Source organism: Peromyscus maniculatus, chromosome 1 (assembly GCF_049852395.1).
Source record: "Peromyscus maniculatus bairdii isolate BWxNUB_F1_BW_parent chromosome 1, HU_Pman_BW_mat_3.1, whole genome shotgun sequence".
NCBI lineage: Eukaryota > Metazoa > Chordata > Mammalia > Rodentia > Cricetidae > Peromyscus > Peromyscus maniculatus.
Genome location: NC_134852.1, coordinates 46800976 through 46945154, shown reverse-complemented (window position 1 = coordinate 46945154; position 144179 = coordinate 46800976). Strand labels below are relative to the sequence as shown.

The 144179-nt window shown below is 41.7% G+C and overlaps 3 protein-coding genes and 1 long non-coding RNA gene across 6 annotated transcripts; 2 read left to right on the top strand and 2 right to left on the bottom strand.

Moving 5' to 3' along the window:
- Nucleotides 1-31256: 31256 nt before the first annotated feature.
- Nucleotides 31257-32406, top strand: LOC102903438 (uncharacterized). The gene has a single exon (XM_076577456.1). It carries the CDS (start codon nt 31384-31386, stop codon nt 32269-32271), a length of 888 nt encoding a protein of 295 aa, XP_076433571.1. The 5' UTR covers nt 31257-31383; the 3' UTR covers nt 32272-32406.
- A 16329-nt stretch (nt 32407-48735) lies between these two features.
- On the bottom strand, nt 48736-57582 carry Pop4 (POP4 ribonuclease P/MRP subunit). Its single transcript, XM_076577457.1, is given in 9 exon segments — nt 48736-49020; nt 50057-50158; nt 51653-51714; nt 51861-51924; nt 51927-51937; nt 53129-53153; nt 53156-53351; nt 54922-54974; nt 57439-57582. Coding segments are annotated over 9 exon segments (657 nt in total). The 5' UTR covers nt 57446-57582; the 3' UTR covers nt 48736-48883.
- Nucleotides 57583-57692: 110 nt separating this feature from the next.
- On the top strand, nt 57693-136255 carry LOC121828643 (uncharacterized). Of its 3 annotated transcripts, XR_013053041.1 has the most exons (7): nt 57693-57864; nt 61243-61406; nt 64022-64230; nt 108470-108619; nt 111400-111459; nt 131823-131974; nt 134224-136255. It is a non-coding gene; the product is annotated as an uncharacterized LOC121828643 (long non-coding RNA). The 3 variants fall into 3 exon arrangements; XR_013053042.1 differs by lacking the exon at nt 111400-111459 and having other exon boundaries at nt 57729-57864; nt 135938-136255; XR_013053043.1 differs by lacking the exon at nt 111400-111459 and having other exon boundaries at nt 57732-57864; nt 134251-136255.
- LOC102910234 (uncharacterized protein C2orf78 homolog) lies at nt 103497-110244 on the bottom strand. Its single transcript, XM_006997785.4, has 3 exons — nt 108994-110244; nt 106843-107610; nt 103497-105591 (listed from the first exon to the last, which is right to left on the bottom strand). The coding sequence occupies exons 1-3, from the start codon at nt 108998-109000 to the stop codon at nt 103715-103717; spliced, it is 2652 nt and encodes an 883-aa protein (XP_006997847.1). The 5' UTR covers nt 109001-110244; the 3' UTR covers nt 103497-103714.
- Nucleotides 136256-144179: the final 7924 nt, after the last annotated feature.

Sequence of the window (144179 nt, the reverse complement as noted above, 5' to 3'; positions counted from 1 at the left end):
GTGAGGTCAAAAGACCTTTTCACAGGGGTCACCTAAGTTACAATTTATAACAATAAAAACTACAGTTATGAAGTACCAACAAAAACAATCTTACAGTTTGGGGTCACCACGACATGAAGAACTGTATCAAAATGGTAGTTGAATGTAATTGGCACTATTAGGAAGTGTGGCTTTTGGAGCAGGTATGGCCTTGTTGGAGGAAGTGTGTCACTGTGGGGGTGGGCTTTGAGGGGGCTATGCTCAAGATATCACCCAGTGTCTGAGACCACTTCCTGTTGCCTGCAAGATGTAGGACTCTCAGTTACTTCCCCATCACCATGTCTGCCTGCATGTGGCCATGTCCTACCATGATGATAATGGATTAAACCTCTGAACTATAAGCAAGCCACCCCAATTAAATGTTTTCCTTTATAAGAGTTGCCGCGAAGGCCTGGGGAGATGGCTCAGAGGTTAAGAGTCCTGGCTACTCATTCAGAGGACCTGAATTCAGTTCTCAGCACCCACATGGCAGCTCACAATTGTCTGTAACTCCAATTCCAGGGGATCTGACACCTTCACACCAATGCACATAAGATAAACTTAAATAAATTATATTAAAAAAAAAAAAGAGTTGCCCTGGTCATGGTGTCTCTTCACAGCGATAGAAACCCTAATGAAGACAGGGTTGCAGCATTAGGAAGGCTGAGCAGCACTGGTAGAGAAGGAAGAGAGCTGAGGGAAGAATGTGGCAGGAGGGCTGGAGCGGTGGCTCAGTGGTTAAGAGCACTTGCTGTTTTTCCAGAGGACCAGTGTTCAGTTCCCAGCACATATACTAGGCAGCTTACAATCACATGGAATTCTAGAAACTCCAGCTCCAGGAGGTCCTGTACCTTCTTGGACACCTGCACACACACACACACACACACACACACACACACACACACACACACACACACACACACACATACATCTTTTAAAAAGAAGTGGCTGGAGTAGCCTACAAAAACAACCAGACAATATATATAAATGATATTACATTTTAAATTACTTGTTCAGCTTCCAGAGATCCTAGCACATTACCAATTCTTTGCTGGGAGGGAGCATAAGTTGTTATAAGCAACCTTTGTGAAGGGCAACATGGATCACGGTGGGGGTGAGGGGGTGGGGTCCACGTCTAGGAATTTATCTTTGATATGCTTATGCCTGTGCAAAGGACTATGAGAACCTGTTAATTCAGGGCAACATTGCTTACAATAGACAACTGGAAGCAATCCAATTAGGCACCCATGGGGAGGGTAAACTGACTTACGGCATGTGTGCACATGGGAATGGCCCACTGCAGCAAAAGAAGGGTCAGTTACTGTGTTCTGACATGGGAAGACTTACTTCCAAGACATGGAGTGAAAAGATATACTTATGGGTGAATGCAATTGTGTGTGTGTGTCTATAAAATTCTACTGGGAGCTGGCAAGATGGCTCAGTGGGTAAAGGTGCTTGCTGCATCAAGCCTGAGGACCTCAGTTTGATCTTTGGAACTCACATGGTAGAAGAAGAGAATCAACTCTCGAAAGTTGTCCTCTGACCTCTCTATGCATGCTGTGGCATGTGCACCACCCTGAAAAAGAAAATCAATAAATAAATGTTTAAAAAAATTACTACTGTTCTGAGTGGTTGTCTCTGAAAGGACAAATAGGTGTGGCTTGAACCTGGCAGAAGAATAACCATATTTTAATGTGTGCCTTGTGGCAATCATTATAGTACCTTATCACACTGAATGATAGTAGCTCATGTAACCTGAGGAATTAATGTGGAAGTGACAGGGTGTGGCTTTTCAAAATTACTTTATATTTTATATGTATGGGTGTTTTTGCCTGCATGTCTGTCTGTCTATGTATCATGTGTATCCCTGGTTCCTTAGAGCCCAGGAGAGGGTATTTGGTCCCCTGAAACTGGAGTTACAGTTTTCAGCAGTCCTGTAGTTTCAGGTTCTCTTAACTGCTGACACAGCTCAATTGTCAATACAAAACACAAAAGGGTGTGGCTTTTAAGGTGAGGTTACAAAAGTCCCCTTGGCTCTTGCCTTGCTCTCTTAGCTCTGGGGTAAGATGGCTTCTTTGTCATGACAATTCCAAGGAGTTTTATAGAGAGGCCCATTTGGGAGAAAGAGGGGCCTCATGCTAATAGCCAGCATCCCCTGCCAGCTATGTGAACTGGCTACAGTTCTGTTAATTTTTGTTATCAATTTGATACAACCTAGTTACCTGGGAAAGAGGAACTTCAGTTGAAAAATTGCCTCTATCAGATTGGCCTGTAACCATGTCTGTGAGAAACGGTCATGACTGATGATTGATACGGGAGATTCCAGCCCACTATGGGCAGTGATGTAAAAAAGCTAGCTGAGTATGAGGCATTGGGTAAGCCAAAAAGCAGCATTCCCCAGTGGGCTTATGTCCCTGCCCTGACTTCCTTCAGTGATGGACTATGTATGACCTGAGACTGTGAGCAGTGGAGTTGTTTTTGGTCATGGTGCTCATCTCAGCAACAGAAATCAAACTAGAACAGGCACCTTGAAGGAACACAGTCCAGTCCCAGTAAGTTTTGTCTAACTGCAGTCCAGATCAGCATCTTAATGGGGATCTTGTGAGAGAGCCATTGTGATAGAACTAAGCCACTAAGTGCAGCTAAGCCACTCCCCCTTTCCTGACACACAGAAACCATGCTCATCAGTCCTTGCCTCTCAGTTTTAAGGTAATTTGTTCTGTAGCAACAGTTGGCTCATATCCAGTCTATTCTTCGAATATTATATCTTTTGTGTTTGTTCATGCTCAAGTGCATTTGCTAGTAAACACAGTATTAACTCAATATATGCTGTAACTGTGTGGCTATTATAACAGGATATCTGAAGTACAGATGAAATTCATCATAGGAGCTATGAGTTCTGGTCTAAGGAGAAATTCCACTCAAGGACTTGGAGCTGTGAAAGAAGATGCTGACTTCCGTGTGTGTGTGTGTGTGTGTGTGTGTGTGTGTGTGTGTGTGTGTGTGTATGTGTTTGTGTCTTTGTGAGGTGAACCTGTGCAGCAGATAGATACAAGCCTAAGGTTTATACCTAGCTGGCAGTAGACCTCACATACTTTTTCTTTTTGCTAGTGCTTTGGATTTTAAAAATCTGAACTTAGCACTTATCAGAATCACTGCAATTTTAATATTGATGATTCCAAGTATCAAAGGCATATAGAGGAGTTGTGCTCCTAGATGTTTCTTGAGGAAGTGTACAGGGATACAAATACATTGGAAAAGCCTTGTGGTAGTATCTACTTGAACTTAACTCACTTTCAGAAACTGCTGCTTAGAAAAAAAATTCAATTGGGTAATTGTATTATTCAAATGTAATTAATATCATGAGTGTAATTAATGAATATCATGAGTATGATTAATATCTTGAATGTAATTCATGCTACTGAATTGTGAACTTAAAAATGGTCACAATTGCAAATATTATGTTCATTAAAAAATAAGGTGGAATGTAATCACCATATGTTATATATGTATATGAAATTGAAGACAGCAATGTTCTAAAATAGAAAGTGGTGATGGTGTCATGGGAGGATGCTGGACTAAAGTCCATCAGATTGTGCAAACAGGCAAATTGTATATTATGTGAATTATTTGTCAATAAAGATTTTATAAAGTGTATTTATAAAAATAATAAAGAAAAAATTCAAAAGAGGCGAGAATGGAGCTGGAGAGATGGCTGTCAGTGGTGAAGAGTACGGGCTGATTTTCTAGAGGACCACGGTTCGGTTTCCAGCACATAAAAGGTGACACACGACTATTTTTAATCCAGCTCCCGGGCACCCTATGACCTCTTCTGGTCTCCATAAGCACCAGGTAAACAAGACATAGATGAATACAAAACACCTAAACACATAAAATAAAAATAAATAATATTCTATATGTCAGTAACAAAAACTTGGGAATTAAAATTTTAAAATAGTGTCATTTACAATACTATTATATGAAATATTTAATAAGTCTGATAACAAAATATATTCTAGATTTACATCTTAAAAACCAAAAAATACTGATAAAAGAAATCAGAGAAGAAACAAGTAAATTGGAGAGCTGTCATACAGTATAGACTAGAAGGCACCGCATTGTTAAAATTTCTGTTCTTCTCAACTTGAATGGTAGATCCATTAAATATCAACTTTACCCAAATCCTCAGCAGGGTTGTTTTTTATGGGAACACCAGTTGACTCTAAAATATGTGGAAAGTAGAATCACCAAAAACAATTCAAAAAAGAAGAAAGAAGGGCCAGAGAGACAATTCAGCTATCATGAACACTTTCTGCCCTTGCAGGGGACCTGGGTTTATTTCCTAACTCTCACATGGAAGCTGTCTGTTACTTTAGTTCCAGGGGATCCAACATATATGTTGCTGGGGGTTTTTACTCTTTTGGGGGCTCCACCACCCAGCTCCCAAATAAATCACACATGGAGGCTTATTCCTAATTATGAATGCCCAGCCTTATCTTGGCTTGTTTCTAGCCAGCTTTCTTAACTTAACTTATCCTATCTACCTTTTGCCTTTGGGCTTTTACCATTCTCTTACCCTGTAAATCTTACTCTTACTCCATGGCTTGCAGTGTAGCTGGGTGGCTAGCCCCTGGAATCTTCCTCCTTCTCTGGCTCCTTCTTTTCTCCTCCCTCCTCCATGATTTTTTCTATTTATCCTCTCTGCCTGCCAGCTCTGCCTATCTTTTCTCCTACTTTGCTATTGGCTATTCAGGTTTTTATTAGACCATCAGGTGTTTTAGACAGGTACAGTAAGTAACACAGCTTCACAGAGTTAAACAAATGGAACATAAACAAAAGTAACATACCTTAAAATAATATTGTACAACACATATACAACTTATACATATAATTTTTTTAAAGAAACCTTTTTAAAGAAAGAAAGAAGGTTGCATGGGAGATGCACACTGACTTTTCTCTAAGATAGTGTGATTATTATTCCCCCCTTCTCTCTTTCTTTTCTTCCTCTTCCTCATTTTTTTGAGGTAGTTTTTTTTTTTTACTGGCTATCTTGGAATTGTGTATGTAGTCCAGGTTGGCTTCAAACTCACAGAGATCCATCTTCCTCTGCCTCCTGAGTGCTGGTATTGAAGCCATGTACTACTACACTCAGCCCTGTGATGTTTTGAAAAGGTTCATTGTCCACAGAACAGACTCAGGCCCAAAGACAGATAGATCTTCATGAACATGATCAATTATTTTCAACAAAATTATGATGTATGTGTCATACTTTATATGAAAATTGTCTCTAAATGGATCATTGAGGCATCACATGTAATTTTTTAAAAATGTATTTTATTGCTAGCTGAACTGAGTGTGTGGCTGGATTTCTTAAAGGACAGTGGTTGTAGATCTATGAACTGGACAAAGTTGGAAATTATGGCAGGTCCAGAAACTGGTATTAAAAGTATTTCAGCCCTCACGGTCAGAATGATTTGTGCATTAGCGACTATGGAGGCATTCCTAAAATTGGTCTTATGCTTCGAGTTAAGGACAAAAATTCTCCAACTCTGAAAGCAACATAAATGTATTCTGAAATGTCTAACCACATGTGTCAATTCCAAGGCCTAGAGAAGCTGATGTTAATTCATCATGTAATACTCAATTTGTACAATAAATTATGAACCTGGGAGAATATGATTTATGTTATACAATATTTTGTTTCTGCTCTGACAAATAAAGCTTGCCTGGAGATCAGAGAGTGGAGCTAGCCACTAGTTAACTATACCAGCTAGTCAGTGGTGGCACACACTTTTAGTCTCAGCACTTGGGAGACGGAAGCAGGAAAATCAGGAGTTCAAGGACACCCTGGGCTACATGAGACTGAACCAGTCTAAAAGAGAATTAGAGCCATTTGGTGGTGGCTCACACCTTTAATTCCAGCACTTGGGAGGATCATGCCTTTGATCCCAGCACATGGGAGGCTCATGCCTTTAATCCCAGCACTAGGGAGGTGGAGACAGGAATATAAGGAGGGTTGTGACAGGATCTCAGCCCCCATTCAGTCTGAGGATTTGTAGAGACAGGATCCTCCTCATTTGTTCTGAGATTTCATAGAGGTAAGATGTGGGCGCCATGGGCCCTGGCCCCCCGACTGGGAGTGGCTGCGGCCTTGCTTGCTGACCTCGATCAGATGTCCTCCCTATTCAGATTCCCTGCCGGTATCCACCCTTCTGAATGCTTAAGAGAAGTTCCTTGTTTGTGTATCCTGCATTTTGGGCGTTAACAACTTAGATGCAAGAATGTAGAACATTGGGTCTGGAATGTAGACCATTGGTAGCGAACTTCTGCCCTCCGGGGGTTCCTCCATTTGTGCTGTAAGCCTGTATGTATTTAAGGTTTCTTCCCTCTTTCAATAAACGGCATTCGACATCCAATCGTACAAATGACTCGCTGTCTCTTGTCTCTATTTTTTAATCCGCAGCCCTTTGCTCAGACATGGTAAATGGGTATTGGTAATGCTGGCGTTACCGCTACAAATGGAGGTTCCTACCGAGATCTGAGAAAGAAAGGACCAGCTGACACTCTTGGAAGGCCGGCCGGCATTTTAAAGGTAAGAGTGAATTGAAATGGGTGCAATTAGCTCACAGTCAGTTAATTGGACTGTTGAAGCAGGAAGGCACCAAAGTTAAGTAAGGGCAAGACAGCTAAAGATTTTAAATAAAAAGAAGGAAATCTTCCCAAAAGAGAAGAGGGAAGGAAAGGAAATTTCCCGTTAAAAATGGGAGAAAAATTTTAATCAAGAAAAAAGGATTTTCCCGGTAAAAAGGGGAAAAATTTTTGAAACTAGGCTTAATGATTGGGGCCCTGTAGAGAAAGGCTGAAGGAAAGAGAGAAGCCTCTTCCCAGTGGTAATGGAAACTGTAAAGACTTTTTCCAGTTGTAGAGTTTTCAGGATAGCTGAAACTCTGAGCTCTTTCTCTCTGCCAGTTCCGAGCGGCAGCATCTGAATTACAAAGAATCGGCAGGTAGGCCTCATTGCTGCTGGCTGAATAGCAAGGGAGCCCAGAGCTTAAAGTTTTGCTGTCTGTTTGCTTAATTTTGGCTCAAATGTTTTTTATTTTTCCCTCAGAGTGGGAATAATTCAAAATTTAGGATCCCTTGGGAAATGTTTTTCTGTTTCTCCCTTATGGTGGGAATAACTCGTTATTAGGTAGTCCCTTCATGGGAGTAGGAAGTTTAAATGTGTTTGTGTGTGCGGGGCGTGCCCAGCAGCTGTGGCGGACAAAGGCGTGCACGAGATAGCCTGAAGCAGCAGCGGGCAGACAGGTACACGCCAGTGGGAGGCAGAGCCGTGATGGAGTGCGGCCCAGGTAGGCGCTGGCAATAGAGCCTGAGCACTGGGCAGAGCTAGCGAGCTGGGGCTGGAAAGGGACTAGCACTAAAAGTTTAAACTGGGCCTAACTTCTGGTGAAAAATGGTTTCGGTCAGGACATTGAATGCTAAGTCAATGCTGTTTGAATAAAGGATGTTCTGTTCTTTTGATTGTCTTGATAAATGTTTGGATGAATGTTTGATTCTCATGGTAGATAAACTAAAGGAACAGGATTCATAATTTTGAACTATATATATTTGGTATGCTCTTGTCTGTTGATCATTACTGAAAATTTGGCTCTGCAATTTAAGTTGCTTTCTAGAAATTCTTGGTTTAGTTCTATAAAAATATAACACCTAAAATGGTTTGGGTTGTTAGCTTATTAAATAATGTTGCTAAGATAAACCCATAAATGATAATCTCTTACTGATAAAGAAGTTACAAAATTAATTTTCCAGTAAATAAAATACAGGTAAATTGTTTGGTCCACGTTGTTAATAATTGGCTATTTGTGTTAATGTGTTACTTGAAATCTATAAAAAAGAATCCTCTTTTTAAGATTTTATAAAATAGTCAAGAGTATTACCTAAAGTTTACCTTTTCAAATCTTATAGAGATTGTATTTAATGCTTTTATAATTGGCATATGTAAAAAGGACCATAGAAATAGAAGCTGGTGATAGAATTGCTCAATTATTATTGCTTTCATATTTTAAATTCAAAATGGCGCCAATATATAAAACTGGAGGCTTTGGTAGTACAAGATTAAAAAAAAAGGTGTTTTGACAAACAGTTATCAATGATAAACAGCCTAAATTAAAAATAAAATTATATGGGATTGAGATTGGAAGATTATTGGATTCTGGTACTGGATATATCTGTAATTTCACAAGAATCCTGAGGTCCCAATTGGCCCCTTAAAGATTCTACCTCTAACCTACAAGGTATCAGCACAGCTCAGATGCCATTGCAGAGCAGGCTACTTTTAAATTGGAAGGATGAGGAAGGTCATGCAGGAACTTTTCAACCATTTGTGCTACCTAACATTCCAGTGAACTTGTGGGGACGGGATATGTTAGATGGTATTGGAGCTGTACTTACTACACAGCCTGTACAACAGATGCTAAAGAGTCAGGGCTACTGCCCGGGCAAAGGCTTAGGGAAAATGTTGCAAGGAGACCCGCTCCCTGCGGCAGACAAAAACTATGTCACTAGGGGTCCTGGCGATACTAGAGGATTAGGGTCTTTTCCATAGGGGTCACTGCACAGCAGCCTTCAATAATACAACCGATAAAAATCACTTGAAAGAGTGATGACCCTGTATGGGTGGAGCAGTGGCCCCTTGCTAAGGAAAAATTGGAGGCTGCGTATGCATTGGTTAAGGAGCAGTTAGATGCTGGACATATCATTCCTTCCACTTCACCTTGGAACTCACCTATATTTGTTATTAAAAAGAAATAAAAAAAATGGAGGCTGTTACAGGATCTTAGAGCTGTAAATAAAACCATGCTTCTCATGGGAGCAACACAGCCTGGCTTGCCTGCCCCTGTGGCAATTCCTAAGCATTGGCACTTAATTGTGGTTGACTTGAGGGATTGTTTCTTCACCATTCCTTTGCATCCGGAGGACAGTCCTCGCTTTGCTTTCAGTGTTCCTTCAGAAAATCTTAAGGAACCTTATGAGAGATATCAGTGGGTGGTATTACCTCAAGGAATGGCCAATAGCCCTACTATATGTCAAATTTTTGTGTCTTTGGCCCTAGCTCCAGTTTAAAAAGCTTTTCCAGGTGTTTATATAATTCACTATATGGATGATATATTAATGGCTGCTAAAGATAAAAAACTTGTTTTTGATGCCTTTTCTTATTTACAAGAGGTTCTTAGCTTGGCTAATTTACAGATAGCCCCAGAAAAGGTACAGGTATCTTTTCCCTATCATTATTTAGGTCATGAATTGTTACGCACGGGCATACGCCCACAAAAGATTACTCTGCGTATGGATCAGCTACGCACACTTAATGATTTCCAAACCTTTCTGGGAGATATTCAATGGCTTCGGCCCACTTTAAAAATTCCAACAGGTCAGCTTCGCCCCTTGTATGATGTCTTAAAGGGTGACCCTGACCCTTTATCTCCCCGTAAATTAACAGCTGAAGGACGTGTAGCCCTACAACGTGTGCAAGAGGCCCTGAAACAGGCTCACGTACAGTATATAGATCTTAATTCTCCCTTATTGTATTTGTGTAAAGAATCATTGTCTTCATGCTTTTGCTTACATGGGAGTGCCAAAATGCATAAAAACTGATAATGGTCCCCCCTACAGTAGTACGGGATTTTCAAAATTCTGCCAAGATTTTTCTATTGTTAATAAGACTGGTATTCCTTATAATCCTCAAGGGCAGGCTATAGTAGAACGCTGCCATCGTACCTTAAAAACTTATATTACTAAAGTAAAAAGGGGGGAGCTAGGGGCTCATCTTTCCTCTCCACATTCTATTCTTTCCCTTGTTTTATATATTTTAAATTTTTTATCGGTGGATTCTGCTGGAGTATCTGCTGTAGATAGGCACTGGAGGGCTCCTGTTGCAAATCATCCTCTGGTGCGATGGAAAGATCTTTCTAGTGGCACTTGGAGGGGACCCGATCCGGTGTTGGTGTGGGCCCGGGGATCTGTTTGTGTCTTTCTGCAGGACAATGAAGTTCCTCTTTGGGTTCCGGAATGCTGTGTGTGCCCTGTGGCTGCTGCTGAATCCCAACATGGCAGAGACCTATTTGGCCTTTGTAAAAAACTCTCCCCTTCTGATGCCAATGGGGATTGAGAGCCCAATACGGCCAGCCTTGGCAAACATTATTGTAAGCCTAGGAACTGTAGCCATGTGGTTGGATTCCTCAGAAGGTAATGTATAGTAACTTTTTTCAAAAAACATTGAGAATGTATCACACCTTGGAGATTAAGGATAACTCTAAAGGTCAATAAACTTCATTTGCTAACAGTAGCATGCCAGCTAAGCCTTTTTCGCATTTTGCAACCCCCCTCAAGCTGGTGTAGTACCTACTTTTCAGGAATGGCTCTGTGCAACATTTATTGGCCTCCTGAAATTCATCTAGCCTTTTTGAAGATATCTAAAAATTTGTGAGCCTGAATGTAGCCATTATTGAGGCCATTAGTTCTGCTCCTTGTTTGCTGTTTTTGTTTTCTGTTTTCTTTATGTTTCTCAGTTGTTCTCTTGCAGACCTGCCAGCCTAAGTAGTGCTGGGATCAAGAAAAATGGGCCTTGGTGGTTCGTGTTCCTGGAGCCGTGTCCATGCCAGTGGACCATGGCAGCTAGACACAGATGATGCTCACACGCTCCAGAAGAGACTCTGACATCACTGTTGCCGTTGTTGCTGTTATAGCAGTGGTGGCCACTGCTGCTATTGTTTCTGGGATTGCTATTTCATAATTGGTTACTACAGCTAGCACAATGGAGACCCTGGCAGCAAAAGTAGCTACCACAGTTAGTTAATCTTTCTTCTTATTGGGCATGATAAATTTAATTCCACTTCTATACATTATAATTGGCTTTGTAAGTTATAAAAAATTATTAAAACTCAAGTTCCATTTGCTTATGGGATACCACCTTACAAAGACTCCAATTTACAGTAAGGCTCATTTAAGAAGGGAATGGTTCAATTGCCTTTAGCCTCCTGACTATGGGTGGGTTCGGACTTCTGTTGGTCTTTTCTGTGTCGCACAGATTGCAAGCCCAGTGCCGCTTTGAGATCTTTGGCATCAGTCACTCTACAGCTCACGTGGTTGAGTCTGTATGATAATGAGTATTCAGAGACGGGTAATGCTTGGGGGGCTGCCATCAACCTAAGACAGAGCACTTGTGTGGCCTGGGCAGGTGTCTCTATGACGGGTAAGGTGGTCTGCTGGTCCCATGCAACCTAAGTCAGAAGCTCATTTAATAAAAAGGGGGGACCTGTGGGCGCCATGGGCCCTGGCCCCCGACTGGGAGTGGCTGCGGCCTTGCTTGCTGACCTCGATCAGATGTCCTCCCTATTCAGATTCCCTGCCGGTATCCACCCTTCTGAATGCTTAAGAGAAGTTCCTTGTTTGTGTATCCTGCATTTTGGGCATTAACAACTTAGATGCAAGAATGTAGAACATTGGGTCTGGAATGTAGACCATTGGTAGCGAACTTCTGCCCTCCGGGGGTTCCTCCATTTGTGCTGTAAGCCTGTATGTATTTAAGGTTTCTTCCCTCTTTCAATAAACGGCATTCGACATCCAATCGTACAAATGACTCGCTGTCTCTTGTCTCTATTTTTTAATCCGCAGCCCTTTGCTCAGACATGGTAAATGGGTATTGGTAATGCTGGCGTTACCGCTACAGTAAGAAGTCTCTAGCAGCTGACTGCTCTGTTTCTCTGATCTTTCAGCTTTCACTTTTGATATCTAACTTTGGGTTTTTTATTGTTAAGACTAATTAGGATCATGCATCATATTTATTTATTTATTTTATGTATCTGTGTGTATGTCTATGTGAATGCATGCATGCATTTTACTGGCTAGGCTGGAAGCTGGCAAGCCCAGCTATTCTATCTCTTTCCCCAATTCCTCTGCTGAGGTTATAGACAAGAGAGGGATTCTAGGTTTGGGTTTGAATAGAATGGCCCCCATAGGCTCATATGTTTGAATAGTTGGTCACAGTTGGTGAAATTGTTTGGGAAGGATTAGGAGGTGTGGCCTTGTTGGAGAAGGTGTAACACTGGGGCTGGACTTTGAGGTTTCAAAAGCCCATACCACTCCCAGTTACTTCTCTCTACCTAGTGCTTGTAGATCAAGATGTAAGCTCTCAGTCACCGCTCCAGTGCCATGCCTGTTTGCCTGCTGTAGTGTTCCCTGCTATGATAGTCATTGACTTTAACCTCTGAAACTGTAATGAAACACTTTCTTTGATACATTTCCTGGGTCACTGTTTTTCACCAAAGCAATAGAAAGGTAATTAAGACACTTGCTTGTTACATAGAAGCAGGGATCCAAACTTTGGATTTCATAAATGTATGGCAAGGGTTCTTAACTCCTGAGCCATCTCTCCAGCCTTTTCTTGTCATCTGTAATGTTTCAAATGTCATAGACGTAAAGCATAGCTCTTGCTTCAAAAGGAAAGATTGGCAGTTTGTTCTGAGCCAAATACTAGTTACCTTAGCCCCAAAACATAGATTCAGTCTGGAATGACATGTTCCCTTATGAAAGTCAATGTAACACATTTCATTCTGATTCAAGGGTGAAGACTCAGAGATAAATCAACATATTCAACCTGAAGTTTCCCTGAATTCTAGGAACAACAACAACAACAAAAAAAACCCTTGATAAACCTGGACAATTGTTCACAGAATGGAGGCTGTACCCTGGAGCAGAAGTGATTGTCTCCCAGGAGCCAGAAAAATCTCTCTGGAGGTTTGACAAGATAGTAGTGTCAGGAGATAAGGATTTCTTTGACTCTGGTAGAACCAGAATTGAGGCAAGGATCAACCAGACCATACCAACACTGGGTCGATTAATCATGCAGATCTCTCATCCTCTGCCCCAGTTCACATCCATATCCTGAAGATGGATGCTGTATTACTGGGCCCCTTTATCTGTTCTTCCCAGTGTAGCCATGTTAATAAATCTCTTCTCTCTGCTTTTCAAAATTTCTTTGTCTTTAACATTTTCACATTTATATATTTATTGTATGTGTGTTGGCGTGTGTGTGTGTGTGTGTGTGTGTGTGTGTGTGTGTGTGTGTGTGTGAGAGCATGTGGAGATCAGTCAACAACTTGCAGGAGTCAGTTTTCTCCCTGCATCACATGGGTTCCAAGGATTATACCCAGGTCCTCAGAGTTGGTGGAAGTGCTTTGACTTGCTGTAGTAGTTTAAAGGACACATTCCTCATAGGCTCATGCATTTGGACACTTGGTTCCCAGTTGGTGGCAGTTTTGGGGGGAGCTTATGAAACTTTTAGGGCCAAGGCTTTGCAGAGAAAGTACATTATGGGGGTGGGCTTTGAGAGTTGACAACCTTGCCCCATTCCGGTTTGGCATCTCTGCTTCCTGTGTGAGGTTGGAGTGTGATCTTTCAGCCTCATGCTCCAGCCACTGGCTGCCACTCCTCCTCTGCCATTATGGTACTCTTCTTCTGGAACTGTAAGACAAAATAAGTTTTCTGCCTCTCCTTGCTTTTGGTCATGGTCAGCACAAGATAATTTGGTTTTCAGTCTGCATGATTCCATTGCTTTGTAGTCACAGAGTTTTCGTCAGTCATCCATCCAGTCTGCATGACTTAACATGTCATAGCTTTCACAAGCTAAGCTCAGCTATCTCTCCTCAGTGAGCCATTTAAAGAGACAAGTAATAGTGAAAAGCAGAGAAAAGAGATGTGTTCAGTGTAACACACTGGGCAGAGAAACAGAGGTCCAGTCTCCCAAGACCATCATCCACAAGTCCCAAAGTCAGGTTGATATTTAAATAGAGGGCAAGAGGCATGCATAACTAAGCAGTCCTGGTCAAGAATCCCATCCATCATTGATTCATCATTAGCTCATTTTGGATCTTCCTGCAAGGTGGTCTCATATGTTGTAGGAACTGTTCAAAATCTCTTTTTAGGAGGCAAATTCCTCTTCTGGTGGGTCCAGGCTTTGGCCTTCCTTCCTCCAAGATGAGAGTCTGAGGGAAATTCCAGTTGCTTGGAGTATTTTGTTTCAATACCTGATAGCAAAGGGAGAGACATACATGGCTCTCTTGACTGTCTTAGCTCCTGCCAGGATGGGTACAAATACAGATGTGGCTTCTTCAGAGTTCCTTATGCTCCCACGGCAGGCAGCACTGACCCTGTGACCACTCTACTGCTAAGCATCATGATTTTCTTTATGGTTCAGCTTCTATGGAGATTGTGAGGCCAGAACACAGAGACTCAGATGTGGTTCCCATTATGCATGCCTATAATATTATAAATAGCTGCTAAAAACTGTTTTTTTTTTTAAAGATTTATTTATTTATTATTATGTATACAGTGTTCTGCCTGCATGTGTCCTTGCAGGCCAGAAGAGGGCACCAGATCTCATTACAGATGGTTATGAGCCACCATGTAGTTGCTGGGAATTGAACTCAGGACCTCTGGAAAAGCAGTCAGTGCTTTTTTTAAATTTTATTTTATAATTTAATTTTACATATCAGCCACGGATTCCATTGTTCTCCCCCCTCCTGCCACCCCCCATTACCCCCAACCCAACCACCATTCCCATCTCCTCCAGGGCAAAGACTCCCCTGGGGATTGAGTTCAGTCTGGTAGATTCAGTCCAGGCAGGTCCAGTCTCCTCCTCCCAGGCTGAGCCAAGTGTCCCTGTATGAGCTCCAGGTTCCAAACAGCCAGCACATGTACTGAGGACAGGTCTCACTGCCTGGATGCCTCCCAAACAGATCAAGCTAATCAACTGTCTGACTTATCCAGAGGGCTTGATCCAGTTGGGGGCTCCTTAGGTATTGGTTCATAGTTCATGTGTTTCCATTCGTTTGGCTATTTGTCCCTGTGTTTTTTCAATCTTGGTCTCAATAATACTCGCTCATACAAACCCTCCTCTTTCTCGCCAATTGGACTCCTGGAGTTCTACTTGGGGCCTTGCCATGGATCTCTGCATCCGGTTTCCACAGTTATTGGATGAGGTTTCTAGCACGACAGTTAGGGTGTTTGGCCATCCTATCACCAGAGTAGGTCAGTTCGGGCTTTCTCTTGACCATTGCCAGTAGTCTATTATGGAGGTATCTTTGTGGATTTCTGGGGACCTCTCTAGCACTTTGCTTCTTCCTATTCTCATGTGGTCTTCATTTATCACGGTCTCTTATTCCTTGTTCTTCCTCTCTGTTCTTGATTCAGCTGGGATCTCCCGGTCCCCTAATCTCTCTTTCCCTCGACCCTTGCCCTTCATTCCCCCCACTCAAGTCCAGGTTGTTCAAGTAGATCTCATCCATTTCTCTGTCATTGGGCAATCCCTGTGTCTTTCTTGGGGTCCTGTTTTCTAGGTAGCCTCCCTGGAGTTGTGAGTAGCAGTCTATCATCTTTGTTTTATATCTAGTATCCTCCTATGAGTGAGTACATACCATGTTTGTCTTTCTGAGTCTGGGTTACCTCACTCAGGATAATTTTTTTCTAGATCCATCCATTTGCCTGCAAACCTCATGAAGTCATTATTTTTCTCTGCTGAGTAGTATTCCATTGTGTATATGTACCACATTTTATTTATCCATTCTTCAGTTGAAGGGCATCTAGGTAGTTTCCAGGTTCTGGCTATTACAAACAATGCTGATATGAACAGAGCTGAGCAAGTGCCCTTGTGGTGTGATTGAGCATTCCTTGGGTATATGCCCAAGAGTGGTATAGCTGGGTCTTGGGGGAGATTAATTCCCAATTTTCTAAGAAAGTGCCATATTGATTTCCAAAGTGGCTGTACAAGCTTGCATTCCCACCAGCAGTGGAGGAGAGTTCCCTTAGCTCCACATCCTCTCCAGCATAAGCTGTCTTCAGTGTTTTTTATCTTAGCCATTCTGACAGGTGTAAGGTGGTATCTGAGAGTCATTTTGATTTGCATTTCCCTGATGATTAGGGATGTTGAGCAATTCCTTAAATGTCTTTTAGCCATTTGAGCTTCCTCTGTTAAGAATTCTCTGTTTAGTTCTAAAGCCCATTTCTTAATTGGCCTGTTGGGTGTTTTGATGTCTAATTTCTTGAGTTCCTTATATATTCTAGATATCAGCCCTCTGTCACATGTGGAGTTGGTGAAGACCTTTTCCCATTCTGTATGCTGTCGCTTTGCCTTGTTGACCGTGTCCTTTGCTCTACAAGCGCTTCTCAGTTTCAAGAGGTCCCATTGAATGATTGTTTCTCTCAGTGTCTGTGCTACTGGTGTTATATTTAGGAATTGGTCTCCTGTGCCAATGTGTTCAAGACTACTTCCTACTTTCTCTTCTATCAGGTTCAGAGTAGCTGGATTTATGTTGAGGTCTTTGATCCACTTGGACTTAAGTTTTGTGCACGGTGACAGATATGGATCTATTTGCAGCCTTCTACATGTTTATATCCATTTATGCCAGCACCATTTGTTGAAGATGCTTTCTTTTTTCCATTATACAATTTTGGGTTCTTTGTCAAAAATCATATGTTCATAGGTGTGTGGATTAATGTCAGGGTCTTCAGTTCGATTCCATTGGTCCACATGTCATTTTTTATGCCAGTACCAAGTTGTTTTTATAACTATAGCTCTATAGTAGAACTTGAGGTCAGGGATCGTGATGCTTCCAGAGATTGCTTTATTATACAGGATTCTTTTAGCTACCTTAGGTTTTCTGTTTTTCCATATAAAGTTAAGTACTATTCTTTCCAGGTCTGTGAAGAACTGTGTTGGTATTTTGATAGGGATTGCATTGAATCTATAGATTGCTTTTGGTAAGATTGCCATTTTTACTATGTTAATCCTGCCTATCCATGAGCATGGGAAATCTTTCCATTTTCTGACATCTTCTTCAATTTCTTTTTTCAGGGACTTAAAGGTCCTTCACTTGCTTGGCTAGTGTTACCCCAAGGTATTTTATATCATCTGTGACTATTGTAAAGGGTGATGTATCTCTGATTTCCTTCTCAGTCTGTTTGTCAATTGTATATAGGAGGGCTACTGATTTTTTTGAGTTGATATTGTATCCTGCTATGTTGCTGAAGGTACAGTCAGTGCTCTTAACCTCTGAGCCATCTCTCCAGCCCTGACCAGGGAATTTTTTCTTTTTTTTTTGTGGTTTTTCGAGACAGGGTTTCTCTGTATAGCTTTGGAGCCTGTCCTGGAACTCGCTTTTTAGATCAGGCTGGCCCCAAATGAATGCTGGGATAAAAGGCATGCGCCACCACTGCCTGTAAAAACTGTTTTGTGCAATTTGAATTGAGTTTCCCTTTGGGAAAACAGGAAAGCTATTAAGTGCATGATATTCTGATACTAAAAAGGATAATTCTGTCTGAAGTTTTATCTACATTTGTTCCATTCACAAGTTGCTTTTGGTCTGAGGTGTCTCCCTTGACTGTTAGTTGATGACACACATGCATTAAGAAAGGCTCAAATGTGCCTACTGGTTATGGAGTCTCTTTCCCTTTGAAGTTTTCTAGTGGAGAATAAAACTTAACCCTAGATTTCTCTTGTGTCTACTCATGAAACACATAGGACATCCTGGTAAGCATAGGACAACCACTACCAGAGGAAAAAATATTTATTTTTGCTTTTTCAAGACAGGGTTTCTCTGTGTAGTCCTGTCTGTCCTAGAACTCACTCTGTAGGCCAGGCTGGCCTGAAACTCAGACATCTGCCTGCCTCTGCCTCTGGAGTGCTGGGATTATAGGTGTGAGTCAATACTGCCTGCCAGGAGGAAAAACTCTTAAAGTGATTTATCAGGATGGGAACACAATTGGGGAAGAGAATGCCTAGGAATGGTGGTTCAGGCCTGTAATCCCAGCACCGGGGAGGCTGAGGCAGGACCATAGCCTGGGCTACATACATAATTTCAGGCCAGCCTGGATTCTATAGGGAGACCCTGATGTGTGGGAGGTGAAAGGGTTGGGGGTGAAGGTGTGGGAAGAGTGTGTGCTTTAATCTTCAAAAACTAAATAAAGTTATAAAAGAGTTTATTTTAACAATATATTTGCAATTATTCAAAACCCTTAGGAACTACAAAAATGTTTTCAGAGAAAAGTATGTGACAGCTTGATAATTCATCCTCCTGGCATTTGATTTTTGCTACATGAATGTAACAATCAGGTTTGCAAAAGCAAACATTGGATCAATTTTCCTAAGTCAGTGAGGTTCAAATCCTTCTCTTTGGAAGCTCTAATCTGGCTGATTTTGTAACCCTTAGCCTATGACATTTCTTACCACACTGTTCCTTTGGTTAAAATGAAATACTTTCCCATGCTTTGCTTGAACTTGAGTTTTTCTCTGTGGCTGAGACTCTTTGGAACTTAGAGTTGTCTGGCCTTGGACTCCAGAGTAGTTAGGATCATAAGCATGAAGCACCACCAGGTCCAGACTTCTCTGCCCCCCACCCTCTGTGTGTGTGTGTGTGTGTGTGTGTGTGTGTGTGTGTGTGTGTGTGTGTGTTATGCATTTTGGGTATTTTCATTCACATATATTAAGGTGCACGTGTATCATGTATGGGCATAAGTGCACATGTGTATATAAGCATGTAGAGGCTGGAGCTGACTTCAGGGACCTTCTAGGATGGCTATCCAATTTATTTGTAGAGGTATTGTCCCTTGATGAACCTGGAACCTGTTAATTCTAACTAGTGTAGCTAGCCAGCTGACCCAGAGCACCCTCTGTCCCATCTCTTGCTTCCTGAGTGCTAGGATTACAAGTGGCTGCCATGGTCTGATGATACAAGGTGAGGTCCTTATGCTTGTATGGGAAGCACTTTATGTAGTGAACATCTCCCCAGTACCTTGAACTCTATTTTACAATATTTAGACCATTCATTTTCCATCCCTATAGTTGTTGCTGTCTGAGTACCCTTAAAACACATACAGATTACCCTTGCAGTTTTTCTTTATCATTTTGTTTTTCCAATTCTGAATGTTTTTTCTTACTTTACAGATTCTTTGGATTTCTGATTTCAAAGCCTCCATATTTAACCACAAAACAGATCCAGGAAAGAAAGCTTCTGCATCCACCCATCTTCAGAAAGACCAGAAGAGATATGTACCTTTGTGGGCACATACACTTGACTTGCATATCAGTGTTTGGGGCCCTTGAGAAAAGTTGTTTGGGTGGGCATGGTGGTGCAGGCTGTTTTCCTACCATTTGGGAGGATGAGGCAGATGAGGCAGGGAGATTGTAAACTCCGTAGCTAGGCTCCATCTCAAAAGAAAAGCGAGTATGATGGTCTCAGAGCACTTGCTACTCTGAATTAGCTGTAGTGGAACAGTGGCTGAATACGCATTTATTGTTCAATAAACTGTGCATGTTCAGTGTTTTATAAATACTCATGAGAGCCTTGAAATATTCTTATTAATTCAGCTTGGTGATTCAACATTTTGCCTGAGACAAGAGAGATGCGGGCTGAGCACCTCTCCCTCACCCAGCTGTAGTGGCTGCATGGGGATACCCACACAGGTCTGTGGTTTACTGCTCTTGCCTTACAGTCTGGTGCCTCTGGGGGACTTGCCTCTCCTGGACCCATCTCTGCTTCCGGTGCCACTCAGTTCTGCTTGCAGTGAAGCCAACCCAGATTCTCTCTGTCCTTCCTCTGCCCCTGCTGCCTTCCTAACCTGTCATCCTTGTCAGTTAACCCAAATACAACTTGGGTCCTAAGAAGCAGAGGTGCCAAAGAAAATGAGTCCTGGATCACAAAGGCTTTTAAACTTACGTAGTTTGAACTACTTATAAATCTGTGCTTAGTCATTCAAAATGTCACCTGATTAATACACACTTAAGGCGCAGCGAAGGCTTAACTGCCCTTTTCTCCATGGCTCCTGCTCCCTTCTCCTAAGACAGCAACAACAATCTCTCTTGCCCAACACATTCCTTTTTGTGTGTGTTGTTTTGTTTTGAGACAGGGTCTCACTATATAGTCCTGGTTGGCCTGGGACTCCTTATGTAGAGCAGGCTGGCATGGTACTCAAAGAGATCTGCCTGCCTCTGCCTTCTGTGTGCTTGGAATAAAAATGTGAGCCTTTTGCCCAGGCTCCTCTCCATTCTAGTGGTCTAGTCCCCCTGGTGCTCAACCAGGGCTAATGTAATTTACTCCCCATCTTTCCCCATAAAAGCTATTTTTCCTTTGATCCTTTGTTCCTTTATTTATTTATTTGGAGACAGTGTCTTGATGTGCAGCCCAGGCTGGCCTTGAACTCATGATCTTCCTTGCTTCGGCCTCCTAAGTGCTGAGACTGACAGGCCTGGCACCACACCCAGCTCCATCTCAGCTGTTTTGTGGGGGTAGCTACTATGTGCACGCGCACACACATACACACACATTTATCTTCATCTGTTTTATAGATTCAGCATGGTCAAGGATAGGATAGCACCAGACCTAGACAACAAAGCTCTTTCCCCTGGAAAGCTAGAGGGTTCTTCTGAGAGACAATGGTGTAGACTTGCCATCCCAGCTATCTAGGAGGTCAAGGCAGGAGGATCAAAGTTCAAGGCCAAAGCAACAGAGTGGTTTAAGAGCTCCTGGAGAAGTTGACAAGATCTTGTCTCAAAATGAAGCGTCCATGAAGCTTTTGAGTTTCATTTCCAATACTGCAACCAATCGTCAGAGAGGGAAGCCTCCACTCTATGCAGCATTAAGGAGATGGAGCTTCCCAGTGAACAGGGATGATTTCTAGGCAGGACAGGAGAAAGTATGCTTAAGGGAGATTCCTATACCTATTTCCTTGGCTCTCTATTGTAACATCTCATTTTTGTGTACATGCTCCTCTTCATTTAATGAAGTTAACCTCTGTTCAGCTAGATAGCAGCCCATATGCTCCCACAGAGTAGATGAAAACAGGTGCCTAGTTGCAGATCAGGCCTAGCATCCCCTGTTGGCATTTGCCTCTTCTCTAAGCAGTGAGCAGCAGCCTCTAGTGCCCGAGGACTTTCACTCCTATAGTAGGACAATGCTGGGAAAGCTCATCTTACATTAACTCTGGGAAGTAATCATGTAATCACATTCTGGACTGATTTGAGGCACTTGTGTGGACTGAATTCATCCCACCACCCCAGGAACGGCTTTATGAGGTGGCAGCCAGGTCCCATCAAGTTTTATTGCTTAATTAAAAACAAATTCCCAAGTAATTTTTTTGTGTTTTATTTATTTATATATTTTTACTTTGCCATAAAACCCGCTACTCTCATAAGCAGAGTCTAGATTTAAAAGATAACAACATTAAGAAATAAATGTAGAAGAGGGACTATTTATAAAGAGGAAGGAGACCAGTGGGATGGATGTGAGGGGTATGTAAGGATAATGGGGTGAAAATAATCAAAAGGCATAATATAAATTTATTAAAATACAGTAATGGGACCCACTCTTTGTTGGGAGAGTCCCTTGATGAAATCTCCCAACCTACCTTTGTCCCACAGTAGGTCAGAAAGCCCTCTCATTCCACAGCATCCCGTCTCACCCCTGAGGGTAGAGATGCTGCAGAGAGGCCAAGCAGGATGCTGAAGTCCACAAAACTTTCTGTTGCTTTTTTCCTGAGGAGTTTTGTGCAAGGCTTCTGTCTGCTTCAAATTGTTTCTGTTTTTCATTTTAGCCATTTCTGTGGGTCATAAGTAGTATCATGTTAATTAGAGTCTCATCAGTGATTAATGCCACTGATTATTATCTATTGGGATCTTTTGTCCATTTTTTCTATTGTCTTATCTGTTTTTTCCTTATTATTATTATTTTTATTTTTCCAGACAGGGTTTCTCTGTGTAGTTTTGGTGCCTGTCCTGGATCTCACTCTGTAGACTAAGCTGGCCTTGAACTCACAGAGATCTGCCTACCTCTACTTCCTGAGTGCTGGGATTAAAGGTGTGCACCACTGCCACCTGGCTGTTTTTTCCTTATTGATTGTGAAAATTTAAAACCTACACCTGGATAAGAGTCATTGGTGTATATATTACTAATCTATGTAATATCTGTCTTATTCTGTGATATCTTTTCTCTAATTTAGGGCAGTAAGAGTCTTGCCTGGTTTTTGTTTTGATTAATATATATTAAAAGATTTAACTTATGTGTGTGAGAGTTTTGCTGCATGTGTGCATGTATGTATGGTGCATGCAGAGGCCAGAAAAGGGTGCTAGGACCCCTGGAGTCACAGATGGCTATGAGCTGCTATGTGGGTGCTGGGAACTGACCCCACATCAATTGCAAGACCAGCAAGTGCTGTTAACTGTTGAGCTATCTCTCTAGCCTTATGCTTTATTTTAATGAGAGGCAAGGGACTCATTAAGTAACCCAGGCTTCCAAGTAGATGGGCTACAGACCTGTACTACTGAGCCTAGCAAAGAAGTTTTATTGTTATTTACTTATTTTCTATTTGTTATTTGGCTTACCATTTAACTCAGGTTGGCCTTGAGCTCACAGTCCTCCTGCTTCAAGCTCCTGAGTGCTGGGGTTACAGATGTGTGTTACCATACTTGCCTAACAAGGTAGTATTGAATGAACACAAGTTCTTAGTTTTAATTTTGGGTTCTGCATTTTTTTTAAAGTCAAACTAAAAATACACACAAAGACTATTGGCTGTAATGTGTGTTTTTTATTTCCATACTGTATCATTCCCTGAAGACTCCTTAAAATGACACATAAGCGGCTGGAGAGATGGCTCAGTGGTTAAGAGCACTGTCTGCTTTTGCATAGGACCCAGATTAAATTCACAGCATTCACATCAGGTGGCTTATAACCATCATTAACTCTGGTTCTAGGGAATCTGGTGCTCTCTTCTGGACTCTGCAAGCACCAGACATACATACAGGCAAGGACATACATACAGACTGAATGAGAAGTGAAATAAAAGGAGGACATGACTACTAAAGTATAGAGAAGCTTTTTCTTGTAGATATAAGGGAGAAAGTAAGCAGAGGAGAGTTCATGTTGAACATGGCTGTGTAGATGTAACCAACCGTCTTATTAAATAAGAAACACAGAAGCAGTGCAAAGAAGAAAGCCAAGAGATCAGAGCTAAGAGCCTTACCCACCTGCTGCAGCTAGCCTCTTCAGCCAAGAGACCTCTCCGAAAGAGACCTACTTCCTGTGTGTTTGTCTTTATATAGACTTTCTGTTGTGCCTTCTCATTGGTTGTAAAACCAACCACATGACTGCCTCATCACTGTCTGTTGTACAGCCCTCCAGGTCTTCTATGGTATTGAGATTAAAGGCGTGTGTCTCCAATGCTGGCTGTATCCTTGAACACACAGAGATCTACCTAGCTCTGCCTACCAAGTGCTGGGATTAAAGGCGTGCACCACCAATGCCCAGCTTTTGCTATGGCTCTAATAGCTCTGACCCCCAGGCAACTTTATTTATTAACATACAATTAAAATCATATTTCAGTACAAATAAAATACCACCATATGGCTGGCTGACTAAATAGGACCACAAGAGGAAAGATGGAGATAGAGAATGTCATGAGCTGATGACCAAAGCCACCCAGGCCAAGAGACCAAGAGACTGGCATAGCCAAAACTGCTGAGTTACACAAGGATCAGGCTGGAGGAAGGGAAGCAGAAGCCCAGTCCCTGGGAGGGAGCAGTTTAGGATGGGGTGGGGTGAGAAGTGCTGGGAGGAACCACAGGTACTGAGTAAAGTTTGTTCTGGCTTTGTGACCTAACATTTCAGTCTGTTGTTGATGATAAGGGGTGATGTAATCTCTTCTAAAGCTACTTCCTGCTGAAATTGGGGCATGGTTGTCATGTTCCAGGAAGGCTGGAATAATGGGAAGAGGGAGGAGTACAGGCTGTTTGCCTTGCAGCCTGGGGTCTGTGGGACCACCTGGGGCTAAGGAAGGACATGCTGCTTTGGAACAGTCTGTGTTGCAGAGGCTCAGGCTGGTCAGAAATTCAGTCAGAAGCACCTGGAGCTGCCACATTTGCAGCAGTTTGTAGTCTTCAGTTGATTGGAAATATGTTGGGACAGATATAGACTAGGGACAGAAGGTAAAATAAGTAATTCATGGGGAAATTTTTATCTTGGGTATATATTTGTAATTTCCAGGCCCATGGTCAGACAGTGGGGAGGAGAGTCCCAAGACCAGGGGAGAATAAAAATAAATCTTAAAATAAATCACACACAATATAATTTCTACTCAAGTCACATTTTCCCAGTTTAAGAACTGGAGTTGAGGCTTCTGGAAATTATTTCATTCCAATGATGAACTAAAGTCATGAAGGAAAAGTGGCATATCTTTACATGACAAGACCCTGTCACACAGGAAGGAGGGTGGCTTATGTGGGAATGACTAGGGATAACTTGTTCATTGCACTGAAAAGAAAAGAGTTCTCTTCTCTCTTGTTCCAATTCTGACTGTCTTAAATCTTGCTTCCTGCGACTGCATGTTCTGTTGCAGTGCTAAGCTCAAATGCTTCCCTTCTTAGCTGCGTTCTCTTCCCATTCTTATGAGCACAGCAGAATTAAGAGCCAAGTGGCCCAAGTCAGTTCTTTAAGGAGTGCAAACAAAAATGAGATCTGAAGCTACTTAAGAAAGCGGCTGAGCCTGGCTCAGGAAGTTGGAGGGTCATTCATTAGCATCTTAAGAAGAACACCCTGGGGAAGTGACTGCAGACCACTGTGGTCATTCAAGGGAAGACATTGACTGCTGGCTGCTTTGGACACCCATGGGGTGACAGGACCAAGGTCTCAGAGTGTGGCCATCAGCCTTCTTTGCAGCTGAACTTCTTGCAGACACTTGGTTTTTTAAAATTTATTTTTACTATTTATTTATTTGTTGGCCTAAAACTCCCCTGCTAATGTGTGACCTGTTGGTTTGTGGGGAAAGCAATGGCTTCGGCACTAGAAACCTGGGTTCAAATCTCTGTGTTTCCATCTTGCCTGCTGAAGGCAAGTCCCCCAGGCTCCTATGCACACTTGGATGTTGGTAATTGTTGAAGTTCAAAGGGGTCCTTGGAAAGCACTCAGTGCCAGCCCACTTCCAAAAAATTGAAGTTCAACAACCATCTCTGCATCTGCTTACCTGAGGGCATCCTCTTGGACTCCAGGACATCTGTGTCTACTTGTGTGGTCATCCAGGGAGCCATCATCATCTTCTGATTCAACCACCAACTGCCCTTGGTGGATATACTGCCTTCTTCCATCTGGTGAGATGTTGTGAAATACTTTACACTGTGTGAAGGTGTATTACAGTGATTGGTGTAATAAAAAGCTGAATGGCCAATAGTTAGGCAGGAGGTATAGATAAGTAAGACTTTGGAGACAGAGAGGACCTGGGAAGATGAAAGGCAGAGTGGTCAGCCAGACATGGAGAAGAGACAGGAGGTGCAAGATGGAAGAGAGGTTATGCCACATGGTAAATTTAATATAAATGGATTAATTTAAGTTATAAGAACTATTTGAAATAAGCCTAAGCTATAGGCCAAGCTTTCAAAATTATTAAGTCTGTTAATGTTGTGAAATGACACATGAGAGGCCTTGGCGAGTTTGGACCAAGGTGCCCCACAGTAGGTGAGACATGCCATGTAGGCATGGTGGACAGTGTCGAGTTGTGGTAGAAAGTTACTCACACAGCAGACATAAAATACACATGGCAAGTTTTATTATTAAAGGGAGAGAGGAAAGAGGAGAGAGACAGAGACAGAGACAGAGAAAGACAGAGAGAGAGAAGAAGGAGGAGTTTTTCTTAAAGGAACTTAGGATGTCATGAGGATGTTGGGTAGGTCCCCAAGGGGTGGGTCAGAATACTAACATCCCTCCATTTGGGTTATAATAAAAGGTGAGTTATGGATAGCAAGTTGGGGGAATGAGGGCACCAAATTCTCCCGCTGCTTCCTGCTTACAAGGGGTGAAGTGGGGAGGGGGAAATTGGGAGTCCTGCACAGTGGGAGGTTTGAGTGAAGAAGCATTCTTTTAGCTGTCATCATGGAGGGCTCAAGTGTGGAGATCTCAGGCATCTGTTCCTTGAGGGAGATGAGAAGAAAGGTTGCTGCAGTGATGTTCCAGGTGCTTGAGAGAATGGCATGCCAAATCAGTACAGGAGCCATCACATCTGCTGTGTCTCTGGAGGGGGAAATGCCTCTCTTCATCCTGTAAAAAGTGTCAACGAATTAGGAGATAACAGATTTTATGAGTGGGCATGTGGGTGAAGTTAACCTGTCAGTATTTGACTGGTTGGCATCCTCTGTTGGTGGTTGGCATTCTCAGAGCTGGTGCAGGGTTACCATATCTGAAGGACCCCCTGGGGATTGGCCTTGGTAAGAGTCTGGCAGGAGGAGTGAAACTGCCAAACATGCTCGAAAATGGGTGGGGTCAAAACGGGCTCTGGAGACATCAGTTTTCATCAGACCAGATTTCTGGATACAGTAGCAGAAATTTTTTTTCCAGGAACCTGCAGGTATCTGTAAGATAGCTGGAACAAATTTACATCTTGGTGTCACAGCAAAAGGCTTTGGGCTAAAAGGTATGACTATTTCATGGCTTCAGCCCAATAAAACATATCTTTAAGTCTATAACCAGAGGAAATTTACTGAATGGAAGTGGTTGAATGAGTGAAGAAGGAGGGAGGCTTCCCTAACCATCATCAGATCTGAGAAGGATATGTAAGTGAACACAAGTGAGACAGCTTTTTTATCTTCATATAAATGAACCTTAGCTGTTTCTTTTATCTAATTCTCCAGGAGATACTGAGAGAAGTCATTGTAAAAAGTTACATTGAAATGTGTTCTGTAAGTTTATCTGATCTGGTAACAAGAAAAATTGTGTCTAGACTTAGTAGTAGCCATAGAAGAGGGAGACCTGTGAATTCTATATAGAGAACTGAGAAGGCAGCTAAAGCAAAGCCTGGTCATCAAATGGAATCAGAGATCTGAGAAGAACAAATTATAAATGAGTACAGGCCAAGCAACTTTCAACTCTATTAAAAATTATAGGGACCAGTCCACACCATCTAGCCACATCCACATCTCCACATCTTTGGAGGCAGAAGTATCAGAACAGCATCAATCTTTGGCCACCAGGCTGATAAGGTGGGAGTTTTTCTCGTGGAAGAGGGAGGAAAGCCTGATCTTATTTTGTCTAGGCAAAAGGGGTGCAATCAATTCTCCAATGTCCTGCTGTTTGTCCACAGTCTGGGCCAGGTCCTGGTGGCATTGGGCCATCTTGCCCAGAGGTCAGCATTGCCATAATACAGGTAGAGATACTGCCGTGCCTCATAATGTTCTTCAGAGACCTTGGGTCACTGTTAGGATCTGGGAGTCTCTGTCTGATATAATAAGCTCTTTGATCAACATTTTTCTTTTCTTTTCTTTTCTTTTCTTTTCTTTTCTTTTCTTTTCTTTTCTTTTCTTTTCTTTTCTTTTCCTTTCTTTTCTTTTCTTTTTGAACTGAGGATCGAAGCCAGGGCCTTGCGTTTGCTAGGCAAGTGGTCTACCACTGAGCTAAATCCCCAACCCCTTTGATCAACATTTTAAGTGCCATATTATACAGATCTCTGAGCATTTGAGGACTGCCTGTCTATTAGGTATAAATTGCTGACTATCAGCTTATAGTCACCAAGACTTCTTAAGCCATGGCTTGACATTTGGGAAAGTCCTTGACTTTTCCAAGTAGTAGCTTTTATGATAGTAGCTGAGTTCCATTACATTTTCCTGGTGAAGGAGAAAGCAGACTTGTTACAGGCAGGAGGGAGCAGATCTTCCATGAGTGGAGGCAAGTAAGTGGGTACATTTGGCTGGCCCTGCCAAGGTATGTCACCAAGCAAACCCCCCACGCACAGCAGAAGTAGTGGAAGAGGTTTGGGGAAGGAGGAAAGGAAAAGAGTGAAAGACTGAGTCAGAATGAGGGCTTGGGAGGGGCAGGCCCTGATCGCTCACCCACCTTAGCCATAAATGTAAAAATACAGCACAGGCATGGTTCCCATGGATTATTGGTGAAATTATTAAGGCTACTCCCCGTAGTTAAAAGATTTATTTAATGGCATAACTTACAAATGAAGGAATAGGTAGGTTGAGGGTTCTGGGAAAGATGCAGCAGTAGTCGGCGATGTTCTCTGGAGAACTCTCCTCCGTCCACCTCTAGCGTCTGGGCCCCCAGCATCAAGACAGCACCGCACGTCCCGATCTCAGGACTTCAGGCCTTCCCTTGGCCCCGCCTTGTGGGCATGATAGTTACCAAAACCTCAATGGGGGTTGGAACTTCTAGACCAAAGCTGGAATGGCTACCCACTACAATGGATGAGAGGGAAAAAAGGCTCACTACAGCCTGTAACCATGGGCATCCCTAGGGCTAAAGGAAGGGCAGTCATCACACTCAGCAGGGATTGGGCTAAGTCAGAGGTGTCTTGGCACCTAGTACTAGGATTTTCGAGGAGGCCAGCAAGAATGAAAACCAAGCTCTGAGAAATGGGTGGGTCCCCAATGGGAGAGTCAGAATACTAACAATGTCTCCATGTCATTATTTGAGAGCTGGCTGGTGTGACAGAGAACAACTTGTTACAATGAGATAACTGCATAGGGGTCATTGGAGTGATCAGTACTTTGGGTACATCACATACCTTTCCAGAATACTTCTTGAGGTCCAGTTTCTGTGGCCTGCAGTAACCAGCTTGACAGCACCCCCTTCTTCTCTCACCTCCCCTCTATACTTGATATGACAAAACAGTCTGTCCAAAAGCAACTTAAAGAGGAAAGGATTTATTTGGCTTACATATCTAGGTCACAGTCCAATACTGAGGGTGTCAGGGCAGGAACTCCAGCAGGAGGTTGAAGCAGAAACCATGGAGGAATGCTCATAGGCTCTCCCTTAGCTAGCTTTCTTATACAACACAGGGCCACTCACTTAGGGATGGTATTGCCCACAGTAGGCTGGGTCCTCCTGCATTAAGTGATAGTAAGAACAATCTCCTAAAGATATGCCCACAGGCCAAAGTGATCTAGGCAGTTTCTCAATTGAAGCATTCCTCTCAGAATTCCTCAAGTCTGTGTCAAATTGACAATTAAATTAGAGTTAACTAGGACCATGTCCCAGGCTCTTGTCTGGCACTATTGAAAAAGAGATATCTTTTACCCTGGGAAGCTGAGCTGGTCAAAATGGAGACAAATGCTTCCTAGGATCAATTGGCAAGAAATCCCAACTGAGATCAAAATGTAGTTGAGCTACCTAGGCATGGTGGCTCACATCTATGATCCCAGCCCTAGGGAGTCTGAGGGAGGAGGATCATGAATTCTAGGCCAAGCTGGGATATAGAGAAAGAGCTTGTCTTAAAAAGCAAAGCAAAACAAAAATAAATAAAATAAAGTAAAAGGAAAATGTAATTAAGATAGAGAAAGGTAGATTAATAACTTTTCCGTTAACATTTCCTTAGAATTATGGCTGCTTCTATTGTTTCCACCTATAGGAACAAACTCCTGTACTGCTGTTTTTAAAGCGTAGGTCAATTTTGAGTTAGTTTTTTGTACTTCAGTCTGGCTGATCCATCTTTCAGTCTCGATAGTGTTCTGATCAGGAGGAGGGATGTGCTCTCCTAGCTGAGGCTTTGCACTTGAGTGTAGTTTCTTGCTAGTAAAGTTGGGAAACCAATACTTCCAATGGTTGCTTGTGGAGGAAACATGTTCACACCCATTCATCGGTTTGGATGTTTTTAGTCACAAGTAGCAGAAATTCTAAGTTAAACTGGCATAAGTAAGAGGCAACTTTGAAGCCAGGTGTGGTGCGACAGGTTTATAATCCCACAGGGGAGACAGAGGTGTGGGGGGGGATCATGAGTTTGAGGTCAGTTTTACATACATAGTGGATAAAAAAGAAAAATAATTTGTTTCATACAGCAGGGAGTTCAGAAGTCAGAGCAGTTCAGAGCTGACTGATTCAATGGTTTGGCTACACCCTGAAAATTTTCACTTCTTTTCTTTTTAGATGTATTTATTTTGTTTAATGTGTATGAGCATTTGTCTGCATGTATGCATGTGCACCATGAGTGTGTCTTGTGCCCACAGAGGACAGAAGAGGGTATCATATCCCTTGGGACTTGAGTTAAGGATGGTTGGGAGCTTTCATGTGGGTTCTGGGAGCTGAACAGAGGACTTATGCAAGAACAAGTGCCCTTAACTGTTGAGACATCTTTCCAGTCCCAGGATTTCACTTCCCTCAGTCTTGCTGCCATTTTTTGTCTGTGGTTTCCTTTGGGTAGTGGCTTTTCTTCATACTAGCTTCTAATATTGAGGTAGGGGCTGAATCCCAGGGTTTTACCTACTTTTCTATTGTTGTGAAGAGACATCATGACCAAGGCAAGGTATAAGAGAAAGCATTTAATTGGAGGCTTGTTTCCAGTTTCAGGAGGTAAGTCACTGACTACCACAGCAAGGAGCATGGCAGCAGCTAGGCAAGCACAGTGCTGGAGCAGTGTTTGAACACTTACATCTCACCAAAAGCAAGAGGTGTAGACAGAGAGAACTGGGAATGCTGTTGGCTTTTAAAGCCTCAAAGCCCATACCCAGTGACACAGCCACTCCATCAAGACCATGCCTCCTAATCCTTCCCAAATAGTTCTGCCATCTGGGGACTAAGTACTGAAAGATATGAGCTCATAGGCATCATTTTCATTAAAAATATCTCCTCCAGGGTTCTCATCCTGATATGACACTTCTTAGAGGAAGACAAGGGACTTACTTATATGCTCTTATTTTATATTTTACTCTTAAAAACAAAGGAACTAGGATTTTGGCTGGTTAAGCATTCAGGCCTTTGGGCAGTAATTCAGCTGAGACCCATTCCGGATGAGGACTCAGAGGCCTCCAGTCTGAGGAGACAAGACCAGCTGAGGATCCGGCGAGAACGCAGTGACCTATAATGATGTGCATGTTGGCTTCACTTGGGAAGAGTAGACTTTGCTGAATCCTTTCCAGAAGAATCTCTACAAAGATGTGATGCTGGACACCTACTGGAACCTCGCTACTATAGGGTACAGTTGGAGAGACAATACTACTGATGAACATTTTCAAAGTTCCAGAAGATGTGAAAGGTATATCATTTTCGCTCTGGATACAAGACATATGAGCACAGGAATACGGAAAAACATTATACCTCTTTCTCAGACCAATTAGAAGATATGTAGCAGTCCCCACATTGAATATATTGGTTGAATTTGATGCAAGTATACAAGTATGAAAGAAACCAAACTGGAGAGAAACCTTTTGTATATTTTCAATGTGGTAAAGCCTTTGCATATGAGAGTCATCTTCACAGGCATGAAAGAACACATACTGCAGAGAAAATCTTTGAATGTAATCAGTGTGGTAAAGCCTATACTCATCAGAGTAGTCTTCAGATGCATAAAAACACTCATAGTGGAGAAAAACCCTCTGAATGTATTCAATGCAGTAAAGCCTTTGTTTATCACAGTAGCCTTCAGATGCATAAAAAAACACGTACTGGAGAAAACCCCTATGAATGTAACCAATGTGGTAAAGCCTTTGCACAGCATGGTAATCTTCAAAGGCATGAAAGAACACATACTGGAGAAAAATTATACAATTGTAATCAGTGTGATAAAGCCTTTTTAAAATACATTAGTCTTCAAATACATAAAAGAAAACATAGTGGAGAGAAATGTTATGAATGTAATCAATGTGGTAAAGCCTTTGTTCATCACAGTATTCTTCGAAGGCATGAAAGAATACATACTGGAGAGAAACCCTATGAATGCAATCAATGTGGTAAAGCCTTTGTTCATAACAGCGGTCTTCAAGTACACAAAAGAAGACATACTGGAGAGAAACCCTATGAATGTAAGCAATGTGGCAAAGCCTTTGCACAATATGGTCATCTTCAAAGGCATGAAAGATCTCATACTGGAGAGAAACCCTATGAATGTATTCAATGTGGCAAAGCCTTTGTGCATCAGAGTCATCTTGAAATGCATAAAAGAACACATACTGGAGAGAAACCGTATGAATGTATTCAATGCGGTAAAGCCTTTGCACAACAAAGTAATTTTCAAATGCATGAAAGAACACATACTGGAGAGAAGCCCTATGAATGTATTCAATGTGGTAAAGACTTTGCAAAGCGTGGCAGTCTTCAAATGCATGAAAGAACACACAGTGGAGAGAAACCCTATGAATGTAAACAATGTGGTACAGCCTTTGCACAGCGTAATAATCTTCAAATGCATGAAAGAACACACAGTGGAGAGAAACCCTATGAATGTAAATAATGTGGTAAAGCCTTTGCACAACAGAGACATCTTCAAATGCATGAAAGAACACATACTGGAGAAAGAATCTAATTAACGGGGTAAAGCATTTGTATCACAGTCATCTTCAAATTCATGAAACAACACATACTAGAGAGAAACCCTATGAATGTATTCATTATCATAAAATCTTTGCCTATCACAATCATCTTCAAATGTATATAAAAAACATACTGGAGAGAAACCTTATGAATGTAATTAGTGTTATAAATTCTTTGTATGTATCAGTAATCTTTGAAATCACGAGAAAAAAAGACATATTGCAGAGAAACATTAAAAATATAGTCTGTGTGATAATGTTTTGCATATTACACAGGAGAAAACAAAACAAAACAAAACAAAAAAACAAAGGAACTACTCTATTGCCCTACTTGTTTGTAATAGTCTGGATAAACTAGGTTATATATCAGTAACAAAACATCCTAAAGCCTCAGTGACCAAATAAGTCTGTTTTTCTCTGTTGTGTGTAATGGTATGTCAATAAAGGGGCTGTCTTAGTCCCTTTTCCTGCTGCTATAATAAAATGCTCTGAAAGAAGTTAAGGCAAAAGAGGTTTATTTTGGCTCACAATTCAAGGGGACAGTCCATCAGGGTGTGAAGTCATGGCAGCAGGAGCTTGAGACAGTTAGTCACACTGCATCTCCAAGCAAGAAATAGAGTGACGAATGCTTGTGCTCAGCTAGCGTTCTCATTTTTTTTTTAGTTTTTATTTTATTTTATTTCATTTCATTTTATTTTATTTTATTTTAGTTTACAATACCATTCAGTTCTACATATCAGCCATGGGTTCCCCTATTCTCCGCCCTCCCACCCACTCCTCTTACTCCCAGCCTACCCCTCCATTCCCACCTCCTCCAGGGCAGCGTTCTCTTCTTTATACAGTCCTGTACCCAAGGCCAGAAGAGCTGCCCACTTTAAGTGTGAGTCTTCCCACTTCAATGAAGCTAATCAATATAATTCTTCACAATCCTTCCCAGAGGTTCATGACTGCAGGCTCATCTCCTAGGTGATCCCAGACCCTGTCAAGTTGACAATGAACACTATTAATCACAGGAACTCATTCTCCCTCGGGTCACTCAGGGTTTCTATGAAGGAACAGTGCCATTTAGAACACTGTCAGTGAGTGAGCAGAGGGAACATAGTCCTGGAGAGTCTCCCACTGGCCTCCAAATGCTGCAGTTTTGAAATGACACACATGGCTTCTTGCTGTGGGATGTTCTGTATGGCAAATGTGTTGCTCTGATTGGTTAGTAAATAAAACACTGATTGGCCAGTAGTCAGGCAGGAGGAAGTATAGGCAGGACAAGGAGGAGAAGAATTCTGGGAAGTGGAAGGCTGAGTCAGAGACACTGCCAGCCGCCACCATGACAAGTCACATGTGAAGATGCCAGTAAGCCACGAGCCACGTGGCAAGGTATAGATTTATGGAAATGGATTAATTTAAGCTATAAGAACAGTTAGCAAGAAGCCTGCCACGGCCATACAGTTTGTAAGCAATATAAGTCTCTGTGTTTACTTGGTTGGGCCTGAGTGGCTGTGGGACTGGTGGGTGAGAGATATTTGTCCTGATTGTGGACCAGGCAGGAAAACTCTAGCTACAGCTTCTGCTCATGCATCAGATAGGGTGTTATGACCCCACTCAAACACAAAGGGACCAGAAAATTTGGGCTAACAGTGCTAAAAAGTGCTATAGCTGTTCTCATTGTCATGTGTCCATTTTAAACCTAATCCCTGGCAGGCAGTCTAGGATAGCCAGGACTGGTTTACAGCAACCTTTGGAAGGTGTGAGTGGTGACTGAGGTAGCACAGAAACCTCCACAGCCTGTGAATGGAGCTGAGCTAGTGGGACACTGTGGGAATTCTCTGACAGTCTTATGCCACTAGGAGACTCTGAGTCAGGTTTTCTTTGCCTCTCTTTCCATTCTTCCTTCTTCCTTCCTTCCCTTATTTTTTTAGAGTGTAATTCTTATTAATTGATAATGTACATATAGACAATTATGTGGATAATAAGGGGACAGCTTGTGAAGTTCTATAATATGAGCATGACCCGGTAAGTACCCTTTCTTTTTCTTATTTTTTTTTAAAACAGACTCAATTCACTTTATTTTTCTTAAATAAAAGCCCTTATATGATGACCACAGCTGGAGCCTGGGTCCTCTGAACAGAGACTCTGGTATGGGTTTGCAAAAGATGGTCAGTGAATTTCTGATAAGGAGCCTTGGTGAACACAGTCTTTCCAGAGATTGGAGGTCAGGTAGCTGTAGTTCTTAGAGATGGCATCAATGGTGGCCTTGGAAAAATTTCCCAGGGTGGCAGTGCAGACCCTGGTTAATGTGTAGTCATCAATACTGGGCATCATCAGTTGCTTCATGGGCAAGGGGCAGAGATGATGCCAGTGCATTGTGGGCAGGAATGAGATACACCAAAACAGAGCCACAATGGCCTGCTACTTTACATGGAACAGTGTGGGGCTTGCCAATCTTGTTCCCCTAGTAGCCTCTCCACACAGGGACAATAGAGGCTTGGCCAAGATGATGGCCCCTTGATGGTAATGGCTACTTCCTTGGAGCTATCAACACCAAAACCAACATGGCCATTTGTTGTCGCCAATAGTGACAAAAGCCTTGAAGCTGGTCTGCTGCCCAGCCCAAGTCTGTTCTGCACTGGCACAAACTTTAGAACCTCATCCTTTAGGGATGCACAGAGGAAAAAAATCAATAATCTCAGATCCCTTAATGAGAACAGGTAGAATTCCTCCAGGGACTTGATCTTCATGTCCTTAACTAGGCAGGCCAGCTTGGTGGATCCACTCCTTGTCTTTGACTTTACCTCCATAAGCCCCGAGGCCTCAACCATGGCCACAGTCTCGACCACTGTGGGGGTGCCCCAAACAGCTTGACCATACAAATGCCATGACAGGCTTATGCCCAGACACGGCTTCTGTAACAGGTTTACTTGCATGTAATACCAGGATCCATAAAAAGCCATGAGCTGACCCCACCAGGGAGGGCCTGCATCTAAGGAAAATACCTGACATTTCAAATATCCCCTATACCCTCAAACAAATGTCAGCCAATCAGGGTCCTGAACCCTGGAAATGCCCTCACCCCAACCTCTGCTATGATAAAAAACCCATCCTGCCTGGGCTTGGGGCTCTCTTCTCTCACCACTGCATTGGACAGAGAGTCCAAGCTGTAAGCTTGAAATAAAGACTCTTTGCTCTTACATATGGGATTCAGTCTCCATTGGTGGTCTTTTGGGGTCCCTGTAATCTTGGCATAACAACCACAACTGCATAATCCTGGGCCTCTGGGTCCTGAACTCTCCTGCTGCACTGGTGTCATCCACCATTTGGTGTTTCTTCAAAGAAGATTTTTTTTGTTTTGTTTTTTGAGACAGGGTTTCTTTGTGTAACAGCCTTGGCTGTCCTGGAACTTGCTCTGTAGAACAGGCTGGCCTCCATCCCACAGAGATTGGCCTACCTCTGCCTGTTGAGTGCTCAGATTAAAGACCTACACGACCACTACCTGGCCCTACTCTGATATTTTATCACATAGTCTATGTCATTTCTTTAAAAATGTGTTATTGTCCCTGCTATCTTTTTTTTAAAAAAAGGTTTGTTTATTATTTGTATGTTTGCATGTATGGTTGCATGAATTTGTGCGTCATGTACATAGAGGTCAGAAAAGGGTGTCAGATCCCCTGGAACTGGAATTATATACAGTTGTAACCCACTCATCATGGGTGTTGAAAACTGAACTTGGGTCCAGTTGGAATCAGAGTAAGTTCTCTTAACCATGGTGCCATCTCTCCAGCTTCCTCCTCTGTTATCTTAATGACAAGGCATGGTGAAATCATGATACCTACTTTGAAGGCATTAGCCCATGGCACTCTCACTTCAAGGCATGCTGAGACAGACATATCCTAGTTGGGTGGTCAGTGAAACTTCTGTGAAGGACAGGGTGGCAAATTGATGGCACCTGAAGTGACCCACTAGTGCCTGATCACACCAGCTTTGTGGACTTTCTCGAAACACCTACACAGAGCTAGCCTCTGTGCTAAGCCCTAAGACTCTTGTAGATTCTCAGAGTTCAAGTCTATAACATATCATGGAAGGTCATTACACATCTAAACCCCTGCTATCTGGGCTTTGGTTGGAGGGGCCTCTGGTCCTGTCTATGCCCCCAGTGTGTTGCTGTGGTTATCTTGGGACTTAGAGGACATTCTTAGGATGGCAAGGCACAACTGTTCTCAGAAAAAAGAATGAAAACAGAAAATTTAATGAATATCTACTTGGGCTTGACCCTGTTCCTTTCCTTCCTCTTTGTCATAGTTGTCGTCATCCCTTCTCCTTCTTCTCCTTCTCCTCCTCCTCCTTCTTCTTTTTCTTCTTCTGTGATGGGGGTGGAACCCATAACCTTGCCATATTCCCAGCTTTTGGTTTTTAGAAACAGCATCTCACTATGTAGCCCAGGCTGGCCTTGAATGCATGCTCTCAGTCTGTCAAGCTTTGGGATTACAAGCATGCCCCACACCACAGCCTCTCAGAGGTGAATGGTTTATGAAGATTGTGTTAATTGAAAGAATGTAGATGTTAGGGTTCATGTCCCAGTAGTTCTGAATTATTTTTGGAGATGCAGTGATGCCTGAAATTTGGCATTGTTCTGGGCACTCCCCAGTGATTCTAACTACAGGTTTGAGCTGGGCATGGGTTCTTCCTGAGACAAGCCAGCCCCACACTTTCTTTTATTTTCTTTTCTTTTTTTTTTTTTTTTTTTTTTGAGACAGAGTTTCCTCTGTGTTAACAGTTCTGGCTGTCCTGGATCTTGCTTGGTAGACCAGGCTGGCCTCGAACTCACAAAGACCCACTTGCCTCTGTGTGGTGATACATTATTTTCCCCCCAAAATATTGTACACTCTAATAAACTTATTGGGGTCAGAGGACAGAACAGCCACAATATTAAACATAGAGATTAGGCAGTGGTAGCACACGCCTTTAATCCTATTACTTGGGAGGCAGAGATCCATCTGGATCTCTGTGAGTTTAAAGCCACACTGGAAACAGCCAGACATGGTGACTCACACCTTTAATCCCGTGAAGTGAGTCTTTAATCCTAGGAAGTGATGGCAGAAAGCAGAAAGGTATATAAGGCATGAAAACCAGGAACTGGCTGGTTAAGCATTTAGGCTTCCGAGAAGCAGTTCAGATGAGATGCATTTTGATAATGACTCAGAAGCTTCCAATCTGAGGAAATAGGATCAGCTGAGGAACTGGAGAGGTGAGGAAGCTTTGGCTTGTTCTGCTTCTCTGATCTTCCAGCATTCACCCCAATACCCAGCTCCAAGTTTGATTTTATTAATAAGACCTTCTAAGATTCATGCTACACCTCTGCCTCCCAAATGCTGGGATTAAAGTTGTGTGTTGCTGCTGCTGCTGCCACTGCCACCACCACCCGGCTAGCCCCATACTTTCCTGTGAGCACCATATGTGAATAGAGGGGGTGGAGTGGGACAGTTGCTGCAAGGCCCAGCCTTCACCCATGACTGAGAGTAGATTGGCCATCGAATGTCAGTTTCCAAGAGAAGGGGACAGGCTGAGTTAGACGGGATGGCAAGGTCTCCCTAAAATGTGACACCCAGCATCCATTCCTCTGAGGCACTGACAGAAGCTAGACAGACTGCTGAACACTGAATACTTGTGTTCCCTCAAAACTCACATGTCAAAGCCAGTCCCCAAATCGTCTTGGTTTGTTCTTGTCAATGGTGTTTAAACTCAGGGTGAGTTTAAGTTCTAGAGACACAGATGATTTGGGGGAGAGAGGTCCAGCCATGTGACTCACCCGCTGTTACATTGGTTCAGGTAGATGTATTTGTGTCCTCAACTAGCAAATGGACCACCAGTGTGGACTTCTTAGGGCCAGCTCTAGTTTGCTGTGACAGGGACAGCTTTGGAAAGTGCCTGGTCCCTGGTTTGGAAGACAGTGCTGAAGATCCATGACTCTGGGGTGAAGCCACACACAAGAACTTTATCCCTTACACACGTCACTCATAGTTTTTATTTTAAAAAATGATGCTGAGATACCAGGAGGACCATGGTGGCTTGCCTAAAGTCACAAAAACAAGACAGGCAAGGACCCACTTTTCTGGTACTGCTCAGCTGGGCCCACCTTGATTCCGATCTTTGGGATGTAACAGGCTTCTCCTGCCTCCCTTTCTACACCCATTTTCTCTGAGCCTTTTGGTTGCAGACCTGTCCGCACCCCTTCAGTCCTCATGGCAGTAGGCCCCAGCTTCTCTATCCACCAGCCTTTATTCATGTCTGCCCTAGTAAGCCCATCCTCCTTTGGGCTACCTGGTTGTGGATACAGGAGGTTTAAAGAGGCAGAGATTGCTTGTAAGTGTTAATTTCATGCCTCATAACTGTTTCTAAGATGGCTGTGATGGAATATGCCCATAATCCTAGCATTTGGGAAGCTGAGACAGGGAGAGCTAGTGTTCCCCAGAAAGCCTGATCTATATAGTAAGTTTCAGGCCAGCCTGGGCTATCAAGGGAGAGATCCTATTTACAGAAAATGAAATAAAAACCAATCAACAATCAAACAGGCAAAAATCAAAAAAGACTGGGAGTATAGGTCATGGGTACAGTGTTCACCTCTAGGGTTAAGGCTGTGGGTTTTGTCTCCAGCATTGCAAACAAACAAAGAAATCCATGATTCTGTGTGCTTCTGTACTGGCTAGTTTGTGTGTCAACTTGACACAAGTTAGAGTCATTGAAGAGGAAGAGGCTTTGGCTGAGGAAACACCTCCAGGAAATCGGATGTAAGGAATTTTCTCAATTAATGATCAATGTGGAATGACCCAAGCCATTGTGGGTGGTGCCATCCCTGGGCTGGCCTTCCAGGGTTCCACAAGAAAACAGGCTGAGTAAGCCAGAGTAAGCAAGCCAGTAAGCAGCACCCCTCCATGACTTCTGCATCAGCTCCCTGCCTCCAGGTCTCCTGCCCTGTTTGAGTACCTGTTCTGAATTCCTTCAGTGTTGAACAGCAAAGTGTAGGTGTAAGCCAAATTAACCCTTTCTTCCCCAACTTGCCTTTTGGTCATGGTGTTCTGTTGCAGAAAAGAAACCCTAACTAAGACAGCCTCCAATGCTAACCCAGGTCTAGGCTACAGATATCCATCCCTCAGAGGTGTAGCCATCTCCTCACTGGTCTTTTATGGTCCTTGTCCTGGTCTCTCTGGTCCACCCCTCCACTCTTGTTCACTTTTCCCTGGCTTCTTCCCAGGCCACTCACAGCCTGAAGCTTCCAATTTCACCTTATCTGGGTACCTCCTAGGTCCTACCCCATGCCAGTTTTCCTGCCTGCCTTACTCTAGTGTAGATTTCTGGCCTCATCTTAAGGTCGGTTCCCACAGGACATAGGCATGTGTCAAGTACTCTATCTGTAGACTATAAAGCTATTATTATTATTATTATTATTATTACTACTACTACTACTACTATTATTGCACAGGACTAGCCTCTGAGCCAAAGTTCACCCATCTTCAGGAGTTTAACTGGGTTTGCTCTCCAAAGATCATCACAGCTGGCCTATTGGCTGTTGATGTTCCCTCTAGGAAGAAGGGGCTAAGAGAGTCAAGGGATCCTCATCTGACTATCCACATCTTCTTTAGTAGTTGTCTGCAACTCTTCCCATGTGGACACTAGGTCTTTGAAAAGGGCTAGAAGATATATGTCCTCTTAGATATATATCCTATAGGTAGGGAAGGAGTCAGGAGAAAGGCTGTCCTGGTTGTTGTTTTTTCAACTAAATACAAGCTATAATTATCTGGGAAGAGGAACCTCAGTTGAAAAAACATGCTTCTATTGGATTGTCAGTAGGGCATTTTCTTTCTTAAAGATTGATGTGGGAGGGTCTAGTTTACTGAGGGTGGTACCACCCCTGGCGACCTGTTCCTGGATGGTTTAAGAAAGCAGAGTAAGCAACCTATGAAGAATAAATCAGTAAGTAACATTCTTTTCTGTTTCCCTGCTTCTGTTCCTGCCTTAAGTTCCTGCCCTGACTTCTCTTCATGATTATCCATGACCTAATGTGGGTTGTTTTAGTTAGTGTTTTTATTTCAGCAACAAAACACCATGACCAAAAGCAAGTTGGGGAGAAAAGGGTTTAATTGGCTTGTACTTCTATATTGACATTTGTCATTGCAGGAATTCAGGACAAGAACTCACACATGGCAGGCATCTGAAGGCAGGAGTTGATGCAGAGGTGATGGAAAAGGAATACTTACTGGCTTCCATTCCATGGTTTGCTGAGCCTGCATACTTACAGAAGTCAAGACCACAAGCCCAGGGATGGCACCACCCACAGTGGGCTGGGGCCTCCCATATCAATCACTAATTAAGAAATTGTCTTACACCTGGATCTTATGGAGGCATTTTCAATTCATGTTTCCTCCTTTCAGATGATTCTGGTTTGTGTCAAGTTGACATAAGACTAGCCAGCATAGGAGTGAAATTAAACCTCCTCTTTCCCAAGGTGCTTTTAGTCATGGTGTTTTATCAGAGCAATAGAAACCTAAGTAAGACAAGGGGACTCCATGCCCATAGCTACGGAGGAGTTCTCATCCATATTGGCTGCAGACCTTCCATCCTTTTAAAGTCAGCCATTGCTCTGTAAGTAAGTCTGCCAACTCACTGGTTCCCCAGAGTAAACTCTGCTCGAATCACGACTTGCTTTGTTATTGGCACCTTAGGAGGAGGAGATAGACATTATCTACATCTGGTTGGAAGGAACTATAGCAAAAACCCGCAACTTTCTTTCTTCTTTTCCTTTTAACAGAACAGTGGTGAAGTCTTCCAGGCTGGCTTTGAGCTCTTGTGGTATCATAGGTTGGCCTTTCACTTGTGATCCTCCTCCCTAATTCTCCTCCAGGCATGAACTACCTGGTCTGGTTAACATTTTTTATTCAAGTATGTATACATTTTCTTGTGGTTACAAAATGCTTGACAGAAGCAACTTAAGGTAGAAAGGATGCTTTGTCTCACAGTTTCAGAGGGCTCTGTCTATCATGGCAGGAAAGGCTTGCTGTTTGTTCCAATGGAGACAGGCAGGAGCCAGAGAAAGCACAAACATTAAGTTTATAATTGTCTCCATTACTGGTCAGCACATATACCCATATTTTCAGCTCCTGGACTGTAGTACTGTGCCTTCCGTGGGGCTAGATCTGAAGGCAACCTTTCAGGCCCCAAGCAGGAAGGGCATGGCAGAGGCTGACCCAGGGTCTTTGGGGCTGCTGCTCTTGGCTTGCCCTTGTCACTCCCTCTGCTGAGGGCAGGGATGCACCCCTATTTCCAAGCAGTGGCATCTTGAAGGAGCCCCATTTGTTCTTGTGATTTGCAATGTGGAAAGGTCCTGCCATGTCAATTCCATGCTGCCACCACAAACATGGTGTCAGGAAGAGATGCATGCATCTTTAGAATGAGTTTATGTGGCCTGTGTTGTCATGGAATACAGTATAATCATATACTGGTGGAGAAGACTGAGGCAGCCAATGGCTCTGCACCTCATGGTCCCTGCAAGGGAAGCTTTCTGTGGACAGAGGTGTGGGGGCCCAAATTACCCAAGGTCAGAGAGTCTGAGCTTGCTTTACCTAGCAGGGATGCATAATGGGATGGTTTAGCTATGGGCATGGTTACCAGGTGTTTTGAAGGGTCTACACTTGGCTGTACATTATGCTTTGGTCTTGATAGGGGAGGTCTTTTGCCTTGCCCCTTGCCACTGTACAAAAAGCCCTTTGGAATAAACCTCAAGGTGACTGGGTATTGGCCCAGGACCCTCCCAAAGCTATCCTGTGTCTGTCTTTCTTATTGTCTCTTTCTATCTTTATAATTTCCTCATTCCTCTCTACTTCCCCCAAGAACTCTTTGAAAGATGGGAGTAGGTCAGAGCTGGACTCTGAAAGACTCCCAAACAGAGGGCCACTGGAAGCATTATATGTGACAATTTCTTTCTCCCTTACTTTTGGCTGAAAGTCCAGTTTTTGTACCTGTATTAAATGCTTCAGTATTAGACACTGCTCCTTATTCCATCTTCTGTTGCTGAAACTGAGGGCTGAGAGTGAGTTGGGCCTTGATCTCCGATTTCCTGACTCTCAAAGACAACAGCACAGAGGCTCACACTCTGTGCTTCAATGGGTGAAACTAAAAAGGCACAGTAGTGCTGGGTTAGCTATATGTTCCTGCTGTTTGTGGACTGTGGACTTGTGCTTCTGTGTGTGTTGGGGGCAGGTTCTGATGACACAGAGCAGTTCTGGCACCTGGGCTCTTGCTGGATGCAGTGCCCACTTGTGTGGTAGGGTAGGGCAGCATATGAATCTTCTGTGGACAAGTCACAAGGGCACTGATGGAGTCACTGCTGTCACCATGGCAGCTGTGTGAACCAACGCCCACCCATCACAGTCACACCCTTGGCTTGCTCTCTCTCTTTTTAATGGGGCAATACAATATACATTGTGTGTGTGTCTGTTTGTGCTGGCTGCTGGCCTGGAACTCACTATTGACTTTGAAGTCATGGCTATCCTGCCTCAGTCTCCCAAATGATTGGTTTACTAGTATGAGCCATTATGACTGGATAAGCAACAAATATTTATGAACACGTGTTTTCCTGTGGAGAGGATGGGTCCTAGGGCTTTGAGCATGTTAGGCAAGGCTCTCTACCAGGAGCACTACACTTTGATGTCTTCCTTGTGGTGTTTTTTGAGACAGATTTTTCTATGCAGCTCAGGCTGGCCTGGAAATCATGATCCTTCTGCCTCAGAGGCTTCCTGAGTGCTGAGATTACAGGTGTGTGCCACCATGAATCCTAAACCCTTTCTATGCAAAGCAGTATTCTGCACCATATGGGGATATTTAGGTTCTGTTCTAATGGCAAATAGGTAGGCAAAGTCCCAGTTGAGAAGGGCTGTGGGACATAAAAGAAATGATAGAGGTTGGTGGAGGAGGGGCTGCTGAGCTAGGAAGGTGGAGATGAGCTGGGAAGGCCATGAGGGAACCTTCCATTTGAACAGAGACAAATGCAGAAGATGAGGCTGACATGAGGTTAAACGATGAGGGAAATAATGTCCCACAAAATAATAACTCAACTGCAAACACTGAGAGTGGAGCAGAGGCACATTTGAGGAGTCTTAGTGGACAAGACTGGGTAGGGGAAGCCTAGGGCCATCATGGAATTCTTGTCTGGAGCATGACTTAATATCAAGTTAGGGGAAAGTTACTTGTAGGTTTTAAAGTGGAAGGATGGCACAGTCATGTTCCAATGGTCACCTTGTCTGTATGTGCCCAAGTATGGAGTCAGGGAAACCATGGGATAACTGGGGCTGTGACTGGGCAGTTGGTATATGGGAGGATGAGGTCGAGAGATAGGACTGTGAGAAGAGCTGGGAGGAGAGGAGCCTTGAGTTCCTATGTAAGTTGACACTCAGTAGGACTTCAAGAAATGTTGGATGGGGTTGTGGATAAAAGAGAGGAAGCAACACAGAAGCGGACCTTGTCCCTGTGTTACAGAGACAATAAGACAATTCCATGAGATGGGTGTAGATGTACTTATGTGGAGAGGTCAAAGGATTGTGTTTTCATACCACTATTCAATGAACCTTTACCTTGGGTCAGGATTGCTCTAGATAATTGGGGATCTAGAATGATCAAAACAGTCTTTGTTCTTGATGAGCTTTTACTCTAACTGGAAGAGGAAGACAATGAAATCATACATCCTCTCTTGTTGACAATATGATTTTGAGAACTTTAGGTCTACCTGGGGCTGTGGCCATGTGATCAGACATGGAGAGAAGTTAGAGAGAAGTCCAAAGATGGGGCTGAGGGCAACCCAACATTTCCATGTCTGGGATATGAAGATCCATTGATGGACTCTAAGGAGTGGCCAGGAAGTTGGTGAAGGTTAGGACGGTGGGGATAAGAGGGTTCCTGGGTGAGAAGTAGTTACTTACCCATGTTAAGTGCTGACTGGAGGGAGGTCAGAAGAGATAAATATGAAGATAGCCTTCAGCTTTGCAAAGATGCATCACTTGAGTGAGCTGGTGAGTGGTTGGTGGAGGCAGAAGCAATGTAGTATTCTACATCTCATCCCATTCAACACACCATCCCAACCAATGTGCTTTATCCTATTGAGTCCCACTGTGCCTGGTCTATGGCCCAATGTCATGACCCTCCCCTCTCTTTTATACTTCTCTCTTCCTCCATCCCTTTCATTTTCCCCATCTCCTTCCCTTCCACACTTCTCCTTTCCTGGGAGCTCAGCCAGGTGGAACACAAAGAGAGAAAATATTTTCTGTAATGCATATATATGCTGAGGCCTTTGCTCATGAGTACCATCTTGGTTGCTGGGAAACATCTTTCTTTGTCAAAACCTCTTGAGACACAAAATGGTGAACGCTCAGGGCCTTGTCTATTCTGGATTTCCTACTGCTCCAACATTTTTTCTTTTGCAGTCATCTCTGTGTTTGCCTACTTAGCAATGCTTGTCCTTCACAGCTCATGAGAAATTACCAAGAATGTTATTGACTCTAATTTTAATTTGTCTAGTACTCTTGTTAATCATGTCTATTTAAGACCTCCATTAAAGGCCTATGAGGTTGATTAAATAGACAATTCAATACAGTTCTATTGGAACCCCCTCTATTAAATTAATATTATAGACATTTAACAGATGTCTTAATGAGACATTGTAGTTAAGGAATGCAAACTAAATTAATGTAAAAGCCATTGTCCAGAAAGTGAGCCTTTTACCCTAGTTGATGGATTTGGGGAAGAATCATGTTTATTCTTCAGAACCTGAGAGACTGGTCATTGGGTGATCCTTTTCAGCATTCAGAAAAGCCTGGCTCAAGCCTGGTCAAATCAGACATCAGGACTGGAAGAGACTTCGATGCCATCTGGAGTGTACCATGTTCAAATACTGGTGAATGGAGGAAGCAGATGGGGTGTTACACAAACATACAGATGTCTGGGTTCCACTCCTGGAGTCTGACTCAATATGGCTGAAGTATGTAGTGGGTAGCCATTCCAGCTTTGATCTGGAAGTTCCAACCCCCATTGAAGCTTCAGTAACTGTCACGGCTACAAGGTGGGGCCGAGAGAGAGGACCCTGAAAACCCGAGATCTGGATGAGCCGTCTCTCTTGGTTCCTGGACCCTGGACACTGGAGGTAGACTGAGCAGAGTTCTCCAGAGAACCCCCCCGGACTACACTACATCTTTCCCAGACCCTGTTACCTATCCCTTCACTTGTAAATTACCCCACAAAATAAACCTCCCTTTTAACTACGTGGAGTGGCCTTAATAATTTCACCAATAGAAGTGTAGCATAGGATCAGCTGCTGCAGACATATGCCGGCTTATTCCGGTGTAGGAATCCCAGGAGCCTGATTTTGGAGGCCTTCATGCAGTCAAGTTATCCCATTTGACCCTTGGAGACCCTGAAAGATTTCAGGTGTTCATAAACTGATCAGAATTTTGTATCCTGCTCCATGATTTTGAAAGTTAGTAGAAGTTCCTGCCATCTCTCCCCACCACTAATGAGTTGGGTGCAATCTAAGGTATGTCTTATGGGATTGAGACTGGTGGCCGCATGTCCCCTTTCCACTTCCCTTGGTTGGTGGGGAGAACAGTAGCAGACCTTTTCATGCTGTTTTGATTTCCTGGGTTCTTTATGATGGTTCTGAACCTGGGTGTGATTAGATTCTTGATATCCCATGGCTCCCCTCAGGGGCCAACTCTGCCCATCCTATATGTTAGACTTTTTGTCCCTGTGATAAAATAACTGACATAAATGACATGAGGAGGCATTATTTTGCTCTGAGCTTCAGTTATCACGGCAGAGAGGACACAGTGGAAAAGGACATATAACAGACAAGAAGCAGAGACAGCAAGGATGCCTGTTCTGTAGCAAGCTTTCTTTTCTTGTATCCAGCTCCTGACCCTAGGGAATGAAACTTCCCATGTATAGGATGGATCTTCTCCTTCAATTAATCTCTGCAAAGTTCTCAGAGCCACAGCAAGAAGTGTACTACTTCTTAAAGCTTTTTTCAATCCAGTCATGTTGACATTAACCACCCCATCACTCCACACATCTACAATCAGACTGTGCTGTTTCCGGTGGAACAAGGAGGGAGGAGTTTAGCTGCTGATAACTCCAGGAGTCTGGATACTGTACATGCTGCCAAAATAAAGGAGCTTGGAGTCTAGCAGTTAGGTTGAGCTGGCTGGTGGCCCACACATACCATACACCAAAGAAACACCAGAGACCCAGGCCATTCTGCATATGGGGTCCAGAGTGGATATTGCTACCTTTCTGGAAGGTATAGCCAAGCTTTTCTAATTAGGAACATTTCACAGTTGTTACTGAGGTGTACACTACCCCTCCTCAAATTCCTATGTTGAAGCTCTAACCTCCAACATGACTATGTTTGGAGCTAGGATCTTTAAGGAAGTAACTAAGGATAAATGGGTCATAGGATGAGATGCTAATTCAATGGCCCAGTATCATTATAAGAGATACACTAGAGCTCCCCACTCTTGAGGATAGACTATAGGACAGCGAGAGGTGGCTGTTGACCAGTCAGTAGGAACCCTTAGCACAAAGTAATCTCGATAGCATTCTGAGTCCTTTCTTGAGGTGCCAATGGCTTTTACCATTGGCTTCTGGGACCAATGTTTCTGTAGTGCATGGTTTACATTCAACAGAGCTGGTTGTCACATGTGGCTCTCTACACCCTAAATCTCATTTCTACCATAGTTCTGTTCCTTGGAGACAGAGTCACGAGTGCCAAGTACCATGAAGGTGTGGGGACTTGGCTAGCCATACTCTATGTAGTACCAAGTGCAGTTTCCTTAGGACCAGTGCCTGGGAGGATGCTGTGGACCTTGGTCCCCTGGGAAGATCAGGGAGACAATAGCAGCACATCCCAGACAAGGCAAAGAGCAGAGACTCTGTGGCAGGTGCACATCACATTGTCTCCCCTGAGAGAGTGTGTCCTTAGTCAATGTAAACTTGAGTTGGGGCCAGCAGAAAAAACGTTTCAGTTGGCAAGTGGCACCAGCGGTTTTTCTGGGAAGCAACTATGTTTATGCAACATAGTGTGCCCTTTACATCACAGGGATGAACAGGTCTGCTCCAAATTTGTAACACCCATGCACTTTTCGCTGGCTAGAACAGCAGTCTCTACACAGAAGACAGAGTTCCTTGGTAGAGAGCTAGGTAAATAAGGAACATATACATACGTTTAGCAGTCTCCTTTACATCTCTGTAGCTGTCCTGCTGGGAAGAACACAACTCTGGACCCAGGCTTTCTGGTTCAGATTTCCCAGTCCATGAGACCTTGGACAATTATCACTTTCAGGCTGAGGGCTCATGTGTGCCCTGAACCTGGGTGGCAAGGACTATGTGATAACATGAGGGTCAGTGCCATGAAGAATGTCTAGATGATGTAGATAAAACCAGGGCCTGGAGAGTCTCTAGGACTTAGGGGTGCACTTTGATTTCTGGGAGAGAGTAGGCTTTCTGTTTTCCTGTCATATAAAGAACATCAGGCTCACTCATTCCTCTTCCATCCAGTGTAGTCTGAGTGGGAGGCACCAAGGAATTGACTACCAGCACACTGCTTACTTGGGGTGAGTGGTTGGATCAGTTTTGTCACTTATTATTGACAGGGCGAGTTTTTGAGCTGGCCAGCAGACACTTCTTACAAGCAAGGGACAACTGATGCCTCTGAACCAGGTTTCAAGGACAAGGTCTCCCTAATACTGGCACTGAGTGGCTGGACCCCGCCCCCCCATTTCTCATGCTGGCCCTGACCTGCAGTTCCAATTGCCTTGTGCAGAAAGACCTCATCTGGCCTTACACTGTAGAAAAGTTATAATTTCAGCAGCAAAAATGGAACTAAGATGCCAAAGGTATCATTGCTGGATACATTGGCCAATCTATCCAAATAGTAGCCAACAGGTACTGGCAGACCTGCCTCTCTGCTCCATTCTGACTGCTGCAGTGAAGCCCTGAGCCATCTAGCAAGCTCACTATGCCTCTGTGTGAGAGCAGCAAACTGTAGGCAGTGCAGAGTTTGGAGCAGGACTGACTTCCAGTCAGATCCATGATGTTCCACACTGTGAAAGCAATGGGAGGTGGTAGATGGCCATGGGATGAGGAGTCACAAAAGCCCCTTCCCTTTCAACCCAGAAAGTCAAGAATGATTCTTTTGTTTGAGCCCATTTATGCCTGTTATTAACTGAATAACTGATTCAGCACAGAATGTATGAAACACAGGAAAGTATGAAGGATAGAACCTAACGGTGCCCTTCCTCAAATCACCCAGGGTTAGTCCTGGTGCATTTTCTGCTAGTCTTTCCTCCCTGGAGAGGCAAATCTCTACCCCTGACTTCTTCTTGTGTTGCTCAAAGTTCTTCAGCCAGTCTGCTTTCCCTGGACAGAAAGCTTTCATGGAAAAGTGGGTATTTAAAGTATTTCCAGTTTTCAGCTGCCAGGGACTTCTGTCTCCAGTGGCAGAGTTCACAGGTCAATCGTTCCCTTTACTTTGAACTTCTTGGCAGACCTCTCTCTTGAACAAAGTTGGAATTTGCTTCCATAAATGTAGGAAATGAAGCCATCCATTTCTATGGTGAACACACAATTTAGCTTGGGGATAACTAAAAAGAAAAAGGATGAGGAACAACACAGCCGGTGCATTCATTTTCAGGTAGAGCATTATTCATACACGTTTGTACAAGGTAAGTGAGATGGCCACTTTGTATTGTCAGCACTTAGGAGACAAAGGCAGGCAGCAGGCAGATCTCTGAGTTCAAGGCCAGTATGGTAGACATAGCAAGTTCCAAGCTAGTTGGGACTACATAATGAGACTGTCTTTAAAAAAAAAAAAAGTGTATAGGAATGAGGAGACCCAAGCCAGAAGTACCCAAGAAGACCTAGGCTATCTGATTCACAGTCTATAACCCATTGCCTAATTTCCAGGATCTGTGGTTATTAACTCAACTACTAGAAGTTAGGCTCCCAGACCTGTTTCTAGACTGTTTCCCATACAGTTTTGCACTAGTTCTTAGATTTGTGCTCAGTGGGGAAACTTCTACACTACTTTCTTAGAGTTGTAATGTGAGCAGAAGAACATACAGGGAAATGGAAAAACAATGAAGCAGGGCTGTGGGGGTAGCTCAGGCCCAGAGCACAGGATTAACAGAGAGGTCCTAGGCTTGATCTCCAGCATCAACAGATGAATGAGTACAAAACCCTCCAACTGTTGTTTCAATCTTGGATTTGTGGGCAAGGTCAGTTACTGGGATCTTGGAAGATTCAAAAGTACCCGCTGGAGCAGCGCTAACCATGTTAAGACTCAGAGTGTCTCCAGCAAGGGTACAGTTCTCAGCACTCCAGGGGCAGGCTGTTTTGGGTCCTGCTGCCTGTCTTTTAGTTACTCATTTGACCTTGGCAGGTAGGGATCTCAAACAGATCTGGGCCCAAGACCCAGCCAAGCAGTTCTTCTGTTCTGTTTATGGACAGGCTGCTGACTGTGTTCATAGATGTCTCCTGGGAACCAGAGGGGCAGGAGCCTCTCTCTGGAGTTCATAACATAGCAAGCACCTGCAGCCTGTTTGACTCCACAGCCAAGTGGAACCTGGGAGCCTCAGGAAGGGGGATATATATCCGACACCCTAGGGGCACAACACACACCTTTCAGGTGGTCTTCTTTGGTGATGATCTTGAAGACATGCTTGGTCTCCTGCAGAAGGATTCCTGTGACCCCCACATAGGAGGGGCACTTGGATTTCGTGACTACAAAGGAGAGAAGCAGTTGAGGGTAAGGCCTGGGTAGTGCTGGCAGTCACAGCCTGGCCTTAGGGACTGGGAACCTGGTCCTTCTAAGCTGAGGAAGAGAGTACCTAGAGGATAGTGGCTCTGTAGCTGGGCAATGACCAAGCCAGCAAGAGCCCAGGATTCCCAACACCTTGTCCTGGGCTTTGCAATCTCTGGGCTGTTCTTAAATGTTTTTTTGGTTTTGGCCAGGGTTTTGGAGCCAAGAGGTCATATACAGAACCAACAAAGACCAGACTTGTTGCTTTGATGGAGCAAGTGTCATGGGCAGGACATCCATTATTCACTTCTGGGCTCCCTGAACTGTTCCTGGAATGTAGTCCTTTTAGAGGGCTGTCCAGCAATGAGGGGTGAAACTCCTCACAAGCAGTCTCCTCTCTGCCTCAAGGAAGTCAGCATTTGGAGCGAACTATGTGCCTATGTGGGTGCTGGAGCAGGACACTAAATGAGATGGCCTGTATCCTGCTCCTGTGGAGCTGAAGCTCTCGTGGAAGACAGTGTATAGCAAAACATGGGCAATTCTGTTTCTTGATACTGATAATGGCTATGAGGAAAATAAGAACAGAATAATGAGAGTGAAGGGGAAACTTTAGTGGTGGTAGGCACCCAGGAAGTGACATGAGGAAAGGTACCTGAGTTGCAGCAAGAGTCATTGAATGAACCTGCAAGGGTTCTTTCAAGGACCAAAAGCAAGGGTACCTGGTATTCAAGTCACACAGAGGCCACCCAAGGACACCAAAGATTTTTACTCTGAGTGGATCTGAAGCTGCTAGAGGCTTAGAACAGGCAAGCGGCAGTTGGTAGTCTGATGACAGCTTTCATTCTGGGTATTTAATCTGGGGTGCATGTTGGAATAAAACAGTATGTTAGCTGGGGCAGGGTGAGAAAAATCTTCCACAGCAACTTGAGTGAGTTGGAGGTAGGTTAGATTCAGGAACTAGGTGTGGTAATTGACTTGAGGTGGAGGATTAGGAGGTAATGTGAATGTATTTCCTTGGTTTCTAGCCTGAACAAACTGGATATGGAGATGCAACAGTATTGGAGATGAGGAATCCAGGTCAGAGAGAGCTGACCTCAGGGGAGACCAAGAGCTCTGTGTTAGATAGGTAGCTTGAGGTACCTCCTGGATGTCCAGATAGCTGTTGGGTGCCACAGGGTGACTGAGTCTGGCAGTCACAGGAAAGGTCTTTGCTGGTGATGGAATCCTGGAAACCATGGTGAGTGGGAATCTGTCCCCAACAGTCTCAGCTCGAGGCTAGGTGCCAACAGTGTGAGCTGATGACATGCAGAGAGCACTTAGTGTGTATTTAATAAGGGTCCAGGATAGGTCAGGTCACATCCATGTTAGATTCTCATTGTTTGTAACATAGAGATACCTCAGGAATGCCAAGTGACAGAAGAGAGGCTGAATACTGCCCCTGAGTAACAGTTCCCATATGCTCTCATAGAAATTACCTGAAATAACAGCACCGTGAAGATCTGCCTTTAGGAGCTTGGCCTGAATCATCTACAGCCGCCTAGTAGGTGAACGCCACAAAGATGCGTTGGTAACAAAGCAAACAGGATTTCAAATACCCACAGCCAACTGGTTTCTCAGGCTGCATCTCTAGTGCCCTCAAGACTTGAGGTCTAATCCCATGGCAGGCTTCAGAAATAAACTCACGTGTCTGGCTTAAGCCCACTGCACAGGTCACGAATGTACTGCTTCCAGAGTTCATGCAGAGGAGGAAGAGACTGTATCTGTCATAAAGTCAGGAACAGGTACAAAGTCAGAAACATGAGCTTGGGATTTCTAGTGTTCAGCACAGCTGGGCTCAGGGCTGAGAATGAGCATGAGGGAGCACTTGAGACTGCGTGTAAGCCTCAATGACAATGTGGCCAAGGTCAAGTACATTCCCCTCCTCGAATATCAATTTCTTCCCTGGTAGAACCTTCTCAAGGCTAAATTTCTGCTCTTGAGAAGGGAAGAGGTGGCCCTTTCCTTGATGCCCTTCCTGCTGGCCAGTTGCAGGTGTGATGGTGGAGCCCCTGGTTCAGAGCAGGAAGAGTGTCTGAAGGTGGCAATGTAGCATCAGCCATAACAACCCAGGTGCTGTTCACTCAAACTCCTTTTCCCAAGAGAAATGAACATCAGTCTTGTTTAACCTACTGTTACAGGAGGTGCAGGTGGCCAGGTAGGTGTTTGTGTAAGGTAGCAGGATTGTCTGGAAGGTGAGGGAGAGGACCAAAGTTTTTCTCTGAGGTTGTTACCATTTGTCTTGGTGCCCTTTCACACAAAGCCAGGGTCAGAGAGTCAAGAACACCAGGCTCAAACTTAAAGCAAGCATTTCCTGCAAGGACCCCAGGGAGACAGACCCAGGGTAAAGTGACACTCTCATGCTTTCTGGGACATGGAAGGCTATGTGGCTATAGAGTGTTATACAAAGCCTATAAATAGCAGCTGTAAACACAAACTCAGAATTATCTTGAGGGAGACATCCGCCCACAAGAAAGTGATACATTCCTTTCAGAAACTTTGGAAATGTGTAGGCAGGACCTCTCCTTGGCAGTAACCTTTGAGTGGGTGATTCTATCTAGTGTTTATAAAAGCTACAGGAAAGTATATATTAAGGAATATCAGTTCCTCTTTTCTAGAAAACTAAAAGACAAACAGCCTGTTGCCAGGGGCAACAGACTCACTTATTAGTGAGGCTAGGAGAGATGCTAAATGATGAAAGTCCTCAGGCTCACCAATGCCTGCCTTTTAGAGGCCAAGCTGGGGGACACAAGAGAATTGGTAGGGGAGCCTGCCCCCTTGTGGCAGAAGGAGGAGCAGACCCTGAGACTAAGGGGGCATGGCTGCCCAGTGAGCCCCTGGAATCCCTGTCCACACTCTGAACAGAAAGACTAGGCAATGATGAGTGGCAAGGCCTTTAGGAAAGAAGGGGGTACCTCTGTTGCTCTGGGTTAATGTCAAGAGCCTCATGTCTCTCCTCTGTTTGGCAGTGAGGCCTTTGGATTTCTTTTGCTGCTGCTTTGGCTTCTGATGAGTGAAGTATTCCAAGACCACAGCCTTGCGTTGCAGATGGCTCTCACAGTCTTGCTGGCTCCAGTGAGGTATGCTTTGCTTCAGGAAAGCCCTCACAAAGGCCTCAGCCCGCTGGCTCCCCAGCTCCTGCTCAGAGATAGGTGGTGTGGTTTACTATTCTGCTCTCAGACTCCAGGGCCCTCAGACCCGGTTCCTGAGAGTCACCAGCTTTGCTGATCTAGGCTACAAATCCCTTGTCTTCCAAGTGTTTGCTACACACAACTGCCAAGATGTAAAAGTAACACTCACATGCTAACTGTGACACTGTCCTACACTGCAGCCAGGTCAAACACTGACTTCCTGTCCTGTTTCTCTGAGGTAACTCTATTTAGCATTCAAAATCCTTTGTAATGCAAGGCTTCTCTAATCCTTGTGGGGAAGGAAGCTTGAGAAAAGCATGATACAGGTTATTTAATAAGTCATGACCACAAGACTAGCTTGAAGTGGAAGGGAACTGGGGTTGTTAGGGAAATGAGCCATTCTGGAACTAGGGGAAATTGCCTGGGGGTTCCAGGCAGGTCAAGGAGGAGGAAATCTGACACTGAGCACCACAGTCCCCTTTCCTTGCTTTTCCGCCTTGTGGCCTCCATGTGGCTGCTGTTGGAGAGGTCTGTTCCAGTCCTCCTTGAGGCAGAAAGCATGAAGGGCATCTCGGGGTCTACTCACTCTTATCCACAGGACTGTAATACCCCTGGCAAGGGAGGGTAAAACCACTTCACTGTTGCACCCAGTCCTGAGACACTCTAGTTTCAGCACCCCTCAAGTTGGGGCAGCAACAGTCTATTCTTCACTGGGCAGCAGGCACCTCACTCGGCTTTCATCTGCTGCAACCCGGGCAGTGCTCGTTCCTGAGGACCTACCTCTTGACTGGGCCATTTGCTGGGCTCTTTTGGCACTAACTAGACAGTAAAAACAAGTCTGAGGCTAACTGCCAGATTTAGGTTAACATCAACCTAAATCAACGGTTGCTGATACCCTCTCTCTGATAAAGCAGGGGTAAAAAGACAGAATACATAATCTTTGAGGTAGTCAAGGCAGGGATGGCTAAACAATCTATCATTGATATAGGACAATTTGGTTCTTTTAAACACATATGTGGTCTCTCTTTCATGGGGAAATAAAATCAAGGCCTTAAAAATCTTGATTTCAAGTATATTCCCTGCCCCTGTTTTTTACGAGACAGGTTTTCTCTGTGTATCCCTGGCTGTCCTTGACCTCAGAGAACTATCTGCCTCTGCCTCCCAAGAACTGATTAAAGGCATGCACCACACAGCCTGGTAGGACATGTGCTCTTTATGAGCCACAGGTGACACTTCTACCCAACTGACAAAGCATGCTCAAGCATCCAGATAGAATTTGTAACACTCACTTATGAAATGGCCTGAGTACTGAACACAGAAGCAAGAGCAAGACATGTTTGGAGTGGGAGATGACATGAAATCTAGGAGTCCAAGTCCCTCAGAGTTGACTCTGGTACCCTAAGAAAGGAGCCTGGTACAAGAAGACATCAGCACAAAAGACCTCCATGGGGCCTAATATGCTGACTGTAAAGGTGAAGAGTAATCCATGGGAGAGGACAGCTAGACCAGTCTTAGAAGCCATTGAATCTTCTTTGCTCTCAAGTCTACTGCTCCCAGCCCACCTTTGAAAGTTGTACCTGTACATCATGCTCCTCGGCTTCTTTATGAGAAAAGGCATGGTAAATCACAGCTGGGGGATAAAAGACAAAAACAGAAGACTACTTCCTGTTAGGAATGAGTGTAATATCCAAGGCTCTTCTAAGGATGACCTACATTTATTTAGAGATGGAATACTTGGTTAATATGAAAAGACAAAGCTTTCTTGGATGATCCTTTTATTTTACTCTGCAGTGCTAGGGGATTAAACTCAGTGGGTTTTAATGCATGCCAGGCAAGTGCTTCACCATGGATCCATGTCCCTGGTCCTACTGAATGTTGCTTATTTACACATTTATTTAAAGACACAGTCTCACTTTGCTGACTTAGAATTTGCTACATAGACCACAATGGCCTTAAACCCTAATACTCCTGTCTCAGCATTCCAAGTGCTAGTTCCTGGGATTACAGACATGTACCACCACAACTATCTTAGATACTTCTTAACTCTTCCCTCTGGCCAGATTTGTCCTAGTAATTCCCAGGTTGAGGTTTAAAAAAAGTACCTCTCAGCCAGGCAGTGGTGGCCCACGCCTTTAATCCCAGCACTCGGGAGGCAGAGACAGGTGGATCTGTCTGAGTATGAGGCCAGCCTGATCTACAGAGCAAGATTCAGGACAGGCACCAAAGCTACACAGAGAAACTCTGTCTCAAAAAACAAACAAACAAAAAAAAAAAAAAAAAGTACCTCTCAAAGCTTAATGTGTTTTAAGAATCTCTGGAATCTTATTAAAATATGGGGTTTTAGTTCCTACTCTCCAAACTCTGAAGGTTAAAAAAATTCCTCATTGGAATCACACTTAGAGCAGTTCTGATTTAAAATACAAGTTATAATTATGCTGGGGCAGTTGCTCACTAAGGAATAAAGACACTAAAACTGAGGTGACATTAATGGTTAGGGGGTGCTTGGTTGAAACACTACATTTTGCTGACTACAAGAAGTTTAAAACAGATTTTTTTTTTACTGTTTAGAATCTATAAAATTGGAACACATCCTGACAGATAAAATACAACAGTCTTTCTTCAAATTCTAAATATGACCACCATGATGCCAAAATCTCTCTAAACCTCCATGCTTCTGTTTCTTATTTGTTTGGAGGAAACCATCACGGTGGCACTGAGGGACAGAGTACAGTTGTAAATGTGGTAAGAAAGGGCAAACGACCAGAAAACGTAGCTCAGACTACACTCTATACATTTAGTCCCTGAGTTGAGTGTGGTAGCGCACACAGTTGATCCCATCACTTCAGAGGGAGAGGCCAGCCTCGTTTACAGTCTGTTTCCAGCTCAGTCAGAACTATATAGCGTACCTTATCCCAACAGCAACAGTAATAACAAGCAAAGAAACAAAAACCCACCTCTGTTCTCCTGTGCTTCCCTGAGTACATGTTTGACCAAGCAAACAAACCAAGTAAGTTACCAGTTTTACATACAGAATCTAGTTCTCAGTTGAATTGCAGCTTGAGATTCTAGTTTGTTTATTGAGATTAATGTGCAGGGCCTGGGACCCTAGGAATAACTTTGTTTTACCTACCCCAGATGCCTAGAATCAGAGTTGGAAATGTTTTTGCAGCAGTACACTTGTAATAGCTCTGATACACTCACTGCTTGTCAAGTAGTTGATTTAAAACGACACAAATATACACTCATAGGTGTGTGTACACATTTATTTTAATCTCATTAACCTTTCTAAACAATTTTAAATATAGTTATTCCTAGTTGAGCATGTAATAATAGTGAAACTGAGATATTCCAAGGTACTTGATCTCTGATAAAAGGACATGGCAGGAGTGTAAATCAACAGATCAGAGGTTTAATCTTTTTTTTTTTTTTTTAAGATTTATTTATTTATTATGTATATAGTATGTAAGACTGCAGGCCAGAAGAGGGCACCAGATCTCATTATAGATGGTTGTGAGCCACCATGTGGTTGCTGGGAATTGAACTCAGGACCTCTGGAAGAGCAGTCAGTGCTCTTAACCTCTGAGCCATCTCTCCAGCCCAGAGGCTTAATCTTTACAGTATCCCCTCTCTCTCTAATACTGCTCCGGTGCTTGCTTCCATTCCTGGCACATCTCTTTTCTGATCTAATACCAACAACTTAGGTTTGTGAGACTGCGCCTAACAAGGTTTCTACATGATGAGTGGTGAAAAGCCAGGTGGTAGAGGGGAGCAGGTCCTGTCAGCAGTTATCTGGGCAGGTAGTGGCTAAGTCCCGCCAAGGCCTTGGATCCACCTCTTCTAGTTCCCCTGAGCGGCCCTAGCTCCCCTAGGGAGAACACACTGGACCTTGACTTCTATTCCTAGCTTAGAGACTGTGTCCGGCCAGTTCACACTCTGCGCCTCGATTTCTTTTGTGTACTATGAGTCAATAGTACACGGTTTCCCTGGAAACTGTCTTGGGACTCTGTTGCGACAGGTATCCTTGACTCAGCTTCCTGTTCCAGACCCTCTACACTGTCATCCCGGCCCAATTTCGTGTCTCTCATCCCGCTTACCCTTCATTGTGGGACGCTTCCGGAGCGCTTTAGTGACGTCTCCGTCAGGTCTCACTCACTCTTTCCCTTTCTTCACTTCGTTCAGCAGCTTTCAGCCACCAGGACTCTTTCTTGTTTACATTTCCGCTGGAAAAATCCGTTGTGCCCAAGAAACAACATAGGCACAGTACACAAACAGACTTGCTCCAGGCGGCATCAATGGATGCGACCAGATTTCGGATACGGCGCCTTGCGTGACGCCATTAAAGCGCGACGGGCTCTGGCGGTGCATGCGCCTTGGGTTTAGCTCTGCTGCCGAGGGAGGGGCTCGCTAAGCGCCGGTTTTGTGGCCGGAGGAGTCTGTTATTTGTGGCCTCTTCAGTTTATGGCTCTCGTGGCCGAACATTTGAATCCAGTTGCGCGTCAGGATTAATGAAGTGTAGCGAGGCAAGCTGTTATGGAGAGGATGCGAGGGAGATTGGGACTAGGGAGGGCAGAAATGGGCTTGAAGTAGTGAACATAATGGATGTAGTGAGGTATTAGGATTTCTTTTGAGGTTTTTCTTTTTTGAGACAGGGTTTTCTTTGTAACAGCCCTGGCTATCCTGGAACTCACTCTGTAGACCAGGTGGCCTCAAACTCAGAGATCGGCCTGCCTTTGCCCACTGTGTGCTGGACATGAGCCACCAACATCCTGATTCTTCTTCCCCCTCTCCCCCCAGGGGACTGGTGTCCCTGGCTGGCCTAGAATTCACTCACAGGATTACTAGTTACCTTTTGTAACGGTGGTCGGGATTTGCTTCTATTTATGCTACTATGTAATTTTTATGACCTCGTTTAAGGGTCTCTTTCCTATGAGTAAAATAGAGTAGCTTTAGCTGGCTTTGGGGTTTTTTTAATTTTATTTTTTCCTTCCGAAGACAAAGTCTCCCTGTGTAACCCAGACACTTGCTACATAGTCTAGGCTGAGCTCCTAAGTATAATCAATATTCCTGCTTCAGCTTCTGAGGCATTTAGATTTCTCTTACTGAATCCAACCCAGAAAGCATTCTTGAGACTTGGAGCATTAGTCTCTGTCAATATGATAAAAGACAAAAAGTGATTCTCGTGGCTGCAGATCTGGGACACAAAGGCCCAGCCCAGCCTTCTCAGCCTGCCTGGGTTCTGTCCAGACACCGCCCTTAATTTCTGATGAGTGCTGGATCTAACTTGGATGGTGGGTGAGAGAAAGCAGAATTATGGTACCTGTGCTCTCTTTAGTCAGTGATTTTTTAATATTGAATACTGTGTGACCTCCTTTTAAAGAGGGAAAAGAATTTTCAGAGAAACTTGGGCAAAGAGCATCACATTCTTGTTTAAGAAACATAGGCTTTATTTGTCTTTGGGTGATAACTGTGTGCCATTTTGATCTTTAGCAGTACAGGGCCATGGTAACACACATATGCTTTAGACTTTGAGGCCAGCCTGACAACAGGATGGACACCATATGTGTTGCATTTGCAAAGGCCTGACACTAGTTTAGCATGTACAAGACTGTGTGAGAAAGTGCCCTTGGGGACTTATAAATGTGAACTCAATAATGAACACTTGATTTTTTTTGAGATAGGCCTCCCTTTATAGGCCTGGCTGTTGTGGAACTGGCTATGTAGATCAAATTGGCCACAAACTCACAGAGATCCACCTGCCTCTGTCTTAAAAGTGCTGGGATTAAAACATTGTAAAAGATTACTTGACAAAAATTGTATATATTTATGCATTTAAAATAACACTTTGAAATGTGTATGTTGTGAAATGGCCAAATCAGTCTAATTAACTCAATAACTTCATATAATTGTTTTTTTGTGAGACCTTTAATATTTTAGTAATGTTTTCCAAGTATATGCTGCTACTATAGTAACTATGACATACATTAGATTATTATATATAAACTTTTGGTCTTCTTTAAAAAGTTATTTAATTAATGAATTTATTTATTTATTTTTAGTGCTTAGGATCAACCCAGGACCTAACTTTTGCTCTGTGTCACTGAGCTATTCCTCCTTCACAATTATGAACTTAGATAAGCATAAGACAATAGTGGTAGAACACTTGCTTTGTACATTGAGGCCCTGAGTTTGATTCACAGAGTAGCAGGTGGTGGGGGTGGGGTTAGACAATTGAAAATACAGGAGTCATTTGTGGGTTGTAGATTCAAAAGTAGCATGGCTTCTGTGGCTATAGTGACAGAGGCAAAGGCCAGCCTCTTTCAGGTAATTAGGAGTCTCTCATTTTGAAAAGAATGATTTTTATTTTATGAGTGGTTTTTCTTTTTGGTTTTCTGAGACAGAGTTTCTCTGTGTAACAATCCTAGCTGTCCTGGAACTCACTTTGTAGACCAGGCTGGTCTGAAACACATAGAGATCATTCTGCCTACCTCTTGAGTACTGGTATTAAAGGCATGTGCTACTATGCCCAGCTCTGTTATAGTGTTTTGACTGTATGTAAGTATGTGCATTGTGTATGTGGCTGGTGCCTGCAGAGGCCAGAAGAGGGTGACAGATTCTCTGGAACTGGACTTACAGAAATGGTTGTAAGCCTTCATGTGTTCAATGTGTATTGAACCCTGATCCATGGCAAGAATAGTAGGTGCTCTTAGCTACTGAGCCTTCTTTCTAGCCCAGTTATTAGGAATCTCTTAATGAATCCTTTTCAAATAGCAAGCATAGCTTTGGATATCTGACAGTGTTCCCTGTGATTCTCAGATTACAGTAGGGCGTTATGTTCCCTAGAGCAAGAGTGACCACAGTTGCCTGCTTACTAAAATATTTATTTTTTAAGGAGATCTGCACCCCTTTATCATCTTTAGAAAACAGTGTATGGAGATACCTATTAGAGTTTTTGTGATTATTATTTATGATAGCAAAGTACTCAGAACAATATTTGACAGGGATAAACTGAGGAAATGAAGTATGTGCTGATTTATTTAGTAAATAAAGTTTATTACATGGGTGATAGAGTGCACACCTATAACTACAGCCCTCAGAAACCTGGGCCAGGAGGATAGAGAGTCCTCTAGGATACACAGTGAGACCCTGTCTGAGAAAGCAAACAAATTAAAGGTTTCAAAATTTCTGATTCCTGGGCATCTCTTAGAGTTACCTAGCAAATGAATACCTAGAATCTATGTTTTTAAAAAAAGATTTTAAAAGTGTGTATGTATCTGTGTGTGGGCCTGTGCTCCTGCATGCACACACATCAAAGTGTGAGTATACATGTGCATGTCTGTGTGTGCACTATGCATGTGCCTGTAGCCACAGAGGCCAGAAGAAAACTCCACTGGATCTTGAGGTACATGTGGTTTGGAGCCACCCAATGTGGGTTCTGGGACCTCTGGAAAAGGAGTAATTGCTCTTAACCCCTGAGCCATCTCCCCAGCTTCCAGAATCTGTATCTTTAAAGAATGTTCTCAAGTGAGGGTTTTTGTTTTTTTTGAGACAGCGTTTCTCTGTGTAGTTTTTCTTACCTGCCCTGAATTTCACTCTGTAGACCAGGCTGGCCTTGAACTCACAGAGATCTGCCTGGCTCTGCCTCCCAAGTGCTGGGATTAAAGGTGTGAGCCACTTCCGCCTGGCAAGTAAGGTTTTCTTATATTCAGGTATTTAGTAGGGTCTCATTATAGGTTAGATAGTTACAATTTTTAGGATGGTTATAGAAATATTAGTAAATAAAACCAAATCTGTACAGAAAAATATACAAATACATTGGAAGATTTTATAAAGGAAACTTTTTTGCTTATTTAAAAAATTCATTTTATGAATGTGACATCTTAATTTTTTTCTCTTTGTAGCAATGAATGGTAAACTTTGCATCATGGATATTCATGCATTTTCCCATGAGTGAATCTATGAAAATTCTGAGAATTTGAGGTTCAATGGCATGATGGTGACTCCACCCACCTCCAACAACTTACTATGGAAAACTTGAAGTAGGATTGGTGAGATGGCTCAGCAGGTAAAAGTATTTGCCATCTAAATCTGACCACCTGAATTTCATCACCAAATTCCACCAGGACAGACATGGACTGACTCCAGAGAGTTGACCTTTGACCTCCCCACACATGCTGTGGCTCGTGTGTACCACACTCACACACATCTACTCCAGTCAGTACCAGCATACTTCTATAGCTGACATCTTGCTACATTTGTGCAGATTATGTTGGCTTGCTGTCTTAAGACCTTCAGGCTGTCATATCAAAGACAGAAGAAGCACATTTTCGTACAGAAACTCAAGAATAACTTCAGTTATTAAACACATGAATATTTGAAAATCAGGCCATAATTTGGATTACTTTCTTTTTCTCCTTATTTTATTATTGTTTTTTTTCATCTCTGTGAATTGGTGTTTTCCCTGCTTGTATATCTATATGAGTGTGTCGGGTACCTGGAACTGGAGTTATAGACAATCGTGAGTGGCCATGTGGGTACAGGGAATTGAACCTCTGGAAGAACAGCCAGTGCTCTTAACCACTGTGCCATTTCTCCAGCCTCCCCTTTTCTATTACAGTTACTATGTGTGTCTGCGTGTGTTGGCATGTGTGTGCCACAGCATGTGTGATGGCCTAAGGAGAGCTGAAGGAATCAGTTCTCATGCTGCACTCTATGTGTCCCTGAAATTGAAGTCCTGTCATCAGGCTTGGCAGCCAGCACATTTACGAAACCCTAAGACCAAAAGCAACTCGGGGAGGAAAGGGTCTATTTCTCTTATATATCCCCAGTCACAGTCCATTGAGGGAAGTCAAGGCAGGAACCCAAACTGTGAAGGAATCTGGAGGCAGGAGCTGATGCACAGGCCATGGAGTGATGCTTACTGACTTACCCCTCATTGTTTGTTCAACCTATTTTCTTACAGAACCTGGGACCACCAGCCCAGGTGGCACCAGCCACAATGGGCTGGGCCCTCCCACATCAATCCCTAATTAAGAAAGTTCCTTGTAGTTTTGCCTACAGCCTGACTTTCTGGAGGTATTTTCTCAGTGAAAACCTCCATTTCGTCTGCTCTCAGGTGACTTTAACTTGTGTCAAGTTGACACAAAACTAGACACCACACCCACAGAACCATCGTGCCAGCCCCTTAGTTTACTTCTTGCTGCAATTGACACTATGCATACAGAAACAAGGGTGGAAAGGTATGTTTGGCGCAGGGTCAATGATCTGCAGTCTATCACAGCAGGGTGGGCATGGTGTAGTGGCTCAGTCCATGGCAGCAGAAGTGTGTGGCAGTGTTACTCATGTCATGGCTGACCAGGACAAGCAGAATGACCAGAACTATGTCTGGGCTGTAACCTTAAAGGCCACTCCTAATAATCTACTTCTTCCAGGAAGCAGGGCTTCCTGAAGGTTCCATTGCCTTCCCAGATAGTGTCACCAGCTGGGGAACAAGTGGTCAAAACATGAGCCTCTGGGAGACACTGCAGATTCAAACCATGTGTTCCATTAGTGAATGAGATCCATTTATCTAATAACTTCTGGTGACAGTGGGAATTACTTTCTGTAGCCCACTTCACTTTTGGATTAAGGAAAAACATTTCTGCTGGAGTTTCCCGTCACCACTTAAAAAATTAGTGATTAGAAAGAAATTACCTCCAAGCATGCAATTAGAACCAGAGGCCCTTGTTAATCATGAGAGCTGGAAACTGTTTCATTACTCTTTTATTTCATTTGTTGTATGAAACATGTATACACACATGCATACTTGTGCCTCCGCCTGCCCAGTGACAGGACTATAGGAGATCACTATCAGGTCCAGTTCTGGTTCTTTCCAAAGGTTATTTGTATGTGAGAGAGTCAGGCCTTTTTGGGCTTTCACACAAGAAAGCCCTGTGTGAAATACTATGAGAACAGCAGAGGGTGTGGTGATATATTGTGCCCCCCAATATATTGTGCATCCTAATAAACTTATCTGGGGTCAGAGGACAGAACAGCCACTAGACAGACATAGAGACCAGAAAATGGTGGCACAAATGCCTTTAATGCTATCACTTGGGAGGCAGAGATTCATCCGGATTTCTGTGCATTTAAAGCCACACTAGAAACAGCCAGGCATGGCAACTCATGCCTTTAATCCTAGGAAGTGATGACAGAAAGCAGAAGGGTATTTAAGGCATGAGGACCAGGAACTAGAGCTTTTTAAGCTTTTAGGCTTTTGAGCAGCAGTTCAGCTGAGATTCATTCAGGATGAGGACTCAGAGGCTTCCAGTTTAAGGAAACAGGATCAGCTGAGGAATTGGCAAGGTGAGGTGGCTATGGCTTGTTCTGCTTCTCTGATCTTTCAGCATTCACCCCAATACCCAGCTCCAGGATTTTTTTTTATTAATAAGACTCTTTGAGATTGATGCTACATCAGGGTGAGTATTTCTCATCTTATCCAAAATATTTGGGACCAGCAGTGTCTCATACTTTGGAGTCTTCTGGACTGTGGCAATGTTGGCATGGATTTGCTGATTGAACAATGCTAATCTGAAACTTAAAGCTGTAAATTAATCTGAAATCTGAAGGTTTTTCTGGACACTTTGGGTTCTGGGTCATTGCATTTCTTGAATTGTGGGTTCTCCTGTGCTTGCTTCATAGGCTGGCTTGGACTACTCTGCAGGACAGCACTGCTTGACATTAGATACCAGCTTTATCCATGCCCTCAAAAATGCAAGGCACAGATTATGAACTTCCTGACCCTGTTTTGCACTTGATCCAAACTCTGGTGTCAGTACAGAGGACTGGCAAGCAGAACTACAGGTGTTGATTTAGGAGAACATGGACCCAATGGCACCAGCATTCTTCAGGTTGGTTGGTTATTTAGTGTGTGTGTGTGTGTGTGTGTGTGTGTGTATGTGTGTGTGTGTGTGTGTGTGTGTGTGTGTGTGTGTATGTGTGTGTGTGTGTGTATGTGTGTATGTGTGTGTGTGTGTTTGTGTGTTCACCATGCCATTTATGTGTAGCTCAGAAGATAACTTAAAATAGTTGCTTCTTTCCTTCTATCATGTAAGTTTAGGATACTGAACTCAGGTTGTCAGGCTTGGAAACCAGCTTCCTTAGTCACTGCCTCATTTTGCTGGCTCCGTTGTTCTAGTTTAATAATGTCATCAGAGGCCACTGGAGAATAAAGAGACTGCCATTAGACTTTACTTCTCTGACTTTATTTTGTGATGGAACCCAGGTTTCCCACTTGCTAGGCAACAGATCTACTGTTGAGCTCTACCTCATCTCAGCATTGGGCATTTCTGCAGGGCAAATCATTTTCTACATTGAATAAGTTAACATATTGGCAATAGAAATCACAGGCATGATCACATGCATTCCCCTGGTCAACAGATGGCACCATATTTTAATTTTTGGAATTATCAACAGTAGAGACTATGACACATACCATGTGTAGGCAGCCCAACATCAGTTTTTCAAATGCAATTCCCTAGTCTCTTAACCTGTGAAAGTTACTTTTTAGGCTATCTTGACTTCATGTTGTATACTATACGGCTTCATCTATTTTCTTGTCTGAGGCAGTGTCTCACTATGTAGCCCTGGCTGTCCTGGAACTCACTCTGTAGACCAGGCTGGCCTTGAACTCAAGAGATTCACCTGCCTCTACCTCCTGAGTGCTGGCATTAAAGGTGTGAAACACTATACCAGGTTTTCAGTAGATCAAGTTGCTGTGAGCCTATTCCATCGAGTACAACTTGGTTTGGTTTCTATGAGGGGCTCACATGAATTTGAGGCTCTTTGGATTTAGGAGTTATTCCTGAGACCCTGGTGGAGTTTCTAAGGGTCCTCACTGTAGGCTGCAAGGCCATGCACTTAATTCGTACTTGTACTCTCCTTTCTGACATGTTCAGTCTCAGAGAAGTAGATGTTGGCTGCAGGCCTCATTTTCCCCTGTGCATGCCTCCATGGTGGTTCCTAATACTGGGAAGTGAGAGAGAGAAAGGAGTGCAAGCAAATACTGAAGTTTGGCTGTGTTGCTTGTGTCCTATCACCTAGCTGGAAGGAAGAGACCTACCTTGCCTTCAGGCCACAGCAGACTTGTAGCAAGGAAGAAGAGAGCCCCTCAGCACAGCTGCTTGCAACAGTTTAAAAGGCACATGCTTTGTGAAAGGCAGAAATACCTTTAGCTTCTAATGTCTCTTCTGTTCTTTAATATGCAACATGCAGCTTAAACTATAAAAAGCAGCATAGAAGAATATATGCAAAAGCAATGTATAAGAAAAAAATGCGCTGGGTGGTGGCGGTGGTGGCGCACGCCTTTAATCCCAGCACTTGGGAGGCAGAGGCAGGCACATCTCTGTGAGTTCAAGGCCAGCCTGGTCTACAGAGTGAGTTCCAGGAAAGGCGCAAAGCTACACAGAGAAACCCTGTCTCGAAAAACAAAAACAAAAACAAAAACAAAAACAAAAACAAAAACAAAAACAAAACAAAACTTAATGGCCAGGCAGTGGTGGCGCATGCCTTTAATCCTAGCACTTGGGAGGCAGAGCCAGGAGGATCTTTGTGGGTTTGAGGCCAGCCTGGTCTACAGAGCGAGATCCAGGAAAGGTGCAAAGCTACACAGAGAAACCTGTCTCGAAAAACCAAAAAAAAAAAAAAAAGCAAGCAAGCAAGAAAGAAAAATATGCAGATGCAGTAAACTACAGGTTAGATCGAGTGGATATTGCTATCAGAAGCAGGAAACGGTAGGCTAGACCAGGAGAGGACAGAGCTATGGACATCCTAGCTACCTGAACTGGAAGAAAAGACCCATAAGATACTATAACAGATACATCAAACAGTTTAGAGGAAAGGATGGAGTCAGTAGGTGAACAAATGATCCACAATAAGAGCTATAAAGACCATGCTCATGGTTCTCACTGGCAGCTTCATGTATAAAGTAAGCACATGGATAATTACTGAACATCAATCCACCCCAAGGTCACAGACACACTTCCTGCTTAGTTGTCTGATAAACAGTTACATGTAAGATGACCTTAGCAGCTGAGGAAAGTGTTCTGCCACTGAGCCCAATCACTACCCTCCTTTTTGCATTTTATTTTGAGCCCAGGGTAGGGTGCCCAGGCTAGCCTTGAAGTTGTGATCTCCCTGCCTCAGCCACTCAAGTAGGTGTGATAGCAAGTTTGCATCACCAGGCCTAGCAACACTCATCTTCTGCCAGCTCTGAAATCTTTCCCTGGAGATCTTGGACATGGAAGTGGCCAGCTGCAGTGGGTCTTCAGAATGATATCTTAGTTTCCCACTAGATGTCAGTGTAAATCCTACACTGACATCTAGTGTAGGCACCTTCTTCCTGAGTCAAGGAGTGATTTCCCTCCATGCCTGTTAAAAGTCAGGATTACCCACTACTTCTGGGGATCACAGCTGGTTTTTGTAAGAAGGAGCTGGGGACATTCCGGATCAGAGTTATTTCTCTGTAAACACTGTAGCTGGATTTTGATTTAATATCTCAACAGAGCCAGGGGGCTTCCATGAGACAGAGGTTAAAGGGAGAGAGAAAGAAGAGGTGTGGTTGCAGATGACATTCCTGGATTGGTGGTTGCTCAAGAGGGTGGAAGGGCAGGAGGCTGGCCATCCCAGTTTACAGGATGCACAGGTAGATTTTAGTGAGTCTAATACAGGGCTGCTCTGATGAATGCAAGGGGGTTGACTTGTCATTTGGACTTTATTTTATGTCTATTATTTATTTATTTTTGAAGGTATTCTTTCCTCTTTTTCCATGAAAGGATTTTCTGCCCAGTGACCTTGTTATGGCTTTGGAGGGACATTCATATCTGCAGAGTGTCTGTGCATTATATATGATCATGAGCTCACAAATTTAAGGTGCCAGTGTCATTTTCCTGTAACAGGTAGAAATCAGACAGAGGGAGCTGAAGTCACTTAGGAAAATTGTTTCTAATCGTGATTATTGATCTATTTTGGCACTTAGTGTGTGTTTGATGACATTTATCGGTTCATCTCCTCAGGATTTAGATTTTACCTCTTCTTCAAAGTGGGAGAAAAGTTCTTGTAAGAGGGGCTTAAGGCAGGTGGGATGGCAGGACTCCACAGTGCTGAGGTGTGTATGTGGGGTGCAGACAGCATTTGTCAAGGAATGCAGCAATGACTGAGCAGCTGGTCCATGCTTCCTAAGTGGTGTGATTCCAGGGAACACCATAACATGCCACATCCCCTGTCACTGTCAGTGGAGTTACAAGCAAGCTCTTGTTCCAGGGGACTGCAGGGCCCAAGATCCAAATGACAGAGAGGAGAGTCCTTCCATCAGCAGAGGTTACCAGCTTTCTTCAGGGTCATATTCTGGAATGCAAATGCCCCTGGAGAGGCTACTAACTAAACCCTGCCATCTCTCAAGGTACATCTGTAGCCTGTGTCTCTGAAAGAGTCATGATTTGAAGGAGAGCAAGGGAGTAGGTAAAGATCAAAATTTGGGGATAGTTTGGGTTGTGGATTAGACTAACTGCATACACTGGTTCCACTTTCCCTTCTAATGATAGTAAGATTTCATCTGATGGGCTGGAGAGATAGCTCAGCGGTTAAGCTGCTCTTCCTGAGGTCCTGAGTTTAATTCCCAGCAACCACATGGTGCCTCACAACCATCCATAATGAGATAGGTTGCCCTCTTCTGGCCCGCAGGGATACATGCAGGCAGTACACTATATACATAATAATTTTTTTTTTTTCATCTGACTAGGACAGAGTCTCTGGGATTTTGACTTTATCTCTGGTGGATGTAACTAGGGACAAGTAGCTTGTTTCCTTTCATTATCCCTTGGGCCCCACCCACCAAGGTTCCCCATAGAGGGTTTCAGGAAGGCAGTATGTGAGGGGACACAGTGTGAGGAGCTCACCTCTGTTTGTCACTTCCCTGAACTGACCTCTTAGTTTTGCCTGGCTGAGGCAGGCCTGCTGAATTCTGTCTTTTCTAAACTGAGTTCTGTCTGTCCCAAGCACTGTGATTTTTCAAAGCATTCTCCTTTCTCTGGAGATGCATTCTCTTCTGGAGCCACAGAGCACACAAGCATTTCTCACTGTTCTTGCAAAGTGGTCCCTGTTAATGCTAAATCTCCAGCAGAGAGCCATCCCCAATGGATTGAGAGCTGCACATAAATTCACTCTGATGGCCAGAGAGGTCCTTCCTTCTCTTTAATTAGGAAATTGATCAGTAACATTGATCAAAAAATTATGCCTGTTGACCATATTCCTGGATGATAATCAATGATGTTAATTTTCAGTACATGAGTTCTGGACTAGACATTAATTAGAAGGGATAAAGCTGTGTGATGGATCACAGTATGAGATCTAGGACAGACATACACTCAAAGGGTGCCCAGGAGATTTTCTTTTACCCACTGGTTAACAGATAATGAAGTGGGAAATCATCCCTGGTAGCTGAGCCCTGAAGATAAATGTTTAAAAGCTGCTCCCCAATGTCACATGTTACCATCTATGCTCTCTAGGTTCCAGTGACAAGAAAATGACAGTGCAGAGCTTGCAGGACACGCTGCCCCTTCTGATGCAGATGGGAGCCACCCCCTCTTTCCACCCAGTGTAACCTTTCTTTCCCAATCCATATATTTTGTCATCATTGAGAGGAAACTTTAAGTTGAAAGGTGTCAAGTCTAGAAAGTCAGAAATAGCAGAAATAGTTCAACAGCAAAGGCAGCATCAGGGGTTTAGTCTGAGTGCTGACCAACCTTGTGTGTGTGTGTGTGTGTGTGGTCTGAGAGAGGGTTCCATAACTGTCACCTTCATGATGAACACTTATGGCCTGAAGGCAGATGTGGGATGTTTTGACCGCTGGTCAGGAAGTAGATGGGGAAGGCCTATTACTCAGGTGCAATGGTCTGGATCTTGAATGTCTCTCTAAGGCCCATGTCTTAAAGGCTTGGTCCTTGTGGGGAGGGCTCTAAGGGGAAGCAATGGAACCATTAGGATGTGGGGATGTGGGAAAAGTTAGGTTGTAAAGAGGAGTGTAAGACCCTGGCCCTTCCTGACTTTCCTTGCTTTTTGACTTATGAAATGAGCAGTGCTTTCTGTCTCTGCCACTCGGCACACCTGCCATAAACCCAAAGCAGTGGGGCCATGTGACCTGGAATGAGAGCCTTTAGAACCCTGAGCTTCAGTGTCCTCTGCTTTGGACTCTGTGTTCCAGGGCTGGCAGGGCCCTGGCTATGTGTAGCCTTTAGGCTCCCTCCTCCTGATTGGCAAGTGCTTTTTCTTTTTTCCTCTTCTGGGATTCATTAGCTTCCCAACTCTTGTGGCTCTTGTTTGTGTACTGTAGCCTTCCTATGGCTGTCATTCTGACTATAGCAAAAAGTTGTCACTGATACCAATCATTGCTTGAAGAATAATGGTGTACTATTCACACACAGGACCTTGTAGCATTCAGGGTCCAGCTTCTGGTCTGCCACTCCACGTTTGGAATGGCTGCAGCATCTGCATGCACATCTTCATGTGATATGCTTATTTTCCACCAGGAAGTAAAGTGGCAACATTGAAGTGCTCACTCACCAATTTGTTTTCATCACCTTGGCTTTCCAGAGGCTTGGTGTAGATGGAGTCCAGCAGCATTGGGCATGTGCTAAGGTTACCACTTGGTTGACAATGGTCCTGGCTGCCTGCCATTGAATCTGAAGGATCTCCTGCTGGCAGGCTAAAATCAGCTTTTCCCTCTAGATGCTATGTGGCAGATGCAGCTTCCCTTGTACAGCTTCCTGTAGCAAGCTTTCTTGTGGGACTGTCTTTGGATTGCCAGCCCCTAATAATGACAGGGAGATTTCTTATTAATAAAGAAAGCTTGACCTTTAGCTTAGGCTTGTCCAACTAGGTCTTTTTTTATATGAATTTAAAAATCTGATTTTTTATTAAGGAATTTTTTATTCATTTTACATATCAACGACAGATTCCCCTCTTTTCTCTCCTCCAGCCCCTCCAGCCTTCCACCCCCAACCCACTCCCCATTCTCTCCTCCAACAAGGCATGGCCTCCCATGGGGAGTCAGCAGAGCCCAGTACATTCAGTAGAGGCAGGTCCAAGCCCCACCACCTGCATCAAGGCTGTACCATATAGGTAGTGGGCTCCAAAAAGCCAGCTCATGTACCAGGGATGGAACCTGATCCTACTGCCAGGGAGCCCCTTAAGTAGATCAAGCTATACAACTATATGGCTTATGCAGAGACCTAGTCCAGTCCCACAGAGGCTCCATAGCTATTGGTCCACAGTTCATAGTTCCCACTAGTTTGATTTGGTTGTCTCTATATGTTTCCCCATCATGATCTTGATGCCCCTTGCTCATAGACTCCCTCTTCTCTCTCTTTGACTGGAATCCTGGAGCTCGGCCTGGTGCTTGGCTATGGATCTTTGCATCTGTATCTATTAGTTACTGGATGAAGGCTCTATGATGATAGGGTATTCACCAATCTGATAATTTGGGTAAGCCAGTTCAGGTACCCTCTCTACTATTGCTAGCAGTCTAAGCTGGGGTCATCTTAGTGGATTCCTGGGAACTTCCCTTGTACCTGGTTTCTCTATTATGGTATCTCTTTCATTGCTCTTCCACTCCATCCCTGTTCCAGCCCAACCATCCCATTCCTTTATGTTCTAATCCCCCATCCACTATCCTCTATTGCCCCCCTAATCCCCAGTTTACTCATGAGATCTCATCTATGTCTCCTTCCCAGGGCAATCAATGCATCCCTCTTTGAGTCCTCCTTGTTATGTAGCTTCTCTGGAGCTGTAGGTTGTAGTCTGGTTATTATTTGCTTTACATCTAGTATCCACTTATGAGTGAGCATACCATGCTTATCCTTCTGAGTCTGGGTTACCTCACTCAGGATGATATTTTCTAGTTCCATCCATTTGCCTGTAAATTTCATGATATCATTTTTTTTTTTTACTGCTGAGTAGTACTCCATTGTGTATATGTACCACATTTTCTTTATCTATTCTTCAGTTGAGGGGCATCTAGGTTGTTTCCAATTCTGGTAATTATGAATAATGCTGCTATGAACATAGTTGAGCATGTGTTTTTGTGGTATGATTGAGCATTCCTTGGGTATATGCCCAAGAGTGGTATAGCTGGGTCTTGAGGAAGACTTATTCCCAATTTTCTGAGAAACCACCATACTGATTTCCAAAGTGGCTGTACAGGTTTGCACTCTCTCCAGCAGTGTAGGAGTGTTTCCCTTGCTCCACATCCTCTCCAACTTAAGCTTTCCTCACTGTTTTGATCTGAGCCATTCTGACAGGCATAAGATGGTATCTCAGAGTCATTTTGATTTGCATTTCCCTGATGACTAAGGACAGTGAGCAATTCCTTAAAGGTTGTTTGGCCATTTGAGATTCTTCTGTTGAGAATTCTGTTTAGATCTGTATCACATTTTTTTTTATTTGATTGGTATTTTGATGTCTAGTTTCTTGAATTCTTTATATATTCTGGAGATCAGCCCTCTGTCAGATATGGGGTTGGTGAAGATCTTTACCCATTCTGCAGGATGTCTTTTGCCTTATTTACTATGCCCTTTGCCTTACAGAAGCTTCTCAGTCTTAGGAGGTCCCATTTATTAATTGTTGCTTTCAGTGCCCATGCTACTGGTGTTATATTTAAAAAGTGGTCTCCTGTACCAATGCATTCAAGGTTACTTTCTACTTTCTCTTCTGTCAGGTTCAGTGTACCTGGATTTATGTTGAGGCCTTTGATCCACTTGAATTTGAGTTTTGTGCATGGCAATAGATATGGATCTATTTGAAATCTTCTACATGTTGATACCCAATTATGCCAGCCCCATTTGTTGAAGATGCTTTCTTTTTCCCATTGTACAGTTTTGGTTTCTTTGTCAAAAATCAGTTGCTCATAGGTGTGTGGATTAATGTCACGGTCTTCAATTCTATTCCACTGGTCCACATGACAATTTTTATGCTGATACCAAGCTGTTTTTTTTATTACTATAGCTTTATGGTAAAGCTTGAAAGCAGGGATGGTGATGCCTCCAGAAGTTGCTTTATCATACAGGATTGTTTTAGCTATCCTGTTTTTTTTCCATATGAAGTTGAGTATTATTTTGAGGTCTGTGAAGAATTGTGTTGGGATTTTGATGGGGATTGCATTGAATCTATAGGTTGCTTTTGGTAAGATTGCCATTTTTATTATGTTTGTTCTACCTATTTATGAGCATGGGAGATTTTTCCATTTTCTGAAATCTTCAATTTCTTTCTTTAAGGACTTAAAGTTCTTGTCATACAAGTCTTTCACTTGTTTGATTAGAGTTACCCCAAGGCATTTTATATTATTTGTGGCCATTGCAAAGGGTGATGTTTCTCTGATTTCTTTCTCATCCCATTTATCATTTGTATATAGTAGGGCTACTGATTTTTTTGAGTTAATCTTGTATCCTGCCACATTGTTGAAGGTGCTTATCAGTTGTAGGAGTTTCCTGGTAGAATTTTTGGGGTCATTTATGTATACTGTCATTTCATCTGCAAATAGCAAAAGTTTGACTTCTTCCTTTCCAATTTGTATTCCCTTAATCTCCTTTTTTTTGTCTTATTGCTCTAGTTAGAGCTAGAACTTCGAGTGCTGTATTGAATAGATGGGGGAGAGGGGACAGCCTTATCTTGACTTGATTTTAGTGGAATTGCTTTGTGTTTCTCTCCATTTAATTTGATGTTGTCTGTTGGCTTGCTGTAAATTGCCTTTATGATGTTTTGATATATTCCTTGTATTCCTGATCTCTCCAAGACCTTTATCATGAAGGGGTGTTGAATTTTGTTAAAGGCTTTTTCATCTAATGAGATGATCATGTGTTTTTTCCCCTTCAGTTTGTGTATATGATGGATTACATTGATAGATTTTTATATGTTGAACCATCCCTACATCTCTGGAATGAAGCCTAATTAATCATGGTGGATGATTTTTTTTGATGTGTTCTTGGATTTGTTTTGCCTGTATTTTATTGAGTATTTTTGCATCAATGCTCATGAGGGAGATTGGTCTGTAATTCACTTTCTTTGTTGCATCTTTGTGTGGTTTGGGTATTAGGGTGACTGTAGCCTCATAAAAAGAGTTTGGCAATGTTTCTTCTGTTTCTATTGTGTGAAACAATTTGAGGAGTATTGGTATTAGCTCTTCTTTGAAATTCTTTTAGAATTCTTTGCTGAAATCATTTGGCTCTTGGCTTTTTTTGTTGTTGTTGGGATACTTTTAATAGCTGCTTCTATTTCCTTAGGGATTATAGGTCTATTTAAATTATTTATCTGGTCTTGACTTAATTTGAGTATATAGAATTGTCCATTTCTTTTAGATTTTCCAATTTTGTGGACTAAAGGTTTTTGAATTATGACCTGGTGATTCTCTGGATTTCCTTGTCTGTTCTTATGTCTCCTTTTTCATTTCTGATTTTGTTAATTTGAATATTTTCTCTCTGCCTTTTGGTTAGTTTGGACAAGGGTTTGTCTATCTTTTTGATTTTCTCAAAGAACCAACTCTTTGTTTCATTGATTCTTTGTATTATTCTGTTTCTATTTTATTGATTTCAGCCCTAAATTTGATTATTTCCTGGCATCTATTCCTTCTGGGTGAGATTGCTTCTTTTGTTCTAGAGCTTTCAGGGGTGCGGTTAAGTCACTAGTGTGAGATTTCTCCAGCTTCTTTATGTAGGCACTTAGTGTTATGAACTATCCTCTTAGAACCGCTTTCATAGTGTCCCATAAGTTTGGGTATGCTGTAATTCATTTTCATTGAATTCTAGGAAGTCTTTAATTTTTTTCTTTATTTCCTTCTTGACCCAGTGGTGATTCAGTTGAGAATTATTTAGTTTCCATGTGTTTGTAGGCTTTTTGTAATTTATGTTGTTGTTGAATTCCAACTTTAAGGCAAAATGGTTATCCGATAAGATACAGGAGGTAATTCCAATTTTTTTTTGTGTGTTGAGATTTGCTTTGTTACTGAGTATGTGGTCAATTTTAGAGAAATTTCCATGGGGTGCTGAGAAGAAGGTATATTCTCTTGTGTTTGAGTGAAATATTTTGTAAATGTCTATTAAGACCATTTGAGTCATAACATCTGTGATTTCCCTTATTTCTCTGTTAAGTTTCATTTGGAAGACCTGTCCATTGGGGTTGAAGTCTCCCACAATTAGTGTGTGGGGTTTGATGTAAGATTTAAGCTTTAGTAATGTTTCTTTTACATATGTGGGTGCCCTTGTATTTAGGGCATAAATGTTCAGATTGAGACTTCATCTTGGTAGATTTTTCCTGTGATGAATATGTAATGTCCTTCTTGACCTCATTTGATTAATTTTAGTTGAAGTCTATTTTGTTAGATATTAGGATAGCTACTTCAGCTTGCTTTTTAAGTCCATTTGATAGGAAAGACTTCTCCCAGCCCTTTACTCTGAGGTATTTTCTGTCTTTGAAGTTGAGGTGTGTTGTTGTATGAAGCAAAAGGATGGGTCCTGTTTTCATATCCATTCTGTTAACCCTTGTCTTTTTATAGGTCAATTGATTCCATTGATATTAAGGGATATTAATGACCAGTGATTGTTAAATCCTGTTATTTTTTGGTGATAGTGTAGTGCATTTCCCTTCTTTGGAATTTGTTGGGATTATGTATTGCCTGTGCTTTCATGGGTGCATCTAACTTCCTCAGGTTGGATTTTTTCTTCTTGTGCTTTCTGCAGGGCTGGATTTATGGATAGATATTGTTTGAATCTGGTTTTATCATGGAATACTTTGTTTACTCAATCTGTGGTGATTGAGAGTTTTGCTGGGTATAATAGTCTGGGCTGGCATCCGTGATCTCTTAGTGTTTGCATAATGTCTTTCCAGGACCTTCTGGCTTTAAGAGTCTCCATTGAGAAGTCAGGTATTATTCTGATGGGTCTCTTTGTATGTTACTTTGCCTTTTTCATTTGTAGCTCAACATTTTTCTTTATTCTATATGTTTAATGGTTTGATTATTATGTGGCAAGGAAACTTTTTTTGGGTCCAGTCTATTTGGTGTTCTGTAACCTTCTTGTATCTTCATAGACATTTCCTTCTTTATGTAGGGAAAGTTTTCTTCTATGATTTTGTTGAATATATTTTCTGTGCCTTTGAGCCTTCATCTATCCCTATTATTCTTAGGTTTGGACTTTCACGGTATCCCAGATTTTCTGGATGTTTTGTGTTATGACTTTGTTGGCTTTAGTGTTTTCTTTGACTGATGAATCTATTCCTCTATTGTATTTTCAATGCCAGAGATTCTGTCTTCCATCTCTTTCATTCTGTTGGTTATGCTTGCATCTGTAGTTCCTGTTTGTTTACTGAGATTTTCCATTTCCAGTATTCCTTTGGTTCATGTCTTCTTTATTGCCTCTATTTCAGTCAAGTCTTGAACTGTTTTCTTCACCTGTTTGATTGCCTTTTCTTGACTTTCTTTAAAGGATTTCTTTCTTTATTTCATTTTTTGTCTTTTCCTCAGTTTAAGGGAATTTTTCATTTCCTCTTTAAAGGCCTCTATCATCTTCTTAAAGTCATTTTTTTTAAATTTATTTTTTAAATTACACTCATGATATTCATTACTTACACTCATGATATTAATCACATTTGTGGTATTCATAGATTACATTTGCAGTATTCATTCAATTATATATATTTTAATTTTAAATGTCGAATGTCATTTCTTGAAGGGAGTAGGAGGTCTTAAATACAGGCTTACAGCACAATGGGAAGACCCCAGAGGGCAGAAGTTCGCTACTGATGTTTTACAATCTTGCATCTAAGCTGTTAACGCCCATTGTTCAGGATACACAGCAAGGAACTTCCCTTAAGCATTCAGGAGGGTGGAACCTGGCAGGGAATTAGCATAGGGAGGATATCAAGGTCAAGGTCCGCAAGCAAGGCAACAATTACCCAAAACAGGGGCCCTTCAGGTCCCCCTTTTATTAAAAAATGAGCTTCTGCAGAGAGCTAGGGAGGCCCACGGAGATCCACAAAGATACCCCCGCAAAAGACTGCTGGCAATGGTCGCGAGACGGCAGGAACTGACCTACTCTGGTGATGGGATGGCCAGACACCCAGATAGTGGTGCCATAAACCCCATCCAAGGACTGAGGAATCTGAAGGCAGACATCCACGGCTGGGCCCCTGGTGGAGCACTGGGAGTCTAATTAGTGAGAAAGAAGAGGTTTTATATGAGCGAGAATTGTTGAAGCCAAGGTTGGATAAAGCACTGGGACAAATAACCAAATGAATGGAAGCACAGGATCTATGAACCAAAGGCTGAGGGGCCCCCAACTGGATCAGGCCCCGTGAACGGGTGAGACAGTCATTTGGCTTGATCTGTCTGGGAGGCAGCTGTGCATTGGTGCCAGGTCCTGGGCTTGTTGCATGAGTTGGCTGTTTGAATCCTGGGACTTATGCAGGGACACTTGGCTCGGTCTGGGCGGGGGGAATGGACCTGCCTGGACTGAGTCTACCAGGTCAACCCCGGTCCTCGGGGGAGACCTTGATCTGGAGGAGGTGGGGATGGGGGGTGGGCTGGGGGGAGGGGTGGGCGAGAGGGGGAGAACAGGGGAATCTGTGGCTATTATGTTGAACTGAATGGTGTTGTAAAATAATAATAATAATAAAAAAAAGAAAAAAAAAAGAAAAAAAATGAGCTTCTGACTTGGGTTGTGTGGGACATCAGCAGGTCACCTTACCTGTCATGGAGATGCCTGCCCAGGCCACACAGGAGCTCTGTCTTAGGTTGGTGAGTGCCCCCCCAGGCATTACCCATCTCTGAATACTGATTATCATAACGGCTCAATTGTGTGTGAGCTGCATAGTTAATTGCTGCCAAAGATCTCAAAGTGGCACTGGGCTTGCAATCTGTGTGTTCAATACAGAAAAGACCAACAGAGGTCCTATCTCACCCATAGCCAGTAGGCTAAAGGCAACTGACCCATTCCCTTCCTTAACAAGCCATACTGTATGTTGGAATCCTTGTAAGATAGTATCCCAAAAGCAACTGGAACTTGAGTTTATAAATTTATAATTTTCAAAGCCAATCGAGATGTATATAACTACTGAATTAAATTTATAATGCCCAATAGAATGAAAGATTTACTAACTGTGGTAGCTACTTTTGTTGCCAGGGTCTCCACTGTGCTAGCTGTAGTAAGCAATTATGAAATGGTAATCCTAGAAACAGTAGCAGCAGTGTGCGCCATTGTTATAACAGCAACACCGGCAGCAGCAATGTCAAATTCTCTTCTGGATTGTGTGGACATCCACTGGCATGGATACAACTCCAGGAACATGAACCACCAAGGCCCGTTTTTCTTGCACCCAGCATGACTTTAGCTGGCAGCTCTTCTGGAGAATCCAATCTACAGTTCCTAGGCTTACATTAATGCTTGCCAAAGCTGTCCATATTGGGCTCTCAATCTCCATTGGTATCAGAAGGGTAGATTTTTTTTCATGAAGACCCACTAGGTCTCTGTCATGTTAGGCTTCAGCAGCAGCCACAGGGCATGTTCAGTGCTCAGGAATCCAAAGAGGAACCTCATTGTCCTGAGGAAAGACATAAACCAAACTCCGGGGCCACACCAACACTAGTGCTAGTAGAAAGATCTCTCCATCGCTCCAGAGGGTGATTTGCAACAGGAGCCCTCCAGTGCTTATCTGCATTGGATCGTCCAGCAGGATCCACCAATAAACTCCAGCAGAACCCACCGATAAAAAAATTTAAAATATATAAAACAAGGGAAAGGATAGAATGTGGAGAGGAATGATGAGTCCCTAGTTCTCCCTTTTTTTAACTTTAGTAAAATGTTGTTTAATATTTCAAATTTTTCTTTTATTTTTATTTATTTTTTATTGTTTAAAATTAATTTATTTATTTTCTATTATCAGCTTGATAGAGTATGTATTCTTATCTTAATAGTGAGATGTTTCATTGAGGCTTTCTCAGTAATTGAGTAAAACCGAAATTTATTATAAGCCACAGTTGTCCTAGGGACCTCCATGCTATATACATATATATATATATATATATATATATATATATATATATATATATATATATATAGCCTCCATGGTTCTGTGGGTTGTCGTCTGATTATTCATCATTTTATATCTAGAATCCACTTATGAGTGAGTACATACCATGGCTGTCTTTCTGGGTTTGGGTTACCTCACTCAGGATGATTTTTTTCTAGTTCCATCCATTTGCCTGCAAATTTCATGCTTTCATTGATTTTCTCTGCTGAGTAGTACTCCATTGTGTACCACATTTGTACTCCATATGTACCACATTTTTTTTTTTTATCCATTCTTCCGTTGACGGGCATCTAGGTTGTTTCCAGGTTCTGGCTATTACAAATAGTGCTGCTATGAACATAGCTGAGCATGTATCTCTATGGTATAAATCAGCATTCCTTGGGTATATGCCCAAGAGTGGGATGGCTGGGTCTTGAGGTAGTTCGATTCCTAATTTTCTGAGAAACCGCCATACTGATTTCCACAGTGGTTGTACAAGATTGCATTCCCACCAACAGTGGAGGAGTGTTCACTTTGCTCCACATCCTCTCCAACATTGACTGTCATTGGTGTTTTTGATCATAGCCATTCTGACAGGTGTAAGGGGGTATCTCAGAGTTGTTTTGATTTGCATTTCTCTGATGATTAAGGATGTTGAGCACTTCTTTAAATGTCTTTCAGCCATTTGTGATTCTTGTTTTGTGAATTCTCTGTTTATCTCTTTAGCCCATTTTTTAATTAGACTGTTTAGTATTTTGATGTCTAGTTTCTTGAGTTCTTTATATACTGTGGAGATCAATCCTCTGTCAGATGTGGGGTTGGTGAAGATCTTTTCCCATTCTGTTGGCTGTCTTTATGTCTTATTGACTGTGTTTTTCACCCTGCAAAAGCTTCTCTATTTCGAGAGGTCCCATTTATTAATTGTGCTCAGGGTCTGTGCTATTGGTGTTATATTTAGGAAATGGTTTCCAGTGCCAATGCGTTCAAGAGTACTTCCTACTTTTTTTTCTATTAAGTTTAGTGTAACTGGATTTATGTTCAGGTCTTTGATCCACTTGGACTTGAGTTTTGTGCATGGTGACAGATATGGATCTATTTGTAATCTTTTACATATTGACATCCAGTTATGCCAGCACCACTTGTTGAAGATACTTTCTTTTTTCCATTGTATAGTTTTGGCTTCTTTGTCAAAAATCAGGTGTTCATATGTGCATGGATTAATGTCAGGGTCTTCAATTTGATTCCATTGGTCTGTATGTCAGTTTTTATACCAGCACCAAGTTGTTTTTATTACTATAGCTCTATAGTAGAGTTTGAGGTCAGGGATGGTGATGCCTCCAAAGGTTGCTTTATTGTATAGGATTCTTTTGGCTATCCTGGGTCTTTTGTTTTTCCATATGAAGTTGAGTATTTTTCTTTCTAAGTCTGTGAAGAATTGTGTTGGGATTTTCATGGGGATTGCATTGAATCTGTAGATTGCTTTTTGATAAGATTGCCATTTTTACTATGTTAATCCTACCTATCCATGAGCATGGGAGATCCTTCCATTTTCTGATATCTTCTTCAATTTCTTTCTTTAGAGATTTAAAGTTCTTTTCAAAAAGGTCCTTCACTTGTTTAGTTAGTGTTATCCCAAGGTATTTTATATTATTTGTGGCTATTGTAAAGGGTGATGTTTCTCTGACTTCTTTCTCAGCCCTTTTATCATTTGTGTATAGGAGGGCTACTGATTTTCTTTTGAGTTGATCTTGTATCCTGCCACTTTACTGAAAGAGTTTATCAGATGTAAGAGTTCCCTGGTAGAGTTTTTGGGGTCACTTATGTACACTATCATATCATCTGCAAATAGTGAAAGTTTGACTTCTTCCTTTCCAGTTTGTATCCCTTTGATCTCCTTTTGTTGTCTTATTGCTCTAGGTAGAACTTCTAGTACTATATTGAATAAATATGGGAGAGTGGACAGCCTTGTCTTGTTCCTGACTTTAGTGGTATCGCTTTGAGTTTCTCTCCATTTAATTTGTTTAATGTTTTCTGTTGGCTTGCTATAAATTGCCTTTATTATGTTTAGAAATGTTCCTTGTATTCTTGATCTTTATCATGAAGGGGTGTTGGATTTTGTCAAAGGCTTTTTCAGCATCTAAGGAGATGATCATGTGGTTTTTTTCTTTCAGTTTGTTTATATGGTGTATTACATTGATTGATTTTCGTATGTTGAACCATCCTTGCATCCCTGGGATGAATCCTATTTGGTCGTGATAATTGTTTTGATGTATTCTTGGATTCGGTTTGCCAATATTTTGTTGAGTATTTTTGCATCAATGTTCATGAGGGAGATTGGTCTGTAGTTCTCTTTCTTTGTTGCATCTTTGTGTGGTTTGGGTATCAGGGTAATTGCAGCCTCATAAAAAGAGTTTGGTAGTGTTCCTTCTGTTTCTATTGTGTGGAACACTTTGAAGAGTATTGGTATTAGTTCTTCTTTGAAATTCTGGTAGAATTCTGCACTGAAACCATCTGGTGCTGGGCTTTTTTTGGTTGGGAGACTTTTGATGACTGTTTCTATTTCTTTAGGGGTTATTGGTCTATTTAAATGGTTTATCTGGTCTTGATTTAATTTTGGTATGTGGTATTTATCTAGAAAATTGTCCATTTCTTCCTGGTTTTCCATTTTTGTGGCGTACATGTTTTTGAAGTATGATCTGATGATTCTCTGGTTTTCCTCGTTGTCTGTTGTTATGTCTCCCTTTTCATTTCTGATTCTGTTAATCTGGGTGCTCCCTCTTTGCCTTTTGGTTAATTTGGCTAGGGGTTTGTCTATCTTGTTTATTTTTTCAAAGAACCAACTCTTTGTTTCATTGATTTTTTGTATTGTTCTCTTGTTTTCTATTTTGTTGATTTCAGCCCTCAATTTCATTATTTCCTGGCGTCTATTTCTCCTGGGTGAGTTTGTTTCTTTTTGTTCTAGAGCTTTCAGCTGTGCTGTTAATTCATTGGTATGGGATTGCTCCATCTTCTTTATGTGTGCATTTAGAGCTATGAATTTTCCTCTTAGCACTGCTTTCACATAAAGCACTGTTTGTCCCATAAGTTTGGGTATGTTGTACTTTCATTTTCATTGAATTCTAAGAAATATTTAATTTCTTTCTTTATTTCTTCCTTGTCCCATTGATGTTTCAGGTGGGCATTATTCAGTTTCCATGAGTTTGTGGGTTTTCTATAATTTTTGTTGTTGTTGAGGTCTAACTTTAAGGTATGGTGGTCTGATAAAATACAGGAGGTTATTCCATTTTTTTTGTATCTGTTGGGATTTGTTTTGTGTCCAAGCATGTGGTCAATTTTTGAGAAGGTTCCATGCAGCGCTGAGAAGAAGGTATATTCTTTTGTGTTAGGATGGAATGTTCTGTAGATATCTATTAAGTCCATTTGAGACATAACATCTGTTAGGTCCTTTATTTCTTTGTTAAGTTTCAGTCTGGTAGATCTGTCTTTTGGTGAGAGTGGTGTGTTAAAATCTCCCACTACTAATGTGTGGGGTTTGATGTGCATTTTAAACTTTAGTAGTGTTTCCTTTATGAATGTGGGTGCTTTTGTATTTGGGGCATAAATGTTTAGAATCGACACTTCATCTTGGTGGATTTTTCCCGTGATAAATATGTAATGACCATCCTGATCTCTTTTGATTGATTTTAGTTTGAAGTCTATTTTATTAGATATTAGGATAGCTACACCAGCTTGTTTCTTAGGTCCATTTGCTTGGAAAGCCTTTTCCCAGCCCTTTACCCAAAGGTAGTGTCTGTCTTTGAAGTTAAGATGTGTTTCTTGTATGCAGCAGATGGATGGGTCCTGTTTTCTTATCCATTCTGTTAGCCTGTGTCTTTTTATAGGTGAGTTGAGACCATTGGTATTGATGGATATTAATGACCAGTGATTGTTACTTCCTGTTATTTTTTGTGGTTGTGTTGTGTTGTCTTTCTTTGGTGTATGTTGGTGTGGGATTATCTATTGCCTGAGTTTTCATGGATGTGTTTAGCTTCTTTGGGTTGGATTTTCCCTTCTAGTGCTTTCTGTATGGCTGGGTTTGTGGACAGGTATTGATTAAATCTGGTTTTATCCTGAAATAATTTGTTTACTCTGTCTATGGTGATTGAGAGTTTTGCTGGGTATAATAGTCTGGGTTGGCATCCGTGGTCTCTTAGTGTCTGCATAAGATTTGTCCATGATCATCTAGCTTTCATAGTCTCTATTGAGTAGTCTGGTGTTATTCTGATGGGTTTGCCTTTATATGTTACTTGGTCTTTTTTCCTTGTGGCTCTTAATATTTTTTCTTTGTTCTGTGTGCTTAGTGTTTTGATTATTATGTGGCAAGGGGACTTTTTTTTTTTTTGGATCCAGCCTATTTGGTGTTCTGTAAGCTTCTTGTATCTTCATAGGTATTTCTTTCTTTAGGTTGGGAAAGTTTTCGTCTATGATTTTGTTGAATATATTTTCCGTGCCTTTGAGTTGGTATTCTTCTCCTTCTTCTGTCCTTATAATTCTTAGGTTTGGTCTTTTCATGGTGTCCCATATTTCTTGGATGTTTTGTGTTATGACTTTTTTGTCTTTAGTGTTTTCTTTGACTGACGAATCTATTTTCTCTATTGTGTCTTCAGTGTCAGAGATTCTCTGTTCCATCTCTTGCAATCGGTTGGTTATGCTTGTTTCTGTAGTTCCTGTTTGTTTAGTCAGGATTTCTATTTCCCGCATTCCCTCAGCATGTGTTTTCTTTATTGTCTCAAATTCATTTTTCAGATCTTGGAATGTTTCTTTCATCTGTTTAATTGCTTTTTCTTGGCTTTCTTTGATTTCTTCCCATTTTTTTCTTCCCATTTTGTTTTTTCTTCCATTTCTTTAAGGGAATTTTTTTTTTTTTTGGTTTTTTCGAGACAGGGTTTCTCTGTGTAGCTTTGCGCCTTTCCTGGAGCTCACTTGGTAGCCCAGGCTGGCCTCGAACTCACAAAGATCCGCCTGGCTCTGCCTCCCGAGTGCTGGGATTAAAGGCGTGCGCCACCACGCCCGGCTCTTTAAGGGAATTTTTTATTTCCTCTTTAATGGAGTTTTTTTATTTCATCTTTAAAGGAATTTTTTATTTCTTCTTTAGGGGCCTCTATCATCTTCTTAAAATCATTTTTAGGATTGATTTCTTCTGTTTCTTCTGTCTTGGTGTGTTCAGGTCTTGCAGGTGTAGAATCACTACATTCTGATGTTGCCATATAGGTCTTTATGTTGTTGCCTGTATTTTTGCACTGGCGTCTACTCATCTCTTCCTCTGCTCAGTTCAGGTGGTGTCTGTGTCTGACAGTGCCTCTCTTGTTCTAATTTTTAGTCTTGGTTTAGTAGGAGTTCTTGGTTAAATTGGTGCTATTGGGCTGTTTTTTCAGGGGCAGCTGATCTCAGTCGGTGAAGTACATACTTATGATTCTGGTGATCTGGTTTGGTGGCTGGGCAGTGCCTTCTTCTGTGTTCCCAGGTCACGTTTTGTTCATTCGTCAACTCCTCAGCTGATCTTGTTTCTTCAGACTTCAAACTGTAGGCATCTGAATCCTCTCCCAGATGGGTTTCAGCTGAGTGGGGTAGTCTCACCAACACCTCCAAGTTATTGGGTTTTGCAGGGTCAGCAGCTGGGCCCTGGGTTGTCCTCAGATTAGTTCTGGTTCCATCCCACAGAGATAGCTTCTTCCCCGGGTGTTGGGGTTAGAGGCGTCCCTGTTCCAAGCTGCGTCTGCTTGTCTCCGTTGCTGGGCCTGTCTACCTTTGTGGGCCGCTGCTGGGCCTGTATGTCCCTGTCAGCTGCCGCTGGGCCTGTCTGCCTCTGCAGGCCACCACCAGGCCTGTATGTCTCTGCCAGCTGCTGCCAGGCCTGTATGTCTCTGCCGGCTGCCATCGTGCCTTTATGTCCCTGTGGACCGCCGCTGCCGGGCCCGTCTACCTTTGTGGGTCGCTGCCGCAGGCCTACCTCTGTCAGGCCTGTATGTCTCTGCCAGCTGCTACTGGGCCTGTATGTCCCTGTTGGCCACCGCCACTGGGCCCTTCTACCTCTGTGGGCTGCCGCTGGGCCTGTATGTCTCTGCCAGCTGCCGATGCCGGGCCCGTCTACCTCTGTGGGCTGCTGCCGGGCCTGTATGTCTCTGCCGGCTGCCACCGCGAGCCTACCTACCTCTGCTTGTCACTGCTGCTGGGCCTGTTTACCTCTGCGGGCCGCTGCCAGGCCTGTATATCCCACAAATCTCTTTAATTCCTTCTTTACACAAATTCTTGCTGGCCAGCCATTTCAGCTTCAGTCACATGTCTTACTTTGATTAGCCGCAGCCATATAACATCATAGATAGCTTTTCAGCAATACTGCCCCATACATGCTCCTCTTAGTGACTGCAAATCGTGCTCTAGTCAATGAACCTCATCAAGAAGGTAAAAAAATTCATACTACATAAAGGTGGTGGCTCAGCCTTAGTTGTATGTTGTTCTACCCTGAGCAAAGGCTATGCAACTGCAAACATAGCAAGGCACACTGCCACATGCCATGTGGGGAATGGTGGCCACATTAGGATTTCCCTGCAGATGCTCTACCTTCAGACAGTTCAGCTTCAGTTGAGGGCTTTGTCATTCAAAGCAAGGTCGATGAAATCACAACTCCCAAATGCATCCTTTCATTTTTATTACATTTATTTATGTGCATATGTGCACATGCATGCGCACATAACTGAATATGACACAGTGCACACGGGGAAGTCAGAGGACAACTTGTGAGAGTCTGTACTCTCCTTATCACTCCATATGGGTCCCTGGAATTTGTCCAAGGTCATCAGGTTAGATGGCAAGAACCTTTACCCATTGAGCCAACTTACCAACTCCCCCAAAGTCATCTCTGGTGCTGTCCTCTTCCACAATGGACCCCAATTTGTTGCATTAACTTATCTGGAGGAGATATGAACAAATATGTGTTTTCCCTATGTAGGGCACCTACTTACCAAAATAAGGTTTCCTTTCACCAACATCCAACTTGGTGAACCAATGAATTTATTTATAAATAAGAGCATGAGTGTTCCCCAAATGGCTTTCTCACTGCAAAATCCCACTCCATCATGGATGCTGGCCTCATGGAAGCGACATCACCCAGTCCTACTTTCAGTTAACCTTCTGCTTCTATGTAAAGTATCTTCTGTATATATCCAAAGATCACTGGTAGCTGAGTAGGAGATCAGGATAAAGTAATGGCTGCAATCCCTGTTGAGAGTCCTATGATCCTCCCTTCCATCTACTAAAGAGTGTTAATAACTCCATTACCATTACCATTACCATTACCATTACCATTACTATTTCCATATACTAGCTACCACTATAATTTTTCTGTTTAGTTAGTTGCCATGGCTACCAGAACAGAGTAATCTAACTGGAAAATGGCAATGAGATAATCCTGTTAAACCATACTATAACAGAGAGATGCGAAGGACAGAGCTAGCACACTGAATTGACATTGGATATTAAATAAAGGAGGAATCAATTTGGAGGAGAAGGAGCTAAATGGGAGTATAGAATCTCAGTTGCTGATTGTTTCTTGCAGCCTAGATGTCTTCTCAGGCTCCCAGATACCTGTTACAGCCCTGGGTAGCCCTTTGTGAGGCCAAGTCACACATGCAGGTCCAGTCACTTGATGGTCCTTCATGGGCTGGATTGCAAATGCCTTTCTTGATTATGAGTAGTTTCTGTGGGATTAAGATCAGGTCATAGATACTGGTCCCATTGGTGAACAGTCCTTCATGAGATAGGTCACAGATACAATGTCATCACCAGGTGGTCCTTCAGGAACTGTTTGTGAATGTCAGTCCTGCTTCTAGGTAGTCCTTCCCACATCATTGAGGACCTGAGTCTGTTTCCGTGAAGACTGTTTCTGCCCAGGTTTCTACCTTACTGCATTGCAGGGTTGTGATGCAAAGATTCTTCCCTGCAGTCTAGATATTCTGTTTGCCTGATCTCAACACATACTCACATGACTCACATATTCACATAAATTATTGCTCTGAATTTCCCAAGAGTATAGTTCATTGAGCGTCTAGAGCTGGCAAGCCTCTGACTCAGTAAGGGGATTTTTTATATTTATTTTTATTTTTATTTTGGTTTTGGTTTTTCAAGACAGGGTTTCTCTGTGTAGTTTTGGTGCCTGTCCTGGATCTCTCACTGTAGACCAGGCTGGCCTTGAACTCACAGAGATCCACCTGGCTCTGCCTCCTGAGTCCTAAGATTAAAGGCATGTGCCACTGCCGCCCAGCTGAGAGGCTTTTTTTTAATGATGTGTCTTGAGGGGCTGGAGAGATGACTCTGTAATTAAGAATGCTTGCTGTACAATCATGGGGACCAAATTTATCTGACAAAACCAGTTGCATCTTGATTAAAAAACAAGTAATAACACTAAGTAAATTCATTCAGCCGGGCTGTGGTGGTACACACCTTTATTCTCAGCACTTAGAAGAAAGAGGCATATGGATCCCTATGAGTTTGAGGCCAACCTGGTCTACAGAGTGAGTTCCATGACAATCAAGGCTACATAGAAAAACCCTGTCTTGAAAAAAATAAACAAAAAAATATTGGCCAGTCTTTCTAATGAACATGGAAATAAAAATTCTCAATAAACTGGCAAACCAAATTTAATGACATATCAAAAACACCATCCACCATTATCAACTTGGCATCATTCCAGAGATACAAGGTTGGTTCAACATATGTAAAACAATAAATATAAAATATCACATAAATCAACTCAAGGATAGAAACCACATGACCATATCAAAAAATTCAGAAAGGTCCTTTGACAAAGTCCAACATCATTTATGATTTAAAAAAAAAAAGCACCAGGTGGTGGCATGCACCTTTAATCCCAGCACTCAAGAGGCAGAGCCAGGTGGATCTCTGTGAGTTCAAGACCAGCCTGGTCTATAGAGCAAGATCCAGGACAGGCTCCAAAACTACAGAGAAATCCTGTCTCAAAAAAACAAAACAAAACAAAAAAAACTACTAAAGATCCTAGAAATAAAAAGAACATACCTCAACATAATAAAGGCTACAAAAGTATAGCCACTATTATACTAAGTAAGAAAAAAAGTATTTCCACTAAAATCAGCACTTTGGTTACATTTTGACCTTTTTTAATATAGCACTTGAAGTCTTAGAACAGTAAGAGAGAAAGAAATAAAAGGCCTGACCACCACCATACACCACAAGACCCTGTAACCTACAAGCCCCACTTCACCACCCAAACCCACCCATCCAACAAATATTGCAAATGCTTCCTGAGACACAGACTCCAAGAGCCCCAATTGGACCAAGAGTTCACTTGATGGTCCTTCATGGGCTGGATTGCAAATGCCTTTCTTGATTATGAGTAGTTTCTGTGGGATTAAGATCAGGTCATAGATACTGGTCCCATTGGTGAACAGTCCTTTATGAGATAGGTCACAGATACAATGTCATCACCAGGTGGTCCTTCAGGAACTGTTTGTGAATGTCGGTCCTGCTTCTAGGTAGTCCTTCCCACATCATTGAGAACTATAAGAGTGGCTCCCTGGGACAGAGACACCATTGGCACTGATTGGAGGAAGAGATGAGTAGATACCAGTGCAAGAATACATTCAACAACATAAAGAGCAACATGGCACCACCAGATCCTAGTGGTTCTACATCAGCACGACCTGAACATCCAAACATAGAAGAAGCAGAAGAAAATGACCTTAAAAATGACTTTAAAGAGGCAAACAGGCCCAGCGGCAGCCCGCAGAGGTAGACAGGTGCGGCGGCGGCAGGCAGAGACAGGTAGGCCCAGCGGCAGCCGGCAGAGACAGACAGTCCCGGCGGCCCGCAGAGGCAGGTAGGCGCGGCGGCGGCCCACAGAGGTAGACAGGCCCAGCAGAGGCAGACAGGCCCGGAGGCAGGCAGGCCCAGCAGGCGGCCACTGAAACACAGTTGCAATAAAGACCAGAAACTGAGCTATTACCCACTGAAGAGCTACTAAAAACAAGCTCCTTTTTTTCATTTTTTAAATTTATTTATTAAATTTAATTTTACATATCACCCACGGATTCCCTTGTTCTCCCCACTCCCACCCCACCCCAACCCCCGCCTTCCTCCCAGCCCACCCCCCATTCCCATCTCATCCAGGGCAAAGACTCCCCCGAGGATTGAGTTCAACCTGGTAGATTCAATCCAGGCAGGTCCAGTCCCCTCCTCCGAGACTGAGGCAAGTGTCCCTGTATAAGCCCCAGAATCCACACTGCCAATTCATGCACTGAGGACAGGACCCGGTCCCACTGTCTGGATGCCTCCCAAGTAGATCAAGCTAATCAACTGTCTTATTTATCCAGAGGGCCTGATCCAGTTGGGGGCTCCTCAGCTATTGGTTCATAGTTCATGTGTTTCCTTTTGTTTGTATATTTGTCCCTGTGCTTTTTCCAACCTTGGTCTCAACAATTCTCGCTCATACAAACCCTCCTCTTTCTCACCAATTGGACTCCTGGAGCTCCACCTGGGGCCTGATCATGGATCTCTACATCCGGTACCCTCAGTCATTGAATGGGCTTTCTAGCATGACAATTAGGATGCTTGGCCAGGTGGCCTTCGAATACTTCAGAGATCTATTCAGAGGGCCTGATCCAGTTGGGGCCCCTCAGCCTTTGGAAAAACAGGCTCTTAATCAAGAGCTTGGAACAGGGATGCCTTTAATCCCAACATCCAGGGAAGAACCTATTTCCATGGGAAAGAACCAGAATGAGTCTGAACACTCCGTCTGAGGACAACCCAGGGCCCAGCTGCTGACCCTGCAAAACCCAACAACATGGAGGTGTTGGTGAGATTACACTTCTCAGCTGAAATCCATCCAGGAGAGGATTCAGATCCCTACAGTCTGAAGTTCGAGGAAACAAGATCAACTGAGGAGTTGACGAATGAACAAAAACGTGACCTGGGAACACAGAAGAAGGCGCTGCCCAGCCACCAAACCAGATCACCAGAATCATAAGTATGTACTTCACCGACTGAGATCAGCTGCCCCTGAAAAAACAGCCCAATAGCACCAATTTAACCAAGAACTCCTACTAAACCAAGACTAAAAATTAGAACAAGAGAGGCACTGTCAGACACAGACACCACCTGAACTGAGCAGAGGAAGAGATGAGTAGACGCCAGTGCAAAAATACAGGCAACAACATAAAGACCTATATGGCAACATCAGAATGTAGTGATTCTACACCTGCAAGACCTGAACACACCAAGACAGAAGAAACAGAAGAAATCAAGCCTAAAAATGATTTTAAGAAGATGATAGAGGCCCCTAAAGAAGAAATAAAAAATTCCTTTAAAGATGAAATAAAAAAACTCCATTAAAGAGGAAATAAAAAATTCCCTTAAAGAAATGGAAGAAAAAACAAAATGGGAAGAAAAAAATGGGAAGAAATCAAAGAAAGCCAAGAAAAAGCAATTAAACAGATGAAAGAAACATTCCAAGATCTGAAAAATGAATTTGAGACAATAAAGAAAACACATGCTGAGGGAATGCGGAAAATAGAAATCCTGACTAAACAAACAGGAACTACAGAAACAAGCATAACCAACCGATTGCAAGAGATGGAACAGAGAATCTCTGACACTGAAGACACAATAGAGAAAATAGATTCGTCAGTCAAAGAAAACACTAAAGACAAAAAAGTCATAACACAAAACATCCAAGAAATATGGGACACCATGAAAAGACCAAACCTAAGAATTATAAGGACAGAAGAAGGAGAAGAATACCAACTCAAAGGCACGGAAAATATATTCAACAAAATCATAGACGAAAACTTTCCCAACCTAAAGAAAGAAATACCTATGAAGATACAAGAAGCTTACAGAACACCAAATAGGCTGGATCCAAAAAAAAAAAAGTCCCCTTGCCACATAATAATCAAAACACTAAGCACACAGAACAAAGAAAAAATATTAAGAGCCACAAGGAAAAAAGACCAAGTAACATATAAAGGCAAACCCATCAGAATAACACCAGACTACTCAATAGAGACTATGAAAGCTAGATGATCATGGACAAATCTTATGCAGACACTAAGAGACCACGGATGCCAACCCAGACTATTATACCCAGCAAAACTCTCAATCACCATAGACAGAGTAAACAAATTATTTCAGGATAAAACCAGATTTAATCAATACCTGTCCACAAACCCAGCCATACAGAAAGCACTAGAAGGGAAAATCCAACCCAAAGAAGCTAAACACATCCATGAAAACTCAGGCAATAGATAATCCCACACCAACATACACCAAAGAAAGACAACACAACACAACCACAAAAAATAACAGGAAGTAACAATCACTGGTCATTAATATCCATCAATACCAATGGTCTCAACTCACCTATAAAAAGACACAGGCTAACAGAATGGATAAGAAAACAGGACCCATCCATCTGCTGCATACAAGAAACACATCTTAACTTCAAAGACAGACACTACCTTTGGGTAAAGGGCTGGGAAAAGGCTTTCCAAGCAAATGGACCTAAGAAACAAGCTGGTGTAGCTATCCTAATATCTAATAAAATAGACTTCAAACTAAAATCAATCAAAAGAGATCAGGATGGTCATTACATATTTATCACGGGAAAAATCCACCAAGATGAAGTGTCGATTCTAAACATTTATGCCCCAAATACAAAAGCACCCACATTCATAAAGGAAACACTACTAAAGTTTAAAATGCACATCAAACCCCACACATTAGTAGTGGGAGATTTTAACACACCACTCTCACCAAAAGACAGATCTACCAGACTGAAACTTAACAAAGAAATAAAGGACCTAACAGATGTTATGTCTCAAATGGACTTAATAGATATCTACAGAACATTCCATCCTAACACAAAAGAATATACCTTCTTCTCAGCGCTGCATGGAACCTTCTCAAAAATTGACCACATGCTTGGACACAAAACAAATCCCAACAGATACAAAAAAAATGGAATAACCTCCTGTATTTTATCAGACCACCATACCTTAAAGTTAGACCTCAACAACAACAAAAATTATAGAAAACCCACAAACTCATGGAAACTGAATAATGCCCACCTGAAACATCAATGGGACAAGGAAGAAATAAAGAAAGAAATTAAATATTTCTTAGAATTCAATGAAAATGAAAGTACAACATACCCAAACTTATGGGACAAACAGTGCTTTATGTGAAAGCAGTGCTAAGAGGAAAATTCATAGCTCTAAATGCACACATAAAGAAGATGGAGCAATCCCATACCAATGAATTAACAGCACAGCTGAAAGCTCTAGAACAAAAAGAAACAAACTCACCCAGGAGAAATAGACGCCAGGAAATAATGAAATTGAGGGCTGAAATCAACAAAATAGAAAACAAGAGAACAATACAAAAAATCAATGAAACAAAGAGTTGGTTCTTTGAAAAAATAAACAAGATAGACAAACCCCTAGCCAAATTAACCAAAAGGCAAAGAGGGAGCACCCAGATTAACAGAATCAGAAATGAAAAGGGAGACATAACAACAGACAACGAGGAAAACCAGAGAATCATCAGATCATACTTCAAAAACATGTACGCCACAAAAATGGAAAACCAGGAAGAAATGGACAATTTTCTAGATAAATACCACATACCAAAATTAAATCAAGACCAGATAAACCATTTAAATAGACCAATAACCCCTAAAGAAATAGAAACAGTCATCAAAAGTCTCCCAACCAAAAAAAGCCCAGCACCAGATGGTTTCAGTGCAGAATTCTACCAGAATTTCAAAGAAGAACTAATACCAATACTCTTCAAAGTGTTCCACACAATAGAAACAGAAGGAACACTACCAAACTCTTTTTATGAGGCTGCAATTACCCTGATACCCAAACCACACAAAGATGCAACAAAGAAAGAGAACTACAGACCAATCTCCCTCATGAACATTGATGCAAAAATACTCAACAAAATATTGGCAAACCGAATCCAAGAATACATCAAAACAATTATCACGACCAAATAGGATTCATCCCAGGGATGCAAGGATGGTTCAACATACGAAAATCAATCAATGTAATACACCATATAAACAAACTGAAAGAAAAAAACCACATGATCATCTCCTTAGATGCTGAAAAAGCCTTTGACAAAATCCAACACCCCTTCATGATAAAGATCAAGAATACAAGGAACATTTCTAAACATAATAAAGGCAATTTATAGCAAGCCAACAGAAAACATTAAACAAATTAAATGGAGAGAAACTCAAAGCGATACCACTAAAGTCAGGAACAAGACAAGGCTGTCCACTCTCCCATATTTATTCAATATAGTACTAGAAGTTCTACCTAGAGCAATAAGACAACAAAAGGAGATCAAAGGGATACAAACTGGAAAGGAAGAAGTCAAACTTTCACTATTTGCAGATGATATGATAGTGTACATAAGTGACCCCAAAAACTCTACCAGGGAACTCTTACATCTGATAAACTCTTTCAGTAAAGTGGCAGGATACAAGATCAACTCAAAAGAAAATCAGTAGCCCTCCTATACACAAATGATAAAAGGGCTGAGAAAGAAGTCAGAGAAACATCACCCTTTACAATAGCCACAAATAATATAAAATACCTTGGGATAACACTAACTAAACAAGTGAAGGACCTTTTTGAAAAGAACTTTAAATCTCTAAAGAAAGAAATTGAAGAAGATATCAGAAAATGGAAGGATCTCCCATGCTCATGGATAGGTAGGATTAACATAGTAAAAATGGCAATCTTATCAAAAAGCAATCTACAGATTCAATGCAATCCCCATGAAAATCCCAACACAATTCTTCACAGACTTAGAAAGAAAAATACTCAACTTCATATGGAAAAACAAAAGACCCAGGATAGCCAAAAGAATCCTATACAATAAAGCAACCTTTGGAGGCATCACCATCCCTGACCTCAAACTCTACTATAGAGCTATAGTAATAAAAACAACTTGGTGCTGGTATAAAAACTGACATACAGACCAATGGAATCAAATTGAAGACCCTGACATTAATCCATGCACATATGAACACCTGATTTTTGACAAAGAAGCCAAAACTATACAATGGAAAAAAGAAAGTATCTTCAACAAGTGGTGCTGGCATAACTGGATGTCAATATGTAAAAGATTACAAATAGATCCATATCTGTCACCATGCACAAAACTCAAGTCCAAGTGGATCAAAGACCTGAACATAAATCCAGTTACACTAAACTTAATAGAAAAAAAGGTAGGAAGTACTCTTGAACGCATTGGCACTGGAAACCATTTCCTAAATATAACACCAATAGCACAGACCTTGAGCACAATTAATAAATGGGACCTCTCGAAATAGAGAAGCTTTTGCAGGGTGAAAAACACAGTCAATAAGACATAAAGACAGCCAACAGAATGGGAAAAGATCTTCACCAACCCCACATCTGACAGAGGATTGATCTCCACAGTATATAAAGAACTCAAGAAACTAGACATCAAAATACTAAACAGTCTAATTAAAAAATGGGCTAAAGAGATAAACAGAGAATTCACAAAACAAGAATCACAAATGGCTGAAAGACATTTAAAGAAGTGCTCAACATCCTTAATCATCAGAGAAATGCAAATCAAAACAACTCTGAGATACCCCCTTACACCTGTCAGAATGGCTATGATCAAAAACACCAATGACAGTCAATGTTGGAGAGGATGTGGAGCAAAGTGAACACTCCTCCACTGTTGGTGGGAATGCAATCTTGTACAACCACTGTGGAAATCAGTATGGCGGTTTCTCAGAAAATTAGGAATCGAACTACCTCAAGACCCAGCCATCCCACTCTTGGGCATATACCCAAGGAATGCTGATTTATACCATAGAGATACATGCTCAGCTATGTTCATAGCAGCACTATTTGTAATAGCCAGAACCTGGAAACAACCTAGATGCCCGTCAACGGAAGAATGGATAAAAAAAAAATGTGGTACATATGGAGTACAAATGTGGTACACAATGGAGTACTACTCAGCAGAGAAAATCAATGAAAGCATGAAATTTGCAGGCAAATGGATGGAACTAGAAAAAAATCATCCTGAGTGAGGTAACCCAAACCCAGAAAGACAGCCATGGTATGTACTCACTCATAAGTGGATTCTAGATATAAAATGAAGAATAATCAGACCATAACCCATAGAACCATGGAGGCTATATATATAGCATGGAGGTTCCTAGGACGACTGTGGCTCATAACAAATTTTGGTTTTACTCAATTATTGAAAAAAAATAGCCAAATGAATGGAAACACATGAACTATGAACCAAAGGCTGAGGCCCCCCCCCCAGCTGGATCAGGCCCTCTGAATAGGTGAGACAGTTAATTGGCTTGATCTGTTTCTGAGGCAACTAGTCAGTGGGACCGAGTCCTGTGCTCATTGCATGAGTTGGCTATTTGAAACCTGGAGCTTATGCAGGGACTCTTGGCTCAGTCTGGGAGGAAGGGACTGGACCTGCCTGGACTGAGTCTACCAGGTTGATCACAGTTCTCGGGGGATGATTTTTCCTAGAGGAGGTGGGAATGGGGTGTGGGCTGGGGGTAAGGGAAGGAGGTAGGAGTGGGGAGAATAGGGGAACCCATGGCTGATATGTAGAACTGAATGGTATTGTAAAATAAAATAAAATTAAATTAAAAAAAAGAGATTTGTGGGCTGGAGAGATAGCTCAGAGGTTAAGAGCACCGACTGCTCTTCCAGAAGTCCTTAGTTCAATTCCCAGCACCCACATGGTGGCTCATCACCATCTGTAATGAGATCTGGCACCCTCTTCTGTACATAATAAATAAATCTTAAAAAAGAAAGACTTGTGGCTAGTATCTTCCATGTTATCTTCTCAAGAGACGAGTAATTGGGTAAGAAAGAGAACAAGAGAGAGGTGTTCACTTGATGTTTCTTACTGCTGAAAGCAGGAAGGGAAAGAGAATCCAAACTAGATTGGTATTAAAGAGCCCATCCTGGGATCCCAGTACTTGGAATGTATGAGAAAAGAACAAGGTAAAGGTGACAGAGGATACTCCTCCTGTCTGATGCTGAACACAGGGAAGGGAAAAATCCATGATTCATCATTCCGACGGAGGCCTTTATTAATGGCCAGGTGAAAGCTGGAGAGATAGCCTAGTGGCTAGGAGCTCCTACTGCTTTTGCAGAGGACTCAAGTTTGGCTTTCAGCTCCTATACAGTAGCTCAGTTATCTGTAACTCCAGTTTCAAGATTCTTGTCCCCTCTTCTGGCCTCAATGGGCATTGCACCCATGTGAAGTACATACAGACATGCAGGCAACACATGTAAAATTAAAAATTCCCAAACAGTGAGGCATTAAATGTTTTTTTGTAAATTTCTACAGCTAATTCTGAGTTCATGTTTCTGTTTGTAAAATCCAAGGTTTTGAGGTAAAATTTATTTTAATCATTCTTATTTGATGATAGAATACTTCTGCATGATTGTGATTTTTTTTTAACATTCTTTTTTTTTATTTTTTATTTTATTATTATTATTATTATTATTATTATTATTATTATTTTACAACACCATTCAGTTCAACATAATAGCCACAGAATCCCCTGTTCTCCCCCTCTCGCCCACCCCTCCCCCCAGCCCACCCCCCATTCCCACCTCCTCCAGATCAAGGTCTCCCCCGAGGACCGGGGTTGACCTGGTAGACTCAGTCCAGGCAGGTCCATTCCCCCTTCCCAGACCGAGCCAAGTGTCCCTGCATAAGTCCCAGGATTCAAACAGCCAACTCATGCAACGAGCCCAGGACCTGGCACCAATGCACAGCTGCCTCCCAAACAGATTTTTTTTATTAAAGTATAATATCTGTGTTGTGCAGACTAGTTGTCACATTAACTTTACACAAGATAGAGTCATCTGATAGGAGGCAACCTTAATTGAGAAAATGCCTCCATAAAGTTGAGCTATAGGCAGGCAAACGAACAGTGCATTTTTGTAATTTTTGATTTATGGGAGAGGGCCAAACCCACTCTAGGTGCAGGCATGTCTGGGCTGGTGGTTCTGGGTTTATAAGAAACCCAACTGAGCAAGCCAGTAAGTATTTTTCCTCCATGGTCTCTGTATCAGCTTCTGCTTCCAGGTTTCTGCCTTGAATGCCTGCCCCAACTTCCTTTAATGGTGGACTGTGATATGGAATTGTAAATGTAACGTTCCTCCCAAATTGCTTTTGGTTCTAGTGTTTCATCCCAGAAATGGAAACCCTAAGTAAGACATGCATGTTCCACATTTCACCATAAAACTCTCTCTCTCTCTCTCTCTCTCTCTCTCTCTCTCTCTCTCTCTCTCTCTCTCTCTCCAAAAACCAAGTGGCCAGATGCATAAAACCATGATAATCAGGGAGTATTTATTCTGCCTCTAAAATGATTGAGTTGGGAAAGGTTTTTATTTTTGCTTTTTTTGCCTCCCTCCAAATTATTCAGTGAAATTCCCTTCATTTGTGGAAATTGCTGAGGCTAGCACATCCCAAGTTCAATGGATATGCTTTGCCTTGGAAAGAACACTTTCATGGTCATGGTATCTCCCCTGTCAACTAAGTATGAAGGGGAAAGAATTTAAAGCAGGAAATGAAATGCTCTCTTACATCCTGGCTGGTGAGGCTGTGAAACACAGGGACTTGATGGAATCAATCTGGATGTGATGGCAACATGACATCTCCAAAATTACTGTTTCCACAATAATGCCCTCTACTGATAATTAAATAAGTGAAATCTCAGATAAAGAATTCAAAAGAATACTTATAAGTATTTTTAAAGAACTCAAAGGACACAAACAACTTCTGAGTGTATTCCAGTAGACACAAATGGGAGCTAATAGAGGTTATGAAAATGTAATTCAATAAAGAGAAGTACTGAGTAACAATCAAACCAACAAAAAAAGCTCTTTGGAAAGCTTCAGCATGAGAATGAGTCAGGGAGATCACTACATCAGGGAGGAAGTGAGACTTGCAGGTGAAGATAAGTAGGTGAGATGATAAAAACAGAACACTTGGGTTCCATGAGATGGGAAAGCAGAAAGTTTGAGGTCTATAAGTTGGTACAAACAGGACATTTGAGGGCTATGTGATGATATGCAACACCCACTGTCTTGGTTAGGCTTTTGTTAATTTATCACAAGCAAGAGTTATTGAGGAAGAGAAACCTCAATTGAGATTTCCTTAGGCAATTCTGTGGGGATATTTTCTTGATTAATGATTGTTGTGGGAGGGACCAGCTCACTATGGGCATTACCACTCCTTGGCTGGTAGTCCTTGATGCTGTAATAATGCTCATTGGGTAAGCTAGTAAGCACCATTCCTTCATGGTCTCTGCTTCAGTTCCTGTCTCCAGGTTCCTTCCTTGAGTTCCTTTGCCCTGTCTTCTTTTAATGATGGACTGTGAGCTGTAAGATGAAATAAATCTTTTTCTACCCATGTTGCTGTGGTCATTGTCTTAGTTAGGGTAACTCTAGCTATGATGAAACATTGTGCCGAAAAGGAGGTTGTGGAGGGGAGGGTTTATTTGACTTACACTTCCATATCATAGTCCATCATTGAAGGAAGTCAGGCCAGGAACCTGGAAGAGCCTCCTCCCAGATGACTTTAGTTTGAGTAAGGTTGAGATAAAACTAGTCAACTCAATTGACCCCTTGTCTTGAGACACAAACACATCAGTTTAAAGCTATAACTTTTCCTTTCTTATTCATCCCCAAGATCTTGCATTAATATTAATATCACAATATAAAATATTCCAAGTTTTAAGATTTCCTTGGTTCTTTAAAACTTCAAATAAAGTATCTTTAAATATCCCAATTTTCTTTTCCAAATCCAGGTTCTTTGTAAAACTCCAGGATCTCTTTAAAATTTTAAAGTCTCAACTGTGGGCTTCTGTAAAATAAAAAAATTATTACTCTTTTACTTTAAGAAGGAAGAACTAGGGCACAGTCACAACCAGACCAAAGCCAACCAAACTCTGCATAAATATCACAATGTCCAATGTCTGGGATCTAATGATGGTCTTCTGGGGTTCTCCCAAAAGGCTTATGTCACTTCTCTGGCTCTGAAATCTGCATCATACATAGCTTGTCTTCTAAGATCAGGCTAGTTCTGCTGCACCACTGCTGCTGTTTTTGGTGGTGGTCTCATAGTACTGGTCTCAAAAATACTGGCATCTTCTTCTGCAAGTGGGCTGCAGTTTCTCCAATAGCTTCTTCTGGGCTCTTGTCATGGTGCAAGGTCTCAGCTTTTCTCCATGGACCCCTTCATGCCTTTAAAACCAGTACCGCCCAGGAGACTCTTACACTAACGTTTGGCTGCCAGCATGAGGTTCAACCTTGTTTGCCTCTAGAACACAGCTTCTGTGTGCTGACTCTGAGGAAACACTTACCTGGAGATTTCACTTCAATGGTGCAATCACTGATAATTTCTGAGCTCCAGATAAACAGCATCAATTGTTCCAGTAAAGAAAATGTTTACATTAGTGGTTCTGATCTCTTGTTAATCATAGCTGATTTTCAGTTCCAGCTGACCAGACATCACAGATTCTTCATACAAATGACTTTGAAAAGTCTTTATTTCCCCCCAAAACTTCACAAGTCAGGACTCCATTGTTTATATTGCTGTCAAAATTCTTATTTCCCATCTCGCACGAAACAGCCAACTGAGTCCTCAATATTCAAAGGCTTTTCTAGCCCATAGTTCTAAAGTTATTCCACATTCCTCCCCAAAACAACATGGTCATGTCTGTCACAGCAATACCCCATGATCATGGTACCAACTTCTCTTGTGATGCTGAACACCATGACTAAAAGTAGGTCAGATTGGAAAGGTATTATTTGGCTCACACTTCCACATCATTGTCCATCACTGAAGGAAGTCAGGGAAGGAACCTGGAGGCAGGAGCTGAAGTGGAGGCTGTAGAGGAGTGCTACTTACTGGCTTGCTCCTCATATATTGCTCAGTCTGCTCTCCTGTAAATTGCAGGACCACAAGCTTAGGCATAGCCCTATCCACAGTGGACTGGGCACTCCTCAATCCATCACTAGTGAAGAAAATGCCCTACAGCTTGCCTATAGCTTGATCTTATGGAGGCATTTTCTTTCTTTTGCTTTCTTGGAATCAGTGTTTTAATTGTTTTTTTTTTTAATATTTTGAAGACATGAATGAATCCAGCACATTCATTAACGATATGCCAAAAGGAAGGATATTTGAAAAATGCGGAGGCATTTTCTTAATTGAGGTTCCCTCGTCTCAGATGTGTGTCTGAGTATTCCCTCTTTAGCTTGTGTCAAGTTGACATAAAACTAGCCAGTACAATCATATTCTTTATCACACCAATAGAAACCAAACTAAGACTGCAACTCTATGAATCATGAGCATGGAAAAAAGGCAAGAATTCTGTTCTAAAGGCATTTTCAATAAACTCATAAAAAACTTTCTCAAATCTTGGGGAAGTTATTCCCAATTTATGTACAGGAGGTATTTATTACTACGAGTATCAAAGAAATAAATGCAATGAAAGTTCTCCCCAGGTAACCATATATTCAAAATACTAGCTATATGAAACATGTGACATTGAAAGATGCAAGAGAGAAATACCAAGTGGTATATAATGGGAAACCCATCAGAAGAACATACTATTGAAAAGTCTGGTGAGCTAGGAATAATATATTTCATACTCTGGAAGACAACTTGTGACCTATTGAACTGTAGCTAGCAAGACTCTGCCATAACTAAAGTAGAAAGAAAAACTTTCCACGATAGAAACTGGCAAAAGTCATTCATGGTCACTAAACTAACAACATAGAAGATACTAGAAGGCTAAAAACTGCCATACTTATAATGGCAAGAATTAATATTATGAAAATGGCTATCAAGTCAGTCTGCAAGTTGAACAGTGATCTCCACCAAAATCCAAATGCCAGTCTTCCCATGTGTAGGAAAAAACTCTGAATAGTCACATATGGACCCGCAAAGCCCCCCAGATAACTTAATTAAGACTGGGCAAAAACATTAATGCTGGTGATATTGCCTGTCCTGACATGAAGTAATATTACAGAGCAGCAGTAACAAAATCAGCACAGTACTGGCAGAAAAACAGACACATCCATTAATGGTGTGTAGAGGACTGAGATATAAATCCACACAGCTAAAGAGAACTGTTTTTGGACAAAAATACCAAGCATAGGCTATGCAGAAAAAACAGAATCAGCACTTTTTTTTTTACTGGGAAAAGTGGATGTTCACTTGTAGAAGAATAAAACTAGATTCCTATCTCTTACCCTGTATTAAACTTAAGTCCAAATGCTCCTAAGAATTTAATGCAATAATTGAAACTGTTAGAGGAAAAAGTAAACACTTAATACAGAACCAAACAATGACTGATAATAACCTCTGTCATTCAGAAAGTGATGCCTACTATTAACAAGTGGAACCTCATAAACTCAAAAAGCTCCTGCCAAGCAAGAGAAACAGTGAGGAGGCAGCCCATAGAATGGAAGAAAGTCTTTAGGTCTCTACATCTGATAGAAGATTACTATCTAGGGTGCAAGGAACTAAAAAGTTAAGAGAAAACATCCTAGTTAATAACTCATGAATTAAAAGATACTTCATAGCCGGGCAGTGGTGGCGCAAGCCTTTAATCCCAGCACTCGGGAGGCAGAGGCAGGCAGATCTCTGTGAGTTCGAGGCCAGCCTGGGCTACCAAGTGAGTTCCAGGAAAGGCGCAAAGCTACACAGAGAAACCCTGTCTCAAAAAAAAAAAGATGAAATTCACCTGGCCAACACACACACACACACACACACACACACACACACACACACACACACACAAAATGTTCAACCTCACTGGTTATCAGAGAAGTCCAAATTAAGATTACATTACATTCATTTTACTTCAGTTAGAATGACACTAATTAAGTCAAGAAATGACAAACTGTGTCAAGAACACAAACTGAAGAAAAACATGTCACTGGTGAGGAGATAAGTTAGCAAGTACAGGAGTTGTAACAGGCCCCCAGACCTTAGCACAAGGGACACCATGTTGGAGGCATCATTCTGACTTCAGAACCTAGCATGTAGGCCCCAACACCTGCTAAAATGGGAACAAAGTCCTAATCCTCAAAGACAAAATCAATAATTCTAGGGTCTAGGAAAGCCCCTAAATGTACAAGTCTCGCCTGTTTTTGGGCTTCTGTACTTCTGCTTCTTGCAAACTGTTCTTGCTCACTAAAGCATGTCAATCCAGGACATAGTTTTTGTGCTTTAAAGACCAGAGGCAGTGAGGCTCAGGGCTGCATGGTTTGTGCAGGTTGAGGCTCAGGGCTGCATGGTTTGTGCAGGTTTCCCATGCAGCTGCTGGCCAGAAATACAGACTTTCTATTCAGCCATAAGAGTGTCCACGTGTGCTTTTTGCTAGAGTCACAACACAACAGAATCACAATGGAGGTTCTTGAAAAATTAAAAACCAATCTTCCACATGATCCAGTTATACCACTCCTGGATATTTACAAGAAGGATTTCAACTTATTATATTAGGGACATATCTGCACATCAATATTGATTACAGCAGAATTATATTAGTCAAGGTTCTCTAGAGGAATAGAACTGATAGAATCATTCAATCTATCTCACTATATATAGAAAGGGGATTTATTAGAGTGACTTACAGGCCATGGTCTATCAAGTCTAACAGTGACTATCTACCAACAGAAAGTTCAAGGGTAGAGTAGTTGTTCAGTCCATGAGGCCAGATATCTCAGTTGTTCTTCAGTATGCTCTGGAATCCTGAAGAAGTAGGATCTAATGCCAGTGAAGAAATGGATATGCTAGCAAGAGCAAGGGCAAGCAAGCAAAGAGCAAATAGCTTCCTCCTTCCATGCCCTTTATATAGGCTGCCACTAGAATGTATGACCCAAATTAAAGGTAGATCTTCCCATCTCAAAAGACTTCATATGATTTAATAAATTTTTTAATGAAGAAAAATCCCTCACAGGTGGACCTAATCAACCAATTCCACATGTATTCAGGTTGACACCAAATACAGCCTTTGCAACAGTCCACAGCAGCAACATTAGGGAAATAGCCTGGGTGTCAACAACAGAGAAAGGTATAAAGAAAATGTGATGTATTAACATGGTGGAAAATTATTAATTCATAAAATGAATGCAATTATGTTTTGTTCAGGAAAAAAATCTGTAGAGATTATCATATAAATTAACCAGGCTCAGTAAACTCTCCATGTTTTCTTTCATATGTTTCCCCGACCGCGCAGCTGGAGCGTGAAATCTGGGGAGGGACTCCGAGGTTATGCCGAGGTTAAACAGCACTCTAGACACCCAGTTTCAGTTCATCAGGGAAGCAGCTCTCTTTATTCATACCAACATGGGTTTATATACCCCTCTAACAGCCGGAGTCAAGGAATGGTTACTCTGTATCCGTAGGCAAGCCGGATACTGTTTTCCAAACAGGAAAAACCACAGGAGAACTGATCCCCAGCACCCTCCAGAACCCAACTGCACATTTTTCACACAAACAACTTAACTGGGACAGGACAAAAAAGGGCATTTAAAATTAAGGCAGCAAACTTACTGCTGCCAACAATATGTGATTCCTAGATTATATTTACATAAATGAAATCCTATGTGTGTATGTTTCATGAAATTAGAGGCAAAGCTCTGTAGAAGAAAAATGTTGTCTAAGGGCTATGGGGAGAGGTAAGAAATGGTCAGACTGTGGATATGGAGGAGGTGTGCTCAATACTCAGTATGTGCTTCAAGACATACCATGTCCAGTGAATGAAAAACTCCAGAATAATAATTTTAATACAACTAGAACATTTAATTGATTTAATATTTAAAATATTTTGAGTTTTATTTAATATAGAATATGATATTATACTTAGAAAATGTAAAAATTAAATTATCAAAGTTAAGGTAAATATTGAAAGATATATTACTCACAAATGAAATAACAGACTTAAGACTTTTTAGGGAGTTTTACTAAGTACTCAAATATATGTGAATATAGACATTTTGTATATCCATCTATATCTACATAGTCATCTGTATTCCTACATTTGGACCCGTGTATCTATACATTTCATTTAAGTCTTTAAACCCCATGTGTACATGTGTATCGTATTTATGTCTCTTCTTGTCCACATTGAAAAGCACTTTGCTCCAAAAACCTGGCCTGCCCTTACATTGCATAGCCATAATATCGAGAAATTTCCATATCCTTCTCCCTCTGAAGGAAAAGCTGCCGTTTGCCCAGAGAAGTGTACTTGGCGGCATTCTCTCTCTCCTGTTGAGCCCGCCTTTTCATGGCCTCCCTCTCTGGCCTCTGCTCTTCTGTGATGGGCTGTGAGATGACTGGCCCTGGAATGTCAACTTGCCTCCATGGAATTGGTTGGCGGCTGAAGTCTTGCAGCAGATACTGGATTTGAGGTTTGGGAGGTGATGGGGCCTTGTTCTTGTCAGCAGAGGCAAGCTCCCTCTGTAGTGAAGGGTGAGATGATGCCCTGTAGGATACTGGCCTACGGACAGCTGGCTGAGGCCCAGGGCAACACTGGATGGGGTTGGTGATGTTATCTTGTGTGGCACTGGTAGCAATAGGCAGAACTGGCTTGTCAGAGGCCATCAAAGAAGTTCTGGCCGGAGCTGGTTGGGATGGCTTGGGTATGGTAGACTGAGCCAAGTAGGAATGAGGCCTCACAGGGTAAACTGTAGTGGGTCTGCGTGAAGCCAGGGAGAGAGGCTTTCTAGAAACAGGTCTGGCTTGAGGCTTGTCCAGGGCTGGGAAAGGCAGTGGTACTAACTTGACCTTCCCAGGTGGGGGCAGCTCATAGTGGGATGGCGATGGACACTCCTTGTGAGCACTGCTTTCTGGTCTCTGAGCATCACCCAGGGCCTTAATAGGGCCTTGGCCATCACATGGCACATCCAGAAGTGATGTGTTGACTGGGCCTGTTCTGGGATCTTTGTTGCTACTGAAGTTTAGCCGAGCCCGGGAGGAAGAGATGCCAGTTTTGTCCTCACTCTTCTTTCCCAGTGGGTGAAAGACCTGCACAGATGCCAGCATGTGCATGCCGAGGTGAGTTCGAGGTTTTTTAAAGCTGTTGTGGCTGAGCTCAGGTGGATTCCTCTTCCTCTTGTTCTTTGGCATGGTGGTCTTTTCTTCTGCCTTGACTCTGTTTCTTGACTGCTTAAGCTCCTCTGTTTTCTTGCAGTTGTTTTCTCTGGATCTCTTGGTCTTGTCTTGCCCCTGAGCCCTAGCTCTGCTGGGCCTGCTGGCTGTGACTTTCTGGGCTTTGCTCTCCAAGTGCTTGGGCATGTTGTCAATAGCCCCTTCACTGGACCCAGCACTGCCCACAGCCTCTTCTCCCTCCACCAGGTCCTGGAGCTGGATTCTGGCCTGAGGAGACCCATCAAGCATCTCAGAGGCTTTCTGACCATTCTTTCTCACTTGGTCCATGGGTACACTGATGGTGCTGGAGCTTTCCTGGGCCTGATCCATCCTGATGTTTTTGGATTGGGTTGCTGTGGGATCTTGGAATAGGTTCAGTTCAGTGAGGGAGTTGAAGAGTTGGGGAAGGTGAATGTCTGCCACCAGTGTAGTCATGTCTGCAAAGTCCATGCTGGAGCCCATCACATGCTCTGCAGGCTCATCCTGATCAAGGCTGCTGCTTCCCAAGGTGGCATTGTCAGGAGAAAGCTTCTGCCTAAGGCCCCCAGAATCAGTGTAGTTCAGGGCCTGCTGCATGTTGGCATGTGCTAAAGGGAGAAGTGAGGGGTCTTGGTTTTCTTTTATGCCCTCATAGGCATCCAGAGAAGTTGATAGATCATCTGTCATCAAATCCAAGTCATTATTCTCTGTTTGTTCCAAGCTTGGAGCAGAAGGCAAGGGCAGGAATTCTGAAGAACTGTCAATGGGGGCAGTTAATGACCTGTCCCCAATGACAGGTGGTGTCTTCATCTGGACATCCTGGGTGCAGGCATTGCAGAGGTCTGGACTCTGCAGCAGACAGAGTGTCTGGCCTGAAGTTGTAAATCCCAGAGATGTCTCCATTTTCATCACTGAAAAAGAGTCAAGGAAGAAGTCAGTGCCTGGTAAGTGAGGTGCTCCTCACTTTCAGTGCACCTCAGTACTCAGACCCCTACTGCAGTGGGAAAGGCATTCCCATGAGCTCTCCTTGAGTAGCATCTCTGTTGGGAGACTTGTGACCACTCTGATATTTCTGGTAACCATGTGATATCATGTTTTCTCTGATGTTTGTGTTTTCCTCAGTGTTTGTATGTTGTGTGCATGCATAGTGATCATGGGGAGGTTAGAGAATTCCCTTGCTGTGTGGTTCTCCCTTTCCTTTCCCATGTTTTTGAAAGAGTGACCCTCATTTCCTTGGAAGTTTGCTATTAGGCAGCTTGTCTGGTCCATAATTTTCAAGAACTTCCTTGTGTCTGCCAACTTCTTGCTATAACTCAAATGCCCCCAGTAGCCTGGCTTTTTAAGTGGGTTAAGGTATCCAAACCCAGTTCCTCACTCCTGCAAGGCAATCCTTTCAACAGCCCTGGATTTCCTCCAGCCTCACATTTTACAACCTTGTTATTAATGATGTGAAAATTGGTTTAAGAAGGTGAAATCTTTGGGTTTGAGTGTGACTGTGTAGTAGAGAACATGTCCTAATGATCATGCATAGCCTTGGCTCACCTCTGAATAACCATAGCTAAAGAAAAGGAAAGAGAGCAAGAGAGTGAGAGAGTGAGAGAGTGAGAGAATGAGACAGAGAGACAGAGAGAGAGAGAGAGAGAAGAGAGAGAAGCTTTGCCCAACTTAGCAGTTGTACTCTGGTACACCAGGTATACTGGACTCTCAATGTACTTATATTTGTAAGAGAATGGCAGGGCCAGCACTTGGAATCTGGCAGTAATACTTCTTCTGGGACAGATTTGGAGTTGCAATGCTCTAGAGTCAAAATTCAACACAGAGAAAATAAAGTGTTATCAAACAGAAATGCCTTGGTGTCCTCTAAATCCCTGAGCAATAGATTAGGAAGGAGGTGATTGCTGTGTAATGGTGCAAGGGACTGATTAGCTAGGTCAGTGATGTGTGTGTCTGTGGTGTGCTCCATGGACATGTCTTAATGGAGGATGGATGCCAGTCATTGCCCTGCATTGTCAGTCATCATAGAGACTGAAGATGGTGAGCCAGAACAAGGCTGAGCTCTCAGGACTCCCATTTTTCTCCCATGTGGAAATCCACTGATGAAAGGTAGAGCTGTGTCTCCTTTGAGTGCTGATGTCACTCACTCACCTCTTGGCTCTACTCACCTTGAAGACTGGTGTCTGGCATGTCTTGAGCAGGTGTGGGATAGTAGATGGCAGAGGTGGAGAAGGGTGTTTGGACATTTGTTGGCTGAATCTCCTTTAGCATCATCACCATCTCTGGTTGCAGGGCAGGGGCTTGACATTCAGAGTATGACACAGAGCCACAGGCCTGCAGGCACTGCCCAAGTTCTCCAGCCATCAGAGGGCCCAGGCTGTTGAGGTCATAGTAATAGACTTGGCTACCCTCCTGGTGGGAAGGTGCCAGGCTGTATCCTTGATTTGGCACCTGTGGTGGTGTGGCCTGAACAAGGTTGGCAGAAAGTGGACAAGTTGGACAGGCAAGGACTAAGGCATTGGGATCTAAAATATTATCACCCTGGGCTGTCCTAGAGAAGGAGGAGAATGTGGTATTCTGGTCAGTGATAGTTACAGTGAAGTCCTGGAGTGCAGCTCCCCTCTGGTCAGTGCTTCCCGTGGGATCCCACTGGAGAACACCTGGATAGGAGAGTTCTGAGGCAGAGCTCTGGCCCTGGTCAGTCAGTGCAGTCACCATGGTTGTGCCAGCTGGTAGGTAAGGGTAGGCACTGTCCATGAGCTGCTGGCAACAAGTGCTGGAGTCTGATGGCAGGAGCCATGCTGCACTCACAGCTGGGGTGGAGACTCTGGAGAAGTTGCACACACTTCCTGATAAGGGCGTGGCATTCCTCAGCACAGGCACAGAGGGCTGCAGAGCACATTCTGTCCCAAATAAAGGTGCACTTTGGAAATTTTCTGTAGGAAGCAAGAGGACAGTAGGAAAAATGGTGAGAAGGAATCCTTCTAGTTTCCTGTGGGGAGCTGTGTTATCATCAGTTTGTACTGTCTGGGAGAGTCTAAGACCTATGTTCCCTTACATATCCCAAACAAAATGGTTAAGAATGATTCTTGGTAATGGATAGGATGACACTCATTTAATGAGCTGCCTGTTCTTCCTGTGTGGGCATGGACTTCCTAGTTGATCCATGTTGACTCTTGCTCTGACCTAGACAACACCCTTCTTTGCCCTGCTTTGTCTTGTTCTTGTACCTGCTGTGGTACTGTGTCACACCTGTATCCCAGAACAGAAGTGTTTAAAGTAGGAGAACCTTAGACAGCTTCTCAAGCCTGTGCCTTTGTCTTGTTCTGTGCCAATCTTCCTCTATGTAGAGAGATAAGGTCAGTCTGGTTTTGAAATCACACAGACTGGCCTGCCTCTGTATTGTAGATTTTTTCCATGTCCACCAGACTTGTATCTAATCTGAGCTTTCTTAAGGAAATGATGTATCAGGAATTTCATAGATATGTACTGTATTTAGCTAAGAATTCATTCCTCCTCTAGCTCTTCCTGTTCCCCTCTACTCCTTGTATAAGTCATTACTTCTTGTTTTTATATAACCATTAAGCACATATGCATATATGACTACATGAATATAACCTGATGATAACATTTCATGTTGATTGCCTATGTTTCACATGACATCTTGGGACTAATAATATAGTATGGCGTTCATCTCTGAATAAGATTGTTTCATAATTTAATAGTTGGTTAAATTGATTCTTCAATGAACACTTCCTCAGTAATTGTTAATTTCTTGTAACTCTTCTATTTCAGAATCCTTGTGAGAATTCCTGCACATACTGGTGTGTCAGTTCTGTCCAGAGAACAGCTGATTGTGGAGTACCCAGCCCATGTTGATAACATCCAACATAACCAGTGCTCAAAAGATGTGGAGAATGCTGTGGAAGATAGGCTGGATAGACTGTAAGAGCCAGGGATCAGAGGAGGATGTTGTTTTCTATATGTGACAGGTTACCTTTACCTAGACTATCTCAACAGTGTGGCTGCCTAACAATGGCTTGGGATATGATAATGTCTTGTGCCTCTTTATTTAATCTGTGGTTATCTGTAGCATTCAGTTCCAAACAGCCTTTGTGTACCTCCAGAGTCACCTCTGTAGTTTGTCTTCTTTTATTTCCATATTTTCTAACCCCAGTAGGAACCAAATCTAAATGTGACATTCAATTCCAGCTATCTCTATCAGCATCAATAGTATTCCTGTTAATCAAAAATTTAAAAGTATAGTAAATATAAGGGAGAAGTGATCAAAAGAAATGTTTTAAAGTTTCTTTCCTTACCTGCCATGGTTGGAGGAAGAGTATCAGCAACCCACAGTACAATGGAGGAAGATAATTGGTTGTCCTTGTCTGATCAGCTGACCTGAGTGGCAAATGTGTCCAGTATCAGACAGCACTTACTGTGCTGTCTGTGATGATCTGTGATGATCCAAATTTGTTTATAGGCATCTCTATGGCAACCACAAGAACCTACCAGGTGGTAGTAGGGCTGGAGGGAGATTGATGTCATAAATGGGGCAGCAGCCAATGGGAATTCTGAGCTAAAAGATGGGATTGGTTGGAGAGGATGCCAGGAGACCAACTGTAGCCATGGAAGCTGAGGTGTGGAGTAGTGAAAGGAGGCAATCCTGGCATGCATGGAAGTCCCCTTTCCCATAAGGTTTAGTCCAGGGTATTGGCAGTGCTTCATATAAGGTTCCCTGATGAAGCTGTGTCTACTGTTCCTATGAGGTGTCACCTTCCAAGCAGAAAGTGTTCCATCAGCATACACTATAATACAGTCAGTAGCTTTGGGCAGCATGGAGAGGAACACCTAGGTAGAGGGACCTCAGGTGAGAAACAGTTTCAGTTGATCTGATTTATGAGCTGTCAGCATCTGTCTATGACCCAAAGAAGAGATCAAAGGGCTCCTTTGTGGCTGTGTTGAAGGACAGGACTGAGAGTATTGAGAGCACCTTGGAGATGAACTCCAAGACTCTTTATTTGTCTTATCCTAGAGGCCTTCCTTAGTCTGTGTCAGCCCAGGTACTACTCACATCTCTCTTCTCTGCTTTTCATCCCTTTTTGGTAGGGTTTGATTCTTGGACTGGCATGACCTTGTATCCTTACAGTGGTAGTGGTGGGCAGTATCATGGTGAACTTCCAGAAGCAACGGTCTTCTGTTCATCGTGAAGATGCTTATAATTGGATGCTGCTGGTAGAAGCAAGCACCTGAGGGGATTATGGTGAGCCTGGCTGCACATGTTACCTCTTTCAAACTTGTTGCTGTTTTGCTGCCCAGACACATCTACCTCTGGATGTTTTCTCTTCTTCTGGTCTTTTGTTTTCCTGAGATAGGCAAGTCTCTGTAGCCCCTGTTGTTTGAGAACTCACTGTGTATCTCACTCTGGCTTCAGACATGTGGGCATTCTTTTTATCTTGCCTCCCATCTTATATTATAGTGGTTATTAGGCATTGAGTCTGGCTGCCTTCTCTCTTCATCCACAAGTATAATGAGTGTGGCAGTTACTGAACCTTCTTCCTCCTGGCAACAGTCTTTGCAGAATTCCGGGCTTCTAGCATCCTCCACCATGCTTTTTTTTTCTGAGAAAAGGCTAAATAGAGATGGAACACCTGGAGCAGGAAGGCATTTGTTGGTGTGTGGTATTGGGTTACATGAAAAAAAGCAATGTAGGTGTTTTTGTAAGTGTTGCAGCTGGGTGGAATGGGATCCTGGCAGTTGAGAGTCAAGGAATACTACAAAGTCAACTTATGCATAGCAGCTTACATGCTTGCTCCAGGGAAAGGTTTCTCCAATGTAACAACTCTGGTTTACTACAGGAAGGTTTCCCCAGCGAAAGTGTTACAGTTCTGTTCTGCTCTGCTCCCACTCTGGCTAATGTTACTTCTCTGAGCTGCTCCATTCTGGCAAAAGAAGGTCTCACCCAAACCTCATTCAAGAGATTTATTGGGAGGGAAGATTTGAGGAGGGTACCTGCCTCCACCAGGGTGGAAAAAGGCAGTTCCCAACTGAACAAGTACAAGGGCTTATGTAGGGCTTCTTAGTGGGACAGTTTTCACAGGAGGAAGCTTCTCAGATTTTAACTCCCTAGTTTGGAAAATCTGGAGATTGGTTAGATTTTGTGCTCAGGGATTGGTTGGTTTTTGTGCTGAGTCAGGGGCAGAGTGTGTTTCTTTGGCTCTGGTTTCAGGGTCAGCATGTTTCTTTGGCTGGCTCTTTTATCCTACAATTTTGCTTTATATTTGAAAAAAAAAAAAAAGAACAGCCCATTTCCCATCTCAGTGTATCTTCACAGATAGGAATGAGGCATTTTGTTGAAATATGGGGAAATCTTGTGTGTTTCCTCATTTTGGATTTTGATTGTTATTCTTTTCAATCATTCACTGGTGGGTTCATAGGCTGTATTATGGCATAAGTGTAGTATGCATTCATATACATTTCTTATTATAACTGCCTCAAAAAGCACTAATATGTCAGTCTTTATTGAAAATGACCCTGGAGACTGTTTAGCTCTCCTCCTGCATTCACATGAGCTGTCAGCACTTTCTCTTGGGACCTCTTTTACACTGAGCCAGTGCTGTAGCTTGCAACTACACGCCCAGCTCAGTAGACCTGTTCCTCCATGCAGATTGTTTTATATTTTGTAGTGCTTGGCAAAACTGCAATAATAATGTCCTTTTTTATAGGCCAGATGACTGCTTCTGTCCTTCCCCTTCCAGTTTTCTTCATGACTCATGACTTGTCAGGTAATGTGAAACATTCCAAGTGGCAATGACTGAAAGTCTCCTTTCAGTCCAGGCTCCTGGTTGTAGACTTCTCAGAAAAAACACTTGTCCTCCTGTAGCAGTGTAGACACAAGTGAGTAGAATGTCACTGGAACTGTGTTATTGAGATGTTTGAGAGTGGAGAGAAAATGATAGATGGGTAGATAGATAGATGATAGATGAATAAGAAAAACTATGTTCTGTTTTTAATTTTCATCTTTTTTTTTTTTTTTTTTTTTGGTTTTTCGAGACAGGGTTTCTCTGTGTAGCTTTGCGCCTTTCCTGGAACTCACTTGGTAGCCCAGGCTGGCCTCGAACTCACAAAGATCCGCCTGCCTCTGCCTCCCGAGTGCTGGGATTAAAGGCGTGCACCACCACCGCCTGGCTTTTGTGTTTTTTCTTTTTCACTTTTCCTAATTAAGAAATTTTCTACTCACTCTATATACCACCCACAGATCCAACCTCCTCTCTGCTCCCACCCCCTAGCCCTCCTTCCCAAGCCACCTTATATACTCCAAATCAAGGTCTCCCATGGGGAGTCTGCAGAGCCCAGCACATTGAGCCTAGGCAGGTCCAAGCCCCTCCCCACTGCACCAAGGCTGCGCAAGGCACCACAGTGCAGGCACCAGGCTCCCAACAGCCTGCCCATGCACTGGGGATGGATCCCAATCCCCCTGCCTGGGTGTCTCCCAAACAGTTCGAGCCAAACAACCGTCTTCTGTTTGCAGAGGGCCCAGTCTGGCCCATGGGGAGCTCCACAGCCACTAGTCCACAGTTTATGGGATTCCACTAGTGTGACCAGTCATCTCTGCACATCTTCCCATTATGATCTCGATGTCCCTTGCCTGCAGAATCCTTCCTCTCACTCATCGATTGGGTTTTCAGAGCTCAGCCTGGTTGCCTGGCTGTGGATCTCTGCCTCCATCAGTCACTGGACAAAGGCTCTATGATGACAGGGTATTCACTAGACTGGCCACCAGAGTAGACCAGTCCAGGCACCTCTGGACCACTGCCAGCAGTCCAAGATGTTGTCATCCTTGTGGATTCCTGAGTGCCTCCCCAGCCCTCTTCCTATTTCTTCCCCTGTCTCTTCCTATTTCCATGATCTATCATGGTATATCCCTCCCTCCCCTCCCACTCTGTCCCTGTTCCAGCTTGACCCTCCCATTGCCCTATGTTGTAATCCCCCCTCCTCACCCTATGCCAACCCCCCCACTCCCAGTCTGCTCATGTAGATCTCATCCACTTCTCCTTCGCTGGGCCATTCGTGTTAGCTAGCCTCTCTGAAGCTGTGGGTTGCAGTCTGGCCATAATTTCCTTCACATCTAGTATCCACTTATGAGTGAGTACATACTATGTTTGTCCTTCTGAGGGTTACCTCACTCAAGATGATATTTTCTAGTTCTATCCATTTGCCTGCAAATTTCATGATATCGTTTTTTTTTTTTTAACTGCTGAGGAGTAAAAAACACTCCATTGTGTATATGTACCACATTTTATTTATCCATTCTTCAGTTGAGGGGCATCTAGGTTGTTTCTAGGTTCTGGCTATTACAAACAATGCTATAAACATAGTTGAGCATATGTCTTTGTGGTAAGATTGAACACTTCTTGGGTATATGCCCAAGAGTGGAATAGCTGGGTCTTGAAGACTTATTCCCAATTTTCTGAGAAACTTGTATTGCTTTCCGGAGTGGCTGTACAAGTTTGCATTCCCACCAACAGTGTAGCAGTGTTCCTCTTGCTCCACATCCTCTCCCACATAAGCTGTCTTCTTCAATGTTTTTTTTTTATCTAAGCCATTCTGACAGGTGTAAGATGGTATCTCAGAGTTGTTTTGATTTGCAATTCCCTGATGATTAAGGATATTGAGCAATTCCTTAAATGTCTTCCAGCCATTTGAGATTCTTCTGTTGAGAATTCTCTGCTAAGCTCTGTAGCCCACTTTTTAATTGGACTGTTGGGTATTTTGAAGTCTAGCTTTTTCAGTTCTTTATATATTTTGGAGATCAACCCTCTGTCAGATGTGGGGTTGGTGAAGATCTTTTCCCATTCTGTAGGCTGTCATTTTGTCTTATTGACCATGTTCTTTGGTCTACAAAAGCTTCTCAGTTTCAAGAGGTCCCATTTATTAATTGTCGCCCTCAGTGTCTATGCTACTGTTGTTATATTTAGGAAGTGGTCTCCTGTACCAATGCATTCAAGACTACTTCCTACTTTCTCTTCTATTAGGTTCAGTGTAACTGGATTTATGTTGAGGTCTTTGATCCACTTGGACTTGAGTTTTGTTCATAGTGACAGATATGGATCTATTTGGAATCTTCTGCATGGTGACATCTAGTTATGCCAGCACCATTTGTTGAAGATGCTTTCTTTTTCCCATTTTACAGTTTTGGCTTCTTTGTCAAAAATTAAGTGTGTATACACGCGTGCAGATAAATGTCAGTGTCTTCAATTTGATTCCATTGGTCCACATGTCATTTTTATGCCAGTTCCAAGCTGTTTTTTATTACTGTGGCTCTATAGTAGAGCTTGAGGTCAGGGATCATTATGCCTCCAGAGGTTGCTTTATTATACAGGATTCTTTTAGCTATCCTATGTTTTTTTTTTTTTCCATATAAAGTTGAGTATTGTTCTTTCAAGGTCTGTGAAGAATTGTGTTGGTATTTTGATGGGGATTGCATTGAATCTATAGATTGCTTTTGGTAAGATTGCCATTTTTACTATGTTAATCCTGTCTATTCATGAGCATGGGAGATCTTTCCATTTACTGATATCTTCTTTGATTTCTTTCTTCAGAGACTTAAAGTTCTTATCAGACAGGTCTTTCACTTGCTTAGTTAGAGTTACCCCCAAGGTATTTTATATTATTTGTGGCTATTGTAAAGGGTGATGTGTCTCTGATTTCTTTCTCAGCTCATTTATCATTTGTAATTAGGAGGGCTACTGATTTTTTTGAGTTAATCTTGTATCCTGCCACCTTACTGAAGGAGATGATTAGCCGTAGGACTTCCCTGGTAGAATTTCTGGGGTCACTTAATTATACTATCATATCATCTGCAAATAGTGAAAGTTTGACTTCTTCCTTTTTATTTCGTATCCCCTTGATCTCCTTTTTGTAGAAATAACCGTCATTTTCAATAAGAAATACAGAACCAATGCAAAGATGAAAGCCCAAGAAGTCAGAGCTAAGAGCCTTACCCTTCACTCTGCTTCAGCTATCCTCTTCAGCCAATAGAGCTACTTCCTGTGTGTTCGTCTTTATAAAGACTTTCTATTCTGCCTTCTCATTGGTTGTAATCCCAACCACATGACCGCCTTGTCACTGCCTGTCTGTACAGACCTCCAGGTCTTCTATGGTTGGTATTGAGATGAAAGGCATGTGTCTCCATGCTGGCTGTATCCTTGAACACACAGAGATCCGCCTAGCTCTGCCTCCCAAGAGCTGGGATTAAAGGCATGCGCCACCAATGGCTCTGCTATGGCTTGCTATTAGCTCTGACTCCTGGGCAACTTTATTTATTAACATACAAATAAAATCACATTTCAGTACAAATAAAATATCACCGTATTTCCCTTTTTCTATTTTAATAAAAAAGGAAAAAGATGATAACTAACATAAGAAAAGCTATATACAAAAGTACAATAACTATATACCATATATATAAGTAATAAATACCTAAACCATGTCTAGTCCATTTGTATTTGACAAATTCAGAGAAAATAATTCCATTATCTATCCTATTTTGGTAAATCAAAAATATACCTAATTCACTTTCTATCCTAACTAATCTTCAACTATAACTAACTAATCTTTAACTCCCTCAGAGATCCAAGAAGGAAAATAATATTACCTAAAAACACAGGAAATGCATGCAAGCAACTTCCAAAAAATTTGTGAGTTGACAGAAATAGCCAGCTGCCTGGATAGTCACCAAGGTTTCTCCGTAGTGTTGTGGCATCACCTTCAGCCTATAGGCTTAGCGTATCTGACAGACTCATTTGTGAAGTAGGATGTACACAAGGTCAATAGTTCAACCTCACATTGGGTAAGAGCAAGTACATGTACCAGAAACACCTGAATTCCACTAGTGTCTTGTCATGATTCAGGATTTTAAATTCTGGAAATTGTTGATTTTTTTTTTTAAATTCAGCTGTCCATTCTTCTTGGCTATGTGTGTGTGGCTTCATCTCAGCATCCTCTTCTTCTTCATATCCCTCTATTAAATGCCAGTCTACTATTGAGAGTTGTGAGTTTACTTTTCAAGAATAACTGATTTAGCTTCAGGGATGGTGCCATATTGTCCTGGCCTCAGAAGATGCCTTTTGATAAAGCCATAACCACACTTGTTTTGGCAAGAATCAAGAGTCCTTTGTTTCATGTCTTGTCTGTCCTGTTTGTCAGCAGTTGATTCGAGGATACTTTGTTGTCCAGTGGCTAACTTTTGCCACAATGAAAGTTAACTCCATATGCAGTTTCTTCAATGCCAATATTTTCTCTGAAGTAGATTGGTACTGCCAGGAGCCGACATGTCTCAAAAAAGAAAAATTTTCTAAGTTATTAAAACATTTTAAATGCCATATTCTGTAAATCTCTGAAGGGTTTGAAGATGACCTGTCTATCTAAAATATATCTGCTTAATTTTGAAAACATACTAATATTACTACAAGTTCTATTATAATGTCTAACTACTAACTTTCATTTCTTTATATCCTAATAGTTGGTAATAATAACATTTAAGGATCAGAAAATTGCATTACATTGTTAAATGAACGATATAAGTACAATTAGAAATATATATATAGCATTTTCTAACAATATCAATTTCAATATATATAATTTGTACAATCCAATCCAATGTAAAGTATTTAAAACTAGTAATTATCTTTTTCTTTTCTTTCCTTTCATTTCATTTCTTTCTTTCTTTCTTTCTTTCTTTCTTTCTTTCTTTCTTTCTTTCTTTCTTTCTTTCTTCCTTCTTTTTTTAAAACAAGAACCTTAAATATAACCTCCTTTGCTTAGCCCTTTTTCTAACCCTTGACAACAACTTGTAACCAACTTCGCTAAACAATGAAAATTATCCCAGTCCTCAAAACCATTAAAAGACCAAAAAAACTACCCACCCCACATCACATTTGGGAATGTGGGCATTGTATTTTTATTTATTTATTTATTTATTTATTTATTTATTTATTATTTATTATTTATTTATTTATTTATTTTATTTTACAATACTATTCAGTTCTAGATAACAGCCACAGATTTTCTTGTTCTCCCCCTTCCTGTCCCTCTCCCCTTCCCCCCAGCACACCCCCCTTTCCCACCACCTCCAGATCAAGGCCACCCCCCAGGACTGAGATCAACCTGATAGACTCAGCCCAGGCAGGTCTAGTCCCCTCCTCCCAGATTGAGCCAAGCGTCCCTGTATAAGTCCCAGGTTTCAAACAGCTATCTCATGCAGCGAGCCCAGGACCTGGTACCACTGCCTAGATGCCTCCCAAACAGATCAAGCCAATCAATTGTCTCACCTATTCAGAGGGCCTGATCCAGTTGGGGGCCCCTCAGCCTTTGGTTCATAGTTTATGTGTTTCCATTTGTTTGGCTATTTGTCCCTGTGCTTTATCCAACCTTGGTTTCAACAATTCTCGCTCATATAAACCCTCCTCTTTCTCACTAATTAGACTTCCAGCGCTCCACCAGGGGCCTAGCTGTGGATGTCGGCATCCAGATTCCTCAGTCCTTGGATGAGGTTTCTGGCACAACTATTAGGGTGTTTGGCTATCCCATCAAGCAGAGTAGGTCAGTCCCAGCTGTCTCTCGGCCATAGATCCATATCTGTCACCATGCACAAAACTTAAGTCCAAGTGGATCAAGGACCTCAACATAAATCCAGCTACTCTGAACCTGCTAGAAGAGAAAGTAGGAAGGAGTCTTGAACGCATTGACATAGGAGATCACTTCCTAAATATAACACCAGTAGTACAGGCACTGAGAGAAACAATCAATCAATGGGACCTCTTGAAACTGAGAAGCTTTTGTAGAGCAAAGGATACAGTCAACAGAGCATTGTATTTTTAAAATTGCTTCCTGCTGGGTATGAGCGAAGGTATCTCTATCCTGAAAAGAAAAAATTTAGGTTAATTGTCAAATTCTAGGAAAGGTAACTATATCCTTCATTATCCAGTCTCTGTATAATGCCAAAGTTCAGGGTTTATCTCAAGTCCTTATTCAAGTAGTCTTTGAGACTGGATCATCTCAGCTAGCCCTCTCAAAATTGCTCTGAGCACTTTGTATTTTAAAGCTGGTCTGTAGGTGATGTTTGTCAGCTTAGTGATATTATTATTGTCCATGTGGAATTGTTGTGGGGCCCCATCTTCTTTCTGGAGACTTCAGTTGATGTTAGGCCTGGCCTTGATTTCCTGCAGAAAACTGATAAGAGACTCGAACACAAAGACTTATATAAGCAGCTAATTGAAGCCTTTTTTCTAGAATTAGTTAGTACTCTATATGACCATTCATATCTTAACAAAGTTTAAAATGTATATAATATATTAATCTTGTAAATATTGATGTAAAATTCATACTTTAAGAAAAGTTTAAAGAATCAGAATACAATCAAAGAGTTGATATTAGTAATAGAATAATCCTTTAATTAATTTGGTTTTTCTCATGTTCCATAGCAGAAGATGGCTCTTTTATTCTGGCATGATACAGGGAGTTTGCATTTTCCTTTTAACAACATGCTTGAGTTTAAAAAAGAGAGCTATTCTCCAACACCAGCTTTAAATTTTAATTGAACTGGGACTATTAGAAGACCAATAGTGTTAAATTTCATTAGAGAAGAGCAGAAACAAGCATTTAGGAAGTCTTATAAAAATTTTTAGATGATATACCCATATGCCATTTCACTCTGTTTCCTGGGATAGATGATTTGTCCCTTTTCTTCAGTTGTCTCATTTGTCCAGTGTTCTTCAGATTCCTTAACCTTCATTCCCCTAAAAGACAACAAAAACCTTTCCCCAAGACTAATTTTGGGGATGTTCCTTTTTGGTAAGTTATTATCTGATTAAATGAAAAGGCATGTGTTACTGGTTAATTTAAATTGGATGTTCATGCTGGTTGATGAACTATCACCTCCTCTAATTAAGGTTCAAATCAAACCTTTATCAATTTTGATAGTACCCACATCTTATCTTCTCCTGTGGTGGTATTCTAATTGTACTGAAATGTGATTTTGATTGTTAATAAATAAAGTTGCCCGGGGGTCAGAGCTATTAGAGCCATAGCAAGAGTGTGGCAGTCGTGGCACACGCCTTTAATCCCAGCACTTGGTAGAAGAGCTAGGTAGATCTCTGTGTGTTCAGGGATACAGCCAGCATTGGAGACATATGCCTTTAAGACCTGGGGGGCGGGGGCTGTACATACAGACAGTGATGAGGCAGTCATGTGTTTGGGTTTACAACCAATGAGAAGGCAGAACAAAAGACTATGAAAAGACATACACACAGGAAGTAGCTCTCTTTCGGGAAGCTAGGAGCACACAGAAGGAAGGGTAAGATTTTCACTTTGAGCTCTGACCTCTCATGTTTCTCTTTTACATTGGTTCTGTGTTTCTTATTTAATAAGACGGTTGGTTACATTTACATCTGGTGCTCAACGTGACAAGAATCCATTAAAAACCGCTTGGCTTGGAGGCAGGTCCAGTTTCCCACAAGGGCGGCTGGCTCCCTAGCCTGGGTGGTTGGCTTCCTAGTCTGAGCAGCCAGCTCCCTAGCCAGGCCCAGGTCTGCTTGGCCTCAGGCCAGACTAACCGTGAGCTGCTTGCTTAAAGATGGTGCTACAAACAACTCAGGCCTGCCCTGCCAAACAGGGCCCCTGCCTGTAAAGCCAATGCATGTGGTGGGAGCTTAAGGAAGCCAGATCCAAGCCTTGACTCGGCTCAAGAGGGAACACATGGCTGGATTTAAGCTTTAGCCAGCTACATTTTCTTGCTCTTTCTCTCTCTCTAGATTCACACCTCGGACACTAGGTGGCTGTTTTGAAATTTCCTCGGATTTCTACTGTCCTATGCAGATTTCATAAGTCATAACATATCAGATATTTTAAAGGAAACTATTTAAAAGAGAATTTTTTTCCACATTAAAAAAATGGGTTTTATGTGTACATTGGAAGAAAATTGGGTTTTGTTTGAAATTTTAGGCAGTCTGACAATGGAACAACTATGTGAGAAGATTAGTATTGTTGGAATTATGCAGTTTATCACTATGCTTATCCTCATTTTACAATTTAAAAAGACAGTCAATTTAAGTGCCAGGATGACAGCTTTAGAAAAACTTGTTAAACCTGTAAAAATTCAGACAGAAGAAATTAACAGTGAAGTTGTTTCAAGTTTGGATCATAAGGTTACAGAAAGAAAGCCTGTTTTCACACAATCACCCTTAATTTATCCTGTAACCGTACAGCAGTTGCCTGATCAAATGACTACACAAAATATTTGGGCTCCAATTGAAATGTTAGATTTAAACAGGTTTAAGGAGGCAATATATCTTATGGCATGCATTCCCCATATTTAAAGCAAATGTTAAACTCTTGGTCAACCTATTATAGAATTGTACCACTGGACTGGTGGGAACTGGCACAAGCTGTTCTTGAACCCAGCCAGAGGCTTCAATTTCTAACTTGGTTCAAGGATGAAGCTAAAAACATAGAAAAACAATGGAGGGATAAAGAAATACAAGTTTGCCAGGATCAGCTTATTGGAGAAGGCCAATATGCTTCAGTACAAACACAATGTTTATATGATGTCCAAACCCTAATTTTATGTAGAACAGCAGCCTTGAATGCATGGGACAGAGTTGAGGAACAAGGAAAAAAAACTGAGTCATTTACAAAGGTTATGCAAGGCCCAAAAGAATCTTTCACAGATTTTTTTTTTTTTTTACAAAGACTGGCTTCAGCAGTAAAGAGAATGGTCCCAGATTCAGAAGGTAGTCAGATAATAATTGAATCTTTGGCCTTTGAGAATGCGAATGCAGCATGCAAAAGAATAATCAGGCCATTAAAGGCAAGATCTGCACCTTTGGAATATTGGATTAGAGATATAGTTAATGTTGAGGCTCATGACCATGATGATATATGATATGTGTGTAGGAGAAGCAATTTCAAAAGGTTTGAGGAATATTAGATGTTTTGGATGTAGAAAGCAAGGACATTTGAAAAGGGACTGTAAACAGGTCATTCCTAGAAACATTGTTTTTTCAAGGAACAATGGCAACAGAATGCCCCTTCCTTCTGGAGTATGCAGAAGGTGTGGTAAGGGAAAACACTGGACCAAGGAATGTTGATCAACAAAGGACAGACAGGGTAATCCTTTGCTTCAGTCTTCGGGAAAATCCTCATTCAGGCCCCCATAGCAAATACAGTTCAAACCTTTCCTGCAGCCATAGAGGAAACCCCTGCTCAGAGTCATTAAATAACCAAATGCCTATTGGAATAAATCATGCTGGTCAGGATGATGAAACAGAGAGAATAGAAAATTAAGGAGAAAACATAAAGAAAATTTTTTGGCAAACTTCTATTAATGAACAGAGACCAAAATTAATGATAAAAATAAATGGTGTTTTGTTGTCTGGTCTGGTAGACACAGGTGCAGACATTACCATAATTGCACCAGAATTTTGGCATCCAACTTGGCCTCTTTAGGAGGTAAACGTTCAACTGTTAGGAATTGGGACATTATCTCAAGTGAAACAGACTGCAAGATGGCTGGAATGTATAGGTCCAGAAGGACAGAGAGGAAAATTAAAACCATATGTGGCTAACATAGCTATGAACCTGTGGGGTCGAGACTTGTTGCTACAATGGAATACTCAGATTAACATCCCTCCAACCTCACAAACAAATCATAAACTAGCACATGTTTCTGAGAGAAATATTAGAAGATACTGTTTTAATGAGTCACTAGCCATCCATAGTATACAAAAACAGGGCACAACAACTGATGATCTTCCAAAGACACCAACAGCTCTACCTTTAAAATGGTTAACAGACAAGCCTGTATGTGTTCAGCAATGGCCCTTAACAACAGAGAAACTGCAGGCTTTAGAAGAGCTGGTAGAAGAACAGTTAAATGCTCAGCATATTCAAGAATCAAATCTCTGACTTGATTTGGAAAGGAAAATTGAGACTTCGTCAATTAGCAGGAATAGACACAGCAGAAATTGTTGTACCTTTAACTAAGGGGGACATTGAAAAATTATGGACAGAAAGTGATCCTTGGTAAAGAGCTTGCAGTAATTTTTTGGGAGAAATTAACAGCAAATATCCCAAAAGTGATAGATTTGATCTTATAAAGAGAGCTGATTGGATCTTGCCTCAAATTGTACAGGAAAAACCCATATCTGGAGTTTGTACATTTTATACAGATGACAACAAAGAAGGAAAGGCAGGTTACAAATCAGAAAATTTAAGTAAAGTGGTTCAAAGTCCTTATAATTCAGTTCACAAATCAGAATTGTATGCTATTCTGGTGGTATTAATGGATTTTTCAGAACCTCTCAACATAGTAACTGACTCTCAGTATGCTGAAAGAGTGGTATTACATATTGAGATTGCAGAATTTATCTCTCATTTTTCAGAATTAACATCATTATTTATTCAATTACAAGATACAATCAGGAAAAGGATTCATCCTTTATATATAACTCACATTCAATCCCATACTGGTCTTCTAGGCCCTCTAGCACAAGGCAATGATGAGATTGATAAATTATTGATAGGAAATGTGTTGGAGGCCTCAGAATTTCTTAAAAACATCATGTCAATAGGAAAGGTTTCAAAAAGGATTTTTTCCATAACCTGGCAATAAGCCAAAGAAATAGTAAAGAAATGTCCTACTTGTCCCCTCTACAATCAAACGCCATTACCAGGAGGATATAACCCAAAGGGTACTCAGAGCAATGAATTCTGGCAGATAGATGTGTTTCACTTTGCAGAATTTGGAAAATTGAAATATGTACACCACACCATCGATACTTATTCAGGATTTCAATGGGCAACTGCTTTGAGTTCTGAAAAAGCTGATTCTGTAGTCACTAATTTGCTAGAAGTTATGGCCATCATGGTATACCTGCTCAAATCAAAACTGACAATGCTCCATCATATGTCTCTGTTAAAATGAAACAGTTTTTGCTTATTATAATATAAAGCATATTAGAGGTATAAAACATAACCTGACAGGTCAAGCAGTTATAGAAAGATCAAACAGAATTCTAAAGGATATGCTAAATAAACAGAAAGGGATAACAACCCCCCCATAAATAGACTGCATAATGCTCTATTAATTTTGACTTTTCTCAATGCCAATGAGAAAGGAACAACGGCTGCAGAGAGACATTGGATAATAGAAAAAAACTACAGAATTAAATCAGCCTATATACTTTAAGGATGTGATGACCTCAGAATGGAAACCAGGGTATGTATTACATTGGGGATGAGGTTTTGCTTTTGTTTCTACAGGAGAAGAAAAGCTGTGGGTACCATCAACATTGATGAAGGTTCGATTTGATCAAGAGAAACCTCTTAATTAGAGGATGTGATAGTTCATCAACCAGCATGAGCATCCAATTTAAACTAACTTGTACCAGTAACACATGCCTCTTCATTTAAGCAGATAATGACATTTAAGCAGATAATAAGCTTCTCAGTTTCAAGAGGTCCCATTGATTGATTGCTTCTCTCAGTGTCTTTGCTACTGGTGTTATATTTAGGAAGTGATCTCCTATGCCAATGCGTTCAAGACTCCTTCCTACTTTCTCTTCTAGCAGGTTCAGAGTAGCTGGATTTATGTTGGGGTCCTTGATCCACTTGGACTTAAGTTTTGTGCATGGTGACAGATATGGATCTATTTGCAGCCTTCTACACATTGATATCCAGTTATGCCAGCACCATTTGTTGAAGATGCTTTCTTTTTTCCATTGTACCCTTTTGGCTTCTTTGTCAAAAATTATAGGTGTGTGGGTTAATGTCAGGGTCTTCAATTTGATTCCATTGGTCCACATGTCAGTTTTTACGCCAATACCAAGCTGTTTTTATTATTGTAGCTCTATAGTAGAGCTTGAAGTCAGGAATTGTGATGCCTCCAGAGGTTGTTTTATTGTACAGGATTCTTTTGGCTATCCTGGGTTTTTTGTTTTTCCATATGAAGTTGAGTATTATTCTTTCCAGGTCTGTGAAGAATTGTGTTGGTATTTTGATGGGGATTGCATTGAATCTGTAGATTACTTTTGGTAAGATTGCCATTATTACTATGTTAATCCTGCCTATCAGTGAGCATGGGAGATCTTTCCATTTTCTGACATCTTCTTCAATTTCTTTTTTCAGGGACTTAAAGTTCTTGTCATATAGGTCCTTCACTTGCATGGTTAGTGTTACTCCAAGGTATTTTATGTCATTTGTGGCTATTGTAAAGGGTGATGCATCTCTAATTGCCTTCTCAGCTTCTTTGTATATTGTATATAGGAGGGCTACTGATTTTTTTGAGTTGATCTTGTATCCTGCTATGTTGCTGAAGGTGTTTATAAGCTTTATCAGTTCCTGGGTGGAATCTTTGGGGTCACTCAAGTATACTATCATATCATCTGCAAATAGGGAAAGCTTGACTTCTTCCTTTCCAATTTGTATCCCCTTAATCTCCTTATGTTGTCTTATTGCTCTGGCTAGAACTTCAAGTACTATATTGAATAAGTATGGGGAGGGTGGACAGCCTTGCCTCGTTCCTGATTTTAGTGGAATTGCTTTGAGTTTCTCTCCATTTAATTTGATGTTGGCTGTTGGTTTGCTGTAAATTGCCTTTATTATGTTTAGGTATGTTCCCTGTATTCCTGATCGCTCCAAGACTTTTATCATGAAGGGGTGTTGGATTTTGTCAAATGCCTTTTCTGCATCTAGTGAGATGATCATGTGGTTTTTTTCTTTGAGTTTGTTTATATGGTGTATTACATTGATGGACTTTCATATGTTGAACCACCCTTGCATCTCTGGGATGAAGCCTACTTGATCATGGTGGATAATTGTTCTGATGTGTTCTTGGAGTCTGTTTGCCAGTATTTTATTGAGAATTTTTGCATCAATGTTCATGAGGGAGAAAGGTCTGTAGTTCTCTTTCTTTGTTGCATCCTTGTTTGGTTTAGGAATCAGGGTAATTGTAGCCTCATAGAAGGAGTTTTGTAATGTTCCTTCTGTTTCTATTATGTGGAACAATTTAGAGAGTATTGGTATTAACTCTTCTTTGAAGGTCTGGTAGAATTCTGCGCTGAAACCATCTGGTCCTGGGCTTTTTTTGGTTTGGAGACTTTTGATGACTGTTTCTATTTCCTTAGGGGTTATTGGACTATTTAAGTAGTTTATCTGGTCTTGTTTTAACTTAGGTATGTGGAACCTATCCAGAAATAATTTCCATTTCTTTTAGCTTTTCCAGTTTTGTGGAGTAGAGGTTTTTGAAATATGACCTTATAATTCTCTGGATTTCCTCAATGTCTGTTGTTATGACCCCCTTTTCATTTCTGATTTTGTTGATTTGGATTCTCTCTCTCTGTCTTTTGGTTAGTTTGGATAAGGGCTTGTCTATCTTGTTGATTTTCTCAAAGAACCAATTTTTTGTTTCATTAATTTTTTGTATTATTCACTTAGTTTCTAACTTTTTAATTTCACCTCTCACTTTGATAATTTCCTGGCGTCTATTCTTCCTGGGAGACTTTGCTTCTTCTTGTTCTAGAGCTTTCAGGTGTTCTGTTAAGTCACTAGTGTGGGATTTCTCCAACGTCTTTATGTGGGCATTTAGTGCTATGAATTTCCCTCTTAGCACTGCTTTCATAGTGTCCCATAAGTTTGGGTATGTGGTGTCTTCATTTTCGTTGATCTCTAGGAAGTCTTTCATTTCTTTCTTTATTTCTTCCTTAACCCATTGGTGATTTAGTTGAGCATTATTCAGTTTCCATGAGATTGTAGGTTTTCTGTAGTTTTTGTTGTTGAAATCTAACTTTAAACCATGGTGGTCTGATAGAACACAGGAGGTTATTCCAATTGTTTTGTATCTGTTGAGATTTGCTTTGTGGCCAAGTATGTGGTTGATTTTAGAGAAAGTTCCATGGGGTGCTGAGAAGAAGGTATATTCTTTCTTGTTAGGATGGACTGTTCTGTAGATATCTATTAGCTCCAATTGGGTCATGACATCAGTTAAGTCCTTTATTTCTCTGTTAAGTTTCGATTTGGGAGATCTGTCCAGTGGTGAAAGTGGGGTGTTGATATCTCCCACTCTTAATGTGTGGGGTTTTATATGTGGTTTAAGCTTTAGTAATGTTTCTTTTACATATGTGGGTGCCCTTGTGTTTGGGGCATAAATGTTCAGAATTGAAACTTCATCTTGGTGGATCTTTTCTGTGATGGGGATATAATGCCCTTCTTGATCTCTTTTGATTGATTTTAGTTTGAAGTCTATTTTGTTGGATATCAAGATGGCTACACCCGCTTGTTTCTTAAGACCATTTGATTGGAAAATCTTTTCCTAGCCTTTTATTCTTAGGTAGTGTCTGTCTTTGAATTTGAGATTTGTTTCTTGTATGCAGCAGAAAGATGGGTCCTGCTTTTGTATCCATTCTGTAAGCCTATGTCTTTTTATAGGTGAATTAAGTCTGTTGATATTAAGGGATATAACGACCAGTGATTTTTTTTATCCCTGTTATTTTTGGTGGTAGTATGTGTGTACTTCTCTTCTTTGGGGTTTTCTGTTGTGGCTTTATCTATTGCCTGTGTTTTCAAATGTGTATCTGACTTCTTTCGGTTGGAATTTTCCTTGTAGTGCTTTATGTAGGGCTGGGTTTATGGATAGGTATTGCTTAAATCTGGCTTTGTCTTGGAATGTCTTGTTCCTTCCGTCTATGATGATTGAAAGTTTTGCTGGGTATATTAGTCTGGGCTGACATCCATGGTCTCTTAGTGTCTGCATTACATCTGTCCAGGTCCTTCTGGCTTTCAAAGTCTCTATTGAGAAATCGGGTGTTATTCTGATGGGTTTACCTTTATAGGTCACTTGGCCTTTTTCCTTTGCTGCTCTTAATATTCTTTCTTTATTCTGTACATTTAGTTGTTTAATTATTATGTGTTGATGAGACTTTTTTGGGGGGTCTAGTCTGTTTGGTGTTCTATAGGCTTCTTGTATCTTCATAGGCATTTCCTTCTTTAATTTGGGAATGTTTTCTTCTATAATTTTGTTGAATATATTTCCTGTGCCTTTGAGTTGGTATTCTTCACCTTCTTCTATCCCTATAATTTGTAGGTTTGGTATTTTCATGGTGTCCCAAATTTCTTGGACATTTTGGTTCATGACTTTGTTGGCTTTAGTGTTCTCTTCAACTGATGAAACTATTTCTTCTACTGTATCTTCAATGCCAGAGATCCTCTCTCCCATCTCTTGCATTCTGTTGGTTATACTTGCATCTGAAGTTCCTGATCTTTTACTCAGGTTTTCTATTTCCAGCATTCCCTCTGTTTGTGTCTTCTTTATTTTTTCAATTTCCCTTTTCAGGTCTTGGACTGTTTCCTTTATTTGTTTCATTGCTTTTTCATGATTTTCTTTCAGTACTTAATTGTTTTCTTCCAGTACTTTATTGTTTTCTTCCAGTACTTTATTGTTTTCTTCCAGGATTTTATTGTTTTTTTCCAGGACTTTATTGTTTTCTTCTAATTTGTTTGCCCTTTCCTCTAGTTGTTTACAGCGTTCTTCCCATTTTTTTGTCTTTTCCTCTACACAAGCCTCTACCTTCTTCATAATGTTACTCATATTCTTCTCCTTCTTCCAATTTTTGATGTTCAGGTCTAGATGTTGGAGGCTTGCTAGGTTCTGGTGATGCTGTATTCTTCTTCATTTTGTTGTATGTACTTCTGCCTTGACGTCTGCCCATCTCCTTGTGGTTCCTTCTTGGTCTTATCAGTGTACTTGGTTCAGAAAGAGCTGACAGATTCAGGAAGTCTCTCTCTCTTGTCCAGATGGGAGTTCTCTTGTCCAAATGGGAACTCTGGGGCAGAATGGAAGCTCTTATCTGGACCGGAAGTCTGGTGAAGATTGTGAGCTTTTTTCCAGACAGGAAGTCTGGGATAGGATGTGCGCTCTTGTCCAGAAGGGAAGTCCAGTTCAGGATGTGAGATCTTGTCCAGGAGGGAAGTCCAGTTCAGGATGTGAGATCTTGTCCAGGAGGGAAGTCCAGGGCAAGATGGGAGCCCTCTCTCTCTGGTCCAGAAGGGAAGTCGGGGGCAGCATGGGAGCTGGGGGCCGGTCTCTAAGTCTCAAGAAGTGGCTGGGGTCTCGGGCAGATCAGCGTGGGTGCAGGGCGTGGAGATTGCAGGGGCTGTTGGGGGGCTTGGAAAAGGGGATCCCTTCCAGTGGGGCTAGAAGGAGACCTGCCCGGTGGCCAGAACCTGGGGCCAAGTTGGGCAGGTCTTCCTGGAGTGGCTGTTGTCCAGGGATGGGGTCCGGGTTGGGCCCGGATACTCACCTCTGGTCCGGAAGGGAAGTCGGGCTAATCTCAACTCTTTGATTGTATTCTGATTCTTTAAACTTTTCTTAAAGTATGAATTTTATTTCAATATTTACTATATATATATATATATATATATATATATATATATATATATTTACACATTTTAAACTTTGTTAAGATATGAATGGTCATATAGAGTACTAACTAATTCTAGAAAAAAAGGCTTCAATTAGCTGCATATATATGTCTTTGTGTTTGAGTCTCTTATCAGTTTTCTGCAGGAAATCAAAGCCAGGCCTAACATCAACTGAAGTCTCCAGAAAGAAGATGGGGCCCCACAACAATAACAATTCCACGTGGACAATAATAATATCACTAAGCTGACAAACATCATGTACATATCAGCTTTGAACTATAAGGTGCTCAGAGCAATTTTGAGAGGGCTAGCTGAGATGATCCAGTCTCAAAGACTACTTGAATAAGGACTTGAGATAAACCCTGAACTTTGGCATTATACAGAGACTGGATAATGAAGGATATAGTTACCTTTCCTAGAATTTGACAATTAACCTAAAATTTTTCTTTCAGGATAGAGATACCTTCGCCCATACCCAGCAGGAAGCAATTTTAAGAATATGACGCCCACATTCCCAAAGAGGTCGTGTGGGGCGGGTGGTGTTTTGGTCTTTTTAATCGATTTTGGGTCTGTGATAATTTTCATTGTTTCAGGGGGTTGGTTACAAGTTGTTGTCAAGGGTTAGGGAAAAGGCTAAGCAAAGGAGTTTAGAGTTAAGGTTCTTGTTTAAAAAAAAAGAAAAGAGCCGGGCGGTGGTGGCGCACGCCTTTAATCCCAGCACTCGGGAGGCAGAGGCAGGTGGATCTCTGTGAGTTCGAGGCCAGCCTGGACTACCAAGTGAGTCCCAGGAAAGGCGCAAAGCTACACAGAGAAACCCTGTCTCGAAAAACCAAAAAAAAAAAAAAAAAAAAAAAAAAAAAGAAAAGAAAGAAAAGAAAAAGACAATTACTAGTTTTAAATACTTTACATTGGATTGGACTGTTTTATATTGTATACAAAATTGAGATTGATATTGTTAGAAAATGCTATATGTATATTTCTAATTGTATTTATACCATTCATTTAACAATGTAATGCAATGTTCTGATCCTTGAATGTTATTATTACCAACTATTTGGATATAAAGAAATGAAACTTAGTAGTTAGATATTACAATAGAACTTGTAGCAATGTTAGTATGTTTTCAAAATTAAGCAGATATATTTTAGATAGACAAGTCATCTTCAAACACTTCAGAGATCTACAGAATATGGCATTTAAAATGTTTTAATAACTTAGAAAATTTTTCTTTTTTGAGACATGTCAGCTCCTGGCAGTACCAATCTACTTCAGAGAAAATATGGGCATTGAAGAAACTGCATATGGAGTCCACTTTCATTGTGGCAAATGTTAGCCACAATGGGAAATGAGGATACTTGACAACAAAGTATCCTCAAATCAACAGGACAGAATTGACAGACAGAACATGAAACAAAGGACTACCGATTCTTGCCAAAACAAGTGTGGTTATGGCTTTATCAAAAGACATCTTCTGAGGCCAGGACAATTTGACCCCATCCCTGAAGTGGCCTTCGCAATCCAGAAAAGGTACAGTGCCCTTTTCTTCGAAGGCAGCTGAACAGGCAGTGGGTCATGGCTTCTGTTGTGCAATGGAACAGCAGCTGAAAGCTCATGCCTCTCGATAGTAGACTGGCATTTAATAGAGGGACGTGGAGAAGAAGGGGATGCTGAGATGAAGCCATATATACACAGCCAAGAAGAATGGACAGCTGAAATAAAAAACCGTCAACATTTTACAGAATTTAAAATCCTGAACCATGACAGGACACTAGTGGAATTCAGATGTTTCTGGTACATGGACTGCTTTCACCCAATGTGAGGTTGAACTGTTGACCTTGTGTATATCCTACTTCACAAATGAGTCTATCAGATACGCTAAGCCTATAGGCTGAAGATGATGCCCCTACACTTCGGAGAAACCTCAGATGACTTTCCAGGCAACTGGCTGTTTCTGTCAACTTACAAATTTATTGGAAGTTGCTTGCATGTACTTCCTGTTTTTATTTTTGTTATCTAATATTATTTCCTTCTTGGGTCTCTGAGGGAGTTGAAGATTAGTTAGTTATAGTTGAAGGTTAGTTATAGTTGAAGATTAACTAGGATAGAAAATGAATTAGATACATTTTGGACTTACCAAAATAGGATAGATAATGGAATTATTTTCTCTGATTTGTCAAATACAAATGGACTAGACATTGTTTAGGTATTTATTACTTGTATATATTGTATATAGTTATTGTACTTTTGTATATAGTTTTTCTTATGTTAGTTATAACCTTTTGCTTTATTTCTTTTTATTAAAATAGAAAAGGGGAAATGTGATGGTATTCTAATTGTACTGAAATGTGATTTTGATTGTATGTTAATAAATAAAGTTGCCTGGGGGTCAGAGCTATTAGAGCCATAGCAAGAGTGTGGCGGTCGTGGCACATGCCTTTAATCCCAGCACTTGGTAGAAGAGCTAGGTAGATCTCTGTGTGTTCAGGGATACAGCCAGCATTGGAGACATATGCCTTTAAGACCTGGGGGGCTGTACATACAGACAGTGATGAGGTAGTCTCATATTTGGGTTTACAACCAATGAGAAGGCAGAACAAAAAGACTATGAAAAGACATACACACAGGAAGTAGCTCTCTTTCGGGAAGCTAGGTGTACACAGGAGGAAGGGTAAGATTTTAGCCTTGAGCTCTGACCTCTCATCTTTCTCTTTTTCATTGGTTCTGTGTTTCTTATTCAATAAGACGGTTGGTTACATCTACATTCTCCTGTAGAAACAAAAGCAAAACCTCATCCCCAATGTAACACATATCCTGGTTTCCATTCTGAAGTCAGCACATCCTTAAAGTATATAGGCTGATTTAATTCTGTAGTTTTTTTCTGTTATCCAATGTCTCTCTGCAGCCGTTGTTCCTTTCTCATTGGCACTGAGAAAATTCAAAGTTAATAGAGCATTATGCAGTCTATTTCTGGGGGGTTTTGTTACCCCTTTCTGTTTATTTAGCATATCATTTAGAGTTCTGTTTGATCTTTCTATAACTGCTTGACCTGTTGGGTTATATGGTATACCCGTAATATGCTTTATATTGTAATAAGCAAAAAACTGTTTCATTTTAACAGAGACATATGATGGAGCATTGTCAGTTTTTCATTTGTGCAGGTATGCCCATGATGGCCATTAACTTCTAGCAAATGAGTATGGTGGTATTGTGTTCCCCAAAATATTGTACACCCTAATAACCTTATCTGGGGTCAGAGACAGTAGAAAGGCTAGAAAATGGTGGCACTCACACCTTTAATCCTAGCACTCCAGAGGTAGAAATCCCTCTGTGAGTTCAAGGCTGTGGGCCCTGGTCCCCCCACTGAGTGGCTGCCACCTTGCTTGCTGACCTTGACCAGATATCTTCCCTATGCTGATTCCCTGCTGGTTTCCTTCTTACTGAATGTTCACTGGAGGTTCTTTGTTTGTGTATATGTATCTTGCATTTGGTGTAAACAGCTTAGATGCAAGAATGTAGAATTTTCGGTAGCGAACTTCTACCCTCCGAGTTTCCTCCATTGTGCTGTAAGCCTGTATTTAAGGTTTCCTCCCTCTTTCAATAAACGGCATTTGGCATTCGGCATTCTGCTGTGGCGAATGACTCAATGCCTCTTGTCTCATTTTTTAATCCATAGCGCCCCCCCCCCCTGCTCAAACATGGTGAATGGATGGTAGTAGTGCAGGCAATACCACAACAAATGGAGGTCCCACTGAGATCCGAGAAAGAAGGGAAAAGCTGATGGATATTCTTGGAAGGCTCTCAGTAATTTAAAGAAAAAAGAAAAAGGTAAGAGGGAATTGTCATGGGTGCAAATAGGGCACCACTGTGGTTAAGAAAGGGCAAGACAGCTAAAGAGTTTAAATAAAAAAGGAAATCTTCCCAATATAGAAGAGGGAAGGAAAGGAAATTTCCCATTAGAAAATCGAGAAAAAAATTTAATCAAGAAAAAAGGATTTTCCCGGTAAAACGGGGAAAAATTTTGAAACTAGGCCTAAAGATTGGGACCCTGTAGAGGAAGGATGAACAAAAGAGAGAAGCCTCTTCCCAGTGGTAATGGAGGAAGAAAGGACTCTTTCCAATTGAAAGATCAGTTTCAGGATAGCTGAAACTCTGAGCTCTTTCTTCCTGCCAGTGCAGAGCAGCAGCATCTGAATTACAAAGAGTCGCCAGGTAGGCCTCATTGCTGCTGGTTAAATAGCAAGTGAGCTCAGAGGTTAAAAGTTTTGCTGTCTGTTTGCTTATTTTGGTTTAAATTTTTCCCTCAGAGTGGGAATAATTCCATATTTAGGATCCCTTCATGGGAAATGTTTTTCTGTTTTCCCCTGATGGTGGGAATAACTCATTATTAGGTAGTCCCTTCATGGGAGTAGAAAGTTTAAATGTGAGTTTGAGTTTGTGTGTTTGAGTATGCTGAGCTGTGGTGGTGGCAGTGGACAAAGTCATGCACGAGATAGCCCAGAGCAGCAGGTGGACAGGTCCTCGCTGGTGGGAGGCAGAGCTGCGATGGAGCATGGCCTGGGCAGCTGCCAACAATAGAGCCCAAGCACTGGGTGGAGCCAAAGCTAACGCCACAGCCTCAGCCAAGTAAGCAGAGGCCAGGAAGGGACTAGAGCTAAAAATTTAAATGGGCCCAACTTCTGGTAAAAAATGGTTTTGGTCAGGACATGGAATGCTAAGTCAATAATGTTTAAATAAAGGATGTTCTGTTCTTTTGATTATCTTAATAAATGTTTGGAATTTCATGGTAGATAAACTAAAGAAACAGGATTTATTATTTTGAACTATATATTAGGTATGCTCTTGTCTGTTGATCATTACTGAAAATTTGGCTCTGCAATTTAAGTTGCTTTCTAGAAATTCTTGGTTTAATTTTCTAAAAATATAACACCTAAAATGGATTGGGTTGTTAGCTTATTAAATAATGTTGCTAAGATAAACCCATAAATAATAATCTCTTACTGATAAAGAGGTTACAAAATTATTTTTCCAGTAAATAAAATACAGGTAAATTGTTTGGTCCACATTGTTAATAATTGGCGATTTACATTAATGTATTATTTGAAATCTATAAGAAAGGATCTCTTTATAACATTTTATAAAAATACTCATAAATATTACCTAAAGTTACCTCTCAAATCCTATAGAGATCGAATTTAATGCTTTTATAATTGGCATATGCAAAAAGGACCATGGAAACAAAAGCTGGTGATAGAATTGCTCAATTATTATTGCTTTCATATTTTAAATACAAAATGCCACCTATATGTAGAACTGGAGGCCTTGGAGGTACAGGAAAACAGGTGTTTTGACAAACAGTTATCAATGATAAGCAGTCTAAATTAGAAATAAAATTATATGGGATTGAGATTGAAAGATTATTGGATTCTGGTGCTGGATATATCCATACTTTCACAAGAATCCTGAGATCCCAACTGGCCTCTACTAAAAGTCAGAAAAATGGAGACTTTTATAAGATCTTAGAGCTTTAAATAAAAACATGCTTCTCATGGGAAGACTGGCTTGCCTGCCCCTGTGGCAATTCCTAAACATTGGCATTTAATTATGATTGACTTGTATTTTATTGGCTGCTAAAGATTAAAACTTGTTTTTTGATGCCTTTTCTAAATTACGAGAGGTTCTTAGCCTGGTTAACTTACAAATAGCCCCCCCCAAAAGGTACAGATATCTTTTCTCTATCATTATTTAGGTCATGAATATTTGGTTTTTCTCATTCACCTACTGGAGTGTTTTGACAAACAGGTCCTATTCTATGGGTACATTCCCCAGCTTCTCCAGCAAAAACCATTACTCCTTATCCTCAGGCTGTTGCTCAGATTATATTTAAGGGAATCAAGATCAGTGTTCAAACCTTTAGAAAGATGACCCCATATACCCAGTCTCAAATAACATGGTTACAAGCTAATGATAATGATTGGACCATATTGACATGCTCCATACAGGGTTGGTTTGATACTCACTACCCCTCTAATGATGTGTGTCAATTTTTTAAATTGAATCCTGTTATATTTCCCAAGATAGTAGAGATGACTCCTATTCCTCAGGCCTGTGTGGTATTTACTGATGGCACTTCACGTGGTTTTGCTGTGGTGGTTTCTGGCAATATAATGAAGAGAATGAAAGTCCAGGACACTTCTGCCCAGATGACAGAGGTACAGACACTGTTGCATTAGATGTTTTCTGATGAGGGTGTAAATATTTATACTGATAGTCAATATGTGGCACATGCTATTATGGCTTTGTAGACAACAGCCTACATACCATCCATTTCTCCCATTCACAAATATTTATTACAAGTACAAGGACTCATATGGTCCTGCTCACATAACCTTTATGTGGGCCATATTAGAGCTCATACCCAATTGCCTGGACCTCTAAGCAAAGGTAATCAGAGGGCTGATGCCATTACCCGTATGGCTGTCACATTAATTTTGTTCTGCCTTTAAAAAGGCTACTCAGTTACATCAACGTTATCATCTTAATGCTGGATCTCTTCGTCATCATATGGACATAACCTGAAAACAAGCCATCCAGATAGTTAAATCATGTCCTATTTGTGCTGAATTTTTACTTGTTCTTCATTGAGGAATTAATCCCGAAGACTTTTACCTAATCATGTGTGGCAGATGAATGTCACACACGTGCCTTCCTTTGGAAAATTACAATATGTCCATGTATCTATTGATACATACATATTCTTCTCTAATTTTTGCTTCTGACCACTCAGGAAAAAAGGTTAAAGATGTAAAAAAATCATTGTCTTCATGCCTTTGCTTATATGGGAGTACCAAAATGCATAAAGACTGATAATGGTCCTGCCTACAGCAGTACAGGATTTTCAAAATTCTGCCAAGACTTTTCTATTGTTAATAAGACTGGTATTCCTTATAATCCTCAAGGACAGGCTATAGTAGAAAGCTGCCATCATACCTTAAAAACATATTTTGCTAAAGTAAAAAGGGGGGAGCTAGGGGCTCATCTCTCCTCTCCACATTCTATTCTTTCCCTTGTTTTATATATTTTAAATTTTTTATCGGTTGATTCTGCTGGAGTATCTGCTGCAGATAAGCACTGGAGGGCTCCTGTTGCAAATCATCCTCTGGTGCGATGGAAGGATCTTTCTACTGGCACTTGGAGGGGACCGGATCCGGTGTTGGTGTGGGCCCAGCGATCTGTTTGTGTCTTTCTGCAGTACAATGAGGTTCCTTTTTGGGTTCCTGAGTGCTGTGTGCACCCTGTGGCTGCTGCTGAATCCCAACATGACAGAGACCTATTGGGCCTTTGTGAAAAACTCTCCCCTTCTGATGCCAATGGGGATTGAGAGCCCAATATGGCTAGCCTTGGCAAACATTAATGTAAGTCTTGAAACTGTAGCCATGTGGTTGGATTCTTCAGAAGGTAATATATGGTAACTTTTTTCAAAAATGTTGAGAATGTGTCACCCAGACACCTTGGAGATTAAGGATAACTCTGAAGGTCACTGACCTTCATTTGTTAACAATAGCATGCCAGCTAAACCTTTTTCATTTTCACAATTCTCTTCAAGCTGATGTAGTACCTACCTTTTCAGGAGTGGCTCTGTGCAACTTCTATTGGCCTCCTGAAATTCATCTAGCCTCCTTTGAAGATACCTTAAAATTTGTGAGCCTGAATGTAGCCATTATGAGACCATTAGTTCTGCTCCTTGTTTTTTGTCTGTTTTTCTTTATGGTTCTCAGTTTTTTTTTCCAGAGCTGCCAGCTTAAGTCATGCTGGGATCAAGAAAAATGGGCCTTGGTGGTTCATGTTCCTGATGTTCCTGGAGCTGTGTCCATGCCAGTGGGCCATGGCAGTTAGACACAGATGCTGCTCACACGTTCCAGAAGAGAATCTGACATCGCTGTTGCCATTGTTGCTGTTATAGCAGTGGTGGCCACTGCTGCTACTGTTTCTGGGATTGCTATTTCATAATTGGTTACTACAGCTAGCACAATGGAGACCCTGGCTGCAAAAGTAGCTACCACATTCTTTTGGGCATAATAAATTTAATTATACAATTATACATTTGAATTGGCTTTGAAAGTTGTAAAATTTATAAAACTCAAGTTCCACTTGCCTATGGGATACCACCTTACAAGGACTCCAATTTGCAGTAAGGCTCATTAAATGAAGGAATGGCTCAATTGCCTTTAGTCTCCTGGCTATGGGTGGGTTAGGACTTCTGTTGGTCTTTTCTGTGTTGCACAGATTGCAAGCCCAGTGCCTCTTTGAGATCTTTGGCAGCAGTTAACTCTACAGCTCACGTGGTTGAGTCTGTATGATAATGAGATTCAAAGATGGGTAATGTTTGGGGGGTGCTAACCAACCTAAGACAGAATACTTGTGTGGCCTGGGCAGGTGTCTCCTTGATGGGTAAGGTGACCTGCTGATGTCCCATGCAACCTAAGTCAAAAGCTCATTTTCTAGTAAAAAGGGGGGACCTGTGGGCCCTGGCCCCCCACTGTGAGTGGCTGCCGCCTTGCTTGCTGACCTTGGCCAGATATCTTCCCTATGCTGATTCCCTGCTGGTTTCCTTTTTACTGAATGATCACTGGAGGTTCTTTGTTCATGCATCCTGCATTTGGTATAAACAGCTTAGATGCAAGAATGTAGAATTTTTGGTAGCGAACTTCTACCCTCCGGTGTTCCTTCATTGTGCTGTAAGCCTGTATTTAAGGTTTCCTCCCTCTTTCAATAAACGGCATTTGGCATTCTGCTATGGCGAATGACTCACTGCCTCTTGTCTTTTATTTTTTAATCTACAGCCCCTTGCTCGGACTTGGTGAATGGATGGTGGTAGCACAGGCACTACCACAACACAAGGCCACATTGGAAATGGCCAAGCATGGTGACACACACCTTTAATCCCAGAAAGTGAGCTTTTAATCCCAGGGAGTGGTGGTAGAAAGCAAAAAGGTATATAAGGCATAAGGACCAGAAACTAGAAGCATTTGGCTGGTTAAGCTTTCAGGCTTCTAGCAGCAGTACAGCTGAGACCCATTCTGGATGAGGACTCAGAGGCCACCAGTCTGAGGAAACAAGATCAGCTGAGGAATTGGCAAGGTGAGATAGCTGTGGCTTGTTCTGCATCTGATCTCCTAGCATTCATACCAATAACTGTCCTCAGGTTTGATTTTATTAATAAGAACTGTTAACATTCATGCTACAAATGAGTGATTACAGAATCAGCTTTTTCAAAACTCAAAGCAGTTGCCCATTGAAATCCTGAATAAGTATCGATGGAATCGTGTACATATTTCAATTTTCCAAATTCTGCAAAGTGAAACACGTCCATTTGCCAGATTTCATTCCTCTGAGTACCTTTTGGGTTACATCCTGCTGGTGATGGTGTTTGATTGTAGAAGGAACAAGTAGGACATTTCTTTACTATTTCTTTGGCTTGTCACCAGGTTATGGAAAAATCCTTTTTTAAACCTTTATTATTGACATGATGTTTATTTTTATGAAATTCTGAGGTCCCCAGCACATTTCCTACCAATAATTTATCAATCTCATCATTACCTTGTGCCAGAGGGCCTGGCAGACCAGTATGGGATCGAATGTGAGTTATATGTAAAGGATGATTCCTTTTCCTGATTGTATCTTGTAATTGAATAAATAGTGATGTTAATTCTGAAAAAATGAGAGATAAATTCTGCAATCTTAATATGTAATACCACTCTTTCAGCATACTGAGAGTCAGTTACTATGTTGAGAGGTTCTGAAAAATCCATTAATACCAGCAGAATAGCATACAATTCTGATTTGTGAACTGAATTATAAGGACTTTGAACCACTTTACTTAAAATTTCTGATTTGTAATCTGCCTTTCCTTGTTTGTTGGCAACTGTATAAAATGTACGAACTCCAGATATGGGTTTTTCCTGTACAATTCAAGGCAAGATCCAATCAGCTCTCTTTATAAGATCAATTCTATCGCTTTTGGGATATTTGCTGTTAATTTCTCCCAAAAAATTACCGCAAGCTCTTTGCCAAGGATCACTTTCTGTCCATAATATTTCAATGTCCTCCTTAGTTAAAGGTAAAACAATTTCTGCTGTGTCTATTCCTGCTAATTGACGAAGTCTCAATTTTCCTTTCCAAATCAAGTCAGAGATTTTTTTCCCCATAAGTTTTTAATTTTTATTTGGTTTATTTGGTAAAAATATCCATTCCAATATAATATCTTCCCTCTGCATTAATATTCTTGTAGGAGAATGCCTAGAAGGTAAAATAACCAAAATGCAATGCAGCTTTGGATCAATACGATCCACATGCCCTTCATGTACTTTCTTTTCTACCAAGGCCAATTCTTTCTCAGCTTCAGGTGATATTTCTCTTGGACTATTTAAGTCCTTGTCACCTTCTAAGGTTTTGAACAAATTAGTCAGTTCATCATTTTTTACCCCAACAATAGCTCGTAGATGAGAAATGTCTCCAAATAATCTTTGAAAGTCATTAAGAGTCTGTAGTCGATCTCTCCTAATTTGCACCTTTTGGAGTCTAATTTTTTTGTAGCTCTATTTTATATCCTAAATAATTAATAGAATTTTCTCTTTGAATCTTTTCAGGAGCAATTTGTAATCCCCAGCAAGGCAAAATTTTCTTTACTTCTTCAAACATTCTTTCTAAAGTATCTGCATTTGAGTCAGCTAATAAAATATCGTCCATATAATGATAAATTATAGATTTAGGAAATTTTTTACATATCACTTCCAAGGGCTGTTGTACAAAATATTGGCACAGAGTTGAGCTATTCAACATTCCTGATGGGAGGACCCTCCATTGAAATCTTTTAACCAGTTGAGAACTATTATAAGTAGGCACTGTGAAAGTAAATCTTTCTCTGTCTTTTTTTTTGTAAGGGTATTGAAAAGAAATAGTTTTTTAAATAAATAACTATGAGAGGCCATTCTTTTGGTAACAGAGTAGGCAAAGGAATTCCAGATTGTAGAGAGCCCATTGGCTGAATTACCTTGTTAATTGCTCTAAGGTCTGTTACTATTCTCCATTTACCAGATTTCTTTTTAATAACAAATACAGGAGAATTCCAAGGGCTGGTTGTTTTTTCAATATGCTGAGAATTTAACTGTTCTTCTACCAGCTCTTCTAAAGCCTGGAGTTTCTCTGTTGTTAAGGGCCATTGCTGAACCCATACAGGCTTGTCTGTTAACCATTTTAAAGGTAGAGCTGTTGGTGTCTTTGGAAGATCATCAGTTATTGTGCCCTGTTTTTGTATACTATGGGTGGCTGGTGACCACTCATTAGAACAGTATCTTCTAATATTTCTCTCAGAAACATGTGCTAGTTTATGATTTGTTTGTGAGGTTGGAGGGATATTAATCTGAGTATTCGATTGTTGCAACAGGTCTTGACCCCACAGGTTCATAGCTATGTTAGCCACATATGGTTTTAATTTTCCTCTCTGTCCTTCTGGACTTATACATTCCAGCCATCTTGCAGTCTGTTTCATTTGAGATAATGTCCCAATTCCTAATAGTTGAACGTTTACCTCCTGAAGAAGCCAAGTTGGATGCCAAAATTCTGGTGCAATTATGGTAATGTCTGCACCTGTGTCTACCAGACCAGACAACAAAACACCATTTATTTTTATCGTTAATTTTGGTCTCTGTTCATTAATAGAAGTTTGCCAAAAATTTTTCTTTGTTTTCTCCTTAATTTTCTATTCTCTCTGTTTCATCATCCTGACTAGCATGATTTATTCCAATAGGCATTTGGTTATTTAATTGCTCTGAGTAGGGGTTTCCTCTATGGCTGCAGGAAAGGTTTGAAATGGATTTGCTATAGGGGCCTGCCTGAGGCCCCTCTGGGAGTTTTCTGATGACCAAGGCAATGGATTACCTTTCCTGTCCCTTGTTGATCTACATTTGTTGGTCCAGTGTTTTACCTTATCACACCTTCTGCATACTCCAGAAGGAAGGGGCATTCTGTTGCCATTGTTCCTTGAAGAAACATTGTTTCTAGGAATGACCTGTTTATAGTCCCTTTTCAAGTATCCTTGCTTTCCACATCCAAAACATCTAACATTCCTCAAACCTTTTGAAATTGCTTCTCCTACCCACATATCATCATGGTCATGAGCCTCAACATTAACCCTGTCTCTAATCCAGTTTTCCAAAGGTGAAGATCTTGTCTTTAATGGCCTGAATATTCTTTTGCATGCTGCATTCACATTCTCAAAGGCCAAAGATTCAATTATTATCTGACTACTTTCTTAATCTGGGACCATTCTCTTTACTGCTGAAAACAGTCTTTGTAAAAAAAAATCTGTGAAAGATTCTTTTGGGCCCTATATAACCTTTGTAAATGACTTAGTTTTCTTTCCTGGTTCCTCAACTCTGTCCCATGCATTCAAGGCTGCCATTCAACATAGAATTAAAGTTTGGATATCATATAAACATTGTGTTTGTACTGTAGCATATTGGTCTTCTCCAACAATCTGATCCTGGAAGAGATATATTCCTTTATCCCTCCATTGTTTTTCTATGTTTTTAGCCTCCCCTTTGAACCACATTTGCCACTGGAGCCTCTGTCCTGGTTCCAGAACAGCATGTGCCAGCTCCCGCCAGTCCTGTGGTATAATCCTCTTATAAGTTAACCATGTGTTTAACATTTGCTTTACATATGGGGAATGCATCCCATAAGATACTATTGCCTCCTTAAACCTTCTTAAATCTAACATTTCAATTGGAGCCCAAATATTTTGTGTATTCACTTGATCAGGTAACTGCTGTATGGTTACAGGATAAATTCAGGGTGATTGTGTGAAAACAGGCTTTCTTTCTGTAACCTTATGATCCAATCTTGAAACACCTTCATTGTTAATTTCTTCTGTCTGAATTTGAATTTCTCTATAATTCATTAAAACAGGTTTAACAGGTTTTTCTAAAACTTTTATCCTGGCACTTAAATTGACTATCTTTTAAAATAGTAAAATGAGGATAAGAAAGGTAATAAAGTGCATAATTTGATCAACTTTAATCTTCTCATATAGTTGTTCTATTTTCTGACTGCCTAAAATTTCAAACAAAGCCCAATTTTCTTCCAATGTATACATAAAACCCATTTTTTAAATGTGGAAAAAATTTCTCTTTTAAATAGTTTCCTTTAAAATATCTGATATCTTAATTGACTTACCAAATCTGTGTAGAACAGTAGAAATCTGAGGGAATTTCAAAACAGCCACCTAGTGTCTAAGGTGTGAATCCAGAGAGAGAAAGAGAGAGCGTGAGTGAGAGAGAGAGAGAGAGAGAGAGAGAGAGAGAGAGAGAGAGAGAGAGAGAGAGTGAGCAAGAAAGCATAGCCACAACTTCTGGCTAAAAGCTTAAATCCAGCCACATGTTCCCCCTTGAGCTGATTCAAGCCTGGGCTCCAGCTTCCTTAAGCTCTGACTACATGTGTTGGCTTTACAGGCAGCGGCCCTGTTTGGCAGGGCAGACCTGAGTTGTTTGTAGCACAGGCTTTAAGCAAGTAGCTCTAGCTGCAGCTAACCACTTGGGGCTATGGTCAGCCTGTCCTGACACCAAGCCCACCTGGGCCCAAGCTAGGGAGTCAAGCCACCCAGGCGGGAAACCGGACCTGCCGCCAAGCCAAGTGAAGTGGTTTTTAATGGATTCTTGTCATGTTGGGCACCAAATGTAGAAATAACTGTTTTATTCAATAAGAAACACAGAACCAATGCAAAGATGAAAGCCCAAGAGGTCAGAGCTAAGAGCCTTACACTTCACTCTGCTTCAGCTATCCTCTTCCAAGAGAGCTACTTCCTGTGTGTTTGTCTTTATAAAGACTTTCTGTTCTGCCTTCTCATTGTTGCAACCAATGTTTTACAACACCCAACTACATGACTGCCTTGTCACTGCCTGTCTGTACAGACCTCCAGGTCTTCTATGGTTGGTATTGAGATTAAAGGCATGTGTCTCCATGCTGGCTGTAATCTTGAACACACAGAGATCTGCCTGGCTCTGCCTCCTAAGAGCTGGGATTAAAGGCATGAGCAACCAATGCCCTGCTCTGTTATGGCTTGCTATTAGCTCTGACCCCCAGGCAACTTTATTTATTAACATACAAATAAAATCACATTTCAGTACAAATACAATATCACCATACCTTTTGTTGTTTTTTTGTTCTATCTAGGACGTACTATGTTGAATAAGTATGGGGAGAGTGGACAGCCTTGTCTTGTTCTGATTTTAGTGGACTCCCATTGCGTTTCTCTCCATTTAATTTGATGTTGGCTGTCGGCTTGCTGTTAATTGCCTTTATTATGTTTAGGAATGTTCTTTATATTTCTGATCTCTCTAGGACCTTTATCATGAAGGGGTGTTGGATTTTGTCAAAGGCTTTTTCAGCATCTAATGAGCTGATCATGTGGTTTTTTCTTTTAGTTTGTTTATACAGTGTATTACATTGACGGATTTTTTGTTTGTTGAACCATCCTTGCATCCCTGGGATGAAGCCTACTTGATAATGGTGGATAATTTTTTGATGTGTTCCTGGATTCAGTTTGCCAATATTATTGAGTGTTTTTGCATCAGTGTTCATGAGAGAGTTTGGTCTGTATTTCTCTTTCTTTGTTGCATCTTTGTGTGGTTTGGGTATTAGGGTTACTGTAGCCTCATAAAAAGATTTTGGTAATGTTCCTTCTGTTTCTGTTGTTTGGAACAATTTGAAGAGTATTGGTATTAGCTCTTCTTTGAAAATATGGTAGAATTCTGCACTGAAACCATCTGGTCCTGGGCTTTTTGTTGGCTGGGAGTCTTTTAATGACAATTTCTATTTCCTTGGGGGTTATTGGTCTATTTAAATAGTTCATCTGGTCTTGATTTAACTTTGGAATGGGGTAACTATCCAGAAAATCGTCCATTTTATTCAGATTTTTCAATTTTGCGGAGTACAGGTTTTTGAAGTATGACCTGAAGATTCTCTGGACTTCCTTGTTGTCTGTTGTTATGTCTCCCTTTTCATTTCTGATTTTGTTAATTGGATACTCCATCTCTGCTTTTTGGTTAATTTGGATAAGGGCTTGTCTATCTTGTTAATTTTTCTCAAAGAACCAACTCTTTGTTTCATTCATTCTTTGTATTATTCTCTTTGTTTCTATTTTATTGATTTCAGCCCTCAATTTGATTATTTCCTGGCATTTGTTTCTCCTGGTGAGTTTGCTTCTTCTTGTCCTAGAGCTTTCAGTTGTGCTGTTAAGTCACTAGTGTGAGATTTCTCCAACTTCTTAATGGGGACATTTAGTGCTATGAATTTTCCTCTTAGCATTGATTTCATAGTATCCCATAAATTTAGGTATGTTGTACATTCATTTTCATTGAATTCTAGGAAATCTTTAATTTCTTTGTTTCTTCCTTGACCCATTGGTGATTCAACTGGACATTATTCAGTTCCCATGAAATTGTAGGCTTTCTTTGATTTTTGTTGTTGTTGAAATCTAACTTTAAGCCATGGTGGTCCAATAAGATACAGGAAATTATTTCAATTTTTTTTTGTATCTGTTGAGATTTGCTTTGTGACCAAGCATGTGGTCGATTTTGGAGAAGGTTCCATGGGGTGCTGAGAAGAATGTATATTCTTTTGTGTGAGGGTGGAATATTCTGTACATATCTATTAAGTTTATTTGGGTCATTATGTCTCTTAGTTCCCTTATTTATCTGTTAATTTTCAGTCTGGCAGACCTGTCCATTGGTGAAAGTGGGGGGTTGAAGTCTCTCCCTACTAGTATATGGGGTCTGAGTGCAATTTAAGCTTTAGTAATGTTTCTTTTATGAATGTGGGTGCCCTTTATTTGGGGCATAAATATTCAGAATTGAAACTTCATCTTGTCAGATTTTCCCTGTGATGAATATATAATGTCCTTCCCATCTCTTTTGATTGATTTTAATTTGAAGTCTATTTTATTTGACATAAGGATAGCTACACCATCTTACTT

What these genes read in the sequence shown, in the direction of transcription:
- LOC102903438 (XM_076577456.1), top strand. Translation starts at nt 31,384, where the DNA reads ATGCATAAAAACACTCATAGTGGAGAAAAACCCTCTGAATGTATTCAA.
- LOC102910234 (XM_006997785.4), bottom strand. An exon ending in GCCAGACACCAGTCTTCAAG is followed by an intron (nt 105,592 to 106,842) that starts GTGAGTAGAGCC and finishes ACTCTTTTTCAG; the next exon opens with TGATGAAAATGGAGACATCT.